This window comes from Rattus rattus, chromosome 1 (genome assembly GCF_011064425.1).
Source record: "Rattus rattus isolate New Zealand chromosome 1, Rrattus_CSIRO_v1, whole genome shotgun sequence".
Classification (NCBI taxonomy): domain Eukaryota; kingdom Metazoa; phylum Chordata; class Mammalia; order Rodentia; family Muridae; genus Rattus; species Rattus rattus.
In genome coordinates, this window is record NC_046154.1 from 168816413 (window position 1) to 168960591 (window position 144179).

The window sequence follows — 144179 nt, forward strand, 5'->3', positions numbered from 1 at the left end:
AAATGAAAGCTTTATTTTCTGAGCGCACAGGGAGGTGGTTAGTTCGACATCTAAACCGAGTCTCCAGAGGGAGATTGTAGAACATTTTTTAAAGATCTACTTTATTTTTTTTATGTATATGAATGCTCTATCTACAAGTACATCTGCATGTCAGAAGAGGGCATCAGATCCCACTACAGATGGTTGTGAGCCACCATGTGGTTGCTGGGATTTGAACTCAGGACCTCTGGAAGAGCAGTTAGTGCTCTTAACTGCTGAGCCATCTCTCAGCCCCCATTTCTATATTCTTTACCAGTTAATAGACAATTAAACCTTTTGGAGAAGTGGAGTAGGTGTTCATTCCTAGGGCCTAGGAACACGAGCTTGTTTGACCCTACCAGTAAGATTGAGAGGTCGTCTTTGAAATGTGTGGACTCTGACAATTGTTTACGACAGAAGCTGTTCAGCTACAGGGAAGTCCTCAATCCCTAGGGACTGGCACCTTGCATTTAGTTTCTCCCTACGATTAAATGGAGTCACAAAAAGAAATGACAGCACTTAGAATGAGTTTCTTTTGCTCGTTCCCAACATTTATCGCAGCAATGAGAGAACTGATAAATCTCCTCAGATCACTTATCATAGAAATAGCCATGGCTTGTTAATATCTGTGAAATTATATCCTCATATTTTCTTATGTTATCATAATCTTAAAAAAAAATTATTAGCTGAGTGCGGTAGCACACACCTTTGATCCCAGCCCTTGGGTGACGGAGGCAGGTGGATCTCTGTGAGTTTGAGGCCAGCCTGGTCTACATTGACTTCTAAGACCATCAGGGCTATGTAGAGCAAGCCTGCCTCAGAATAATTTTCATTCTGTGTATGCAATGTCCGTGCACCTGTGTCTGTAAAGTGCCTTTATCTGCTGAGCCAATCCCCCAATTTAAATTTACCCTCTAGCTCATGCCACGGAAGCCATGTTAGTAAATGCTTTGTGAAGAGGAACATAGGCCTTGGTTTGTAGAGTTTAATAATTTTTATTGTGTGAATAGAATACCATTATTATAGCAGATTCCAAACCACACGGCAGCTACCAAATGCAAACCGTATTTGGGGAAAAGGAGGCAATTGATCTTGAGGGGCAGGGCGAGCCAGCTTCAGCACCAATTGTTCAATAAAAGCCCCGACTCTCTTCACCCTCACACCTTGCACACTCGCTTCCCATGCTCTCTCACAACTTCAAGTGTGTACATCCAACTTTTCGAACACAAGTGTATTTAAGTGATACGTAACTTTAAGAGCGTTTAAGTGTGTCATGTAAGTCTATAAGGAATATACAAGTTGTCGTATTAATATTACTTAGCAAATCTTTGATCTATGTGCTGGATAAGTTTTTGTCCACTTTGCCCAAAAGTAGAGTCCCTTGGGGAAAGAGGGCATCTCAGCTGAGGAATTCTTCCACCTGATTGGTTGGTGAGACCATGCTCACACATCTATGGGGCATTTACAATTGCTGGTTTCATGGGGCAGCCTAGCCACTGTGAGTTGTGACGCCCCTGGGCTGGTGGGCCTGGATTGTGTAAGAAAAGTTGTGGGGAAGTGGGAGAAGCAAGCTGGTAGGAGTGTTCCTCTTCTGTAGTGGTCTCTGCTTTAGATCTTGCTTCCAGATTCCTGTGTGGGGTTCCTGCCTGGGCTTCCCTCAGTGATGGACTGTAATCTCTCGCCAAACAAGCCCTTCCCTCCCTCTAGTTGTTGTGGTTAATATTTTATCATAATAACGGAGGCAAATTAGGACGGTGGTCATTATGAATGTTATGTCAATCCTGATTCAATCTTTTAAAATTTATATTATCTCCCCCCACCCCCAGGCTTTTTCTGGTCCTATGGATCAAACCCAAAGCCTTATGGCGTTCTAGGCAAGTACTCTGCCGCTGAATTTAAAACTTACGGTTTGCAAACTAAATGTCAATTACTAAGCAGGTAAGATAATTTGAAAGCACGACCACGTTTATACTACTTTGAGCTACTGTGCATTCCCTCTGTCAAGGAAGAGCAAGTGTGAAACTATTATCACTAATTTCCCATCGTGACACTGTAACTATAATTACTGACGTGGCCTCTTTAACAGTTGCTATTTTGAAAAGGAACTTTTTAAAATCACCAGCCGTTTAGAGCTGTGAACTTTTTCTCTGCCTACTGAGTTACCAATAGCTTCCATTCTGTTGTGCCCAGCACTTTTCTGAATACTTTATTAGCTCGCGTGGTCCTTACCTCATTGTGAGGGCTTATGCCACCGCTGGGCTCATAAAGGCTCAGCTCCTCTCTTTCCTGTCGTATAAAATTCTGCCAAGCTGGCTTTCTAACCCAAGTCTTCGATTTTAAAGTCAGTTGTTTTTTTAATCAAAAGTGACTCGTTCGTTTTTGAAATAATACCTCTGAATGGTAATGTGAAAATACATGATTGCTCCTACGGAGGAAGAAACAGCCACAGGCAACTGGAAGGGTCCAGAGTGAACCGGGAGTCGAGCCAGTAGACTTAACCGGGCCTTGAGAGGAGAGGTGGGCGGGGAGAAAGAGACCGGAGAGTCAAGCAGATCGAGAGAGGAGGCAGCCAAAAGGACCAAGAGACCACCGTGGCTAAATGGCTGTTAAATAGTGATCAGGCTGGAGGAAGGGAAGGGAAGCCCAGACCTTGGGCTGGAGAGTAGGGGGCGGGGTGAAAAGTGCTGGGAAGACCATTGGTACAGAGACTGTAAATCCTCCTCTGAATGAATCTTTCTGTTCACTGTATTCTCACAACGCTTTGCTTCCTTCTAAAACTCCAGTAACAAATGGTAACACCACCATCTAGAAAATTTTCTACACACTTGGCACTTTGTTAAAGATCTGCAGAATCTCATTTAGCCCTCACAAATTACGGAGGTTAGATACGATTATCTACATGAAAGCCTTTCCAAAAAAAAAAAAAAAAAAATCTTGCCCAAGTTTACACTATAAAAAGTTCCCAAGGCAACATTTGACCTTGAGTCAAGAGAGAGCACAGGGTCTTGGTCATCCCGTTAGGTTGTTTACTTTAGGGGGCAGGAATGATTTTTGTTTCTTACTTCTTTGTTTAGGAAAACCTGGATTTTTTTTTTTTTTTTAATATCCAAAACGTGATTATTGGGGTGGTTTCCCATTTATCTTAGGGTGCTTTTTATCCTGCTTCCTCCGGAAGGAACATCCTTCAGTCAGTCTTGCTCCTCTTCCTAGAGGAGACTAGAGCAGCCAAAACAGAAAAGAGCTCCTTCTTAATCCGGGCTAAGGGGCTGTGGTGACTTTATAGCAACCTGAGCTAGGAGCTGGCCTCTGCAGCAGGACCTGCTTCCCATTCCCCCCTCTCCTTTCTGGAGAGGGATGGAGGCGGTCCTTTGAAAAGGTGTGTTGTCACTACCAGAAAGCTACAGATATTTTTAAAGGCCTTGTTTTTATAGTATATAATTAAATGTTACCATGAATAGTCAACCCACATGTTATTTTTTTTCCATTCTCAAGGCCTTTTGTTCTCTCTCCCTTCCTTCCCCCCCCACCCCCACCACTCAGGTTCTCGTTCTTTTCATCTCTGCCCCTTCCTCTTATTCTTCACTACTCCCCCTCTCTCACTGACCTCAAACTCCAGGCCTCAGATGGTCCCTCTACTTCCGCTTGATGAGCTATGACTCCAGGCATGTGGGGCTGTCTTAATTACATACGTGCTCATCAAAACATATTAGGTTGTTCCTTTATAGATGAACTATCCTCCAAACCCCTGGACCTTCCTGATGTACCCCAGGAGGTAGTGCAACTTCTTTTCCTTTTGTAGACATAACCCTGTGGTCACTTTGGCTGGGTGACAAAGAGGAATAGAATGTAACAGTTTTTCCTATTTCAACAATTTCCTTTTTTTTTTAATGCAGAAAATTTCAAGTGACATTTACATATGCATGTATTTAGATACAACAGCCTAGACAAGTAGATAAGCTAGTGGAATTACACTGTATTCTTCCATTGTTTCGATATCGCAGGTGCATTTTTATAGCTTCCTAGTTTATTTTCGTTTTTTTTCCTAGCCTATTTTGAAAACGATCCTTTCTGATATATACCCATATCTGGATTAGCCCAAGGTGCAGGAATTACCTATATCTACTTATAATGCATTCCCTTTCTCCTTCCTTCCTTCCTTCCTTCCTTCCTTCCTTCCTTCCTTCCTTCCTTCCTTTCTTGTTTGTTTTTCTTTGGTTTCTTTGTTTCATTTTTTTTTTTTTTAGACAGAGTTTCTTTCTGTAGCCCTGAATGTCCTGGAACTCCCTCTGTAGACCAGACTGGCTTTGAACTCAGGGATCTGCCTGCCTCTGTCTTCCAGGTGCTGAGATCTAAGTGGTGCACCACCATCACCCTGCTTACTTTTTAAAATGCTGATTAAAGAATGAAGTTATGGGGTTGGGGATTTAGCTCAGTGGTAGAGCGCTTGCCTAGCAAGCACAAGGCCCTGGTTTGGTCCCCAGCTCCGAAAAAAAAAAGAAAAAAAAAAAAGAATGAAGTTATTTTCTTTCTTCCCTTCCTCTCTCTCTCTCTCTCTCTCTCTCTCTCTCTCTCTCTCTCTCTCTCTCTCTCTCCTTGGATACCCTAGAACTCGATCTGGAGACCAGGCTGGCCTCAAACTCAGAGCGTGGGCTTCCTCTGCCTCTACAGTACTGGGGTTAAAGACATGCATAGCCACTGCTTGGCTCTTTTCAAATTGTAAAATTAAGGTTCCACACCATAGCCAAGTTAGATTTGACATGTAGGTTATATGTCCATATAAATTAGCATATCTCAATTAACCAGAAAATAAATGGTATATGTGTCCTTCTGAATGTATGTTTTAAAATCAAAGGGCTCCAAAAAATGTTAAAGATACTAAAGATCAGGTGCATTGATCTCTTTCCTGACTTTCGCATCCACTTTCGAGCACATACAAACCAAAATTATTAAGAATTTACTTTTACGTGTATTGGTGTTTTGCCTGCATGTTTGTCTGTGTGAGGGTGTCAGATCTTGCAGTTACAAACAGGTGTGAGTCACCATGTGGATGCTGGGATTTGAACCCACTTCCTCTAGAAGAGCAGCCAGTGTGCTCTTAACCACCGAGCCATCTCTCCAGGCCCTAAACTAAAATGATGAAGGTGGGGAGTTGCTATAATCAGAGTTATTATGGCACTGTAGGAAGTCCAGGCCAGAGAAAAGGTGCCCGTGGGCGTTGGCAGTTTGAAGTACACTGGACAATCCAGTCTGGACTGTGCTCAGAGACTGACTGGACCTCAAGGACTTCCTTGTGTTCTGTTGCTCTGTATTTGTTTGTCCTAACAGTTCCTAGTCAGGACAGAGCATGAGGTTCGTTCGGCTAACCCTTCTTTTCGCACCCGCTTCCCAAAGCTTTTGTTTGGTCAGTCAAACGTTACTTTTAACGTTTATTCCTCTGCAAATACAGCTGATTTCCACCTACAGTTATTTTTAAGATAAGAAACTCTAGGTCATCTGAAGAAAGGGGTTGGGCCTGGGGATAAGGATTGTTATCTTCCTGAGGCACAGGGGCTGAGGGAAGCTGGGTTCTGGGTGGAGACTGTGAATGAGTCACCTGGCCAGGGACAGGACAGGGTGGCCTTCTCCGGTCTAGTAAGACTCTGAAGTACAGCACATGACTGTCATGCCAGCTTCCAAGTAGGGGTCAGTCCCCAGACAGGCATTTTTATGAGTAGTTATGGATCTTATGTCGAAGTAATTAAATTTTTGCTTAGTAGTTATTTTTTTAAAAAACTTGACTCCTTTTTTTTTTTAAAAAGAGAAAGTGTTGCTATGAAGATCACGATGACCTCAAACTTATAGCAATCCTCCTGCCTCTGTTCCCAAAATACTGAGATTACAGACTCATGTGTCACTACGCCCAGCTTGATTACTTTCAAACAGGTCCGATTGCTTTCATCCCTACACAGTATTTGTGTTAGCAAATTCTTGTTTGCTAGCCTGGCAAGCTTCATGCATTGTTAACTTTAATGCTGGTTCTTCCCACATCAAATGGCTGAACTGCCTATCTCCCAACTGTTTATGAAAGAAACATTTTAGTGATTTATATCTTTTCCAAAACCTGCTTCTACAACAGGTGGCCAGCCAATATAGCCCAAACACACTAACAGTACCTACAAGGGCCCCTGCCAAACCATCTCTAAGGGCAGACACTATATTTTAAAGATGATTAAAAATCAGATTAACTGGCTAGGGGAGCTGGCTTAGCAGACAATACACTTGTCAGGCAAACATGAGGACTTGAATTTGCGTCTCTGGGATTCACATAAAGCCAGATGTCTGTAATCCCAGCACTCTTTAGGCAATCTGGGAGAGGCAAGAAGAGACCAACAAGAGGATTCCTAGGAGCCAGTTAACCTGGAGTATGCAAACAGCTGTTATGGAAGAGACAAAAGGCGAGGCTCTACACCCAGGGCTGTTTCCTGACCTCCACTTGTGTGACCAAAGTCACATTCATATTCACACACGTACACAAAGTAAAGCAAAAATTGAAAACAATCTTTCCAGGTTAACACAGCTAGAAAAATATTAGAACCAGAACTTCAAACTGGGCACTTCACTTGAAAATTTCTAGTGTGTTTGTGTGTGTGTGTGTGTTTGGGCGCGCACAAGTGTAGGTCAGAGGATAACTTTTGAGATCACTTCTTTTCTTCGTGGTGGTTGGGAATCAAGTTCAGGTCATCAAGCTTGCTCGACAAGTACTTTTTGTGGCTGAGCCATCTCACCGGCCCTAGACTTTCTAATTTCTACATCTTTAGATCTATTCAGTTCAATATGACATGCTGTCAACTTTACTTCCTTTAGGGTTAGAATAACGAATGGAAACATTAAAAGACTGCCGTTAGGCTAAGGGAAGGATCTTGCCAAAAGAAAAGAAACTGAGATAAAAAGCTGAGACAGCCAAAAGAGTAGTAACACAAACGAATAGCTCTTTGTAAAGCAGAAAGTTGAGTTCGGAGGAAATGAAGAAGCAAGACACTAGGATGAGAAAGTCAGTGACAGAGGCACAGACAAGATTAAGGGGAGATGAGGAAAGGATGAAATCCCAAGTAGCTTCTGGGAACTGGAGTCAACGGGCCCTGCTGAAACTGGGCATCAGAGGACCCAGACCGAGTCAGAAGTGGGCAAGGCTGAAGATTCCCGGAACTCCCACAGGTCCCGCCCACCTCGAGCTCGCTCCGCCCCCGACTCCTCTCCCCGCCCCCGGTCTCTTAGGTGATGCTGCAGCCAAGATGGCGCTGGCGGCGGCCGCGGCGGCCTGAGCGTCATGCTCCGGGCTTTCGGCGGCGGCTGCGGCGGCTGTGGCCTCGGCCAGGGCCTTGAGTCTCTCCCGAGAGTGAGCTCTCCGGCGCCTCTCCTCCGGCCTGGTGAGGCGGGACCGAGAGGAGACCGCCGCGAAGAGAGGAGGCTGTGAGGAGCGGCGAGAGAGCGGCGCTCGAGCCGGGCAGGCACCATGGCTGGGATCATCAAGAAACAGATCCTGAAGCACCTCTCCAGGTCAGCGAGCGCGCGGGGCCGGTCCTCTCCGCTGGCCGCCGGCTCTGGGGTACAGGTCGCAGGTCCGGGCTCAGCCGGTGCTGCTGGCGCCCCCGACCGGCCTCAGGAGTCACGCGGAGGGCGGCGGGGCTCGGCGGGCCGGGGTCTCCGCCGGGGGCCGCTCCTGCGCCGAGGCGGATGACGTCCCCGGCGTCACCCAGGTGCTGGGTGGATGGGGTGGGCTGGGACCGGGTCGCGCTCGGAAGCTCCCGGGGCTCGGAGCAGAGCGGTTCCGTTAACCGAGGAGGACTGGGTTGTGCTTGAGTGTGCCGGTGAAACGTTAACCTTGTGATTGTTCTCGGTGCCCCTTACCTGGCGTTCCTGCTGCACGGGAGGAGAGTGTGCTTGTTTGCACAGTTCGGATTTGTTTTAGGGAAATAGGCAGGAGTTCACAGCTTCGGCAAGTTCTTTATGGAAGTCGTTTTCAAGTCCCGCATCGTTCTTGCTGGAGAGTTTTCCGATTTTGTTTCTGCGACCCTTGAGTTCAGGGAGTTAGCGTCTCTGGTGTTTAAACCCCAGACGTGTCATTCTTTCCATTTCATAACACAGTTTTAGTCAGAAACATGACTCAGTAAACTGGCAGTTCGTTACTGCTCTTGGCTTCTCCATATTTGTCTCAAGACACTGGCTAAATGTAGGATCCTGTTCCAAGTTGGTGACAGGGAATTAAAAACTCCTGGTTAGGATCTCTTTCTCTCCTCTGTTATTTCTAAGTTAATGAATGCTTTTAAACTGATTAAAGGAAGGTACTCTGGCTTAATGATAGACTTCTGTAGTAAACATAAATCTTCATTCTCTGGATATGTGTATATGTATATATATATATGTACATATATTTACAGTTGAGAACATGTTGAACAAAAACAATACTATGATTCAGCAGATAGTTTCCTGACATATTGAAAACAATTTAATACATAAAGTAGTGAACTATAGCAAAGTTTGTGACCATGTGTTTGGTTCTTAACATCACTAATTAGAGAGAGAGAGAGAGAGAGAGAGATAGAGAGAGAGAGAGAGTGTGTGTGTGTGTGTGTGTTTGAAACAGGTTATGTAGCTCAGGCTGCCCTGTAACTCATGACAGATCCCAGGCTACTCTCCTGCCTCAACTTCCTGAGTACTGAGATTACAGGTCTGTGCTTTGTTGGAAGTATTTTTTAATTATATAGGTAGTGCAATACTGAGTCATCTTATTTTGAATATTGTCTATTACTTAGGGTATGTCTGACTCATGAGATACACTTCACCCTTGCCTATTTCTAGATCCATAGGAAAATTCAGATCCATAGACAAATGACTTTATTGTCTATTTCCCTTCCAAGGATAATGGTACTGTACCACTCTGTATGCCTAAAAGAAAATTTAATTCAGTCGATAAGTGCCTTAGGGCATTATCCTTTAATTCTCTTGTATAAGTCCATTTGGGAAGAACTCTTAGGAGCCAGAGTGTAATGGCTTACTGTATCACATAGATAACATCCACATACTTAAGAGTTAAGTCCTTAGGATTACATTATAATCTTCCTGATTTCTTACACCTGTGTGGTAAATAGTAAGGAGCCCTTTTTTAAATCAGAAAGTTTCTAAAACATTAGCACCTTCTTTCTTTTTAAAATGGAGAAACCATTTGTAGTTTTTTTTTAAAGATTATTATATTTTTACATTTACTTACTGTGGGAATCCAAGGGTGCACATATGTGCCTGACAGCGTATGTATGGAGGTCTGAGGACAACTGCTTCTCACCCTCCACCATGTGTGTTCTGGAGGCGAAACTCAGTTTACCAGGCTGGGTAGAGTGCTGGCCTAGATTATAGGATGCCCTGGGTTCGATGCCTAACACCTGTAGACTGGGTGTGACGACAGATTGCTATAGTCTCAGCACTTGGGAGGTGGAGGCTGTCAGGTCAAGGTCATCCTTGGCAGCACAGTCTGAGGCCAGCCTGGAATGCTGGAATACCCTGGGGCAGGGGTTGAATCTGTACCATCATAAAAAGGAAACATTAGGAAAATGTCCAAGTCCTTCCAGGCTCTCCTGCAGGGACTCTTCCAGGAAGAAGTCTGTCTAGAAAAATAGAATGGTCACTCGAGTGAAACGTTAAGATTGAAGCTGGCAGCACTGGAGTCTGGGCAGCACTTTCGAAGTTGGCATATTGGACAAGTGTGGAAGAGGAATTGTTTTATAAGAGATCGACACATACTTTATGCTTTCAGTAAATACTGAATGGTATGAGTATTATAAGTCACATTTCTGTTTCTTGCCTAATGTTTGTTTCCTAAGTGCCTCTTGCATTAATGAAAAGTATGTAGACTTGACTGGTCTGAACCAACTATGGGGTGTGTGAACAGAAAGAGGAAGAGGTTAGAAGTGTTATATTTTAAGAGATATAAAACAGGAAAAGCCTTTGAAAGAAAAATTTACCCAGATTTTTAGATCAGGACAGGGTATGTGTTGAAGGTGGAATCTTCCTTTTCCCCCCATAAGGGAATAGGAAGTTCTTTAAAACATTCACATATAAGAAAGGAGGAGCAAGCGGAACTGTCATTTCACCGTTAACACCTTTTTGGCTGTTGCTCTGTGTCTCTCTGTACACATGTGTGTAGGTATCTGTGCAGGGAAATGTAGTTGAAGCTGTTGGGTGGGTCACAGATTCAGAGGAAGATCTGACCACACACCCTGTGAGAGACAAGCAGAAGACAGGCAGGGACAAAAGGTACATATTTATTTAAACTGGGACCTGAAAAGTGGTAAGAAAGATCCAAGTACAAATGCTTGCCTCCTGTTGCTTAGCCTCAGGGCATACTATATTATACACACAGGTTTTTCTGCAGATTAGGAGTTCACTTGGTAGACTGTACCTCATAGGGTGGAGTCTGTCCTGTTTGAAGCATTGGTTCTCAACCAATGGGACTTTGTTCCTCCGGGGACATTTGGCAATGATTTTGATTATTGTGACTTACTTGGAAGGTGTCACCTGGTGGGTAGAGGTCAGGGATGCTGCCAGACACTCATGCATAGCTAGCACAGTCCTCTAAAATGAAAATTCATCTGGTCCATGTGTCAGCAGCTGAAAGGTTGAGAAACTGGTTTCAAGTATGTGGATGTGTATCAAATGATTGAGCTCGATAACTTTGCTAGCTATGGTTATTTTGTCTGCAGGCAACAGAAATGTGTCAATTTAAGTAAAAAGGAAATGTAGTTGAAGCTGTTGGGTGGATCACAGATTCAGAGGAAGATCTGACCACATACCCTGAGACAGGCGGAAGACAGGCACTTCTTGAATTTCCCTGGGCCCTCAAGCAAGGCCTGTCAGTTTCAGATCCCAGACTAGACAGTTCTTTGCTGTAGAGGACTACTATGTACAGTGTGAGGTGTTTAATATTTCTAGGAATTTCTAAAAGTTCCCCAGGTGATAAAACTACACCTGGTTGAAAATCGCAACTTACTCTCTGATCTTTCCTGCAAGTTTTAAATTCTTTTTTTTTTTTTTTTTTAATTTTATTTTTTTCGGAGCTGGGGACCGAACCCAGGGCCTTGCGCTTGCTAGGCAAGTGCTCTACCACTGAGCTAAATCCCCAACCCCTAAGTTTTAAATTCTTAAGAGAAAAGTTTTATGACCCAGTTCTGGCTATTCATCAGTTTATCGTGGCAAAGAACGGAGCAGTGTCTTAGTTACCTTTCTATTGCTGTGAAGAGACTTGACAACTGAAGCAGTTTATATAAAATAAATCATTTAGTTGGGGACTTACATCTCCATAAGGTGAGTCTGTGGCTGTCACATCACGGAGCAGGACAGCAGCAGTAAGATGTAACCCTGGAGCTTACATCCTTATCCATAAGCACAAGGCAAGGAAAGAAAGAAAGAAAACAAGCCAGCCAGCCAGCCAGCCAGCCAGCCAGCCGGGAATAACATGGACGAAACCCAAAGCCTGCCTCCCACCCCACTGCCTAGTGACTCACCTTCCCCAAGAAGGCCACACCTCCTAATCCTTCCCAAATAGTTCTACCAAGTAAGGATCAAGCATTCAAATATAGGAGCCTGTGGGGAATGTTCACATTCAAACCATCACAGACAGCAAAGATCTGGTTAAGGTGAGAATTATTTTGAGTTGAGATTGCGGCTCATTTTGGTGTCAATATTAGGTTTAGATAAATTAGATTTTCATGGGCCTCATTTGCTGTGTTAAGGAAACTCAACCTCATACCTGGGTTGTGGGTGACTGCTAAGAAGTAATTCCAGCTAATAGAAGGATATAGTTAGTATAGAAGTCTTGTTTGTGGAGTCTGGGTCCAGGATCAATATCTAAAGGAGAAATATAACATCTGCAAACGACTTGGAATAACTCATGTACTGAAAGGTTGCTGTATCTTCCGGAACCTTCAGTATCTGTTTGTTGCTCTGTGTTTAGAGAACCAGATTTGAAAGGGTTCTGGGGCCAACTCCAAGGATAAAAGTAGGAGAGACAACCTGAATATCTCAGTATGAGTTGTTTTGTAAACTAAGGGGAAAAGACAGTTTAAAAGGGTGAGTGCAGGTTGAGGAGTTGGCTTGTGGGTGAGGTGTCTGCTGCACAACCATGAGGACCTGCGTTCAGATCCCTCCCACACACATATAAACCCCCGTGCAGCAGCATATGCCTTTAATCCCAGGGCTGGGAAGGTGGAGACAGGAGGCTTCCTGGAACTCACTGGCATGCTAATACATCTGAGTTGATGAGTTCCATGTTCAGTGAGACAGTCTATCCGAAAAGGTAAAAAAGAGAGTAAGTGAAAAAGACATCAGGTGTTAACATCTGGCCTTGACATCTGTGTGCACATATGTGTATCTGTATACAAACTTGTGCACAAAGTCACTTTCTAAGTAACTATACCTCTATTCAAAGACTAAGTTTTTACATGACTATTTTTGTTGTTGTTGTTGGTTTGTTTTTTTTTTTTTTTTTTGAGGCAAGGTCTTGCTATTTAGTTCAGCATTGCTGGAAACTCTTAACATTTCTTAAGTATTTATTGTGTGTGTAGGGTACACGCATGCTATGATGTACATGTGGAAAGTCAGAGTGCAACTTGTGGGAGTTGGATCTCTTTCTTCCCTGTAGGTCATGTGAACGGAACTCAGGTCATCAGGTTTGGGGGCAAGCATCCTTCCTCACTGAGCCATCTATCTCATCAGCTCCTGTTTGGGACTCTTGATAGCTTCCAAGTGCTATGAATTCAGGCTTGAGCCTGGACCTTTGGCCCACGTTTTTGTAATAAAACTTGAAAGTTTGTAGGGATATGTGTATTTCAGATTCTAAGCACATGCGTGCATGTACACACACACAAACACACACACACACACACACACACACACACACACACACACACACCACATATTAAGCATTTCAGATGCAAGATGATTTTAATTGATTCTGTTCTGTCCTAGGGGTTTTAGTTTATTTCTAAACTACATTGCTGTATGAAATTTGTGAGTCAGTTTACTTAGATTAGGCAACTGAGAGAAAACTTGGTTACTTTTTGGATTACAAATGAACTTACTTTTATAAGATTTGAGATTATTTAAAAGAAATTTGTTTTTTTTATAGTAGTCATTTTAATGTAATACATGTATGTTGACATTAGCTGTACTAATTTTTAACAAGTAAGTTACTAAGTGCCTGCTTTATATGAAATACTGCTCTGTACTACTGAGAACATAGCAATGAGAAACATCGATAGAAAACTGTGACTTATGGTGTTTACATTTTAATCAGAGGATAAGGATAATCAATTAGTAGTAAACAGTGAAACATGTAACAGGGTGTTAGATGCAGTTTAAAAAGTAACAGAAAGGGCTGGAGAGATGACTCAGCGGTTAAGAGCACTGGCTGCTCTTCCAGAGGTCCTGAATTCAAATCTCAGCAACCACATGGTGGCTCACAACCATCTGCAATGGGACCTGATGCCCTCTTCTGGTATGTCTGAGGACAGCTACAGTGTACTTAATAAATAAATAAATCTTAAAAAAAAAAAAAAGTAACAGAAAGGGGGTAGGAATGTAGGGATGAAGTTTGTAGTTAGTCCTGATGTGGCAGTCAGTAGTGCTCAACTGGAATGTATTTCACAAGACACCTGAAAGGGGTGGTAGGAGCCAATGCAAATGGCCTGATGGTGGTAACTTGCTTGTTATTATGAAATATGCTGAGGCCTCCAGTGAGGTGAAATAGAGTGGAGTAGGAAAGAAAACACAGGCCACAGTTGGGGGGAGAGTACCTCAGTGATGAGGAGCTTGTGTGGCGTGCTTGAAGCCCTGGGTTTGATCTCCACTCGACAGCAAAGTCCAGATCATGCTGAAGTACAATAACAGACCTTCGGGGGACAAAAGATATGAGTTCTCTAACTTCAGATCTAGAGTGCTTGGCTAATGTGCACAGGGCCTTGAGTGCTATCTAGGGTGCCACATTTGAAATAGGAGACAGGGCAGGACATACTTACCATCCTAGTGTGTGTCACGCAGAGAAGGGACTCAGGACGTTCCTGGCTCCATTGTGAGTTAAAGGCCAGCACGGGCTCGGTAGACCACAAGGCCTCGCGTATCCTTCACCTCTGCAACCTGCTACCCACCTGTGGGTCCTGAGGACCAAACCCAGGTCTTCTGGGAGAGCAGCAAGTCACTGACCTACTGAGCCATCTCTCAACCCCTAGTTTCAGGTTTTACTTCTATATTTACTGGGACGAAGTTTCTATACTGAAGTGAGGTTGGAAATCACTAGTTTTCTTTCTTAGCAAAGGATCACTCTGGCAGCTGTATGAGCAATGGGAAAGAGAAGAAGTGAAAGGCCGATGGAGACAGTTAACTATGCAGGTGAAAAAAATAGTACAAGGAAGATAGATGCCTTGGAGTTGCTGAGGGTCAGTGTCTAGATGTACTTGGAAGCCCCGTAGACTGTCAGATAAATACAGATTAAGAGTTCTCTTAAGGCTGGAGAGATGGCTCTGCGATTAAGAGCACTGACTGCTCTTCCAGAGGTCCTGAGTTCAATTCCCAGCAACCACATGGTGGCTCACAAACATCTGTAATGGAATGTGATGCTCTCTTCTGGTGTGTCTGAAGACAGCGACAGTGTACTCATGTACATAAAATAAATAAAAATCTTTAAAAAGAAAAGAATTCTCTTAAGAGCTGTAATGGAAGCCATTGACAAGATGGAATTGCCGTTAACTAAATTGGAGATGACTGCTGATAACCTCTGGGGAAGCAGGCTATCAGAGATTGGAAGTTTGGTTTTGAATATGTTAATTTGTATCTGTTCTTTATGAAATAGAGATGCCCTCCCTTTTTAATTTATGACCCAATTTAGACTATGCAACCATTTAGTCTGGCAATAACAGTGGAAGTGTTTTTGTCATTGAGGCAATTGGTTCATGATTACTGCCTCCCCCCCAATACTTCACTTTTCTTTCTTTCTTTTTTTAATTTATTAACCATTTTATGTTTTTTTACATTTCAAATGTTATCTCCCTTCCTGGTCGCCCCTCCATAAACCCCCACCCTATTCTCCTCCCCTTTGCCTCTAAAAGGTTGCTTCCTCTACCCACCCACTCCCGCCTCACATCTCTAGCATCCCTTTTCTCTAAGGCAGGGCATCAAGCCTCTACAGAACCCAGCGCCTCCCCTCCCAATGATGCTAGATGAGGCAGTCCAATGCTACACATGTAGTGGGAGCCATGGATTGGCCCATGTATACTCTTTGGTTGGTAGTTTAGTTCCTGGGAGCTCTGAAGGGTCCAGTTAGTCGATATTGTTGTTCTTCCTATGGGGTTACAATCTCCTTCAGTCCTTCCCCTAACTGTTCCATTGGGGTCCCCAGGCTCAGTCCAGTGGTTGACTGTGAGTATCTGTATCTGTCTTAGTCAGAGGAGAGCCATACCAGGCTCTCGTCTGCAAGCACATCTTGGCATCAGCAATTGTGCCTAGGTTTGGTGTCTGCGGATGGAATGGATCGCACGGTGGGGTGGTCTCTGGATGGCTTTTCCTTCAGCCTCTGCTCCATTTTTTGTCCCTGCATTTCCTTTAGACAGGGACAATTCTGGGTTAAAAATTTTGAGATGGGTGGATGGTCCCATCCCTGGGGGCTGTGCCTTATCTACAGGAGGCCTCATTTTACAAGGACATTTTCTGTGAGCAGTTTTAATGAAGTTAGTCTTTACTTATCTTCATTTAAAGACTCGATTGGTATTTATTTTGTATGTATGTATGTATGTATGTATGTATGTATGTATGTATGTATGTATATATGAGTGAGTATTAAAACTGTTGTCCTGTGGGTGCATTCTCCATGGACAGAGTGCCCTGATGGTCAAGGCCAGTGACTGATTGTGTTCTTCCTGATTGCTTCTTTAGCTTCTGTGGTAGAAACTGAGTGTAAAGACTGTTCACACTTATTAGCCTAGAGAAATAAGTTTACATCAGTGGGGGAGATGGCATAGGAGTTAAGAGTACCTGCTGTTCATGCAGAAGAACCCTTTTCAGTTCCCAGCATCCACCCAGTGATTCACAACCATCTTTAACTCCACTTTGAGGGGATCTGGTGCCATCTTCTGGCCTCTGTAGGAACCAGATAAGCATGTAGTGTGTTGTGTGTGTGTGTGTGTGTGTGTGTGTGTGTGTGTGCGCGCGCTTGTGTGTGCTTGTGTGTGCACTGGTGCCCATGCAGTTGTGTGAATGTGCATGTGGAAGCATGCACGCATTCACATAAAGCTTGATGAATATAAATTGCTTGTTCTCAATACCTTTTTGCCTGACATTCAGAGAATTTAGATTAAAAAATTTTGGCAGTCCACTAGTTCTCTAATACACTTTATTTTTAAAAAATTTTCTTGAGATTTTATTTATTTTTACTTTATGTTCATGAGACTTTTGCCTGAATGTATGTGCACCACATACCTGAGGTGTCCTGGAGGCCGGAAGAGGGTGTCAGATTCCCTGACTGGAGTTACAGACACTTGTGAGTCACTACATCTGTGCTGAGAATCTAACCTGGGTCTTCTGAAGGAGCAGCCAGTGTTGTTAAGAGTGATGCATTTCTCCAGACCCTTTAAGACACTTGGATATACAGAAATATATAGTTCATTATGGAACATTCTCTGGTTTACGAGTTACTTTTCTTCTTTGCCCCTCTCTTCCTCTCTTCTTTCCTTCCTTCTTTCTTTTACACCTAAGAGGCAGGGTCCAGTACCATACCTTAGGCTGGCCTGGAACACACTTTGTACTCCAAATTGGCCTTAAACTCACAGCAATTCCCCTGCCTCTGCTTGCTGAGTACTGGCAGTACAGATGTGAAACACAGCACTAGGCTGGACTATTTTTCATGGGTGATGCTATGTATGCTTCAGTATTCAGAGATGAGAACTACAGTTTTCACTGATTGGGCAGTCCAATGATGTGGTAATTTGTATTTTTAGGTTGCTGTTTTGTAGAGGATCTGAATTTATTTATTTAATGTTAAGTTATTCAGTGCAGCCTTTACATAATGTTTATTCCACACAGCTAGCTCTTTTTTGTTGTGCTTTTGTATGCATTTAAGAGTGGATGTACCACAGGAGAGTAGTGGCAGCCGTGGAGAGGGTGTGGAACCTCTAGGTGATTAGTGTGTTTGCAGATCTACACAGGGTCTGCCTGGTGGTGATCTGCTGTGAGATACAACTGTTTTTGTAAGCACATCACAGCTGAATATTTCACTCCTCTTCCTTCCTTCCCTTAAACTTGCCCGCTTCTGTGTCCCCTGTGTCCCCATTCCCTACAGCGTTTCCTGCTGGCTGTGGTGGAGATTGGTGTGCTGTGAATTGCACAATCACCTAAGTGAGTACCAGAAGAGTCTAAGAAACCCTGGCAGCTGACTGCTTCCTTTCACCAGGAATAGGGACCTTTTGTCCCTCAGGTAATACTTCTGTTCCCCATCTTCTTTTCCTTTCTGTAAGCACGGATTGTGCCCTACATAAAGATGACTTCATTTTTAAAAAAGTTTATAGCTACCAGTTCATGTAAATCCTCCTTTAGAATGTCTTTTCTTTCTTTCTTTCTTTTTTTTTTTTTTTTTCAAGGACAAGGTTTGGCAACTCAGAAAGTTGTTGCCATCCTTTTCTGATGTTGCAAAAGGGAGTTTGATAATTTACAACCAGGTATTGGGCAATAGTAACTAGCATTTGATGTTTTAATGGGTATGACTTCATAGTCTAATGCGATTACTAAGTCTAAAGACTTTTTGATCATAAAATGTTTTGGTAACTTCTCATTCTCATTGAAGGCGTTAAGGGATTATTGTATGTTTAATATCAATTTTGATCTGGATCATTTAGATGGAGTCATAATTGTGGGAATGGTTTTGTTTGCAGTTGGGCAACCTTTTCACCATTCTGTCTTACCTTCTGCATCTCATTTGAAGATTCATCGTCAGTGGTGAGCTGTGCCACCAGCACGTAGCTCCAGCTAATTGTGATACTCAGATAACACACACACACACACACACACACACACACACACACACACACACACACACACACACACACACACACACATACTGACACACACACACACACACTCACACACTCATACACACACACTCACACACTCATACACATACACACACACATACACTCACACACACACACACACACACACACACACACACACATATCAGGTCCAAAAAAAAGACAAACGTAATTTTAAAGACATTATACAACTCATCACAGCCTGGACTAGTGGGCAGTTAGTAAGCTTTAGCAGTTATATTGTCACGATGGTCTTGTTTGCCGTTCTTGCTCCTCTTGATTCTCTGTAGGCACTTAGGAATCTGGCTCTCGCTGCAAAACTGTCAAACTTTTAGAAACTTTGAAATTCATTCTACTGTAGTGGCAATTAAGGTTTTTGTTGTTGTTTATAAAGGCAGTCAAGGATGACTCTGATGTTGTGTTTACCTGCTGTAAGCCATCTGGGCCAGGCACTCAGGAAGTACAGTCTAACCACAGTCTGGTGCGGTGTCTCCATTGCTCCTTTAACATAAGTCTGCTGTCAGTACTTATCTTACTAAGGATGAGCTGTTATGATTGTGCTCTGGTTTTTGGTTGTTGTTAGGTGTATTTATTTTATATGTATAGGTGTTTTGCTTGCATGACTGTCTGTGTGCCTGGTGCCTGTGGAGGCCAGAAGAGAGTGTCTGGTGTCCTTGTGCTGGGGGTATGGATGGTTCTGAACAGTCACATGGGGTGGTGGGAGTTGACCCAGCATCTTCCGAAAGAGTCATCAGCGCTGCTACCTGCCGACCCGTCTCCAGCACTGTGAGAGCACAGTGTCACTACTTGTTATTTCCAGGGCTAATCCTTTTCATTTACCTCACTGTGCTTTGCTTGTCTCCCCATCTCTGGGGGAGACCCTAGGACCTAGTATATGCTAAGCAAGTGCTTTGCCAGTAAGCTGTATCCCTAGCCCTTTAGCTTTATTTCTGGTTTTGAGACCAGATCTCTCTAAGTTTTCCACACAGGTAGACTGTGGGACTCACGTTGCATCCCAGGCAGGTGTGGAGCTTGCTCAGCCTCCTGGGTACCGGCTTACAGGCTTGTGCCACAGAGCCAGGCTAGCTCCTCACCTGAACCAGTCACGGTTCCTTTTTAGTAGATGACCCTTACGTTTATAAAGATTTATTTATTATAGTTTATGTGAGTGTTTCCTGTGTGTATGCATGTTGGTTCTGTGTGCCTAGTGACTGTAGACCCAGAGAGCCCCAGCACATTCCTGCAACAGAGTTCAGACAGTTCGAGCTGCCACGTAGGTCCAGGGAACCGAGCCTGGGTCTTCTGCAGAAGCAGCACGTGCGCCATCCTACCAGCCTGGTTCCTGAGGTTATTGTGTTCTGACGTTAGGACATGGCAGACTGCTTGGCACACTTTGAGTATCTCTGCTCTCACTACCCAGATTTATCAGTTCTTGTATCAGTTTTCTGCAACTAAATGTTCTCATTTCCTTCTGGTCTTACAGTTCTTTATTTTATCCTTAGCTCTGTTACCAGAGAGGCGTTTTGAAACTAACCTTAAGTTTTTGCAAAATCTTTTATGGTTCGTGTTGAAGTTTTCAAGAAAAAGTTGTTTTTAACAGATTTTTTTTTCCCCTCAAAGACTTTTGTTTTGAGACAAGAGTCTCTCTACACAGACCTGAGTGTCCTGGAATGCATTGTGCAGACCAAGCTGGCCTCAAATCCACAGAAATCCTCCTGCCTCTGCCTCCTGAGTGCTGGGATTAAAGGCGTGCACTCTTACTCCTGGCCTCAAAGAATTTTTAAGGTTGATGAAAGTCAACTTCTTGAGTTGGTATTGGGGCCAACAGTCAAACAGGACTCATGTCCTTATTTGATTCTCCTTTCACCTTGATTGAACCAGTCAATCTACTGAGAACACGAGAATACTGATTCATGGGAAGAAATTATATCTATGTAAAATACAAGTCCTTACTTTTGTTTTGTTTCTCAAGGTATACCATTTTTTTCCTGATGCAAATGGCGTATACTACAGTATACTGTTCTATATTACAATACATCTGCATATGGCCACTGTATGGGACCCTTTATAAATGTTGACCACATTACTTACTGCCCCTGTCAGAATGTCCTCTGTCTCATTTTCCTTTAAATAAGCAGGTCTCAGGGAATGCTTTCCCAAAGCTGTCTTTTGTTTTTTTTTTCCCCTGTTTTTTCATGACAGGGTTCTCTGTGTAGCCTTGGCTGTCCTGGAACTCACTCTGTAGAACAGGCTGGCCTTGAACTCAAAGATCCACTGCCTCTGCCTCCTGAGTGCTGGGATTGAGGGCCGCAGCACCACTGGCCAGCTAAAGGTGTGTTCTTTATCACCAACAATCAGTCTAGCACTCTTCCCCAGCCTCCTCCATCTCCTGTTTTCATTTGTATGGTGTTGTCTATGACATGGTTCCTGTCACATTACAGTAGCTTTATCACACACTGTGGTCTCGCTGTTCAAGTTTCTGCAGAGCCTATGAAGGATAAGTGTGGGATTTTGCCATGCCTGATATTTCAACAGTCTAGATACCCAGTCCTGACTGACTTACAGGTTCAGAGGTTCAGTCCATGATCATCAAGGCAGGAGCATGGCAGTATCCAGGCAGGCATGGTGCAGGAGGAGCTAAGAGCTCTACATCTTCATCTGAAGGCTGCTAGTGGAAGACTGACTGCCAGGCAGCTAGGGTGAGGGTCTTAAGCCCATGCCCATAGTGATGCACCTACTCCAGCAAGTCCATATGGTGCCAATAGTGCCACTCCCTGGGCCAAAGCATATATAAACCACCATAGAACTATTTTCATGGTTTTTGAAAATAGTTGTGCAAGCTGAACAAGCTGTATCTGTGCACAGAAGACAGCAGTGGTCTATGGGCCTCCACCTTCTTCTGTGCTTTAAGTGCTTATGTGGAGAAACCGGCTATTCAAAATTGTTTTATTTTGTAGCATTTACAAAAATAACCATGCCAAACAAACAATATAAGTTGAGATTGAGAAGCAAAGTGGACGGAGAGAGATTTTCCTCAGTGGTGCAGCCACCGGCAAGATGCCCACACTTCTGTAGATAGTCGGTCACCCATGCTCCTGTAAGCAACCTTTATTGAGCTCATTGGGTTGCCAGAACCAAAAGCTGAGACATGAATGCAGAAGAGAAACTGGTTGAGAAAAGGCAGGAAATCGTGGGAGCAGGAAGGAAACAAAGGAGATGTGGGGTGACTAGGATCAAAGTGTATTAGACACATGTATGAGAATGTCGCAGTGAAATCCAGTATGCATAGTTAGTATATGCTGGCCCTGGCTCTTACAACACTTAAAAATATCCTTTCCCACCTGAATTCTTTTTACCCATTTGTTGGAAACCAATTCACTACAAATTTGGATCTATGTTTTGAAAGCTGTATTGTGTTTTATTGATCCATTATTTATACCGGTATCAGGCTAATTTGGTTTCTGTATCTTTTTTATAAATATTGAATTTGTATAAGGCCACTAACTTTGTTCATCTCTTTTGAAAGCTATTTTAGGTCTTCTGCATTTCTATATGAATTTTTAAATCAGCATACTATTTCTACCATCCTAATGAAATTTTACTTTTAGTTATCCTAAATAGGTGTCTATTTAGGGAAAATTGGTTTCTTAGCAATATTGAGTCATGAAGTTGCATAAATTTATTTAAATCTTTAATTTATACATGTTACACACCCTTTAAAGTGTATAACTCAAAATTTCATATTTTCTGTGGCCATGTGTTGACATACCTATAATCCTAGCTACCTTACCTGGCAACTTGAGAAGGCCAATTGCTGAAATGTACCCTCTGACCTTTGCACACATGTGCATTTGCACACAGCCACACACGTGCGCACACACGGGCGCACTCCCTCAGGAGAGCAGAGGGAAGGAAAGGAAGCAGGCGGCTGCCTTTCAGCAGAGCATGTTGGTAGAGGAAGGCGTGACTGGGCTGAAAGGCCTAGCTTTGGGTCAGAGAGAAGGTGGTGTCTCTGTGGAAGAGCCTTGTTCGTTCCTTACTTTCCTGGAGCTGTGTTAATGGTATATAGTGCATTGCATGGACTGTGAACGATGCAATTAGTTGTAGATTAAGGATCTGATGTTCGTAGGGGCTGGAGATGGCTCAGTGATTAAGGGGACTGGCTGCTCTTCCAGAGGACCAGGGTCAATTCCCAGCCTTTAAATGGTAGCTCACAGCTGTCTGTAACTCCAGTTCCAGGGGTTCTGACACCCTCATATGTACACACAGACATACATGCAGTAGAACAACAATACACATAAAATATATAAATCATTAAAAAATTATGTAATGTTCTCAGATAAATAATTTGGTAGTCTATCAGATTTGGGAAAGTGTTTCCAAAGTATCCCTTCTTGTTGACTTTAAAATGTGGTATTGTAAGCCAGGTGTGGTGGCTCTCGGGAGGGAGGCAGAGGCAGTCAGATCTTTGTGAGTTCAAGGCCAGCCTGGTCTATGAAGGGAGGTCTAGGCCTAGAGTTCTAGGCCTGTCAGGGCTATGTAGTGAGACCCTGTCTTAAGAGAGAACAAAAAGAGCAGCGGTTTGAAGGCACTTTATCTTTCTAGAAACGTGTTAGGAATACAGTGGGGCACACACTTATATAACGGTCATGATATCACTATCTGCACATGTAATGGTTTTCTTTTTCAGTGCTAGGGATCAGATGTGGAACCTAGGCTTGTTACACAGGAGCTTTGCCACTGAAGCACATGCTCAGGCTCTGTTGACTTTGATCCTTGTAGAGACGGTCTTGAGTGTCTACCAATGGTGCCTTCTTACTCACTGTAGGCTTTTGTTGTTGTCATTGTTGTGTCCAGCTTGGGTGAATTGAGAAGAATATTATGAGGAGTCGTTTTGAAGGTGTCTGTTGTAAAATGTTGGTTTGTTTCTTTCTCAGTCACAAGCGCTCTCAATAATTAGTTGTAGACTAAGAATTTAAGGCTGTCTCCCTGAGGCAGTGTTAGTGTTTCAGAAGGGAGGAACAGAATTGAGCACACTGGTGCCCTGTCAACCTCTCCATGAACCAAGTGTAATCAAGACACATTTCATGATGTTTTATGTGTTACTTTCCATGTTTGTGCTGCTTCCTGAAAAGTGTGGTGTACAAGTCACTCAAGAAATACTTGCTTGGACTGGAGAGATGGCTCAGGGGTTAAGAGCTCTTCCAGAGGTCCTGAGTTTAAATACCAGCAACCGCATGGTGGCTCACAACCGTCTCTAATGGGATCTGATGCCCTCTTTTTGTGTGTCTGAAGACAGTGTACTCATATACATAAAATAAACAAATCTTTAAAAAGTATTTGCTTATAAATATCAAAATTTTAAATTTTAACAAAAATAAAGTAACAGATTTGAAGTGATTGTATTTCATTTATTTTAAGTTTTTAGAGAAAGGGTCTCACTATGTAGTCCTTGGTGACCTATAACTTATTTTATAGAGCAGGCTGGCTGTGACTCAAAGACCTGCCTGTCTCTGCCTACCAAGAGCTGGGATTAAAGGCATGCTCCGCTACACCTGTCCAGTTTTATTTTCGTATGACTAAACTTGATCAGTTTTCAATGCAGTGGTATTTTGCCTTTTCTATGTTTAAAACCTTTACTATTTTGCTAAAATATGGGCCCTATTTAAGAACTGCAGTTTGGATAACTACTAGAAAAAAATTAACATATATTGTTAAATTCATTGTAAAATCTAGGCTTTCGTGCTGTATCATGGAATACAATCACACACACACTTGTTTCTAATTACTGTTAGATATTTGATAACATATTTGCTATTGACAGCATATTTTCAAGGTCTAGGATGACCTTGGAGGAATAGTCCAGGGGTGAACGTGTGAGCACAGCAGTCAGAAGCATGCTTTCTGAGTAGTTAGAATATTTGAGGGATGCACACTTGTTGGTGTGCTCTTCAGCCGCTGTCTCGGGAGGGAGGTATGTGGATGCAGAAGGTGGCGTGGAGGGAGGGAGGGAGGCAAGCAGGAAGGCGGTGGGATAGGCTCTCGTTCTAAGTTCCTGCTTGTCTGCTTGGTGCCTCGTTCTTCCTTTTAGAGACTGAGCTCAGACTCAGCCTTCTGGTCCTTCTCCCCATCTCCTGAGGATTACAGGCGACACCACCAGGCCAGCTCTCCAGTGTCCTTATTAGCGCTAGAGTTTTACACTGTCCTTCGCACATTCTATTTAACTTTCGTGGTGCACTTAACAAATAGTTAAGTGTTGCCTTGGCAAATAATTAACTGTATGATATTTGCAGGCTTTTTTTTCTCCTTTTACATTTTTATTATGTTTTTATTCAGTTTTGTTTGTTTGGGCATGTGTGTGTACATGGAGGTCAGAGGACAGCTTGTGGGAGTCTGTTCTCTTTGTGGGTTCCAGTGCAGGGTCAGGGGCTTGACCGATTGAGCCCTCACCAGCCCGTGTTTCATGTTTTCTGACTAAGCCCCCCCTCCCCCCAGGCCGTTTTTGAGTTCTTCATCCTTCACCTTAGCCTCTCTAGTGCTGGGTTACAGGCATGCACCGCCCTGGAGAGCTTTGATTTTGTGGTGAGACTGCAAACCCATTTGATAAAAATGGATATAAATATGATTAAGATTTATAGTAGGTAGTATCAGATATGAAAATGTGTGTCTTCTAAGTTAAGATGTATTTCATAAAGCTTTACAAAGCCCAAAACATTTGTAAAGAAAATTAGGGTAAATTAGGATGTAATTTGTGCAGTGTTCGTGTTCTTCAAACCTATGGTAGTATAATAGTGCTGACACCCACCAAGTTACTGTGTGTTGGGGCTATAGCTCTCGCTTGGACAGTCCTCAGAATTACTCTACCAAGGAGATTCTGTTACCTCCCTTTACATGTAAGGGAACTGAGGCATGCATTTTACATGTCATGTGTTTATGATGTGCTCCCTTAAGCAAATGGTTAATCTTCCATTATGTGAAACTTTCCTGTTTTCCCAAAACCATTGCTTAATGCAGCATTTTAGACATAATTTAGACTATAATAACTATATATTGATTGTAAAATGTGTAATTTAAATAAGACACATTTGCTTGTAAATTTTAGTGCTGGAGTTTGGATATTTTTGTTATACTAAGAAGCTAGTAAATTTGTTTTCATATATGTGATTAAAGGAAATATGTATTAAAAATTGAAGCTATTTTTGTTTTTAAGTACTTTAAAAACTTACTACATTAAGAATGTGGTAGAGTGGCTAGAGAGATGGCTCAGTGGTTAAGAGCACTCCTTGTTCTTACCGGGGTCCCAGATTCAGTTCCTAGTACCCGTTCCTGTATTGGCTCCCAGCCATCTGTATCTGTAAAGTCCCAGGGGATGCAGCACCCTATTCTGACTTAACAGGCACCAGGCACTCATGTTGTACACAGACATTCAGTTGGCAAAACACTCCTGCACATAGAAAATAAATAAATAACCCTTTAAGAAATACGATGTGTGTGTGTGTGTGTGTGTGTGTGTGTGTGTGTGTGTGTGTGTGTGTGTGTGAAGGTGGTTGTGGGAGTTGGTTCTCTCCTTCCACAAGTGGCTTTCAGGTGATAAACCCAGGCTGTCAGGCTTGGCTGCTCATACTTTTACCTGCTGAGGTATTTCACTGGCCATATACTTCTTTTTTTTTTCCTAACTTTATTTTATGTGCATGGCCGTTTTGCTGATATGTATATCTGTGTATGGCATACCCACAGATGCGCCTGGCACACGTGGAAGCCAGGGGAGGGATTATGATTTCCCAGGTCTGCAGTTAGAGGCAGTTTGAACTGTCGTGTGGAAACTGAACCTGGGTTGTCTGTAAGAGCAGCCAGTGCTCTTAACCACTGAGCCAGCCCTTCAGCCTGCCCGGACAGTTTTAAAATAAGCCACTGTGCTTGCCGTAATATTGACACAATATTGAAATTTTACTCTGTAATTTGAGTTTTCTAAGTAATTATTGGGGCTGAAGCTAGTGGTTCGCACACTTGTCTAGCATAGGCACCAGACGGGGTTATATCCTCAACACTGGAAAAAAAGAGAAAAGCACAGGAAAGGAAATGAGTAAGAGTTTTGCTGACTTTATCTTTAGCATATCGTGTGACTGCCTTCTGTGCAGCCGCTTCAGCCTGGACATATTTGGGCCAGGCAGTTTTCTTCTCTCTCAGCCTCGGTATCCCTGCTAACATTACCTACTTAGGTTCCCCTCTAGCATTCTCATGCTCCCATTCCTTGTGTCTTCCAAATCAACATCCACAAGTTTTTGGGGGAGTTAGCATGGCCTTCTCCTTTACACTTTAGCTTTAAATATTCATGTGCCTTTTAAATATTTAGTGATTAGTCAGTAAACTAAAATAATTTACTTGATTTCAGATTATAATGCATTCTATTTTGAGTCAAGTTCAGTACTATGGCCCGTTCATTGATCACGTTCATGAGAATTACTGTCCTATCTGGGAACGTCACATGGAGCCTTAGGAAAGAGTCCACGGCAGCACTTGGAAAGCATAGGCAAACGTCGTTCTTCCATGCCCTAAAAATGCATTGTAGTCCTCCCCTCCTGCAAACAGGGAGACACACAAAAGACACTTAACCAATGTCTGCATTCCTCCTTTAGTCTCACAGAAATATGACTGAAAAATCACTTCCTGAAGCATGATATTAAGTGCCTGGTAATCATTTGTGGTAAGTGAAATATATGTAAAATAAACCAATGTATGGATAATAGAAAATATATAGCTTAGAATATATGGTACTTACTTAGTACAAGAAACCAATTGCTGTATAACTGTGAATGTGACAGTCGCCTGTGTGTCTCCATCTATTATAAACTACCCAAAATAGTTTGATGAATGGGCAATATTAATATTCACAAGCTTAACTTCATAGCTCAGCAGTTTTAAAGTCCTCTTGGGAGTAGGAGCTTCTGATATTCCTGTGTTCGGACTACAGGGTTAGCATTCATAGTTCACTAGAAAATAGAGAGGTGGGCAGGAGAGACTCCCGATGATTCCCTGGTGCCCATCCTCAGGTCCCACTGAAGGTCAGTTTAGTTTGTTTCCCATTGTACAGATGAGCAAGTTGAACAGTAGAGAGACACGTGTGGTTCAGACCTATTCGTGTCTCATTCTCAGGCCAGGCTCCCTGCAGAATTTCACCCTTTATTATAAACTGAAAACAGTGTGCTGTGGATTACATACACTTTGGTCCTTTCCATCCTTCGCCTTTTGCGGGACTTTTCTTTTTGTACTCTGTTGTTTCGTCTGCACGGAAGTTATGAACACTCCTCTCAGAAAGCAAAGAATTGAGTCTTAAGCCTCCCTCTCCCCGCAAGTCCAAGTCGTTAGCTCTCGTGTGTGTTACCAGTTGTTGCGGTTAATCTGGGTCTGTGCCTTCCTCCTCTTCTCTCCTTATCCTTCCTCCTCCTCCCTCCTCCTCTTCTCTCCTCAGCCTTCCTCCCTCTCCTTCCTCCTCTTCTCTCATCCTTCCTCTTCCTCCCTGCTCCTCTTCTTTCCTCAACCTTCCTCCCCCTCCGCCCTCCTCTTCTCTCATCGTCCTTCCTCCCCTTCCCTCCTCCCACTCTTCTTTTCGCACTTTGGTTTCAGTGTGGTTACAGCATTTTAAAATAAGTCAATTCATTTCCGTTTACTTCAACTTAGGTTTTTCCCTCTTCTCATTTTATTTAAAAAAAAAAAAAAGTTGAAGCAGGATATCACTAAGTAGCTGAGGCTGGCCTTAAACTCATGGTTCAACCTGAGAGTGCTGGGACTTTAGGTGTGGGGCACCACACTCAGCTTTAGGTGTTCTTATTTTCCCCCTTTTACTTAAGAGTTAACATAGCGTTTATCTTCTGATGGTGCAGAGCGCTTGCCAGTGATGGAAAGAGTACAGTGGCAGAGGGCTCAGGGAGAGGTGTGGTCTTGCTTTCTATTCCTTCTTTCCCCATTCTTTTTCCCTTTTACTTGTGTCCTTTTTAAAATGGCAAGTAAATATAATATAGGGGATGAACTTATTTAACTTAAAGCAATTTTAGGAGCCTGGGAGATGATTTCGACAATAAAGTGTTGGGTGTGTTGCACAGCCTGGTGAGGTCATGTACACCTGCCATCCTAGTGTATGGCAGGAGGAAAAGGGTCAGAGTCCAAGGGCATATTTGGCTACATAGAAGGTTGGGGACAGGCCAACTGCATGAGAATCTGTATCAAGCAAAAACCATATCAAAGCAAGAGGAAAAAGAGCACTGATATCCCTGAGTACCTTCTAAACAATTAAAAGGGGATCCGGAAGAGCTCTGAGTTTATTACATTTTCTTATAGTTCCTCAAAAAGATATGGTCCATGTGCTCTGAAAAAAGATAGACATTTGGCTAGACATCATTCCATTTCTAAATGGTACAGGGCCATCTTCAGGAATTAGTTTTTGGAGCATATCTTTGGTGTACATTCTTCACTGGATCTTAGAGGGTAGAAAAAGTGTAATGAGTGAGGTTAGCGACTTCTAATACAAGACAGCCTTGAAGGGTTGAAATTATTTCCTGAGGTGTACATTAAACTGGGCATGCTGATGCAAACATTTAATCCCAGCACAGGAGGCAGAGGCTAGTGGATCTCTGAGTCTGAGACCAGTCTGATTGACATACTGAGTTCCAGGCCAGCCAGAGCTATATGGAGAGACTGTCTTGGTAAAAAATGAAGGTGCGGGGAGGGGTTACCGTTGTTATAGAGGACCCAGGTTCTGTGTTAACACCCACATCAGAGGCTCCTAACTACTTATAACTCTTCCAGGCATCTGCATATACATCAAGCGCGCGCGCACACACACACACACACACACACACACACACACACACACACACACACACACACACACCTTAAAACAAATCTTAAAAAAAAAAATAAAATTTTGGAGGCACTGGTAAGGTGGTGTAATAGTTAAGAACACTGATTGCTTTTCCAGAGGACCTGGGTTTGATTCCCAACACTCACATGATGGGAACCAACCCTTGTAATTTGAGTTCCAGTGGATCTGACACCTCTTCTGCTCTTCCAGCACCAGGCAAACACATGGGACCCACACATGCAGATAAAATAATAAAACAGAACACTCAGCAAGCTATACTTCCAAAGATTTCTGGAGATAAATAGCTTTGCCTGGTAAAAAAGATGATTAGAGAATAAATATCTAAATGTGCCTTGTAGCCACATATGCAAAACGTTTCTCTTAGTTCATGTATGCCATAGGACAGTTGATAATCAAGTCCGAAAGCTAAGCATATGAGAAATTAGCTACATAGGACTGAGCATGTAGCTGTTTAGCGAGAGCTTGCCTAGTGTGTGAAGTCCTGGACCCGTGCCACATAAACTGGACATACTGATGCTTGCCTGTAACCCAGCACTCAGGAAGATCAGAACGGAGGTCATGCTTAGCTACATAGCAGGTTTGAGACAAGCCTGGACTAGATGAGACAGTCTCCAAAAATTAAATTTGGAAGTTTTATATATTGAGAGTGTGTTATAGTCTAGTACAGTGCACTATGAAATAAGCGATAAGGAGCTATTTCTTGGAAGTATCTGCTCTTAATATATAAGGGGGGCATTTTTGTGTTCCAGAGTGTAAAATAACTAACCTCTTCAAGCAGGGGAGTGCTTTTTCCTACTGAGTCTAAGATGCCGAGCAGAGCATCATATGGGCTTTCTGGTCCACTGACATTTCCTCACCCAACTGTGTAAACACAACCAGGAGAACTAATAACAGGTTCAGTGTATCTGGTTTTATGTTGAGGTCTTTGATCCCTTTGGAGTTGTTTTGTGGAGGGTGTTAGGTATGGGTTTATTTGCATTCTTTTACATGCAGGCATCCAGTTTGACCAGCACCATTTGTTTGAAGATGATGTCTTTTTTCCAGTGTGTATTTCTGGCTTTTTTTTTTTTTTTTTTTTTTATTATTGTTAAAGCTGGAGAAACCAGAGCACCTGTGGTCAGTTCCTGCCCTGGCCCTTTGTATATTTAATGTTATTTAATATTTTAAAATTTTGAAAAATTATTTTGTTTTATGTGTATGGAGATTTTGCCTACATATGTGCCTGTGTACCACATGTGCAGGCCTGGTGCCCAGGGAGGCCAGCGGAGGCCATTAGCTCCCCTGGAACTGGAGGCACAGGGGGCTGTGAATTGCCTGCCATGTGGATGCTGGGAAATGAACCAGGGTTCTCAAGAGGGGCAGCATCAAGATGGAGCCATCTCGCCAGCCCGTTGTTAACGTCTTTGGGGTTTTTGTTATTTATTTATTTATTTATTTATTTATTTATTTATTTATTTATTTATTTATTTATGTTCTTTTGAGACAGGTTCTCTGTGTAACAGGACTAGCTATCCTAGAACCAGCTTTGTAGACAAGGCTGGCCTCAAAGTCTCAGAGATTCACCTGCCTTTGCCTCCTGAGTACTGGGATTAAAGGTGTGCACCACCATGTCTGGCCGAAATGTCTAACATCTTAATGACTCAGTTTCTTCACTTAAATTTTTAAAGTTACATTTGTGTGCGTGCATGTCTGTGTGCTGTAGAGTGAGTGTGGAGGTGAGGGATGAGTAACAACTTGATTCTCATCTTCCACCTTGTGGGCACCAGAATTTGAACTCAGGTTCTCACAAACCTGAGCTATCTAACCAGCCCAGTTTCTCACCTTTAGGATGAAGGGTATAATCATACATATTTCAGAAACCTGTAAGCTGAGATGAAGTCTATAAAGCACTTTAAAATAATACTTGACAGACGTGTAGCTGATAGACAGCAGCCATTGTCACAGTGCGAAGAATCGGGGAACACACATTAAAGAATGGCTGTCTACGTGGAGACATCAGGGAGTCTTTCTTAGTTCCCTTTGACCTTCATGTGTTAGTTGGCAGTCTGTATCAGAGGACCTGACCCAGGCTAGGTAGCGAGGATTTAGCTCACAGTTTTGAAGGCTCAAGGTCCAGGTGGCTCAGGATTGATCCTTGGTCGCATCAGCAGGTGGCAAATGGCAGAGGGCAATGGCAGGAGAACATATTGGGAGCAAACAAGTGGTTGTATCATGAGCCGGGAACAGGAGAGAGTGGGAGTGAGACCAAGACTGAGAGTCCTGACATCCCAAAGGACCTAAGACCCTGTCATAGGAGTCACAGGACAGAGGCCTGATTCAGCCATCACCCCAGGAGTTACATGGAGGAAATAGCAGTGGGAAGGTGGGGTGGGAACGGAAGCAGTGTGACCATATGACACGGACAGGAGATCAACATTCAGCAGGAAGAATTAGTTAGCTCAGAGCTAAGAGGGAAGCATTAGGTAAGGAGCCTGTCATACTGTGATCTGATTGGTCCTTTTCTCAGTTCTAGATTTTCCAGGTTCTAGAAAAGTCAGTAGAGAGTGGTCCCCTGATTTGCTGAGGGTTGGGTGGTGGGGTGGGGATGGGGATAAGGGGAGAGAGGCATTCTTACCACACAGGATCTGTTCTTGAACTCTGTCTAAGGTGACCAGAACTTTGTAGATGCTGCTGCAGGACACGCAAACCTGATGTAAGAACTGACCTTTGAGTGTCCTTGCAAATCTTGAAAATACTTTACCTTTATCTTGGTGCCTTTAGTCTGGAAGCGAGCTGAGATAAGAATAGATATATTTAGGGTTAACCAACCTTGAAGTATCAGCCTCTGTGCAGGTACTTCTTAAATGATTAACGTGCTGCGTGTAGATTTGAGCAGGGATCTCAACTGGAATTTGAATGAGACCAGATGCAAAATGAAAGCCCAGGGTTTTTCCTGTTCTTAGCTGTCTGTTGTGACATTTGCAGGAGAGACAGACAGACAGACAGACAGACAGAGAGAGAGAGAGAGAGAGAGAGAGAGAGAGAGAGATTGATTTTATTTTAAAGATTTTATTTTATTTTATTTCTCTGTGTAGCCCTGGATGTCTTGAAACTCTCTCGTAGACCAGGCTGTCCTCAAACTCAGAGATTCACCTGCCTCTGCCTCCTGAGTGCTGGGATTCAAGGCCTGTGCCACTACTGCCTGGCTTCGGTCTCACCTTTTTTTTCTTTTTTTCCTCGGAGCTGGGGATCGAACCCAGGGCCTTATGCTTGCTAGGCAAGCGCTCTACCACTGAGCTAAATCCCCAACTCCTAGGTCTCACCCCTCTTTATGCCTCTGTATCACACCATCTTGGGGACCAAACTTTTATTCACAGGGTTCTTTGTAGGGGGAATATTCATTTTGCAGGCTACAGTACTAGGCCATCAAAGGAAGTAGGAGTTTGGTTGGTGGAAGAGCTAGGCGTTCTGGAGCTTGGGCTGGCGGAGATGGGAGGAAGATCGGTGTTCTCAGCAGCAGCAGCTCTGTGGTCAGTCTGGCAGAGCCACTCCACAGGGTGAGATGTGCTTATGTGGATAGCAGGCAGGTTTTCTTCCTATGGAATTGTTCTTGTGGTTGTTTGTGGTTGTTCTTGAAATTGCGTTAAATTCTTAATATGAGGTATTGTATTTTTGTGACAGTGATTGGTGATTTTGGTCTCCATGAACTTAGACATTCCTAGTCCTGACACAGAAAACACAGCTGTCGGGACCAGGGCCCAAGAACATAGATTTAGCATACCCCAAATACCACGTTCCAATGTGGTAACAGTTTCACGAAGCCTTTATAGTAAAACAGCAAAGAATATCATAAATGGAGACACATCAGATACATTGGTGAATTGAAAGCACTAGATTACAGCAAAGCGGGGGCAGTCTCTTCTGAAGGCTCCAGATGTTGTCTGCTGATACGCCTCGTCTCTGGGTTGGTGAGATTGAATGTTCTCTGTACATTCCAGTGCACTTACGTAATAGTTAGGGTGTTAAGTGAAACAGGTGGGCAATGAGTGACTATTTAGGGGCTTAGAGAGCTCAAGATAGTTTGGCTCCCAGCTGTAACAATTCAGTTCTCTACAGTCTCAGGGCTTTCAAAGCATTTCTTTATTATAATTATTGTGTACATTGTGCATGCATGGGCGAGAGGCACACTCATGCCACTGCAGATGTGAACATTAGAGGACAGTGCTGTGAGAAGTTCTCTCCACCACCTTTGGAGGATCCAGTCATTGAGCTCAGGCCATGAGGTGGTGGAAGTGCCTTACCTGCTGAGCCATCTTGCAGCCTCCCCCCCACCCCCCTCCCTGTGACAGGGTTCTCTGTGTAGCTTTGGCTGTCCTGAAACTCACTCTGTAGACCATACTGGCCTGTAACCTGGAGATCCTTCTGCCTCTGCCTCTCACGTGCTAAGATTAAAGGCCTGTGGCACCACTCAGCTCAGTAATTAATTTTTGAAGAGTAGCTAGGTAAAATTAGAAATTTTTGTTTGGGAGAAGGGATTGTTTTCAGGTTTCAGAAACATCTCTTAAGAAATAGGTTTGTAGTTTATTATAATCATTATTGTTTGCAATACCAAGCATAGAAGAAGTTCATGTTTCTTGTTCTGTGTGGCACACAGGGTAACATAGTTTTTAAAGGATTTTATTTTAGGGTCTAGAGAAATGGCTTAGCAGTTGAGAGCACTGTGCTCCTTCTGAGGGCATTAGTTCAGTTTCTAGCACCCGTATCAGGCAGCTCCCAACTGTAACTCCAGCTAGAGGGATCTGCTTCCCCTCCCTCTTCTGGGCTGTGCAGACAGACAGACAGACAGATAGACACTATTATTTATTTATAATTTGTTTTATTTATGCTTTCTTAGGTTTGTATGTGAGTGTGGTATGTGCGTGCGTGCGTGCGTGTGAGGGTGCTGGATTTCTTGGATACAGAGCTACAGCTCTTGGTGAGCTGCACTGTAGGTGCTGGGATCCGAACTTCAGTCGTCATGGCAGAGCAGTAAGTGCTCTCCGTCACTGAGCCATCTCTCCTCCACTCCCCTCTCGTGTGCACTCTATAGGGAATTCACTGCTAGATCAGCTTGTTTTAAATGTAAATTTACCAATAAAATGTCTTGTTGAATTATCTGAAGCATTATGTTAAAAAGCAGAGATGAACTTAAAAATGAAAATAGGAAGGTCTTCCACAGATATCCCCTAAGAGATGCTTCATTACAAAAACTGTTGATTGCAAGCCATGGGAACAAATCAAACACGTGGTACACAAGCTTGACCACTGAGCTGGGGTGTATCCTGTCTTTAATACTTCCAAAGCTTAGAAAAAAATGCTTTTTAGAAAAAGAAATCATAGTCTTAATCATAGTTCAGTGTTTATTCTTTTATGGTTTCTAGCACTTTCAGAATATAGATTTCATTTTTCTGACTTCCTACAGGTAGGTAAACATGTGGAAGGACAAGAGGTGCTTCTAGAGTTAAGTCAGAGTTTTAAATAGTTGAGTTTTAAAGTTACCCAGAGAATATCAAAATCAGTTTCTAAATGGGATTGTATAATTTCCTTCCTCAGAAAATTTAAAAACACTATATGTCAGAATTTATTTCAGAAATGGTTTGGGTTGGTTTTTAATGCTGGGAGTAGCCAGGTGATTTAAGGGGAGTAGTATGACTTTGACCATTGTTATTTGCGTGGTGACTGACATCTGCTGCTGTGTGAGCTGCTGTTAGAGGGTCCTCTCAATTCTACCTTTGTGTAGCTCGGTTGATAGCACAGTATTATTTCTTCTCTCTGATAGGGTCTACAGCGAACCAGATGTGGTAGGGAATGGGTTTGCATAGTGCCTGGAAGGAAAACAGTGGTATAGACACATTCTCATCCATTAGACAGCTAGTAAGGACCAGACTTCAGCAGTGTACAGGAATATGACATTCTAATCTGTGCTCCCACATTGTAGACTTAGTAGTAGAGAGGTCAGAAGAACAGTGATAGGCACTCGGCCCGGGTTAAAATAGGTTCCATCTCTGAGCTCTTTTGCATTTAGTTTGCTGTTGTGTTTTTAATACTCTGTATCCGCTAGGTTGTCCGTAGGGCCCATTAGCTTACACTAAAATAATGTAACTGTGGTCTCTTTCAGATTCACCAAAAACTTATCTCCTGACAAAATAAACCTAAGCACCCTTAAAGGAGAAGGTGAACTGAAGAACCTGGAACTGGATGAGGAGGTGCTCCAGAACATGCTGGATTTGCCCACCTGGCTGGCCATCAACAGAGTGTTTTGTAATAAAGCATCCATCAGGGTAAGACTTGGGGGTCTGAGGAGACTTCCTGCTCTTAGTTTTTGTTTCATTGTTATCTTCTAAAATGCTCAGCTTCAGATCATGCTATAAAGAAACATTGCGTTCTTATTATTTACTGAGAAAATAGCTATGTGGATGTTTCTCATCCCTTATAGTTGAAGTAACATAGTAATAACTTACATTTACATTTTTTAAAAACAATTTTATTGATAGTTTAATACAATTAATTTGTTATAAATTAACTGTTTTACTTTGGCATATATTCAATGATAGTTTCTCCCCTTATGTTTTATTGTCAAATGAAATGTTTTAAATTTGTAATGCTTTATTTTAAAAGCATACATTAAGAATTGTCATTTATAATTGTAGACATCCTATTTTAGAGTTTTAACCTTTTCATTTATTCCTTTGTTATTTTGAGAAAGTTAGGGATTTCTATTTACTTTATTATTATTAAATTATTATTCTTATTATTCTACTGATTTTTGTTTCTTATCTTATGTAAGTTCTTAAATCTCAAAACTTCTTACTGCCAAATACCAGGTTTAGATTGAGAGGTTGCTTGGGAGAGACAGTGCATATTAATATTTTTTATAAAAATGAAGTTTGGGTTTCCTTTAGAGAAGGGTACTGTATCCTTTGGTGTTCATAGTTAATTTGTGTCTATGACCCAAGTATCAGCAATGACTTGACTGGGTATATGAACATTGTGTCTGTGATGTAGCTGGCCTTTTCTATCAATGGTTTACTTTGAATTTACTTTTAAGGAGCTGAAAATATGATGGTTGGAATTCTAAAGTTAAACAAACACAGATTGATTATGCTTTGCCGATAATTCTTAGATTATAAACATATTTTAAGGACTGGTAAAAAGATGTAACTAGCAGAACTTGAAATTCTCTAGTCAACTATTTTCTTACATAACATAGATACCTTGATTTCAATAGTATTAATAATTCCAATTTATTATTTCACAATCTGAGAGAGATGTATAGTATATAAAGTATAATGTTAAGTTGCTATCTTTTAAATGCAAAGATGTCTGTTGATTACTATTTCATATTAAGCTTTAATAATTCACTTTAAAGAAAAATTTATTTGTAGATTCCGTGGACAAAGCTGAAAACACACCCCATCTGTTTGGTGAGTACTGAAAACTGTTTCAAAAGTAATGATTTAAGTATGTAGATTAACTGTAATATTCTGTAGAAATTAATATTTTGTTTCTTGGATTTTCCATTTGTTAACTTTCACTTTATTTTTATTGGACCTAGTTTTTTCAGCTGTTATGTAAGAAACTTGAACTTTAAATTAAGAGGAATTAATTTAATTTCTTTTAATTAATAAGAAATTTAATTTCTTTTAATTTAAATTTAATTAAGACTTTCTATGTTTTTGCTTCTATTGGTCTCACAAGTTTAGTAATATGTTCTGTAATGAACTTCATGGCTTAAAGCTTCTCAGTTAACCCTTTGTTCTTTAGTTTAAGTTTTATATTGTGTGTGTGTGTGTGTGTGTGTGTGTGTGTGTCTGTGCTCATGTGCGCGCACACACACCGTGGCGGGTATAAGGAAGTTAAAGGCACCTTGCAGGGGTCTTTCCTCCTGCCATGTTTCTGCGAGTTCCAGCTCGGGGACTTAGGTTTCGGTTACCCACCTCTTGCAACGTGTGCCTTTACCTGAGCTATTTCACCAGCCTGGACTATTTAATGATTTGTGGTTCTCCATGTTGAGCTTATTCTACCCTTAGCCTCATTCCATAAATATTCTTTATAAAATCACCTGTTTTCTTTTTGGTTTCTCTGTGTGTAGCCTCTTTTCTGGAATTCCTTAGACCAGGCTGGCCTCAAACTCACCAGAGATCTGCTTGCCTCTGCTGGGATTAAAGGCTTGTGTCACCACTGCCTAGCCAAGACTATCCTTGTTCTTGACTCTAGTTATTATTGAATAAGATACGTCCTAAACCAGAAATCCCTCTCTCTTAATTGTTTCCACCCCCAAATCCTGAGAAAGCCTCAAACACAGAAAATGTAACACTGCATATTACCTTCCCATCATAACTTGTTCCACCCTCTATACTCATCTCTGCCATTGCTGTTCCTCCAAGCTCCACCCAGTGCTCCAAGCTCCACCCAGTTCTCCAAGCTGGGCACTGCAGTTACTGTCAGCTCTGACTAAATCTCTGGAATCTGTGATAGGTTTGCTTCCGCATCTCTCTCCTGAAACTGTCACCACCTTCTCAGTGCCCATCCTGCCTCCATTCTCTTTCCTTTTCTGAAACGAAAGCAGAATTATTAGTAAATATTCTTATAAATCAGAAATCTGATTAGTCTCCAGCGATATTGACTGCCAACTTGACTAAAATTATCTGTTTTTTTGATCTTAAGAAATTTATATTTTAACAGAGGTTAACTGATCCCACAATAAAATGAGATAATTTTAGGTAATGATAAATGCTTACTTAAAGTGAAGACATTCTGAATTTGTGGATACAGTCACTGTTAAAGACATTACATCTATCTTCAAGAAAAAAGCCATTTGGAGAAGAACTTTTCCTGCTATGGAGTGTTTCCCTCGCTCTCTCCATAATGCGCTTACTTTTATGTCTCACATCTTGGGTTTCGACATAAGACTTTTAGATGTGGTTCAGTTCCATTAATAAATATATTTATATATATATAAAATTTATCAATAATACAATAATAAGGGATTAGAGATAATGCTTCATTAAATCCAGTGACCTAATCAGTTAACGGCTGCTTCTGTATTTTCTCCCCTATTCATGGAATGTATATGTAATTTCCCCCAGTAGATCAGTGCCCCAGTGTCGGACTGGATGCTCTGTTTTCCTTTTCAGGAGTTTTATAATTGTTAGCTTCCATCCTACATAAGTGAAAGACAAAGTGCACGTCACACTTAGACAGTTTGCACCGTCTCTGCTCATTTACTTTCTCATTAGTCCCTAGATAAAGTAATAATGGAGATGAGTACTTGTGAAGAGCCACGAGCCCCTAACGGTCCATCCCCAATTGCAACGGCTTCAGGACAGAGGTAAGCCGTGCTGTGCTTGTGTGGCTGCTACGGGCTCTTCCGTCTGTGGGAGGCTCTCTTACCTGCAGCTGCAGGGTGGGAAGATAGAGAGTCCTTTCACCTCACATACCCTCTGCTCAGACCGCCTCTTCATTACACTCTCCACATTCAGTGAGGAGCAGGTTAATTTTAAGTTCCATTCCTCTGGATTATCGAATTGTTAAATAGTAATGAGTAGCCAAGAGCAGTGCAGAAGAGCTTAGGTGTTCTATAAATCAGATCTTCTTTTCATTTTTCATTACAATAGCTGTCTGTGCTCTCATTTTCCATGTATTCAGTTCACTGTGAATAGAGACAGTCTAAAAATACTAGATGACAAGTTCTGGAAATAATTGAGAAATTTGGAAATTTATGCCATTGTGAGTGTCATGAAAGACTGGAATTTAGCTGGACATGGAACCCATTCTTTTGTTCAGGGTCTTCACACTATAGGCTGCTGCTGGGCAGTCAGTCAGCTGCTGCCTGGGGTCTCTGATCATTTGTCGGGATCACATTGTTCAAGTAACTTCCATACACAATGCTCATAAAAATCACAGCATAGATGCTGTAGGCTTTATTTAATCTGTCATGTAGGCCCCTATTTTCTTACATTATCATGAGAAGGGCATGTTTAGCCTAAGATGTTTTGATGTAACTGGGGATGTAACTTAGCTGATAGAGTACTTAACTTAGCACATTCGAAGCCCTGAGTTTGTGCAGCACTACTCCCAAGCAGATGTGAGGTAAGACTGAAGTCCAGCCTGCAGGAAGTAGAGCTGAAGGATAAGAGTTCAAGATTTCTCTTGGCCTCTTGTTTGAGATCCTGTTTCAAAATGAAAAATCTTAAGAACACTGATGTCTCATAACTTTTTACAGTGTATAGTTCCACTTGCTCTATATTATTATTTTCTGCTAGCTTCTTGTCAATTAACAATTAACAGGTAATTAATTTAATTGTTAATTCTTATCAATTAAACTCCACTATAAGTATATATGTACAGAAAAATAATATTATACAGTCTGATAGAATCTGTGATTTTCAGGCAACCACTAGAGTCTTGGAACATTAATGTTTCTCTGCACCTCACTTCCTAGGCATCAATGTACTTCTGTCATTCTTAAAAGTTAACTGCTGTCTTGGGAAAGTATAGAAGTATAAAATGTCAGTTTCAAAACACGTCACATTCCACAAGTTAGATCTGGATAAATAAAATCAGGTGCTAGGAAGAGGTCTCATGCGGACTCTCTTACAGAAGCCACCCAGGAAAGGTTATAGCAAGGAAGTGAGTCTCCTGGAGACGCTCACGTTTCCATGACTGCCGTGGGTGCACTCTGGAGAGGCACAGCCCCAGAGACTTCATCTCAGGACTGCTTCTCACTGCTGCTCCGCCTTTCCTGCCAATGCTAGGATGCCACTAGCCTAATGGTGCCTATTGGGCAGGTTTTCTGCAGATCAGCATGAAGATGAGCTTTAGAAATTAGTGCTATTTAGAGGAATTAATTACTTTATTGCATTCCTGATTTGATTCAAATAATTTTAAGAAGAAAGTCTAAGGAGATGTCTTTAGTTGTTTTCCCAGAAAGATGTAATAGAGTTGTAATAGAGCAGAATGTGTCCCTCCTCATAGAATAGTAAGTAAAGGCTGCATAATTAGGAATACAGTGAGCTTTCATAAATTATGCTAAGAAGAGAAATAAGCTTGGGACACATTTGTGATCAAGGAAAAAGATTCTTTCTCGGTTAGGTACAAGGATGAAGCCACAGGACTATGATAAAGCAAGGCCATGGGAAAGTGTTCCTTTGAACTTATAATGAGCTTATAGAATGAAACACTGCTTTGAACTTACTATCGACGTCCTTCTGTAACTCCTGTTTCTGTGCAGCATTTTATCTATGGGTTAATTTTATAGAGAACTTTTGTCTAGAAGATATAAATTGCTAGAGAGAAAAAATAAAGTGTGACATTTGGGACTCTGCCCCATCCATTAAATGCATATGTGTATATGTGTCTCTTTGTATGCATGTACATACATATGTGTGTAAGTTTATGTGTGTGCATATAAGTATGCATGTGCACTTGTAAATATTGGTGAAACAGGTGGTTGGGCCCAGCCAAATGTGTGTGTGTGTGTGTGTGTGTGTGTGTGTGTGTGTCTGTCTGTCTGTCTGTCTGTCTGAGCACACCTGGCTTTCTTCTTCCTTTTCTCTCTGTTTACAAAGAGTTAATGAACTCTGAGCCTCTCACCTGGCCACCTGGCCAGTGAGGGGCCATAGAGAAAAGAGCCCAGGTAATTCAGCCTTTTTTTTTTTTTTTTCCTTTCTTAATCCCCTGCTGCTCTTGGCAGGAGTTAAATTGCCAGGAGCCAGTGGCAAACTTCTCAGCTGCTTTCCCTGGGGAATTTGATCCTGGAAAGCCCCCAGCATTATTGAAAGGTGGAAATAGATTTTTAAGGATTATCAATGTAAGAGGCCGGAGAGATGGCCCAGAGTTAGGAGCACTTGCTGCTCCTGCAGCAGATCCAGGTTTGGTTGCCAGCACCCACATGGCTGTTGACAACCTTGTCAAACTTCTGTTGTAGCAGTGTCCAACACCTTCTGGCCTCTGTGCACTTACATACACGAAGGCATATACTCATGTATAAGATGAAAATAAATCTTAAAAAGCATTGCTGGTAAGATGGCTCAGTGGGTGAGGACTACAGGGGTGCACACTGGAAGGAGAGGACTAACTCAGACTAATCCATAACTTCCGGCGTGTTTGTATGTTACCTACCTGCCGTGTTGAGATGCGGGAAGAGCCGTGTTTATTGGCTGCAGAACTTAGCTTTGGACCACACATAACAGTGACAGGAAAATGGCTTTCATGTTAATTCTATAAGTTTTCCTCTATCTAGAAACTTATAATATGGACTAAAGTTTCGTGTTTGATAGAGTGGTTTGTTTTTAGACTGGCTTGTCTGAAAGAATTGGAGAAAAGGTAGAAACACTTGTAAGATTATTGAAGGGGAAATGTGTAGTAAGACTGTTGTGCATTTTTCACCTTGGGAAATGAGAGTTAGATATTAGAGCATATGTGGACTTGCATGAGATTATTAGCCAACACTTTTTTAAATGACTTTATTTTTCCTTTAGTACATTATATTTTGTTTTGCTTTGTTTTCCAGTGAGTACGGCTTTGCTGAGAAGGTTGTCGAGGGGATTACTGTTTCTGTCAATTCTATCGTCATCAGAATTGGAGCAAAAGCTTTCAATGCCTCCTTTGAACTTTCTCAGCTCCGTATCTATAGTGTCAACGCACAGTGGGAACACGGAGACTTGAGATTTACTCGGATTCAAGATCCACAGAGGGGAGAGGTAAAAGGCTTCTCTTACTAAAACCCATTTTAGTCAGTGTAAGTAAACAGGGACTTTTAAGATTACATCTAGGACCTGTGAAGATGGTTCCATGGGTGAGGGCACTGGCTGCCAGGTGATGACCTGATACATTGCTGGAGCCCAGGTGGTGGCAGGAGACCTGACTCCTCCTGAGGACTGAGTGTGCCCACACATATGTACACATGTCCACTTGTGCGCACAGTCAGTTTAAAAGGTAAGTAGGACGCCTGGAGGGGCCTCCACAGTTGGAACACATGGTGCTACTGCAGAAGGCCTGCATTTGGTTCACAGAACCACACTGTGAGGCTCACAGGCACCCGGAACTCCAGTGCCAGGGCGATCTGACTCCCTTTCCTGGTTTCCACAGGCGCATGCACTCATGGTCCACTTACATCCGCTTTATCTTACACATCCATGGTTGCCAGGACTCACATGCTAGTTGATTAGTTTTCTTCTGGACTTACAAGTATCCTTTTATATTAACCTAAATTATTTAATTATAAAAGTTGGTATTTTAATGTTTTACTATGTGTCTTTTTGACCTTATGAAAGTAATGAGTCCTACTTTGTGTGTGTGTGTGTGCATGAGTGTGTGTGTGCATGAGTGTATGTGCATGTGCATGTACTTATTAGTATCTGCATGAGTGTGTCTGCACATGCATGTATGAACATGTATGTTCCTGAGTATGTGTATGTTTCTGTATACATATGTGCTTATATGTTGGTGCATGTGCATGCATGTGGAGGTCAGAGAATAACTTTGTGGAGTCAGTTCTCCTTCCATATTTACATGGGTTCCAGGGGTCAAGCTGAGTTCATCCAACCACAGTGCGCACCCACTGTTGGCTCCTTTGCATTTTATTCTGACCCTGTTTTAGTGACAATTCTAGTACTACCTGATGTTGATGCTGTTTTCTAAATGAATTTACCAAGAGGCTTACAGATGAGTACAATTCTGAACATGTTATTGAGTTTGATGAAGCATATAAAGTAGCAGGAATATTTTTATAATGTCACAAAAATTATTTGGTTTCATAAATGTACACTTTTCTCATTTTGCATGAGAAACAACTAATCTCTGTTTTCTTCTTAGGTTTTGACATTTAAAGAAATAAATTGGCAGATGATTCGAATTGAGGCAGATGCTACCCAGAGTTCACATCTTGAAATTATGTGTGCTCCTGTTCGATTAATAACCAATCAGTCAAAAATCCGAGTCACCCTTAAAAGAAGAGTGAGTAAGACCTGTCTTTTGTCTCCTATGATAGCTGACAGAGTAAGCAGGAGAGTCAGGGGGTGCTCTGACACTGTGTGCTGGGACAGAGTAAGCAGGAGAGTCAGTGGTGCTCTGACACCATGTGCCCTATTCAGACAGAGGTGGCAGGTGAGGGCACTCGTGTTGCCCGTTGACTAGGCTTGTAGAAGTCTAGCAGTTACAGCACTCTTCGTCTGGTCGGTGAGTGAATGGTTCTTTCAGATTCACATGTTTACTGGATATGTCCTGTGTTAGAATTTCATTTCCCAGGCTGAGAGTTAATTTGTGGTAGAATGCTATTTACCATCAATCAGGCCATGATTTCAGTCCTCAGATGGGGCTAGGAAAAAAAAAATAAAGAAGAAGAGGAAGAAGAAATTTCTTTTCCTGAATTTTGCTCAACAAAGGTTTTTATTATTGGTAGCCAAAACTGTAGCGGTCAGTACGTTTTTAAGGTTTTTCCGGAGGGCAGATGTGGTACACATCCCTTTAGCCCACCACTGGGAAGGCAGTTACGTAGAAAGGCCCTGTCTCACACAAACAGAGATGTTGCTAGTTGTTGCTGTAAAACTATAACAAATGCTGTTTCTTTACCCCCACTAGATCCGGCACCGCAGTGCCCCAAGATAGCTGGTAGACATCTTCATCTCAGTCAGCAAAGCCTCCCTCCTGCTCTGCTCCATCCCATATCACACTGCTGAAGGCCTCTCTCTGAGCCTGGCTGCAATCTCTCTACCCATCTAGTTCCCAAGGCAGGTTGTCCCTATGCCAGAAACACACATCCCAATTCCGTGGTGGCCCAGTGTCTTTAGCCGTCACACACTTTCTTAAACTTAAATTCCTGGGAAAGAACACACAACACAATAACCTCTGATACAGTTGATAAGGTATAATTGCCACTTAGACACACAGAGCCCTATACACATCCATCCCTTAAGAACATTCAGAACAACCCGTGAAGGTACAGCGTGGAATCCTAACACCAGCCTCCATGTTCTCTCGGCAGCTTCCTCTCTCTTTCCGTTCTCGTCTCCTCCTCTTCCCTCAAACTTTTCTCCCACCCATCCTTCCTTCTCGTCCAATGTCAGGCCTCATTCTCTCTTTTTTTTAAAATTTTTTATTAGATAATATTTCTTTACTTACATTTCAAACGTTATTCCCCTTCCCGGTTTCCTGTCCATAAGCCCCCATTCCCTCCCCCATACGGGTATTACCCCTTTACATCTCCCTTATTGCCCCCCTCTCCCCATATTCCGCTGCACTGGGGGTCCAACCTTGGCAGAACTAAGGGCTTCCTTCCCCTTCCCCTGGTGCCCCAACAAGGCTATTCTCTGCCACATATGCAGTTGGAGCCCTGGGTCAGTCCATGTATAGTCTTTGGGTAGTGGTTTAGTCCCTGGAAGCTCTGGTTGGTTGGCATTGTTGTTTTTATGGGGTTGCAAGCTCCTTCAACTCTTTCAGTACTTCCTATAATTCCCCCAAAGGGGGTCCTATTCTCAGTTAGGTGGTTTGCTGCTAGCATTGACCTCTGTATTGGACATGCTCTCAGGAGAGATCTATATCCTGTCCCTTTCAGCATGCATTTTCTAACTTCATCAATCTTATCTAGTTTTGGTGGCTATATATATATATATATATGGGCCACATGTGGGTCAGGTTCTGAATGGCCATTCCTTGAGTTGCTGCTCTAAACTTTGCTTCCATATCCCCTCCTATGGATATTGTTTTTTTCCCCTTTTAAGAAGGACTGGGAGCATCTGCATTTTGGTCATCCTTCTTCTTGAGCTTCCTGAGGTCTGTGGATTGCATCTTGGGTAATTCGAGCTTTTTGGCTAATATCCACTTATCAGTGAGTGCATATCAAGTGTGTTTTCTGTGATTGAGTAACCTCAGTCAGGATGATATTTTCTAGTTCATTCCATTTGCCTATGACTTTCATGAAGTTATTGTTTTTTATAGCTGAGTAGTACTCCATTGTGTAGATGTACCACATTTTCTGTATCCATTGCTCTGTTGAAGGGCATCTGGGTTCTTTCCAGCTTCTGGCTATTATAAATAAGGCTGCTATGAACATAGTGGAGCATGTGTCTTTGTTGTATATTGGAGCATCTTTTGGATATATGCCCAGGAGAGGTATAGCTGGATCCTCAGGTAGTTCAATGTCCAATTTTCTGAGGGACCTCTATACTGATTTCCAGTGGTTGTACCAGTCTGCAATCCCACCAACAATGGAGGAGTGTTCCTCTTTCTCCACATCCTCACCAGCATTTGCTGTCACCTGAGTTTTTGATCTTAGCCATTCTGACTGGTGTGAGGTGGAATCTCAGGGTTGTTTTGATTTTCATTTCCCTGATGACTAAGGATGTTGAACATTTCTTTAGGTGCTTTTTGGCCATTCGATAATCCTTAGCTGAGAATGTTTTGTTTAGCTCTGTACCCCATTTTTTAAAATAGGGTTATTTGGCTCTCTGGAGTCTTAACTTCTTGAGTTCTTGGTATATTTTGGATATTATCCCTCTATCAGATTTGGATTGGTAAAGATCTTTTCCCCATCTCTTGGTTGTCATTTTGTCCTAATGACTGTGTCTTTTGCTTTACAAAAGCTTTGCAGTTTTCTGAGGTCCCATTTGTCGATTCTTGGTCTTAGAGCATAAGCCATTGGTGTTTTGTTCAGGAAATTTTCCCCAGTGCCCATGTATTCAAGACTCTTCCCCACTTTTTCTTCTATTAGTATGAGTGTACCTGGTTTGATGTGGAGGTCCTTCATCCACTTGGACTTAAACTTTGTACAGGGTGATAAGCATGGATCGATCTGCATTCTTCTACATGCTGACCTCCATTTGAACCAGCACCATTTGTTGAAAATGCTATCTTTCTTCCATTGGATGGTTTTAGTTCCTTTGTCAAAGATCAAGTGGCTATAGATGTGTGGGTTCATTTCTGGGTCTTCAATTCGGTTCCACTGATCTACCTGACTGTCTCTGTACCAATACCATACAGTTTTTATCACTATTGCTCTGTAATACTGCTTGAGGTCAGGGATGGTGATTCCCCCAGAAGTTCTTTTATTGTTGAGTATAGTTTTGGCTATCCTGGGTTTTTTGTTATTCCAAATGAATTTGCAAATTGTTCTGTCTAACTCTTTGAAGAAATGGATTGGTATTTTGATGGGGACTGCTTTGAATCTGTAGATTGCTTTTGGCAAAGTGGCCATCTTTACTATATTAATCCTGCTAATCCATGAGCATGGGAGATCTTTCCGTCTTCTGAGATCTTCCTCAGTTTCTTTCTTCAGAGACTTGAAGTTCTTGTCATACAGATCTTTCACTTGCTTGATTAAAATCACACCGAGGTATTTTATATTATTTGGGACTATTGTGAAGGGTGTCATTTCCTTAACATAGTAGAGGAAGGCTACTGATTTGTTTGAGTTAATTTTATACCCTGACACTTTGCTGAAGTTGTTTATCAGGTTAAGTAGTTCTCTGGTGGAACTTTTGGGTGCCTCATTCTTTCTTGTACCTGCCTTCACCTGTATGACATTCTGCGGCTGGTAACTTAGATAAGAAACCGGCAGTACGAGGAGTCGAGCTTGAGAGTCCACTGGGGCTGCTGGTGAGACTAAAGGAGGAGATGGTTCTTTTAGAAAGAAGCCTATTTAAAGGCCCTGCAGTGTGCGCTGTGCTCTGGGTCACTGCCCAGTAACATCAGTACCTGGTAAGCTCCCCTGAGGGGGTTGTCTGTGGATTGAACAGAGATAGATCCCTGAAATGGAAAGTGTGGGCAGGTTGGCCATTAGGTATTTGATGGATTGTTAATTCGTCTTCTCAGGTAGGATGAGTTCAGTTAATGGAAGCGATTATGATTTGTGGTGCTGCACGTAGAAATTACATACATGTTATATAATCTCTGTCAGAAACTTGTCACTCTTTTTTGTTGCATGATTTCTAGCTTTGAGAAGTATTCCATTTTGTAAGAACTTAATAAATATTTGTTATATTTTCATTCTTGTTTATCATTCATCTTGTGGGAAGTGATACCCATGCCATGCTGTGTGTGGAGGTCAGAGTATGATTGGGGGGTGTTGGGTCTTTCAGCTGTATGGGTCCTAAGGATTGGTCTCAGGTCATCGGGCTTGGTGATTTTTGCCTGCTGAGCTACCTTGATGGCTTAAATGCTCATTAAATGAAGGCAGCATCCAAATTCACATTTAATCCAACTAAAAAACTTTATGCAAAATATGTGTTATAAGTTCTACTTGGATTAATTTTCTGAATAATTTTTCTTACAGTTAAAAGACTGCAATGTCATTGCAACAAAGCTAGTTCTAATCCTGGATGACTTGTTATGGGTCTTAACGGATTCCCAGTTGAAGGCGATGGTGCAGTATGCAAAGTCTCTGAGTGAGGCCATAGAGAAGTCAACAGAACAGAGGAAGAGCATGGCTCCTGAACCTGCTCAGGTACGCTAGAGTCACGGACTGGAGACACGTGACTCCTCTAACAGTTAGGCTGCTGAGCTGCTATTTCCTCTTTATGATATCTTTTTATGATATCATGACATTGAAATTAACCATCTTCTTTATCTAAGTAAACATCAGGATGATGTTCGACATGACATTACTATGTGTCTACCACCTATTTTGCTTGGGGCTCTTTGTATAGAGGATAGAACTATGGACAGCATAGAAGTATTTGATGGCACCATGCCTGGAGGGCAGAGGAGTCACTGCTTCATCCAGCCGTACCTGTTTGCCTGAGACAGACTCTCTCCCTGAGCTTGCTGATGGAATGGCAACCAGCTGCACTCACTCCAGCTCCACCTCTCACAGGACTGGGGTTAGAGTTGGCAGCACCCCACTGTTTACATGAGTGCTGGGGACTTGATCCAGTCTCTGTGCTTGTACAGGCACTGCTTTTATGCACTAAACCATCTTCTAGCCCAATAGTGCTTTTTAGGAAGTTAAAAAAAAAAAAAATCAAGGGAGCTAGAAATCAACCCTGGGTGCTGGAGAAATGGCTCAGGGGTTAAGAGCACTGACTGCTCTTCCAGAGGTCCTGAGTTCAAATCCCAGCAACTACATGGTGGCTCATAACCATCTGTAATGGGACCTGATGCCTTCTTCTGGTGTGTCTAAAGACAGCTACAGTGTACTTGTAATCAATCAGTCAATTAAGAAATCAATCAATCAATCAATATTTTAAAAAACCCAAAATCAACCCTGGACAATGTCAGAGAAGGCACTAAAGGCTAGCAGCATAGACAGCTGTCTGGAGACACTGACGTTGAAAGGAAAACATGTTAGGATTTTCTGATGGCCAGTGGTGGGCGAGGGAGGGAACAAGAAACATCAGTTTATCTGAAGAAAACAAAGTTTTCAGTTTTCCCAGTATTAAAATCTGATACAGAATCTAATACATAAGCATCTTTGTAGAAGGGATGTGGAAAATTCTAGTGTGTAGTATCTTTGATTATTAAAAGTAGAAAAAAATTCATAACTTGTAAAATCTGTATGAGCTATTATAAAATCACATTGCTGTTAGTGTTTTTGATGCAGTGATACCTCTCAGCCATCAGGCTCGTTGGTGATGGAGCTTAGTACATGAGATGGCCACACTGTAGACTGAGTGCTGTTCAGACTGGCACTGTCACCTGCCTACCATGTGATACCGACTTCCCGGACCTCAGAGCGATAGAGAGTGTAAAGTAAACCCTGGAGTCCCACATGAGCCTCAGGGAAGAAGCAGACGAGGGCAGGATGGAGACAGAAAAGGAGCAGAGTCACGTCTGAGCTGTAGAGCTGGAGATGTCGTAAGACTTGTCCTTAAGAAGTGAAGAGCCGGGGCTGGGGATTTAGCTCAGTGGTAGGCGCTTACCTAGGAGGCATGGGCCCTGTTGGTCCCCAGCTCCAAAAAAAAGAACCAAAAAAAAAAAAAAAAAAAAAAAGAAGTGAAGAGCCAAGCTAGACAGATGCTCAGTGGGAAATGTGCTTGCCGAGCCATCGTTAGGATCCGAGTGTAATCATCCCTCGTCCCAGCCTTCCTGGGGAAGATGAGGAACGAGGCCCCTGAGCCAGTGTGCAGAGGCCTACACAGCACGCGTACATCCCACTCTGTTTCTGAGTCTTGCATTTTAAGGAGGTTGAGTTCCACACCTTATGTGCTCTTTATTTCTCCTGACAGCCTGAGCATATGCATGTTTTAGATGTTACCTGAGTTTTCTCCCATGCCACGATCACAATGACCCTAAGAAGTGAAAGGCGCCCCTCACAAATCTTCAGTCCGTGATGGACTTGGCCAGGAAGAACAAGTACTTCTGGGAGCAAGACAGGAAATCTGAGCTACTTGCTAACAAAACATGGATACATGTTTTGACTAATGACAAGTGACTTCAATTACTTTGTTTTGAATCCATTTGGAGGAGGAGCTAATCTATCTTAGGAGGCACTAAAAGATCTGGGTTACTGGAAGTAATAGCATATGGCGAGCACATTATGAACCCTAGCATGTAACTTGGAGTTTATAAACAAATTCCTCTCATTCCATTCTACCCATTGGTGTGAACAAATCTTTGCAGAACTTGTAGCCATGTAACCAAGTGAGTACCAATAAAAATGGTGAGTCTTGCCCGCCTCTGCCAGTTTTAAAATATTATCTAAATGGCACTTTCTGAGTTTTATGGGGGAGCGGATTTATTTATTTTTACTTTTTATTGTTTTGGTTTTGTGAGGTAAGATCTCACTACCCTTGGCTGGCTTGGAGGCCAGTTTGGCCTTGAACTTATAGAGCTCCACCTGCCTCTGCCTTCTGAGTACTGGAAAGCATGTGCTACCATGACTTGTCCTGGCAGCCTAATTTTCAACTGAGAAACAGTCTACAGGACTGCGGCAAGTAGAACAAGTAGAGTGGACAGATAAGGACTTTGTACACTTTTCTGTGGCATCTAGGTGTTAATAGGAGTTTTTATGTGGAGGTCCAGTCAGACATATGACTGCATTGTAGAAGTTGAGCTAAAGAAGAGAGCAAGAGGACAGGGCCAGTCCAGAGGAGGTGCACACATGGACTTTTGAAAACAGCTTGAAAGCAGTATCAAGCCGATTGGAAAGCAATGCTGAGGTCTTCCAAAGGTTACAGTAAGGAACTGAGGACTCTAGAATGATAGGGTCTTGTTTTGTCACCATCAAAAGAAATACTGGGTAGGAAGCAGCTTTGAAGAGGTACAGGCAAAGAAAGCTAGGAATGTAAGTATGTATAGATTTGTACTGAAATTTATTGGGCTTATAGTCATTGTGTTCATCTAAATTTATTTTTACATAATTCAGAAGGTATTTTAAGACTGCTGAGTTACTGATAGAAAATGCACGGTATCATGCTTACTTTGCATGAGTTTATTGCTGGAAACATTCAGGTTTGCTTGCGTGTGAAACTCTAAGGAGTGCGTGGGCAGTGATAGTCTGGTTTGGACTCTTTAGAGCTCTACAATCACTTCATCTGCACAGCACGTCAAGACCCCACAGGCCGCCAATGCTCCTGACCTCGGCGATGCAATTGTGAAATTGTTCAATGACTTTGATGTGAAGGAAACCTCCCATCATCTAGTGATTTCCCATCTAGATCTACATATCTGTGATGATATCCATGCAAAAGAAAAAGGTAATCTTACAACAAACTCTTGGCTTTTGTATAAATCGACTAACTATTGTTTATTATATGGAGTATATATTGTAGGATATGAAGCATTATTTGAAATATTTTATTGATATAAAATTTTATTTGGCTTTAATAAAGATTTAATTATTTAATTTACTGTATGGGAGTACACTGTAGCTGTCTTCAGACACCCCAGAAGAGGGCATCACATCCCATGTGGTTGCTGGGATTTGAACTCAGGACCTTTGGAAGAGTAGTCAGTGCTCTTAACTGCTGAGCTATCTCTCCAGCCCTAATATTTAATGTTAATTAATTGTTGGCTATCAATGCTAACAATAAAATTAGGTTTAAAAAACTAAGATTGGCCAGTGTGGTGGCACACACTTTTCTTCCCCGCACTGGAGCGGCAGAGGCGAGCAGATGTCTGAATTCCAGGCTAGCCTACTAGACCTACATAATGAAACCCTGTCTGAAAACAACAGACTTACTACCTGGCATTCTTGCGAGCTTCTGAGATTATCTATAAATGTTATCCTATGCTTCCTATTTACTGCTTTAAGCCTCGTGATTAACTCAGCGGTCATGAAACCGAGTTCTGTAGGGATTTTGCCTGCAAATGTGTCTGTGCACTGGTGTGCGCTTGGTCCCGCTGGAAGCCAGAAGGAAATGTCAGATCCCATGGAACTGAGTTATGGATGGTTGTGAGCTGATGTGTGGGTACTGGGAATCCATCCTACCAGGAAGAGCAGTGAGTGCTCTTCCTCTCTGAGCCACTCTCCAGCCCTGAACCCATGTTCTTTATACACATGAAGACAACTGTGTCTTTGTGCTTAACCTTGTGTCCCCGCCCTGCCTTCTCAGCATTTCATAAGGAAGCAGATTCCCAGCAGTCCGCGTCCCTTGTTTTTATCCTTACTAAACAGACTTGGGTAACAGGGCAGGCAGAAAGTTGCTCTTGGTCATTTAGAAAATCCAGGTTTGACACTTTCAGTGCTTGATGTTCCTATTTGTCTGTCACAGTGTCAGTGGCCCACTGGTGCTGGGAGAGTTCGGTAGGCAGGCCTGACTCAGGGACAGGGTTTAGAACCAAGCTGGAGATCTCTAAAATTGAGATATTTGACCTGGGTTCTTCAGGCCTATATCAGAACATCTTTTGGATTTTACTGGTTTTAAAGCTAAGAAAGTATTAAGGCCTGTGTACTTAGAAATTATTATAGTTACTGTGTACTTAGAAATTATTGTAGTTATTAGACAGAGCAGGAGGAATGGGCTGACAGGTAAAAGGGGAGAGGGCCTAGCCTAGTGGCATAGACTTATAGTCACAGCTGCTGGGAGCTTGAGGCAGGAGGATCACAAATTCAAGTCCTTCATGGTCTTCATAGTGAACTCAAAGTAAGTGTAGGGCAAGTTAGTCAGACCTTGTTTTTCATGATTATTTCTTTAGTCTAGGGATATGTGTCTCAGTGGTCGAGCACTTGCATGCACGGGAGAGGCCCTTGGCTCAGTTGGTCCCCAGTACTGCTGAAGCATGGTAGGGGTGGAGGGCAAAGAGAAGATTTGGGGTTTGTAAAGGAATTTGTGGCCATTTTCTTTGCCTACTTTGTGTCGTTTGGTTTATGGTTGTCATTTTCTGCTATAGTGATTGAAACGGAAAAACCAAAAACCTTTAAAGCACAGTAGCAAAGGCCAATGTTAAAGCCAAGCGTTTGTGCTCAGTAATTCCTAGGCCCCTCCACCATTCCTATTGTTAGCTACTCCCTCTGAAGTCCGCTGGTGACGTCTCCCACACTGTCCAGGTTAAGCAGTTACTTCTGCTCTTGTGAAATTCTAAATCCTCTGAAACACTCATCAGTTTGCAGAAGACTCATCTGTGGCACAAGCTAACCAAGACATATCCATTACTGCACTGATTTTGCCTGTTTGGCAGGCTTTGGTGCAAAATACTGTTTTTATTACTGACACTCCCTCAGAAACTGCTCATAACCAGTGTACACTTTCAAGACCCAAACAGAAAACACTGAGTTCTGAAACAACTCTGAACGCGTGGAGGTGAGAGGGCAGCCTCTGGGAGTCTTTCCAGCCTGAGGTGGGTAGGGATTGAGCTCAGGGTGTCAGGCTGCAGGACAAGTGTTCTTCCCTGCGGAGCCCCTCACCGACTGCTTCAGAGGGCCATGTGAGGGAGGACTGTGGAGCTCTGCTGAGTAATACCAATGGATGGGAACTGGGCGAACATGACATCGGCTGTGTACACTTGCTACTGCTACTTGGACTCTGATTTTTGTGAAGCTTTTTTTAATGGCGAATTCACTGTTTCTAATACTTGCTTAGTGTTTCTCTCTCCCCCTCTCTCCCTCCCTCCCTCAATTCCTTTTCTCTTCCCAGAGTCGAGCAGACGTATTAGTGGAGGGGCTATGCAACTCTCTTTCACACAGCTGACCGTAGATTATTATCCTTATCATAAAGCAGGTGTGTATACTAGTTTATCTAAAATATGCAAATCTCGCTTTTAAAAGGACATATTTTCAAATTTAATTGTATGTTTTAACTTACTAAGAAGAAAAGAAATCAAGATATTGCTATTATTTTTCTTCTGGCAGCATTTTACCAAGAGTCTAGAATTGCTGTGGAAATATATTGAGGTGTAGATTATTAGAAACTGCAGTTGTCAGAAACCCACCAGTTTGGGCTAAGGTACACTAAATGGTTGAGAGCTTGAATAGCGTGTTTGCAGCTATGGGTTTGATCCAGAGTATCACACACACATACACAAGTACACACACAAGTTGGGGGGGATAATTAAAATTATCTAGATAAATAATAAATACATTTTTGTTTTGTTTTGAGACAAGGTTTCTCTGTTGTCCTCTGTTGTCTCTGTCTTGGAACTAGTTCCGTAGACTAGGCTGTCTTTGAACTCAGAGATCCGCCTGCCTCTGTCTCCTGAGTGCTGGGATTAAAGTCATCTGCTGAAACACCCACCATAAATACATCTTTTAAAGCTTATAAAAATTTAGAATATAGCAACATGCATTTGTATTATTTTGTTATTTGTGACAAATTAAATCATTAGTCAATAGTTTGAATTTTTTTTTTTTTTGGTTCTTTTTTTTTTTTGGAGCTGGGGACCCGAACCCAGGGCCTTTGCTTCCTAGGCAAGCGCTCTACCACTGAGCTAAATCCCCAACCCGATAGTTTGAATTTTTTTAAATGATATTGGAACTTTTTTTTTACTTTTCTATATTTTCTAAATTCATCAGTGAGATTTTAATAGACTCTTTAATCATCAAGTATTTATATATTTTCCTCCTCAGATATCACAAACTATTAAAATAGGATGATTTATTTCCAAATTAAGTAATTTGACCATCTCGCCGATCTTTTGAATTTTGATAGTATGTTACTTTTTGTTTTGTAATTTACACAAATAAAAAACCCCAAAGCATTACAGGGCTTTGTAGAGCAGTCACAGTGTTGTGTCCAGGCTTTCCTCGTTGGTGTCTGTCACTTCTGTGTCAGCAGACAGATTTAGAAACTCTGCTGTTTGTCTTGGTTTCTTGTGATGGGCTGTGTTTTGGGTCCTGTCCTGATTGGTAAGATTATCAGAACCTGGCAGCTGAACGCTGTGCTGTCACAGGCCTGGGAGCCTTGTACTTGCCTATAGTTCCAGCACTGTGACGAGGCAGGAGGATAGCATCTATGAAGTCTCAGTCACACAGGAAGCATTATCTCAATGGAAGAGAAAAGCCTTCTCACTATGGAGATCATTTTTGTTTTAGAGAGTTCTAATCATAGAGCAGATTTTATTTTCTTAACTTTTGTATACCTAAAACTTTTCTAAGTTGTTACAGAGAAACTTAATCTTGATTTTGTTTTGTCTTTTCAAAATGTGTAACTATTTATGATTGGTAATTGTATTGTGAAGTTTTATTGTTTCCTTAAATGTTTTGATAACCATTAGCTTATCAGTTTCATGTACTAGATTATGGTTAGTCACTTTATAAGTTTTTGAAAGGTCTTTTTCCTTGATATTTTTCTAAGATTGTGTATAGTAGATGGTTGACAGTTAATTGAGCATCTAATGAAAATTGTCCGATCCTTTAGCTTTGAATTGAGCATTGCATCACCAACTGTGGGCTCTCGACTATTTGCTTTTGATACTCTTTCTGTCTTGCTAGAGAATTTAAATATATATATGGTATAAATATATCATATTTACATGCTTATCTTATATATATTTACACCATATATATATGACGTAAGCTGGGTATGGTGAGCCCTCCTTTAATCAAGACCCTGTCTCTAAGAAGAGAAAGCTGAGTGTCTTGAGAATGGCGACTGTTCTGTCAAGAGCGCTGCTGTGACAGAGTACAGGTCGCATGCACTGTAAAGCTCCTCATGTTTGCTTTGCAGGAGATAGCTGTAGTCACTGGATGTATTTTAGTGATGCAACTAAAACAAAAATTGGATGGGCCAACGAGTTGCTGCATGAGTTCGAATGCAACGTTGAAATGCTTAAGCAGGCGATGAAGGACCATAATTTAGGTTCACCTCCTAAATCCCTGACACACGCCTCTCCCCAGCACACACAAACAGGTATTTCACCACTGACATCCCGATACTCACGTGGGTGGGGAGGGAGGATGAGGGTATATTTTTATAAATATTTCTAAGCATTATTTAAAAAATTTAACAGTTGTATAGGCTGAAACACATTTAAATGATTTTATTTTTAATAATGTGCATGTGTGTACTTTATGTATGGATTTATACACAGGAGTGCAATGCCTGTGGAGTCAGAGGGGAAATGGGTCCCCGGGATTGAAGTTGCAGGAAGTTGTGAGCTGCCAACATGGGTGCTGGCAGCCACACTCGGGTCCTCTGTAAGAGAACTATGGGCTTTTAAGTCAGATCTCTACTCTTAAGAATTAATATAACCAACGACAGGAGTAGCTTGTAATATTTATATTCTTAAGTGGCTTGTTAATTTTTCACTTTTACATTCTGAGAGCGTGGCTTAAAATATAATTAAAAATATGACTCTTGTTTTAAAATGATCATTATAAAAGCCTGCATTCTTGTACCCATCTATATTACCTTGTTTGAGAAATTTAGCATTCATCTGTTTCTTGTAGCTTTCTCTACAGTAGGTTACCTATGAAAAGTAATTTCATAATAAACTGGAAGGAGTTTTTGTTTCTCACAGAGAAAGACTCAACTCTGAAAGGGACTCCCAGAACACCTTCAGTGTCATCTCAGCCATCCAAAGCTAAGCTCATGTCTAGTTCTGTTGTTGTTAGGCTTGCAGATTTCAATATATATCAGGTATGTATGAAACCTTTTCATTGCATAAGCAACCCGTTAATTAATACCATCATTTAACTTCAAAAGTCTAGACTACGTTTATGAAGTCTAATTGTATAGGATGGAAAATGCCAGTTCGCTGATGTTTGTTTTATCTTGAATGACACAAGCTGAAGTCCGGGGAGAGGTGCTGAGATTGTCATTGCTGAGGCTTCTTCCACCAGTTACAAGTCTTGGGGTTACCTAAGTTATACTCAGCTTAGTGCTACCTTTAAAAGCCTCAGGTCTCACTGAAATCTGTTATATTCATTTTGATTATAAAGAAAAAGGATACAAAGTAGAACCCGCCATAGAAACAATGCACAGGATACAGTCTGGAAGCCTTCTAGATGTAAAATTCAAACTGTAGCACAGTGGTAGAGAGAGCTTCCTTAGCATTCAGAAGGCCCTGGGTTCCTCGATATGCTGTGTACTTGGAGTATTGCCTTTGTGGTTGAACCATCCTGGAGTAGACTGACCCAGCATTTTCCCTGACCTCAGACCACTAAGAGGACTCTCCGCTATGACCAGCCCTACCCACACAGCCTTCTGGTTTTTATAACTTTATCAGTTGACTAGGAAATTATGGGTTCTGATTATCTTTAGGGAGCAAGACCAAAACCCAGACCACTTGGAGAACCAATTTCTTACAGCACAGTGGTCTGAGTGGAAGAATCTAAATCACCTTTTTTGCTATACTCAATCCTTCTTCCAGATTAACTGCTGTGAATTTACTCCTTTGGGAGGAACTCTGCCTCATGTCTATTTTACTCAGTCATACTATAATCATCCTTTACTCAGTTATTACTGTAATATACAACATAGCCTAATAGCTCCATCTTCAAGAGCAATAAGTTATATGTGACCTATCTTTAAAAATAAAACATTTAGATTTATATAATCATTTACACTGCGTTATCATTTATTGTGGTAAGTCTTGCTGAAAAGTGTCATTTAAGTATATATAGAGCCCTGACTATTTTCTTATTGTGCAGTAGCTTTCTTTACAAACTCCTTATATAATGTAGCTCATTTACTTGTTGGTTTCTTTATTTTTCTTTATGATAGACACTCATGTAGCATAAGCTAGCCTAAGTGCCCTATGTAGCTGAGGCTGGCCTTGAGCTGTGTTTACCCTTGCCTCTAGCTCCTGCGTGCTTGGGGTATGGGCATGTACCACATACCTAGCTTTAAAGTAGATTTTACATTTTAACATTTAAATAAAACCATAGGAAAATTACTCATAATCTCAAATTGTTCATAGTGTCATGAAGAAACTCTGTGTCCAAAAACATTTTAAAAAACACAAAAGTAAAAAGTGACAGAAAGTACTGATGTTTTCATCATAATTTTAATAACTTTAACAATTAAAAATATGCTTACATTTTTTAAGTTGACAGTATTGAGAAGGGTTTGTTTCTTTAATATGCGGAAGGGTTTTAAATTATACAATGTAAATTATCTTAAATCTATTTGTATAAGTAACGAGAAAGTTTGATTATTTAAAAAAAGAAGCATTGTCAAAAGAAAATGTACTCTACTAATGCTTCATATAAGAAATAGATACATCTCTCTGCTCCCAAACCCCGTGGGAGAGAGAGCTCACCGCCTGGACAGGTGGGCACTCCTGAGACTGCAGAGCGGAAGAGACCACCAACACTGCCCACCCCTGCCCACATCCCTGGCCCAAGAGGAAACTGTATACGGCCTCTGGGTTCCCTTGGATAAGGGCACAGCAGCAGCGGGTCCCCTGCGTCTGAGACACCGCCGGAACCTGAGGAGACCGAAACAGTTCTCTGCACCCAAATCCCGTAGGAGGGAGAGCTAAACCTTCAGAGAGGCAGACATGCCTGGGAAACCAGAAGAGACTACACTCTGCACACATTACTGATTCCAAAGGAAAACACCAAACGCCATCTGGAACCCTGGTGCACGGAAGCTCCCAGAAAGGGCGGCGCAGATCTTCCTGGTTGCTACCCCTGTGGAGAGCTCGTAGGCAGCACCCCAAGAGCAAACTTGAGCCTCGGGACCACAGGTAAGACCAACTTTTCTGCTCCAAGCGACCTGCCTGGTGAACTCAAGACACAGGCCCACAGGAACAGCTGAAGACCTGTAGATAGGAAAAACTACACGCCCGAAAGCAGAACACTCTGTTCCCATAACTGGCTGAAAGAAAACAGGAAAACAGGTCTACAGCACCCCTGACACACAGGCTTATAGGACAGTCTAGCCACTGTCAGAAATAGCAGAACAAAGTAACACTAGAGATAATCTGATGGCAAGAGGCAAGCGCAGGAACCCAAGTAACAGAAACCAAGACTATATGGCATCATCGGAGCCCAATTCTCCCACCAAAGCAAACACGGAATATCCAAACACACCAGAAAAGCAAGATCTAGTTTCAAAATCATATTTGATCATGATGCTGGAGGACTTCAAGAAAGACGTGAAGAACTCCCTTAGAGAAAAACAGGAAAACATTAATAAACAAGTAGAAGCCCATAGAGAGGAGTCACAGAAATCCCTGAAAGAATACCAGGAAAACACAATCAAACAATTGAAGGAATTAAAAATGAAAATAGAAGCAATCAAGAAAGAACACATGGAAACAACCCTGGATATAGAAAACCAAAAGAAGAGACAAGGAGCTGTAGATACGAGCTTCACCAACAGAATACAAGAGATGGAAGAGAGAAACTCAGGAGCAGAAGATTCCATAGAAATCATCGATTGAACTGTCAAAGATAATGTAAAGCGGAAAAAGCTACTGGTCCAAAACATACAGGAAATCCAAGACTCAATGAGAAGATCAAACCTAAGGATAATAGGTATAGAAGAGAGTGAAGACTCCCAGCTCAAAGGACCAGTAAATATCTTCAACAAAATCATAGAAGAAAACTTCCCTAACCTAAAAAAAGAGATACCCATAAGCATACAAGAAGCCTACAGAACTCCAAATAGATTGGACCAGAAAAGAAACTCCTCCCGTCACATAATACTCAAAACACCAAATGCACAAAATAAAGAAAGAATATTAAAAGCAGTAAGGGAAAAAGGTCAAGTAACATATAAAGGCAGACCTATCAGAATCACACCAGACTTTTTGCCAGAAACTATGAAGGCCAGAAGATCCTGGACTGATGTCATACAGACCCTAAGAGAACACAAATGCCAGTCCAGGTTACTGTATCCTGCAAAACTCTCAATTAACATAGATGGAGAAACCAAGATATTCCATGACAAAACCAAATTTACACAATATCTTTCTACAAATCCAGCACTACAAAGGATAATAAATGGTAAAACCCAACATAAGGAGGCAAGCTATACCCAAGAAGAAGCAAGAAACTAATCGTCTTGGCAACAAAACAAAGAGAAGAAAAGCACACAAACATAACCTCATATCCAAATATGAATATAACAGGAAGCAATAATTACTATTCCTTAATATCTCTCAACATCAATGGCCTCAACTCCCCAATAAAAAGACATAGATTAACAAACTGGATACGCCACAAGGACCCTGCATTCTGCTGCCTATAGGAAACACACCTCAGAGACAAAGACAGACACTACCTCAGAGTGAAAGGCTGGAAAACAACTTTCCAAGCAAATGGTCTGAAGAAGCAAGCTGGAGTAGCCATTCTAATATCAAATAAAATCAATTTTCAACTAAAAGTCATCAAAAAAGATAAGGAAGGACACTTTATATTCATCAAAGGAAAAATCCACCAAGATGAACTCTCAATCCTAAATATCTATGCCCCCCAAATACAAAGGCACCTACATACGTAAAAGAAACCTTACTAAAGCTCAAAACACACATTGCACCTCACACAATAATAGTAGGAGATCTCAACACCCCACTCTCATCAATGGACAGATCATGGATACAGAAATTAAACAGAGACGTAGACAGACTAAGAGAAGTCATGAACCAAATGGACTTAACAGATATTTATAGAACATTCTATCCTAAAGCCAAAGGATATACATTCTTCTCAGCTCCTCATGGTACTTTCTCCAAAATTGACCATATAATTGGTCCAAAAACGGGCCTCAACAGGTACAGAAAGATAGAAATAATCCCATGCGTGCTATCAGACCACCACGGCCTAAAGCTGGTCTTCAATAACAATAAGGGAAGAATGCCCACATATACGTGGAAGTTGAACAATGCTCTACTCAATGATAACCTGGTCAAGGAAGAAATAAAGAAAGAAATTAAAAACTTTTTAGAATTTAATGAAAATGAAGATACAACATACCCAAACTTATGGGACACAATGAAAGCTGTGCTAAGAGGAAAACTCATAGCTCTGAGTGCCTGCAGAAAGAAACAGGAAAGAGCATATGTCACCAGCTTGACAGCACACCTAAAAGCTCTAGAACAAAAAGAAGCAAATACACCCAGGAGGAGTAGAAGGCAGGAAATAATCAAACTCAGAGCTGAAATCAACCAAGTAGAAACAAAAGGGACCATGGAAAGAATCAACAGAACCAAAAGTTGGTTCTTTGAGAAAATCAACAAGATAGATAAACCCTTAGCCAGACTAACAAGAGGACACAGAGAGTGTGTCCAAATTAACAAAATCAGAAATGAAAAGGGAGACATAACTACAGATTCAGAGGGAATTCAAAAAATCATCAGATCTTACTATAAAAGCCTATATTCAACAAAACTTGAAAATCTGCAGGAAATGGACAATTTCCTAGACAGATACCAGGTACCGAAGTTAAATCAGGAACAGATAAACCAGTTAAACAACCCCATAACTCCTAAGGAAATAGAAGAAGTCATTAAAGGTCTCCCAACCAAAAAGAGCCCAGGTCCAGACGGGTTTAGTGCAGAATTCTATCAGACCTTCATAGAAGACCTCGTACCAATATTATCCAAACTATTCCACAAAATTGAAACAGATGGAGCACTACCCGAATTCCTTCTATGAAGCCACAATTACTCTTATACCTAAACCACAAAGACCCAACAAAAGAAAGAGAACTTCAGACCAATTTCCCTTATGAATATCGATGCAAAAATACTCAATAAAATTCTGGCAAACCCGATCCAAGAGCACATCAAAACAATCATCCACCATGATCAAGTGAAGTTCATCCCAGGCATGCAGGATGGTTTAATATCTGGAAAACCATCAACGTGATCCATTATAAACAAACTGAAAAACAAAACCACATGATCATTTCATTAGATGCTGAGAAAAGCATTTGACAAAATTCAACACCCCTTCATGATAAAAAAGTCCTGGAAAAGAATAGGAATTCAAGGCCCATACCTAAACATAGTAAAAAGCCATATACAGCAAACCAGTTGCTAACATTAAACTAAATGGAGAAACTTGAAACAATCCCACTAAAATCAGGGACTAGACAAGGCTGCCCTCTCTCCCTACTTATTCAATATAGTTCTTGAAGTTCTAGCCAGAGCAATCAGACAACAAAAAGGAGGTCAAGGGATACAGATCGGAAAAGAAGAAGTCAAAATATCACTATTTGCAGATGATATGATAGTATATTTAAGTGATCCCAAAAAATTCCACCAGAGAACTACTAAAGCTGATAAACAACTTCAGCAAAGTGGCTGGGTATAAAATTAACTCAAATAAATCAGTAGCCTTCCTCTACACAAAGAGAAACAAACCGAAAAGAAATTAGGAAAGCGACACCCTTCATAATAGACCCAAATAATATAAAAGTACCTCGGTGTGACTTTAACCAAGCAAGTAAAAGATTTGTACAGTAAGAACTTCAAGACACTGAAGAAAGAAATTGAAGAAGACCTCAGAAGATGGAAAGATCTCCCATGCTCATGGATTAGCAGGATTAATATAGTAAAAATGGCCATTTTACCAAAAGCGATCTACAGATTCAATGCAATCCCCATCAAAATACCAATCCATTTCTTCAAAGAGTTAGACAGAACAATTTGCAAATTCATCTGGAATAACAAAAAACCCAGGATAGCTAAAACTACCCTCAACAATAAAAGGACTTCAGGGGGAATCACTATCCCAGATCTCAAGCAGTATTACAGAGCAATAGTGATAAAAACTGCATGGTATTGGTACAGAGACAGACAGATAGACCAATGGAACAGAATTGAAGACCCAGAAATGAACCCACACACCTATGGGCACTTGATTTTTGACAAAGGAGCCAAAACCATCCAATGGAAAAAAGATAGCATTTTCAGCAAATGGTGCTGGTTCAACTGGAGGTCAACATGTAGAAGAATGCAGATTGATCCATGCTTATCACCCTGTACAAAGCTTAAGTCCAAGTGGATCAAGGACCTCCACATCAAACCAGATACACTCAAACTAATAGAAGAAAAACTAGGGAAGCATTTGGAACACATGGGCACTGGAAAAAATTTCCTGAACAAAACACCCATGGCTTATGCTCTAAGATCAAGAATCGACAAATGGGATCTCATAAAACTGCAAAGCTTCTGTAAGGCAAAGGACACTGTGGTTAGGACAAAACGGCAACCAACAGATTGGGAAAAGATCTTTACCAATCCTACAACAGAAAGAGGGCTTATATCCAAAATATACAAAGAACTGAAGAAGTTAGACAGCAGGGAGGCAAATAACCCTATTAAAAAATGGGGTTCAGAGCTAAACAGAGAATTCACAGCTGAGGAATGCCGAATGGCTGAGAAACACCTAAAGAAATGTTCAACATCGTTAGTCATAAGGGAAATGCAAATCAAAACAACCCTGAGATTTCACCTCACACCAGTGAGAATGGCTAAGATCAAAAACTCAGGTGACAGCAAATGCTGGCGAGGATGTGGAGAAGGAACCTCCTCCATTGTTGGTGGGGTTGCAGACTGCTACAACCATTCTGGAAATCTGTCTGGAGGTTCCTCAGAAAATTGGACATTGAACTGCCTGAGGATCCAGCTATACCTCTCCTGGGCATATACCCAAAAGATGCCCCAACATATAAAAAAGACACGTGCTCCACTATGTTCATCGCAGCCTTATTTATAATAGCCAGAAGCTGGAAAGAACCCAGATGCCCTTCAACAGAGGAATGGGTACAGAAAATGTGGTACATCTACAAATGGAATATTACTCAGCTATCAAAAAACAATGACTTTGTGAAATTAAATAGCAAATGGTTGGAACTGGAAACTATCATCCTGAGTGAGCTAACCCAATCACAGAAAAGACATACATAGGTATGTACTCATTGATAAGTGGCTATTAGCCCAAATGCTTGAATTACCTAGATGCCTAGAACAAATGAAACTCAAGACGGATGATCAAAATGTGAATGCAGATCGCCTCATGAAAGACACAGCCAGAATACAGCAAATACAGAGGCGTGTGCCAGCAGGAAACCACTGAACTGAGAACAGGACCCCCACATGATGGAATCAGAGAAGAACTGGAAAGCTTGAAGGAGCTCGAGACCCCATATGTACAGCAATGCCAACCAACCAGAGTTTCCAGGGACTAAGCCACTACCCAAAGACTATACATGGACTGACCCTGGACTCTGACCTCGTAGGTTGCAATGAATATCCTAGTAAGAGCACCAGTGGAAGGGGAAGCCCTGGGTCCTGCTAAGACTGAACCCCTAGTGAACTAGACTGTTGGGGGGAGGGCAGCAATGGGGAGGGGTGGAGGAACACCCATGAGAAGGGAGGGGAGGGGATGTTTGCCGGAAACCGGGAAAGGAATAACACCAAGAAATGTATATAAGAAATACTCAAGTTAATAATAAAAAAAAAAAAATTAAAAAAAAAAATCAAATAAAAATAAAATGTTTAAGCTCTAAAAAAAAAAAAAGAAGGCGAGGGGAGGGATTAGGGGGATGTTTGCCTGGAAACTGGGAAAGGGAATAACACTCGAAATGTAAATAAGAAATACTCAAGTTAATTAAAAAAAAAAAAAAAAAAAAAAAGAAAGAAATAGATACATGTGGAGCTCTCAAGGGGCTTAGCAGGAAAAGGTGTCTGTTCCAAGCCTTGGTTTGATCCACGGGATCCACATGACAGAATGAGAGAACTGACTCCTTAAAGTGTCCTCTACATGTCTGCCACATGTATACCATGTCATGCACAGTTACACACACACACACACACACACACATACAATTTAATGATAATAATAATACAATTTAATTATAATAATATATAAGTAGAAAAGGAACATATATATTTGTTGCACAAATGAAACTGTTAAAACAATTTCCAACCCGATTAATGTAGCCTCCATAAGTGAATTGATAATGCTTCCCTGATTGAGAACTAGAGCTTTTTTTTTTTGCTATAGTGGCTCTCAGATGTGCCAGACTTGTAGCTAATGTTGACCTTGAACTTACTTTTCTCTTGACTCCACCTTCAAAGTCCTGGGATTGCAGGCTTGTGCCACCATTCCTGTGTTGTGCAGTAACCAGTTGGAGATTGAACTCAGGGGTCTATATATGTTAAGTAAGCACTCTCCCAGCTGAGTTACTACCTAGCCTCGTGTGTATACCTTACTTGGCATGCATACATGCATACATACATGTATATATACATACATACATACATACATACACATATACATACATGTATACATATATCATTTGGCAAACATAGTAGTGTGTGTGTATGTATGTATGTATGACCAGGACCTTAAAAATAATATTCCTCTATTAAATAATTAAGAATCAAATGACTTGAGTGAACTATTTATATTATACTGTGTTATAATTATTTTAAAATTACTATTCGTTGATATTAAATGCATTCACAATGTGTGACTAACACCATTGTCTATCTGCATAGTTCTTTTCCGTATCACAAACTCTAAAACTCTCTTTCATATTAATGAGAATCTGTGAAGCATTACAAAGAACATACCGAGAAGCCATCTGACCTTGATTTCAGTCTATGTCCTCAATCTGCCACTTATTTATTTATATTAACCAATAATAGATACTTATTACTATTTCCTTGTCATTTTAAAGATTCAGAATAGTTTATTGACGATAGTGTATAAAGTAGAGTTTTTAATTGATAAAGATCCGTTTGGTTATAGAGTTTTCTGAATGGCTCGTGGGTATTTCATTTTTGTATATTTACTTGTATATTTAGTGTGTCACTGACAGGCACACTCCTGCACACAACACAGCATATACGTAGAGGTCATCCGACAGCTTGGGGGTAGTTCTCACCATTCACCATGTGGCTTTCAGGGCTGACCTCAGGCCATCAGGCTTGGCAGCAAGTCCTTTTCCCCACAGAGCCTTCTTGCTGACCCAGACGTGAGGCTTGAAAGTGATGGGTATGTAGGTTGTAGAAATTCTTTGGAAAGTTTTATTTTCCTGGTATTTAAGCAAACTTGTTTTCTCAGGTCTCGACAGCAGAACAATGTCGTTCTTCCCCTAAAAGTATGATTTCCTGCAACAAAAAATCTCTGTATCTTCCACAAGAAATGTCAGCTATCTATATTGAATTCACAGAGTATTACTATCCAGATGGGAAGGATTTTCCAAGTAAGAGAGTTTACTTTGTTACTATTGTTCATTATTGGATTTTTTATGAATATTTTAGGTATTATTAAGTTATGCAGGAAATTTGCTCTAGTCACACTGTGTTTCAGACACCCTTTTCATATGTACACCTTTGTACCTTACATGTCTGCACGTTGTCCTTTTTTCTTCCACTGTGGTGTCTTTGATGGCAAGAATCTTGTGGCATTTATGATTGATTTTATATTTGCAGTTTGTGCTTTTACCCTGCTTTTTTGTGCTTATTAGCTTTTTGTTAAATGAAGTGTGAATGAATGTTATTGTAGACAATGGTCATTTCCTTTTATAAAATTCCACTGACAAAGTCAGATGCATAAAAACCCATTTTATTAAAAAAGGAATAATTGAAGTTTTTTTATAGGTATAAAGAATTTTTCTTGGCTCTTGTAAGCTATGTTGGCTTTCTAAAATGAAAATGATTGTACATTTGTTTATTTGAATGTTAAAAGTATGTTGTTTTGTTTCATTTTATCTGAGATTTTCAAATTAAAAATCTTCCTTTATATTGTAATCTTCACATGCACTTGTGCATGCATGTGTGTGCATGTGTGTGCACATTTGTGCTTGCATGCATGAGTGCATGCAGGTATATTAATGTTTGTGTGCAAGGAGGTCAGAGACCAACTTCAGGTGTCATTCTTTATGCACTGTCTACTTTGATTCTTTTTTTGTTTGTCTGTTTTGCTTTTACTTTGGCCTTTCTTACTATGTAGTCCTGACTCTTCTGGTACTCTTGCTTTGTAGACCAATCTAGCCTGACATTTTCTGTGTAGACCAGGCTGGCCTTGAACTCAGAGATCTACTTTCTCTGCTTTCTGAATGCTTTGACTAAGGGCATGTGTCACCGTGCTTGACCCAGTTTGTTTTTTTGAGGTAAGATGTCTCATTGGTCTCTAGCTTGCCCAAGTATGTTAGGCAGGCTAGCTGGCTGTCCTGTCCCAGGGAGCCTTTCTCTGTCTTGCGCCCTCTCCTGGGACTACAGCTGGGCATACCTAGCTTTTGTTACAGGGTTCTAAGAACTGAAGTCTTTATGCTTCGAAGACTTTGCCTATTTTCTTTAATGCTGATTTATGTATTTAAAAATAATAAATTTATGTACATGAATGTTTTGCCTGCATGTATGTATACCACGTGCGTGTCTGGTGCCAGCAAAGGTGAGAAGGTGTCAGATCCCCTGGAACTGGAGTTACAGATGGTCGTGAACTGCCACGTGGACTGGGAATCAAACCCAGGTCCTCTTTAAGAGCAGCTGACTCCTCTCCCCAGCGCAGTGTTGACACATTAATATAGTCTTTTAGTTTCAGCAGAAATTTTTGATGCTCCTGAAATAATTTTTGTTTTTGTTATAAAATACGGCATTTTAGAAACACTGTAGAGAAACGTATTTTATCACACTATTATTTGCATCAAATGATGACATGTAATCCTTCGTTTTCTTGCTTTCCACCATTCTTGTGTGTGTGCTTATGATTTGTTCCTCTCAGCTCCTCCTGTAACTAAGCAGGTAGGGTTAGCATAGGTTGAAGTGTATTCCCAGGGTCTCTTATGTAATGGAAGAGCACCCCTGAAGCACAGGCCTGGTCTGTCCATTACTGCCTCCCCAGCGTCCGCTGCTCCCCAGGGCATCCGTGGCGGCCATGTGCTTGTCACTGTCTTATCTTGCTGGAATCCCTCAGTGTGGTGTACCTAACTAAAATATTTCATTCTCCAAGTACTTTTCTTTGGAGTTTAAGAGTAGTTTTTAGGTTTCATGATTCCTTTAAAACTAAAAACAAAAACAAAAAGCAAGTTGAGACTGTCTTTCTGTGTGCCTCTGACTGACCGGCCTGCTCTACCGACCAGGCTAACCTTGTAATGCTGAGATTAAAGTGTGCACCACTGTGCATCAGCCACACTGGATATGGCCACTCACACGGACGCACTGTGCCTTCATTTCTTCAAGAGCTCTGTCTCCAAGTAGTCACATTCTGAGGTGCTGAATTTAAAAATTCAGCAGAAGCACTTTGGAGGCATGACTGTATGATTTAGCTCATAGAAATAAGAATAGTACTCTTGATCTTGTTTTTAACAGTGTCCCTCTTTGTCATATTTGATTTGGATCCCTTAACTTTATAAGCCCAGCAGAGGTTCCCTGGAGCTGGTTTGAACTGTTTAAGGGCTGAGGTATAACTTCATGGCATGCTTGCCCGGCATCTGTGATGCCTGCTTTCAGTCCTCAGTGCCAGCAAACCCAAGGCAAGCAGCTCTCCCAGCAGAACAACAAGTAAGCAGATAAGTGTCCCCAAACTGCATGGTCATCTGGACCCTGCTAGAAATAGCACATGGAGCCCTGTGCTGCCCGGGTGGGGACTCTGGCTAGTCGTCTGTGGCTGCTGCTGCATGGTCCCTATTTGGAAATTCCCTTCATTCTGAGTGTGAAGCATTCTCCTGTGCACTCTGCGTTCTTTTTTTTTTTTTTTTTTCTTTTTTTTCAGAGCTGGGGACCGAACCCAGGGCCTTGCGCTTGGTAGGCAAGCGCTCTACCACTGAGCTAAATCCCCAACCCCCTCTGCGTTCTTTTAATCCCAAAGGCAAACACCTCAGCGTCATAGCTGGCCTCTGAGAGACTTGAATGAGCCTGTTTCATTTCGTATCTATCTCATGTACAGAAAGTTAAATGGAATTGGATGCACCTTATTTCTTCGATGTCTGTGTCCTTAGCGTAAAGCATACAGGCTGGACCTTCAGGCACTCTTCCTTGCTTTGAATTGAGTGAAGAGATGGATGTGATCACCCAGCGTCAAACGCAGATCTTCCTGTAGAATACTCTGGTTTTCTGCATGCTGGGATTTCTTACTCCCAACTTGATCTGAAATTCTATGTATGCATTCTGTTTTTATAAGATTGTTAAGACTGACTTTAATCTCAAAATCACATATCTATACACCCCATGCACCTATTTTCTCATTTCACTTACTTTTTTTTTCCATTTTTTGGATATAGCAGCTCTATGTATTCGTGGTGTTCTGGGCTTGCTCTGTAGACCAGGCTGGCCTTTGAACTCAAAAAGATCCTCCTGCTCTAACCCCACTGCTGGGATTGCAAGCATGAGCCACAGCAATGGTCTGTTCACGTCAAACTCGTTACTTTAATACAGACTCCAAAACGGTCTTCAACCCATTTTTAATGCTTCTAGCAGTCAGCATCCGTAACACTTGAAGACCTGACGTAGCGCTTGACAGCATTCACTGTGTCTGCTGCCTTAGAAAGTTTCACTCCAGGGCTCCAGGGTGGAGAAAGCACACCATTTCTGTCTCTCCTTCTTGAGATTGTACTTTTGAGAAACATTCAGAGTTTTTGCCTCTTGACATTATTTACCATGTTTTCATTCTGTGAACCTGAATTTAGTTTCACACGCTTCAGGTTAGTGTTCAAATGATAGCGCCTTAGCAACAGAGGGAAGCACTGTACAGTGTCCTTATGAATGCCCTGGCATGTTCACTTAATAATCAAGACATCTATATGCACAGACAGGTTTAGATCATTAAAATGAATTATATACCTGTCCTGGTGGCCGTGGAAGCTTTGGGATTTCTTTGTGATGCCTTAGTTCTTGTATATAAACTTGCAGCTATATCAGTCCTGCCATTTTGTTAACAGTGACGTCTGGCTCCACCGTCCCACTAGAATGGCTTGTTCCATTCCTATTGAATTTTGATCAGACTGAAGAAGGAGCCTGCTCTCAAGACCCACATTTTACTTCCAGGCCATATGTTCTGTTCTTATAGCTTACCATTCTACCTGTGTCATGTCTTCATCATCCTCAAGGCCCAGGGAACCATCTTACTGTCTGCTCCTTCTGTCTTCCAAGTTCTTCCAGCCACAGGGCCTTTAGCTCCCGACATGGATGACTTACGGGTAGTAGCATAGGTATCGGCCCAACCTCAGCCTACCTTGGTCTTAGGCTTTGGAAGTGCAGAACCATCATGGTGGAGAGGCATGGTGGAGAAGACCTCATCTCTAGGAAAAAAAAAGGCTTAAGAAAAGAAAACCTATATGTATTCAATTAAAAACAAGAGTTGGTTCTGTAGGAGGCAGGACCAATACATTGAAAGAATAGCCATGGTTACCAGAGACTGTGGGAAGTTTCACTTAGTGTGTCAAGTGTTACCGGAAAGCTGGGGTCCTTTCTCAATAAAAGACCTCATGGAGCTGTTCTGAACCCTGTAGTTTCTATGATTAATAGACTTGTGGTTTCAGCAGTGATAGAACCTGTAATTATCAGCATTAGTTTAGCGGGAGGAAACAGTCTAGTAATGGGTTATCTGAGACATTTCAGTTATTGCTGCACTGCTCTGTTGTGGGCCTTTGCTAAAGGCAAGAGTGGGCTGCGCATGCTCCTCCTCTTGGGCTTGCTTCCCAGCACCACTTTAGAGGATGCAGAGCGTGAGCCCACAGATAGGCCATGCAGGCGTGATTTTGACATTGTGTTTTAAGAAGGTGATGCCTTCTTACTTTCCTTCACTGTGAATCTATAACAGTACTTCCTGTTTATGCATTTAGTTTACATTAAACTATACTTTTTCAGGTAGTGAGGCACAGAAAGCTGTTTAATGTCTATATTTGCTGTTAGTCACATATCTAGTTTATGTGTGATATTAAGAAAGAATATAACTTGTTAAGAATATCTTTTCTATGGAAACATAGCTGTCTGTTCACTAATGAAGCTTAACACTTGTTTTTTTCCTCCACAGTTCCATCTCCCAACCTATATAGCCAGCTGAATGCTTTACAGTTTACTGTAGATGAAAGAAGCATTCTATGGTTAAACCAGTTTATACTGGATTTAAAACAGAGTCTTAATCAGTTCATGGCTGTGTACAAGTTGAATGACAGTTCAAAATCTGATGAGCATGTTGACATTCGAGTTGATGGCTTAATGCTAAAGGTATTGTATGAACAAGTGGTCATGGGAGCAGAGCCTCTTTTTCCCTGTGTGTGTGTGTGTGTGTGTGTGTGTGTGCGAGAGAGAGAGAGAGAGAGAGAGAGAGAGAGAGAGAGAGAGAGACAGACAGACAGACAGACAGACAGACAGAGACAGAGACCACGAACCAGGCTTGTTTGTTTGAAGGTGAGAGCTAGCAGTAAAGTGTAAGTCTTTAGTAAGATTGCGCAGCAGGTAAATTGTGCTCGTAGCCAGGCCTGAGGACCTGAGTTCAGTCCCCAGGTCCCACATATGGAAGGAAAACCGACTCTGCAAGTTGTCCTCTGACTCCCAAACAAACACAACTGTAACAGAAATGGGTTTTAAAAGCCGTTAGTTCGTTTTTTGTTTCTGCTGTAGGGTTTATACAATTTTTCCTTCTAGAAAAAGTAAGTATGCAACACAGTTTTTAAATTGGATGTTGCATGTGTTCATATTATTATTCCATTATTAGTATCCAAAGTTAACAAAAAAGTTGCTTTGTATTGTGAGTAGGTCGTTGCTAATGTGATCTTGTGCAATCTTAGGTTTTAAAGGGAAAAGATTAAAGGGTAACACAGTTTAGTAAAGAGAAGATGTGGGCATAACTGAAAATCTATTGCAGGGTCCATTGTTGATGGATTATATACTGCAGCCTCTTTTAAGACATTGTGCAGATAATATATTCCGCATTTCCTAGCATAAGAAGAATCTTCTTAACTTAGCACAAAGGGACATACATGGTCTAGAACAGTGTTTGAGACAGAGCACAACAGTGATTGTTCTGTTCCCTGGGCATGAGCAGTACTCAGAACCCCCCTTGGAGTCTGCAGGAACACTCACAGACTAGATTCAGGCCAGCCTTGAGAATCAGGCCAGTGAGGGACCTATCAGCCTAGTCTCGCTATCTCAAGACCCCTGTCTATTCTCCAGAGCGCTGCCATTACACCTGTGCCCACGCACAGCCCAGAGCACCGAGTCAGGTGACGTCTGCCTGTGCAGTTGCTGCTGTCATTCTTTCAGGTGTCTCCTACAACACTTGGACTTAAAAATGCTTAACAGAGATAGCTAATCTCGCCTTTCTCACTCAGCTCGTTTCTTCTGTGCACTCAAACATTCAGTACGTTTTGAAAGTGCACCTATTTACTTATCTTTTATTCATTTATGTACTGTGGTGCCAGACGGCACACCTAAGGCCTTGTATATCATAGCATGCATTTGCATCACTTCCTCCTCCATACCTGTATTGTTTTTAAAGAATTATTTATCTATTGTATGTGTATGAGTACACTGCAGCTGTCTTCAGACACACCAGAAGAGGGCATCAGATCTCATTACAGATGCTTGTGAGCCACCATGTGGTTGCTGGGATTGAAAAGCAGTCAGTGCTCTGAACCACTGCCCCATCTCTCCAGCCCCCACACCTGTATTTTTATTTTCTGATTATTACATTATTAAAATACAAAATCATGAACATTGTTAATATGTGTGACATCTCCCACAATATGTCTCCTCTTCAGTGGTTAATTTGTTAGCCATCTTTTGCTGAATTTATTAGAAGGCAGAAAGAAAAGTTGTGATTTATATTTATAAAGGAAAGAATTAATAAAAATAATATCAAGTTTTCTGTAGTTTTCAAGATGTAGAGATTCGTAAATTGAACTAAATTGTTTTCCCTTCCAGTTTGTCATTCCTTCTGAAGTGAAGCCCGGCTGCCATCAAGATCAGCCCCACACAGTGTCTATTCAGAGCTCCGAAATGATAGCCACCAACACGAGGCACTGTCCTAACTGCCGGCACTCTGATTTAGAAGCTTTGTTTCAAGACTTTAAAGATAATGACTTTTTTAGCAAAACTTATACTAGATTCCCCAAATCCTGTGACAGTTTTAATCTTCTACATCCGATCTTCCAGAGACATGCCCACGAACAAGATACCAAAATGCATGAGGTTTATAAAGGGAATATTATCCCCAAGTTGAATAAAAACACTCTTAAACCGTCTGCTGCCACCGACGTGTGGGCGGTGCACTTTTCCCAGTTTTGGATAGACTATGAAGGGATGAAAAGCGGGAAGGGGCGGCCAGTAAGCTTTGTGGATGCTTTCCCTCTGTCTGTCTGGATTTGCCAGCCAACAAGATACGCAGAGTTACAGAAAGAGTTCCAGACCTGTGATCAAGTGACCCTTAATACCTCACAAAGTGAATCCAGTGATCTTGCTGGCCGAATGAAGAGGAAGAAACTCTTGAAGGAATATTACAGTACAGAGTCCGAGTCTTTGACAAATGGTGGTCAGAGACCTCCATCGGATGCATTCTTAAGGTTTTCCTCTCCGTCTTCAGATGCGGATGTTCACATCCTGGTCCATGTTCATAAACATGTCAGTATGCAGATCAACCACTACCAGTATCTGCTGCTGCTTTTCATACATGAGTCTCTCGTTCTGCTTTCGGATACCTTGCGGAAGGATGTAGAAGCCGTCACTGGCAGCCCTGCTACCCAAACTTCCGTCTGCGTTGGCGTTTTACTTCGGAGTGCGGAGCTTGCTCTGCTCCTTCATCCGGTGAATCACACGAGCGCTCTGCGCTCTCCCGCTTCTGAGAGCGGGAGCCCGCTGCTGCCTGACTACCTGCCAGCAGAAAATGGGGGGATTTTGTCTTCAAAGAGAAAACAAGGTGGTAGTGGTGTACATCGGATTAGAAATGCTACTCTCAGCCATATGTCAGACAATAGGTCAATGAGTGTTGACCTTAGCCACGCCCCTTTAAAGGATCCTTTGCTTTTTAAGTCAGCCAGTGACACAAACCTGCAAAAAGGCACTTCTTTTCTAGACTATTTATCAGACAAACACTTAGGGAAAATAAGTGAGGATGAGAGTAGTGGGCTCGTTTACAAGAGTGGCGCCGGAGAAATGGCCTCAGAGGTGAGTCACAGAAAGGGTGTGGCTTGCACAGACTCAGATAGTGTCTCAGACTACAGAGAGGAGTCGGCTACGATTTCCCTGGCTAACGATGCCAATCAGATCGCACCTTCAAATGCTGCAGCTCGTAAGGGAAATGAGACTGTACGCTCCATCTTCAAGGCTGAAGATTTCCCTCCTGAAACAGCTTCCCTCCCCGAGAGCCTGGAGAATAGTAAAGAGGCCCCCACAGCCAGAGCACTTAAATCCCAGCCACCTCTAAGGTAATGATTCTGTTGGGATAGAAGTGCTTTTAGTTTTGTTATTTTTTTTTAAGAACTAACTCCCCCAATCCCTGCTTGATTCTCTTCTGATTTCTGTCTCCTGTTATTTATTTACTTATTCTCCAATCAATCCAGAAAGGATCTAATGCAGCCCCTTTGCTCCAGAGCAGCGAGTGGAGCCCATAGCATCTGGCTTCTCTCAGCCTGGTGTTGGTTAGTTTTGTTTGGGAGTAGAAATCTGCAGGACAAAATGTGGCATTGTTAGGATTCAAAGAGTCTGTTTTCAAAATTGGAGAAAGCTTTTGAATGTCTATGTTTTGGTATACTTTTTAGCACGTACTTCCTTGTGGGGCCTGTGTCTTGCTGTGCTGGGCTAGGACTCCAGTGTTCCTTTTGCCTCTGCCTCAGTTCTGGGGTTCCAGGGGCACCTCCTCTCCCCACTGCTACTGAGAGTGGAAGGTGAAGTCCTTTTTTATACCTGGGGTAATTTTCCACTAATTTTGTTTGCTAACAGTGTTAAATCTAAGGAACATTGCCCACCCACCCCAGCTCCACTCTCTGTTTCCTACAAGAACATGAAAAGGAGCGCCTCGCAGATCTCCCTGGATACCGTCTCCCTGGACAGCATGGGATTGGAAGAGCAGCTGGAGAGTGACGGAAGCGATAGCCACGTGTTGCTGGGGAGAGGTAGGTCAGCGCACTGTAGGAATTGTCACTAGATGTGACTGTGCTTACAAGAAGTACCACACGAGCACTTGAAGTCATACCTGATGATTATTAATGACATCGAATGGACAGACAGAATGACTCAGGTCTGTACATCCAGCCCTGTCCTCCAGTTGTGACTTCCTAGTGGCTGTTCCTTTGCTAACGGGTCTCCTCACGTCTGTTTCTGTTCATTTGCTTTATTTTTCACCCTTGAAGGAGATTAGTCCCCCGAGTACAGATTTGATCATGTTCTTTTCCAGTGTAGTCGCAGGAACTTCTCATTGCTTTAAGGTTGTGAAATTTAGAATTCTTAATCCTTTGGAAATCTTTATGATTTGACCTCAGTTTAGTTTTTTTTACATGTCGTTTTCCCTTCCTATAGTTCCTTTTTAGAAAGTACACTCATCTGTGTATTGGAGTGTGTGGGGCAGGGTAGCACACATGTTCCCTAGCATGAGTAGAGGTCAGAGGGCAGCCTGCAGGAGTTGTTTCTCTCCCTCCACCATGTGGATTCCAGGCAGAGTGGCCTTTACCCTCTGAGCTGAGGCAGCTTGCTGTTCCCAGGTCTCACTTTCTTCACTGTGACGGATGTCTTTCCACTTCACAGTGTTACAGCGTGTCTGCAGAGCCCGCTTTACTTCTGTACAGTTTTGCAGAACTCATCATAGACTTCTCTTCCCGGGCTGTGAGAAAGACTGCAGAATGTTCTGTTAGTGTCATGTAGCACATACACCACATCTGAGGATAATTCACTAAACATTCCGTGCTGCCAAGTGTGGGGAGATGCCGGTTGGTTGCACGGCAGTAAGCACTGGGCTGAGTGGGGCGTATGGTTTTGTGTCTTGGACGTCATTGGAATTTTAGTTCTTTCATGGCTCTTACAGTATTAATCTGTGATAGACAGAAAATTAATGCTCTGATTCCTTATAGATAGCTAGAAAATAATGGAGAACAGTCCCATGGTATTCAATTCATGCAAGAGTTGACTGGGGGTTGCTGTAGGATGGGGAGAAGAGAGAGGAAAGGCTCAGACTGGATCTGTGTGGTGTGTGGAGGGGGGATGTGAGGCTGACGGGACTTCCCCTATAGCAGTGTCACCCCAGCAGGAGAGATTTGCTTGTCAGTTCATCCTGACCATCACTGTCATCGTTAGTTTATTACGTGTGGGGCCTTCGTATCTCACTCATGTGCCTCACACTTCCACATCAGACGCTATCACTGGAGGAAGGCAGGACAGGCACTCACACAGGGCAGGAATGTGGAGGCAGGAGCTGATGCAGAGGCCATGGAGGGGTGCTACTGACTGGCTTGCTTCAGATGGCTTGCTCAGCCTACTTTCTTATAGACTCAGGACCACCAGCCCAGTGGTGGCACCACCCACAATGCCCTGGGCCCTCCCCATCAATTACTAACAAGGACCTGCTCTACAAGCTGGTCCCAGCCAGATCTCGTGGAGGTGTTTTCTCAGTCGGACTTTCTCCTCTCAGGTGACTGTAGTCCGTATCAAGTTGACATAAATCTAGTCAGCACAGTATCTCTGGTATTTTACTATAGAAGATCGTTTCTCATTTGCTAAGGGACCATAATTTGACCCTGTTTGCTTAGTGGAATTTAAACAAGGCTTTGCTTGAAAGAATTAAAGGGTCTAGTTCACTTTTTGATAAATATAAACATTGCTGGAGCATGTATAAACAGATCTTATATTGTATTATTTCAGCAATTAAAAGGAACTCAAGTACAAGTTGCCAGAGCCCGGCAGAGAGTGGGAACATTAATGCAAACATGCAGAATTGTGGGGAAGCCTCTCCAGATGCTGTCAGCACCACCTCAGAGGGCACACAGGAGCACCGTGATGATCTGGTAACAGCCACAGTTCTGTGGGGAAACGCCACTGTCCTTCATGCTTGGTGCGTGCATGTCTAGGGAGCTTCATTCATAAGATGGCCGCTCTGATGCTGCCCTGGACAGTGCTTCTGCTTAGTCAGCTGGCTATTCCTGTGCTTTCCTCTTTAAGTCTGTTTCGTTTGTATTACAGCAGGGAGAGGTGATCTGTGCATTCTTTTCTGTCTTCTCTCCCATTTATGTTTTGGCCAGTATTTTAGTTCGTCTTGTGTAAACTTTTTAGAAGTTTGACAGCAGAGACGGCAGCCAGTTCTTGTAGTAAGTGTCCTTCTACAAAGGAAATAGGAGGATGCTGGTTTCTTTCACACCTTGCTGACACAAGTGAAATTTTCTGAAAAAAAAAAAAAATGCAGACATACCCTAGTGAACATTCAGTCATATGGACATGTCATATTGTTAGTCTTGTAACCAAATACTTTCTCTCTACTGATTGAAAACAAAAGCTGCTGGAGATGAGTCTACAAAGACTGTGTCCTTTGTCCAAAATTCTTGGGTCCAGAGTAGTTTTGGACTTGAATTTTGTGGATTTTGGAATTTTTCATATGCAATATCTTGGACATGGAACTCGATTCTAAACCCAAGCTCCTTATGCACAGAGGTCTAGGAAACGTCACATAGGTTCTGAGAGTCTTGTGAAGCAGTGCAGTGCTATGAAGGTCCTTACTTGTGGCATTGCCCTGCAACTTACCATGTCTAGTTCAAAAGAACTAGAGACACTCGAGCTATGGAATGCAGTAGCCAGGCTCTGTGGGCCCCAAGGGTAGCTTGATTGATAAGGGAGAACTGTATTTGTAGAGGTAATAGTTGCTTATTATTTCTTTTTCCTTTTCTTTTTTTCTTTTGGAATTATGTGGGTGGGGTACTAACTCTATTTATACAACCATTAACAGATGTCAGTCATGGTGTTTAAAATCACTGGTGTTAATGGGGAAATTGACATCCGAGGGGAAGATACAGAAGTCTGTCTTCAGGTGAACCAGGTGACGCCAAGTCAGTTAGGCAACGTCAGTCTGCGGCATTACCTCGGTAACCGTCCAATTGGTAAGGTTTTTCTTTCTTTTTTTTTTTAATTGCATTTTTAATTTACATTTTAAATGTTATCCCTTTCCTGGTTTCCCCTCCAAGAACTCACTATCCCATCACTCCACCCCTCACTTCTATGAGGGTGCTCCCTTACCCTCCCACCCACTCCCTCCCACCTCCCTGCCCTGGCATTCCCCTACACTGGGACATTGAGCCTTGACAGGACCAAGGGCCTCTCTTCCCATGGATGACTGACAAGGCCATCCTCTGCTACATATGTGGATGAAGCCATAGGTCCATCCCTGCATACTCTTGGGATGGTGGTTTTGTCTCTGGGAGCTCTGGGGTATCTGGTTGGTTGATGTTGTTGTTCTTATGGGGTTGCAAATCCCTTCAGCTCCTTCAGTCGTTTTTCTAACTTCTCAATTGGGGACCCTGTTCTCAGTTCAATGGTTGAACTGAGAACCACATTTCTTAAACCACACTTAACCCACATTTAATCTTAAACCACATTTCACACAGAATCCTTAAATATGTTTAAATGTATTTTGTGTTCCATACATGGCTCACTAATGGTCTTGTTGTCATTTTGACTCAGCTTGAGAGACCATACTGACTAAAATGTCAGTGATTTGTTTTTGCCGTGTGTACAGAATTCTATATGATACATAATGTATAGAAATTAATAAAGCTTTGCACAGTATCAGAAAGCATGCTGTCACTTCTTACCCTGGGAGGTGGAAGGAATCATAAGTAAGCAGGGCTCACGGGGCCTCATACAGACTGGTGTGGCCACCCCAGCCTGCATGGCTCTGTGCTAGGCCTGTGGCATTCTTGCTGTGGTTGTTTAGTTTGGGGACTTTGGGGGAACCCTAACAGTGGGAGTTGGGTCTTGACTCTTGCCTGCTCTGGACTTTTTTTTTTTTTTTTTAAGATTTATTTATTTATTTTATGTATGTGATTTCACTGTCGCTGTCTTCAGACACACCAGAAGAGGACACTGGATCCCCTTTACAGATGGTTGTGAGCCACCATGTTGGTTACTGAGGATTGAACTCAGGACCTCTGGAAGAGCAGTCAGTGCTCTTATTCACTGAGCCATCCCTCCAGCCTGATCCTTTTCTTCCCACTGGGATGCCTCACCCAGCCTTGATGAGAGAGGGTTTATGCCTAGGCTTACTGTGCCTTGTTATGCCATGTTAGGTTGGGAAGGCCTGGTCTTTTCTGAAGGAGAATGGAGGAGCAGTGGATCTGGGGAGAGGGGAGGCAGAGGAACTGTGAGGAGAAGAAGGATGAGAGGCTGGAGTCAGGATGTATTTATGAGAGAAGAATAAATGAAAATCTAAAAAAAGACTCCAGGCCATTTTTAGCCTTGGTAACCAGAATGCTTTGTCTTGAATAACTGAGAACAGAAGCCTCTGGAGGTCGTCTTTGCCTTCTCGTCCTTCTTATGTAGGCTCTCCTTGTGGCGTCTCCTTGTGAGGTCTCCTTGCTGTGCTGTGTACTGGTTTCCTTCTGTTTATTGTGATGTTAGTTGGCATAAAATAAGTATTCCACCAGTTCCCATCCCCAGATAATCGGTATCAGTCTTCCCTTTTTGCATTGGATATAATATAAGCCTTCTGTGGTTTTTAATTTTTTTTTTAATATGTTGGTGTTTATCTCTATAAACCAACTCAAATTCTTCCTTGGAACAAGGTCAACCCATAACTGAATCTAATTATAAATGAATTACATGTTCTTTACTGTAATTTCAGTCTTAAGTATTCTTTGGGAATATTTCAGTGACATGTCTTCTATATACTTTCATTTTATTTAAGACCCTAATTTGATGAGGAAGGTGCAAGCCTAAGACTCCCTTCACCACAGTTTCCTGTCTTCTTCAGAGACACAGCCAGGCACGCAGGTGGATGTTGAATCTGACTGTGCATCCTGAATTTTTATGAAAAAGTAGAAAATATAGAAAAGTTGCCAGTAGTGTATTTGAAAATTGTGGGGAAAAAGTGAAATTATGTTGTTTATGATATATTTTATTTATAATGTAGAGTCCTTTGAATTAGGAGTAAATATTGAGGCAGTTTTGTGGATTTCTTTAATATGCAGTGTCTGATAGTTTTCACTGTAATCTTAATGGTATATAATATCCTTTTTTGGTAGTGTTAGTTACAAAGTTTCAATATTTCATTTTTTTTCTCAGGTTCTGACCAGAAAGCTATAATTCATCCCAAATCCTCTCCTGAGATTTCTCTGAGGTTTGAAAGTGGGCCAGGTGCTGTCGTACATTCTCTGCTTGCAGAAAAAAATGGATTCCTCCAATGCCACATAGAGAACTTTACTACAGAGTTCCTCACCTCTTCCCTTGTGAACATTCAGCACTTCCTGGAAGATGACACTGTTGCGACAGCAATGCCAATGAAGATACAAGTGTCCAACACACAGATAAACTTGAAAGTACGTCCACAGTCAGCCTCTTACTTCACAGACGCTCACACCGCCTTTTCTGGACTTGGGTTTGTGTGTGAAATCATGCTGTCTCTGTCAGAGTTTGTGAAGTGGAGTGACCGGTATTTATAGTGAAGGCTGCAGAGACCCCTTGTAGAGAGGGAAATAGTGCAGGCAGTTTACGTTTATATTAATCTAATGTAACATGATTGTTTATTCAGGTTGACCGTTTGAACATTTTCATTTATTTCCATAAGAACTTGCCAATATTTTCTCCTTATCTGTAGGATGACAGTCCCCGGGGTAGCACAGTGTCCCTCCAGCCAAGTCCCGTAACTGTGCACATCGATCATCTCGTGGTGGAGAGGAATGACGATGGTTCTTTCCACATCAGAGGTACCCTGAAAACAATGCCAGTGAGCGCCCGGCGTGCCGGCATGGCACAGCCATGCTGTTCATTTGTCACTCACCGTTACTGTGTGCGGATCGTCAGTAGTGGATTGAGGGATCGCCACTTTGGCCATATCAGTCTGTGGTGTCTGGGTGTAAACCCTGCAGTAACTCATCAGTAGTTAGCTTCATACCTGTGCTGCTGCACATGTGTCTGGAAGGAAAATAAGAAAGGAGCTGGTGATTTTGTGTGACCTCTCTCTGTGTGTGTGTGTGTGTGTGTGTGTGTGTGTGTGTGTGTGTGTGTGTGTGTGTAAAAGGCAGCAAGTCTCTGTCTCCTGCCTTCTACCTCCTCATAGGAACACTTGGAGACACAACTGTTCAACTGCTAAGAAAAATAAAATTATGAACTATGCAGGGAAATGGATGGAGAATAGAAATAAACACCCTGTGTGAGCAAGGCCCAGGGAGACAAACCCTGCATGCATCTTCTGTGTATGGGTGTTCACTTTTATGCTCTAGATAGGACTGTTTGTTTGAGAACTGCACAGAGGTAGCTAGTCAGGGGCCAGTTCTTCCCCTGACTATAGAGGGATGAAGGAGACCTGAAGTGGAAGGGTTAATGGGAATGGGAGAGAAGGCTAGAGGTGAAATAACTAACACTAAAGGCCTCTTGAAAGCCAGGTGACCTATTAGTGTGGACAGCTTCTAAAATATTTACACATAGAAAAAGAATTGACATATAGTCAGTCACCATAGAATGAGGCACACAGTTCCCCCAGCTAGATATAATGTGTTACCAAATAGAACCCCTAGAATGGTTTACATCTTGAGTTCTTGGCCAATGGGGTTCCATAGTCCACCTAAACAATGCAGCGTAATGCCAATGTAGTGTAGCCATCGTGCTTGCTTTCCGCATTTTGAGGGTTAGATCTGTTGCTGAAGACACTGCGTGTTTGTGGCCTAGACAGTGGAGAATTTGAACTGCACTCAATCGAAAGCTTCAGCCCTCCTAGTGCATCCATAGTGCTGGACAGTGCAGTACACATCTGTCTCCCACAGCTGCAAACCCTGTGAGCTACAGTAATGACTTTTGCAAGATAAGCCCATTGTTGCAGTAGTAACATTAATGTTATGGCAGTAACCAGCCAATTTCTAATTGGATTTAAAGCCCATTGCATGAGATGGAGCCTATACCTGCTACTGTTAATGAAGCCAAGAACCTGAGACTAGAGAGAACATGGAGGGCCCACTCCATGGGTAAAGCCCACTCCAGTTCTAGGGGGCTCAACCTTCTCTTCTGGCGCGCGCACACACACACACACACACACACACACACACACACACACACACACACACACACAGATGCACATGCAGGAAAAAATGCTCATATATGAAAATAAAACAAGTCTTAAAAACTTAAATAGGTTTGAAGCTCAGCTGTATTTGATGAAGTCTGGTTTTCCTGTTTTCTTTTTCTTTCTTTCTTTCTTTCTTTTTCTTTTTCTTTCTTTCTTTCTTTCTTTCTTTCTTTTTCTTTCTTTCTTTCTTTCTTTTTTTTTTTTTTTGAGCTGGGGACCAACCCAGGGCCTTGCGCTTGCTAGGCACCTGTTTTCTTTTTGTAGCTTAGGCTAGCCTGGGACTTGCAGTCTTCCATCTGCTTCTCTAGGACTGGGTTATAGACATGCTTGCTTGCACCAGGCTCAGCAAATGTTACAATCTTTCTAAATTTAAGTATTCTTTTCTCTAAAAATATGTTTGATTCTTCTGGTGGATGAACACAGGGCTTGTGCCAATTTTGAAGACATTTTAATTGTTTTCTAAATTTCATTTCAAGACGTTACATAGAGTGGTATATAAATATATCGTTTATTTTTCATGTTACTGGTTTTTTAATTCTACAGCTTTGCTGAACAGTTACTAGTTCCAGTTGTTTGTTTATTTAGATTTTTTATTTTATGTAAACCTATGTTTTGTTTGCATGGGCATCTGCACACCAGAAGAGGGCATCAGATCCCCAAGACAGTTGTGAGCCACCATGTGGATTCTGGGACCTGAACTCAGGTCCTCTGGAAGAGCAGCAGAGCTCTCAGCTGCTGAGTCGCCTCCACAGCCCCCAGTTGTTTTTTTCCCAAATCATTCTATATTTTTGTGTACAAGATCATATCACCTGTAAGTGCCCGCCTTCCTGACAGTTGAGGTCTCTTGATTCCCTTTCCCTGCCCAATTTCGATGGCTAAGACCTTCGAGGGCAGTATTGAGGTTGTGAGAAGAGAGGTTGTCCTGTTCCTGACTGTGGCAAAGAGGAAAAAAACACCCTTAAGTATACAAGTGTGGGGTGCCTACCACCTGTCTGTCACACTGAGAAAGCTCTCTTTCTGTTCCAGATTGTCTATACATTTATTATGGTGAGGTGTAGGGTTTTCAAGTGCCTTCTTTTTACTGTTCTGGTTTTCAAAGCAGTCTCTCTATGTAGCCCTGGCTGTTCTTGAACTCTCATGCAGGCCAGGCTGTCCTGAATCTCTCAGATGTCCGCCTTCCCCTGCCTCTCAAGTGTTGGATTAAGGACATGCGCCACCATGCCCAGTCCTCATGTGCCTTTCCACAGGCTTTGAAGTAATTCCAAAACTCTTACTAAGTACTCTGTAGAGATATTCAATTATTTGACTGTTTTTTAATGTACGGCATCCTGCATTCAGTACTGCTTGCCTGCAGTGCGTTTATAGTTTATATGTTGATCTGTTCTTCTTCACTTCACTAATATTTTGCACAGGATGGCTGTTCTCTGTCGCAAGCATCTTGATCTTATTTGTAATTTCTTGGCATGTTGTTGTTCTTGTTTTGGGATCTTTGAGAGAATAAGCTTTTGGTTTTACCGTGTGTGTTGTCTCTGTTTCTCTATCACAAACTACTATCCTCACAGTAACAGTTACGTTCTCATCTTAAAATTAGTTCTTCATGGTAGAACCCTAAAGATTTGTCAGATGACTTGGAGTTGTTTTCCGAGCATTTTATTTGTTTGTTCAGATTCTCAGCTGTTTAACACCGGGACTGATTTCAAAGACAGTGCCAGCAGCAATTCAGAGGTGCGGACCAGGGGGACGTGCGACGTGAGGAAGCAAAGCAGTGTCACCCAAGCCACCCAGACGAGCCCAGAGGTTCCTTTGCCTTCACGGTCAGCTACCTTTCCTGAGGGCCCGGTTGACCTTACACGGGAGCAGGTACTGGGAACTTAGGTTTAATTCTTGCATTTGACAACTACCAAAACACCAGCAGTTAAAACACCATCCTTAGTTTTTTTTGTATCCTCATGCAGTGGATCAGAGAGGACAAAATACCTGAATTAAGTCTTAGAAAGTTTTGACCGTCTGAAAGAAAATGCCTTATTGGAGTGTTGACAGCATGAGTCTGAAGGTCAGGAGAGAGTTGCTCCGGGCCAGGCTGTGTCTTGTCTGTGAGCTAGTTGAATTGTAGCTCTAGTAAAGCTCACCTAAGAGCATGACTCAGGTAAAAGAGAAAGTGGGCAACCGTGAAATCTAATAGAAAAAAGAAGGGATCCCAGGAAGGGGTGGAGGAGGAGCAGGTGGGAAAGTGGCAAGTTGAAAGAACTGGTACAGGACGGAAAGGTGGAGATGTGACAGAGAAGGGAGGTCACGTGTCTGAAGACACAGAAGCCCACGGGTACTACAGTGACACAGCATCACTGTTAAATTTGGAATTGAGAAGTTAATTAGTATTTTGAATTACTGGGTCAAGACTTAGGAACACAGTTAATTGCATAGTAAGTGCTTTCCAATAGCTCCTGGCAGCAGTTTTCAGCTCACGTGGACCCTGACCAGCATTGGGTGGTTTACCATCTCAAGTGATGCCACATAAAATAGTTACATTTCCAGAAAGCGATTAAAACCTCTCGTTTTCCAAATGTCTTTTCAGCTCATGGAGGAAAACGAGTGTCTTAGGCAAGAGCTGGCTCAGGCTAGGATGGCACTGGCGGAGGCTCACTCGGCCAGAGATGAGCTTCTCCACCAGATGAAGAGGCTGGCCCATCTGCAGCGGCCGTGAGAGCGTGGGCTGTAGCTCTGGAGAAGGAGGGCGTGTTTCAGATGCGGATGTAACCAGTTGGTGGGAGGCTTTCCTTTACATGAAATAAAGCGTGTGGTGAAGTGTGGCTGTTCCAGACCCTGTGGAGGAAACCTTGGCTGCAAGTGGCACAGTCAGCTGGGTGGCCCCGTGAAGGCTGTGCACACTGTAACACAGTTCCATGCCCAGTGAAAAACGCCCGTTCCTAACTTCAGTGTCTCGTCCCAAGCATTTTTAAAAGAAAAACGAAGACCTGTTGTGCTCATGCAGACTGCTGAATTTATTTCTCTTTGTTAATAATTTACTGTTATTTTCACATAAAAAACCCCAGATGCTTTTAGGGCTCATGTAAAAGAAAAGTAGGATTACATTTTAAATGTTATTAAAATTATGTACTTAATCTATAATTATTTAATTGTTGTAAAAAGTCCAATCAGATTAATAAATTATATAATTACCGAGTTTACAAATGGAAAACTATTGACCCTACTGAGCTTATGAAGTAATTTGAAAATGTGAAAGGGAAGGCACCTTCCGTGATGGGGGAGGCTTCAGTAAGGCACACATGTAATCGAAGCACAAGTGGAAGGGCATATGGGTAAGTGACTTAAAGGATCACCTGTACATTCCATCAAATGTGTGTCACTAGAAGTAAAGAGGCAGTTTATCTTGCTGTGTTTGGCAGTATTTGTAACTATAAAAATTTTAATTAATACTATTTTAATAATTCTTTATCTTTCCTCTTTAAGGAGAATGTTTTCTGAGAATTTGTTTTTCACACACATAAAAGTTTCATACCATTCCTGTAGCATCATATTACACACGTTTGCTCATATGAATATATAAAGCCAATTTTGATTAGATTTCTGTGATGTGTGTCTATGTGTGTATATATGTGTGCACACACACACATACAGTCTTCTATACGAGTCATTGGTAAAGTTTGAAATCTATTTTCTATGGGGTAAGGTTGGAAACACCATGAGAGAATCGTATGAAATAAAGTGCACAAGTATTTTAAGAAACAGGTTTTTGAAGACAATATATTTCTGATAGAATTAAAGTAAGTGGTGTCTATTTTAAACCTCACATTCCTCAATATAAATATATGCAGATAGGCCATGAGACAGCTGGACTGTCCTCTCTTTAAGGTACTTGGAAACCATGGCCCTTGCTGTGACACTCTCGGTGCTTTGCATGTTGGCCGGAATTACAGCCATCTCTCCATCTGAGGACTTGGCAGCAGTTACATACTTCATTACATCACATGTTGGAATGATTTCAGTTTTATTGAGAACAGTATTTACCTCCCTCCTCCCCACATCGTCTTTTTCTAGTTGACATCATTTGAAAAACACAGGCACTCTTTGGGAGCCAACTACAGCCAAGAACAAATTAACTCCTTCCCTATTACCTCAGAGTCTTTGCACCACACCTGAAAGCTGTGCTTCTTTAGGCTGCTGTATGTAGCCTTAGATGAGGTGCGGAGGTCTGGTGAGAGCTTCAGATGTATGCCCTGCTAACCAACCTGGGATGTCTGGTATGGACACAGCAAGAGCGATCTCAGAGGAGGATGGATGGGACGCGAACTGAGATGACGCCGTTTCTCAGGACTGACCTGTTCTACATAAACATACACGTTTCCCATGGAATAATGTGATACTGTTTCATGTTACTAGACACTGAACGGTTTCCTCATTCCCTTAAAATGTATTCGGCCTTCCTGTGAAATCTATAAACAGCAGAGCTGATACACGCCGAGCATCCCAGATCCTTTGTTTGTCTGATTGTTGTTGTTGTTTTTTCATAAAAGTACTGTCTTGATAGTGGTTTATGATTCAGGAAACATCTCCCAAAATATTTAGTGTGTTCCCCTACAAACACGGAATGTGGGTGTGGTTGGGGTGCTGGGACCCTGAGAGGAAGAACCCTCAGTGTTCGTGGTGCTGCGGATTTGACCTGAAGTGCACCACTATCTGCTTCATTTCCGCATAGCCATTGGGTCGCAAACTTTGTCAAGGTGGTGGCGAAGGGACGAGTCACCGTCCTGCCAGGTTTTCTTCAAAGAGGATTGTATTTTTAAAGATTTCATTTTTACCGTGTTTATGTGAGTGTGGGTTTGTGCATGTGAGTATAGTGCCTGCGGAAGCCAGAAGAGGGTTTCAGGAACCCCAGGATGGAGTTAGCCGGAAATGGTGAGCTCCTGTGTGTGTGTGTGTGTGTGTGTGTGTGTGTGTGTGTGTGTGTGTGTGTGTATTGTGTGTGTGTTGTGTTTATTTAAGATATAGATGTATATTATACAAACTAATTGAAAGATAGTAGGACAATTTTTGTTTCATTAAATTAACTTCATACTATTTAATTGGAAAAAAAAAAGAGAAGCCTACAGTAAGCAGCAGAATTTTTAACAGTACTATTAATTAGAAATAAAATGGTCATATCTTGAATTTTATTTTGGTTAAATCTCTAATAAGTATATATGAATGTTCAGAAGTGCAAAGTGGTAATAATATTTTGCTTTTCATTATCATTTGGGGGACTTTTAAAAATTTTAATTGATAAGTTAAAATTATGTGCACCAAGTGATTTTTATATATATACACATTGTGGAATAGTAAAATGAAGGTATTTAACATACACATTATCTCATGTACATTGTTTTTGTGGCAAGAATACATAAAATCTCTTCTCTCACTAACTTATAAGCATATAGCATATTATGAGTTACAGTTATCATGATATAGATTTCTTGAATTTTATTCTCCGATTAGAAATTTTATACCCATCAACAGACATTTCCCCACTTCCTCAAGCACCCTAACATCTAGTGTCTGGTCTCATGAGTGACTCTTCTGCACTGAGTGTAGCTTACGCAGTACGTGTCTGGGTTTGCTTGATTTCACTTTGCATTGCCTCCTCCAGTCTCAGCCACGCTGTCATAAATGACGGGACTTTTTCTGAGTACTGAATATTTTTCTGTTGTGTGTAAATCACATTCTCCATTTAGTAGTGGATACTTAGGAGATCCTGCATCTGGGATGTTGTAAATATTGCTGTGGTGAGCATGGCATTGCACCTCTCCCTTGAGTACATTGATTTTATACTCTTGGTTATCTATCCAGGTGGAACATTGCTGGGTCTTATGGTAGTTGTGTTTTTAATTTTTAATGCTTTTCATAATAGCTATGCTAATTTATATTTTTACCAACATCACACACGGGTTTACTTTTCTCCATGTCCTCACCAAAGCTTGTTATTCTTTGGCTCCTGACTAAGTAAGAGTTTACTGCTGTGAACAGACACCATGACCAAGGCAACTCTTATAAGGACAGCATTTCATTGGGGCTGGCTTACAGGTTCAGAGGTTCAGTGCATTATCGTCAAGGCAGGATGCATGGCTGAGTCCAAGCAGGCATGGTGCAGGAGGAGCTGAGAGTTCTACCTCTTCATCTGAAGGCTGCTAGGATGAGGGTCTTAAAGCCCATGCCCACAGTGATACACCCGCTTAACAAAGCCACACCTACTCCAACAAGGCCACACTTCCAAATAGTACCACTCCCTGGCTAGGTGTACTCAATCCACCAGAGCTTCTTAGAACTTTTGGGCTTTCCCATGACTAGGGATTCTGAACATTTCTCATGTCCTCTGACATTTGCTGTTTGTCAGAACTGTCTATCTAGGTCATTTGTATTTTTTTTTTTTCAAAAGCTCTTTTCTTGTTTCTGAGTTGCTTGGATTCCTTACAAGCTCCTGTTGGAGACACAGTGGTTCCTTCATTCTGTAGCTTGTCTCTTCATACCCCTCGTCGCAGAAGCTTCTCAGTCTGATTTTATCCCATCTGCCTGTTTTTGCTTTTGTTACATGTATTTCAGGGGTTATATTTTAAACTTTGTTTTGAAGGCTAATGTCACAGAACTTTTCCTCTGTGTTTACCACCCCCCTCCAGTGCATTGATGCTGATTTTTAAAAAGATTTATTTATTTATTTATTTATTTATTTATTTATTTATTTATTTATGTGCTCTGTCTTCATGCACATTTCTATACTAAAGAGGGCATTGGATCCCATTGTAGATGTGTTGTGAGCCACCATTTGGTTACAGGGAATTGAACTCATGACCTCCGGGAGAGTAGCCAGTGCTTTTTACCAGTCAGCCATTTCTCTACCCCCAACAACTGATTTTTTTTGTTTAAGTATTGTTTCTATTTTGAGTTGATGTTTGCATATAGTGTAGTGGGATAGTCTGATTTCACTCTTCTGCCTCTGGTTTTTCCCAGCTCAGTTTATTAAAGAAGCTCTTTTCTCCCTTATATTCTTGGTATTCTGGTCAAAAAATTGTTAGTTTTAAATTCCTAGGCTTATTTATGGGCTTCTTATTTTTTATTCATATTTGAATTTGTGTCTTTTCTCTTTTGCCATGACCTCACTGTCTGGGTGTGTGTGTGTGTGTGTGTGTGTGTGTGTGTGTGTGTGTGTGTGTGTGTGTGTGTGTGTGTATGTGTATGTGTATGTGTATGTTGGGTGATATGCATTGCTTTTTAGGTTAACATCAAAACATTTTTGGTGCATTATTCTTTTCTCATATCTTAGAAATTTTAAATACTACCATTTGATATTACTTGTAGGAGAGTCATATGTTAGTATGAAAGTTATACTTTGTCTAACAATACTCCATTATCTTAGACTGACCAAGGTATTAACTTCTTTTTTTAATATAATATTTTTATTTGAGAGTTTCATACATGCATGCAGTGGATTTTAATGATACTCACTGCCCACTCCACCTAATCCCCTATATCTGCCCTTGTACTCGTTGCCTTTTTATTCCTGAGATGAAACCCCATGGCCAAGGCACCTTATAGAAAGAAGGGTTTACTTGGATTTAGGATTCCAGAAAGTTAAAAGTCCATGATGGCAGAGCAGAGGCAGGCTGCAAGCATGGTGGCTCACACAGTTAGAAGTTCACAGTCTGAGCTGAACAGGAATCTGAGAGAGCAAGCTACAAATGGTGCTTGGCTCTGGAAACCTCAAAGCTTGTCCCAACTGACATTTCCTCCAGCAAGGCCACACTTCCTAAACCTAGCCAAACTGCACCACCAACTGAATACCAAACATCCAAACATCTGAGCGGGTGGACGTTCTCATCCACACACCATGACATCCAAGGCATCTGTGTCCTTCGTTTTATGGTCAAACCTGGTCCTGTCTGTAGAGTGTGTGTTCAATCCTGGTCCCATCTGTATAGTGTGTGTTCAATCCTGGTCCCATCTGTATAGTGTGTGTTCAATCCTGGTCCCATCTGTGTAGTATGTGTTCAATCCTGGTCCCTTCTGGGTAATGTGTGTCTAATCCTGGTCCCATCTGTGTAGTGTGTGTTTAATCCTGGTCCTATCTGTGTAGTATGTGTTCAATCCTGGTCCTGTCTGTGTAGTGTGTTCAATCCTGGTCCTGTCTGTATAGTGTGTTCAATCCTGGTCCCTTCTGGGTAATGTGTGTCTAGTCCTGAACCCATCTGTGTTGTGTATTTTCAGTCCTGGTCCAGAGACTCTCACCTAGATTGTACCAGAACACACATGTTCTCGTATCCTCACCAAGTCCTTAGGCTTCACTTTGTAAACAACTTTGTTTGCTTCATTTCTCACCCATGTGGCCATCACCAACTTTATTCGTATTGAGACAGTTGTCTCCTAACTGGCCTGTTTATAGTGATTCTCATCCTGGTCTTTAAACGTAGCTCTCTCCATCATCTTGATAACATTTTATTAATTCTTTGATAATTTAATACAATGTACTTTGATAACATCCCCCAACTCCTCCCAGTTCTTTTCCCATTGCACTTCCCACCCAACTTTATGATCTTTACCCATCAAATCCAGTTCGTGTTGACTAACTGCTCCTGGATGTGATCAGCATATCAGGGTCACATGATTAAACAGAGCTGACTACTGTAGGCAGTCAGATGCCCTTAGCTTGTCAGCTTGGGGTGGGACTCTGCCCCTGCCCTCTTCCATCTGGCTGGAGCATGCAGAGCATGTGGATGCTCTTACAGCGACTGGGAGCTGATTCATGTGTCATTGGGAGGGATAACAGTTAAGCTCTGGAAAGAGCCATATGGAAACCTAGACAGGAGCTTTAAAAATATATATACAGAATCACATTTAAACAAGAGGTTAAAGGCAGTACCTTTTAATAGGGGACAATAGCCAAAGAGACACATGTGCTGCCTTGTAAGCAATTTTAATCAAAGCCGTTCTAGTCCCTAGAATAATCCTTTAGTAGCTCTTCATTGCTGCCATGGGAAGTCTGCCTCGTGTGTAAGTGCTGTTGTTCAGTGAGTTGATTCCCCCCACTCAAGGGGTAAAAACTGGCACACATTTCTTAAAACACACCTGAAGTAGAGATTAGCACTTGCTGCCAGGGAGCCTCCTTTTCCCTCTTCTTTTTGTAAAGCATGTCTTACTGTGTCCTCTGTCCTCGTTACTCTAAGCATTCAGAACGAACACTTTGTGCACACACGTTTCAGGGGTTCCTCATTGCCTGGCTAATTCCTGTTTGTGTCTCAGATCTTAGCGGACCCATCCTTTAAGGGAAATATTCCCTGATTCCTTAAGACCATCCGTTATGGTTTCTCACTTGCTCATAAATCCCTACTGCTATATGCCTTAGTGATCGTGGACATGTCTGTCTGATTAGCGTCTGACCTACTAGATGGTGAACTGCATGAGGACAGGAAGATTTTGTCATCGTCCTTATTAAACTTTGCATTTCTTTGGCCTTATACAGTGCGGGCATAGGTGCTTAGTACATTTTTTGACTCTTTTGAGTTACACATAAAGTAGGATGCAGAGGAGGTGTTTCAGGTTTGCCTTTTTCCTTAGTTGGATGTAAGGGAGACGCAACATGGACAGAGAGGTGGTTATTTGTCGGAAGTGGGTGTGGGGGCTTTGTGTCCACAGTGGAGAAAGTGAAGCGGCGGCATGCAAGTGTGGGCCACATTGCCCCCAGTTTGTGGAATATCTGAGTTTCTGGCTGGTTTGTCACAAGGTGGAAAGTCAGCATATCCCTGTGGGTGGTAGCTACTCAGAGTGTCATCTGGCGTCTGTGGTGGCATATGGTGTTACGGCTGCTGAGAGCTGCCAATCCCATTTGCTAAACAGAGTTCACATAGTCCATGGGAGCAGCACCTGAAATGCTTTCTCTCTGGGAAAAGTGACTGACACTCTGAATTTCAGTTGTGCCTAATTCCATAATCTTTTCTTTTTAGCTTATCCCTTGAGGTGCTAAGTAGGGTGTGTGTGTGTGTGTGTGTGTGTGTGTGTGTGTGTAAGCTGGAGATTGATGTTGACTGAGCTCTCGAATTACCCCACCTTAGTTTTTGAGACAGAGTCTCTCACCAAATTGATTTGGCTGGCCAGTGAGCTCCAGAGACCCAGCTGTTTTCCTAGCACTGTGACATGCATGTGATTGCACACATGGGTCATCATTCCTGGCCTTTAAAATATGTTTTTATTTATTTTTTATACAATACATTTCCAACCACAGCTTCCACTCTTCCCAGTTCTCCCTTCCCTTTCTTCCTTTCTCACCCACCCGGGAAAGACCAAGCCTCCTAGAGACATCATCTGAACACAACACTAGATACCATAATACTAGCACAAACCCTCACATCAAGGCTGGGCAAGGCAACCAAGTAGGAGGAAAAGGCAGACAAAAGAGTCAGAGACACCCCAGCTCCCACGGTCAGGAGTCCCTCAAACACCAAGCCAATAACTATAACATACATGCAGAGGACCTAGCATGGAGATTCATGCAGGCTCCACAATTGCCAGTCTAGTCTGTGAGCCAGGCCTGGCTTTTTTGACCTGGGTCCTAGAGATTCAAACTTGGCTTCCCATGCCTTCATGGCAAGCACTTTATCAACTGAGCCATCTCCCTAGCCCAACAGGTAAGTTTAACAAACTTGTCTTACTTGTAATGTGCTTGCATATGTTTGTGTATGGGTATGTGCATGTTCGTGTAGGTGCCTACAGAACCCAGAGGCATCCTGTCCTCACGCTGGAGTGAGAGCTGGTTGTGAGCCACCCGGTGTGAGTGCTGGGAATCGAGCTCTAGTCCTCTGGAAGGCCAGTGCGCACTCTAACTACCGAGCCACTTGTTAGTTTCTGTTTTAGTATTTTAATATTTCTTTTCAAATGCTAAGGAATGTTTATTGAATTATATTTGGTATATTTTTGTTTGGTTCTTGAGCAGTCCAAAGTTAACATGATGTAGAATATGAGCATGATGATTTTTATGAACCATTAGATGCAGTCTAATGAATTACCATATGGGTATAGGGCAATCCATGTGAATGTTGAAGCCTTGAAATTAGCATCAATGTGGCCAGCAGAGATTTTGAAACAAATATTCCTGAGAAATACAAAAACAAGCCAATGCCCTTTATGTCTTATGAAATATGTGAAATACATTTTTGGTCTAGGAAAAGTCACTAGAGCTAATGGTTTTTTTTCAATTCTGAAATTTTTTATTTAAAAAAATTAATTACTCAATGTGTGTGTGTGTATGTATGTGTGTATGCATAGTGTGAATATTGTCAGGTTTGATGTTATTTACAAATACCTTTTAAAGTAAGACACTTTACTAGGAAGTTTTCATGAGACTTATTACATTTTGCTGAACATAAAATGGATCACAAATCTGCCTAAGCCATCCTTGATTCAGATGTATTACCCAGGTCCAGAGTACTGGTCATACTTTGATTACATGGCCACACAGAACTCCACAGATAAAGCCATTGCTGTCAAGCCTGATGACTTGAGTTACTTCTTTAGAACCTGTGTGGTTGAAGAAGGCATGTGGCAGGCTTTTCATGGGTAGACACAGCTACACATGTCTGTTCACCCTAAATAGGAAGCCCATAGCAGACCATGCAGATACCTCCAGAGTCCTGATACAGGCTGCTCAACAGGTTGTAGTCTCTCCTTTCCAGTTGGTCTCCTGTCTTCTAGGAATCTTAGCTGTTTTCTGCTTCTTCTGGGAACCTGGCCTGGTCTTCTTTGCAGCTTGGTTTTTCCAAGAGTGACTAAGTAGTATTACTGTTGAGAGGGAGAGGCCTAGTAATCTTGTCAGCTTCAGGGACTTCCTGAAACTATTTTGACTTGTTTACCTGTCTTAAAGACCTTCCCTACTGCTGGAGTGTTTGAATCTAGGAAGAACCTGGCTGTATAATAGGGGAACAAGTCCCAAGAGTTGTCACAATTCTGCCCTCTAGAACCTGCAGAGCATGGCTGCTTTCCCCTTAACCACTCCAAATAAAGGTAAAACAACAAAAACCTTAGACTGTCAACCGGAAAGTCAGGGGAGGAAACACAGTCTGCTAAGCACCCAAACCATTTAAAACAGTCTTAGCGATGAGGATGAGGTCTATAGTGGGGTGTGACAAGCTCTCATGACTCCACATATATTTCTAACATCTGTGTGGCAGGCTGTGGTCTGAGGAGCACCAACCCTCCCTTCCTATGTGGATTCAGTGTAGAGGAGGGGGCAAATGGACAGCTTCAATATTTTTCTGATAAAGTAAATCCATGTGATCCAGACTTGGAGGCTAAAGACCTCTTAGAAGATGACACTGAAGCTGAAGTCTGAGAAGTGCCACCTGCAGGCCAGGACGTGTGAGGCAGAACAAAGATGGAGACAGAGGCCATGTGGCTGATCAGGAGTGCATCTGCTGGTCCAGATGATTCTTGTAGTGTCTTTAAGGAGTATACTTACTTGAGTTTCAACTATCCTCCATGTATAATTTTTGTGATTTATAACCATTCAAGATCATTTTTACTGAGTCAGGTTTCCTAACTATACATATGTATGGTGTATATATGTACATTTGTAGTTGTGTTTTTATTTTTAATTTACTATATCTTTAATTTATTTCATGGGGGGGGTGCTCAGTAATTACGGTAATTAGGACAGAAGTCAGCACATTTTTTTTCCCTCCAAAGGGTAAGGGATGTATTTTGTGGTGTCTGTTGCAGGTACCCATCTCTGCCATAATACTGAAGTCAGCTCTCGGCAACATGTAAAGGCAGAAGTCATCACCTGCCACCCTGGAGACATGGTTTCCAGTCCTAAGGTGACTTAGACCCAGAACTAGGAAAGTCAGTTTTCCCATCATCCCTACCCATCCTTTATACGAAGGCCTTGACCAGGGATGGGGTGAGGCAATGATCTATAAGGAAGTGATCTTGTTAGCCTCGTGACCTAGCCCAGGGTTCTCACCCTTCCTGATGCTGTGACTCTTCAATACAGTTCCTCATCTTGTGGTGACCCCCAACCATAAAATTATTTTTATTTGTGTTTCATAGCTAAATTTGCTACTGTCATGAGTCATAATGTAAATAACGGATATGCAGCCCCTGTGAAAGAGTCTTGGCTCTCAGCAGGGGTGAGACCCTCAGGGTGAGACCCCTGACCTACCCAGTCAGAGCTGTATTTCTACGTGCCTGAGATCTACCCAGATTCACCTTGGATGAGCATATATTTTCCCCCATGATGGTCATGTTACAGTCGTTCCTTTGAAAACACAACTCCGATCTCAAAGGAAATGAGAGCTTGTTCTGGAGCCAAATATGGGCAACCATGGGCTGAGAACACAAATTTAGGTTGCCCCAAATTCAGTTCCAACATGGGGACTGAGGTTTTTATAGGACAAAAAGTCCTAACTCAGGGCACTTTCCAAATACATTGGTGGAGACATCATATAAGCAGGTGGAGAGATCTCAGGTCTGGTCTTGGATGCTATCTGATGACATTACTAGGTAGCCTTTGGGTCGATGGAAACTGCTGATTTGTTAGTACATTTGGAAAGGGCTTATGTAACGGTCACAATTATGTTAGGTCAAACAGAGATGGGCAGCGCATGCCGATTAAAGGGACTAAAATAACTCAAGGGCTGGAGAAATGGTGCAGAGATTAAAAGTGCTTGCTGCTCTTGTAGAGGATGCCCGCTTGTTTCTCAGCGTCCACATGGTGGCTCACAACTGCCTGTAACTCCAGCTCCAGGGGATCTGATACTCTTTTCTGTCCTCCCTGGGCACCTGCATTCATGAGCATGGGTACACACACACACACACACACACACACACACACACACACACACACGATATGATTGAGTTTTAAAAAGATACTGTAGGATGATTTGGCTCTGAACCTGCAATGTTCCAACTATCCACGATCATGTATGTTATCAGCCTTGTAAAACGTGTAAGCACAGGTAAGGCTTTTGTGGCGCAACTTTACGTTATGTAACAAAGTGAATCCATGTCCTTGATGGTATCTTGCCCTTTCCAGTCAGTATGTAAGCCCGATACTGAGTTTTCTTGCAGGTTACATCTACTCTATTTGCATACCTTTTAAAGCAGAAAGGCATTCCTTACACCTACTGTAGAATTGTTAAACAGACTCTGCATTTCCCTCTTTATTAATTTCTATTGTTGCTATAATCAACTACCAGAAATTTATTTCACATTACAATTTTCCGGTACAGTGCAGCTCAGCTAGATCCATCTCCCATTATGAAGGCGGAAATCAAGGTGACAAGAAAGGCTGCATTACTTCCTGGGGTCCCAAGGCTCCCAAGCTCCTTCAGACTGTTGCTGAGATCAGTTCATTTTTACCTTCAGGACAGAGCGTTCCCTTCCTGGCCGTGGAACGTGTCCCCAGCTTGTAGAGAGGACAGGCATGCCTTAGCTCTCAGCCCCCTCTAGTCAAGGCAGTAGCAGGACACGTTCTTCTACCTTTGATTCTTCTGGCCTCATCAACTCCCTGGAGAGCGTCTCAAGTGCTTGCTTGGTTTCTCTGCTTGTGTTGGAAATAGCCCTTTAATATATTTTTGAGCATATTAAGGATTTTTAATTTTTCTTATTCCCTAATTACACTAATTACCTAGCATTTGCATTTATTCAACCATGAAATTTTTTTCTTATGAACATTTACCAATATGACTGAGCTCTTTGTAACTATTGTATGATACTTTATGGAGTAGAATAAAATTTATCAGTCACTCTATAGTTGTGTAGGTGTTACCTGGCTATTTTGTACACACTGTTGTGCACAACTCTGTAATGTAGCGAACATATTCGTACCAAAAGAGTGTATGCTGTTGCATTTACTTCTTAGGATCTATTCTCAACTGTACCATAACTGCATCCAGCCATATTATCCTAAGATAGGCCTTTCTCTCTAGAAAGTTCTGAAGTGAGAAAAACAACTGAAAGTCTCATTGAAAGGGAAGAGTTTGTAAAATAGTAGCGAACTCTTTATATTTACTTCTCATAATTGCTATGAGCATCAGATTGAGAACGAGTTTGTGAATCGCTTGTTTTGGGATCTCTGCATTCTGCCTCTCAGTTGTATTAACTCTTTATCTATGCAGTATACACCCCATCACTTCCTGGGCACACCATCTAGTTCATTGCTACCATATACATTTGATGCTTTTACATTTCACTGAAGGAAAAGCAAAAGGGAAATCTGCCAAATACCGAGACTGAAGAGCCAAGCAGGGTTGGTGCACACCTTTGATCCCAGCACTCGGGAAGCACTTGGGGCCTGATGATGATGATGATGATGATGACGACAGACAGAGGAGGAGGAGGAGGAGGAGGAGGAGGAGGAGGAGGAGGAGGGGAGGAGGAGGAGGAGGACAATGCTGAAGGGTGTTTTGTTTGCTTGTTTTTAATAACCCACTAAGCCCAGGTAGTGGCATGTGTGGCTGTGGGACCATCATCCACTGGAACCTGAGAAACCTTCCAGTGACACATCTTCTAAAGAGTGATCTCCCCTCCCCCAACAACTAGCAACTCAGTCGGGGGTGAAGCTTGGAGAGCATCTATCCCATCCACGAGAGGATCTTGTGCTGGTAACGACAGCTGCTGTGTCCCCACGAGTGCTATGATCATGCATGTCCAGAAAGCAGCATTTTTGTCCCAGCATTCCTCCAGCTCTCCAGGTTCTATGTTCTTCTCCCCTGCAGTGTTCCCTGGGCTGGGACGGGCAGCGTTGGTATAGGTGCCCTGAGTTTTCTCCCCAAGCAGCCTGCAGAGCACCCTCTCCCACTGTGAGTGCAAGCAGAGAGGAAGTGCCTGGCTGGCTGGCTTGACGTTGATTTTATATGTATATATCCTGCAGCCAAAGCATGTGGTTTGTTCCACACTTGGATCTTACCACATTCTTAGGGAGAGTAACAAGACAATGGCAATAGTGTATGCTGTTTGGGAGAACTCTGGGGTCCCTCAACCAGTAACCATGCCTTCAGCTGTGATTTTCATATAGCAAACCATATCTTCTAAAAGTCATATTACCCGCTCACTCAGGGTAATTCCAGTTCAACCTTTTCTCTTTTTAAAGTTGAATCTTGAAATTATCATAGTAACTAGTGGGTTACCGTAAAGCTTTTCCATGTATCCTGGTTTTGGCTACCCTATCCAATTCCCCTCTCTTTCTCACATACTCCTGCCCCCATTCCTGCCTTATCCTCCAATTCCCTGAACTCCCCTTTGTTCATCTCCCATGTATCCTATGGCCTGTCCAGTTAGTTTCCAAATTTGATTGTGAGAGAGTTGGCTGTCTTTGAGTAAGCCCTTCCTTCACCTTTCTCACATATCCCCATGCCTGTTTCTCCTCAGGCCTTTCTACTTCAATATCTCCACATCTCTACCTCCTTTTCCCTAATCTACTAGTCCATCCCATAACATGCCACCAAAAAGCTCCTTTCCACTGTCCTGGTTTCTACTTGAGTCCAAGTTATACAAACCACACTCTGAAGCTAGGATCTGCATAGGAGAGAAAACATACATCTGTCTTCCTGGACCTCAGTTTTATCCGGATAATTGTTTTTCCAGTTCTATCTATTCACCTGGGAATTTCATGATTTCATTTTTCTTTACAGCTGAGTAAATGTCACTGTGTACACATGCCACACTTTTTTCTTACCCCTCTCCCCCTTTGGTTTCTTCAAGACAGAATTCTCTGTGTGACCCTGGCTGTCCTGGAACTCACTCTGTAGACTAAGTTGACCTTGAACTCAGAGGTCCTTGTGCCTCTGCCTCCCAAGTACTGGGATTAAAGGTGTGCGCCATTTTGCCAGGATACCCACTGATCTCTTGATGGACATCAACGTGGATTCCATAGTCTCACTGTTTGAATAGAGCAACAGCAAGCATAGATGTCCAAATATCTTCATAATTGTATCTAAAGTCCTTGGGGATGGTAGAGCTGTGTCATGTGACAGTTCTTTTTTTTTTTTTTTTTTTAGATTTTATTTATTTATTATATATAAGTACACTGTAGCTGTCTTCAGATACACCAGGAGAGGGCATCGGATCTCTTTACAGATGGTTGTGAGCCACCATGTGGTTGCTGGGAATTGAACTCCAGAGGTCCTGACCTCTGGAGGAGCAGTTGGGTGCTCTTAACCGCTGAGCCATCTCTCCAGCCCCAACAGTTCTATTTTTTAGATTTCCAAAGTGATTCCTCTTAGCGTAGTTTTTAGTTGGTTTATTGCTGAGCATTTTTTTCATTATTTTTATTCACTTTACATCTCAATTGCAGCTCCCCCTCTTCCTGGTCCACCCCCACATAACACCTCCCGTTTTCCTCCTCCCTTCTCCTTTGAGAACAGGGAGCCTCCCCTGGGTAACAAATCCAGGACATCACGTAGGGCCAGGCACATCCTCTCCCACTGAGGCTAGCCAAGGCAGCCCAGTTAGGGGAATGGAATCCACAGGCAGGTAATAGATTCAGGAACAGCCCACACTCCAGTTGTTGGGGGACCCACATGAATATGGAGCCCACATCTGCTACCTATGTAAGGGGGTGGGGAGTAGGTCCAGCCTGTGTATGCTGAGCATTTTTTATAGTGTTTCCTAGCCATCTGCATTTCCTCCTTTTGAGAATTTTCTGTTCGGTACCACAGCTCAATTTTCAATTGGGCTATTTATTTTCTTTATGTTTTGTTTTACGTAAGTTCAAGAATGTCAGGGGAGTGGCTGGTGGAGATTCTCTCCTGTTCTGTGGGCTGTGTGTTTATTCTCATCGTACTTTTCTTTTTGGACCGAAGCTTCTTCGCTTCATGGCATCATCGTCGATTGTCGGTCTTCCTTCCCGAGCTACGGGAGTCTTAGCTGGAATGTTGCTGTCGGTGTCTGAAGGCTGATGCGCACTTCCTGCTTTTCCCTCCAAACGTCCCGGGTCTTATGTTAAGGTCTTTGGTCCACGTGGAGTTGAGTTTTGGGTGCTTCCCTTACCCCGGGTCTCTGTCTCCTCCTGGAGATGCTCCCCACCTACTCACCCCCATCAGTTGCAGATTTCCATTAATTTCCTGGCCATGTAGCCATTTCTCCTGTCTTTCCCCACACCTGATCCTGAACCCCCATTCCCCTCCCGTCCCCCCTCCCCCCATCTAAGTGAGATCCAAGTTCCCTCGCTTGGGCCTTCCTTCTTGTTTAGCCTCACTGGGTCTGTAGAGTACCTGTATTTCATGGCTAATGTCCACTTATAACTGAGTACATGCCATGCATGTTATTTTGGGACTGGAACCTCCAGTTCTTAGGTAGTTTTTCCAGACGCATGAAAATGCATTTGCATATATCAAATTTATGTGAGTACGTATAACTCCAAGGCCTTTTGGTGCAGCCGTGGCAGGCCACGTTTACAAAGGAGAAAAGTTCTACGTTGCTGTGGGGACTTTCCTTAAAGGGAGGGGCCTGTGCGTTCCTGTTTCTTTCTCTTTGCTACCAGCTGGGACACGTGCTTCTTCCTAAGTCACAGCCGAGAATGAGGGATAGCCGTGACAGCCAACTGAACTGCAGGGATTGAGAGGGAGGGGATGATCAGCTGTGGTGAATGTTGCCCAAGGGCCGAAACCAAGCCTTCCTTTTCACAGTGTGAGCAAGGTGGATAGCATGAAAAGAGGAGTCGCAAAGGAGTGGTGGTGGGAGGGGGGGGTTTACAGTGAGTCCCTCGAAGGTAAAAGGGAAGAAAGTGGGAGAGCGTGATCAGAGAGCTCTTTGAAGATGTTTTACATTTAAAAGTTGCAGTCCTAACTGAAACATTTGAAAAGGGCACCATTAATAATTAAGCCACGAGTTAATTAATTAGGTATAAACTAGAGGAAATGTCACCCTGTGGAAAAAAGGGGTATGTGTGTGATTGGAAGGGAAGTAGGCTAAAAGAAATAATATGTCAATTATTATATATTTAATTATACATTATAATCACATATATTTTATATGTAATAAAACAAAGTATATAATATAAAGATTATATATAAGAAATATAATATATAATTTATTATTACTGTTATTAGTTTTTTTATGTCAAATATTAGATAATGAGAATGACTCACCAGGAGACATTTTGTGCTAGAGGATCAAAGGGAAATTTGGGGGCAGTTTCTTTACATTGTCCCCAGAAGGTCACACAGTATAAAATATATGCGAGTATGTGGTATTGGGAGGGTCAGTTTTTGCTAGGAGCACAGGAAGATGGAATATGAGGACAAAGGAAGGTAGGTGGGCTGCTGTGGTTAAGAGAAATTGCCTATGACATTTTGTGTTCTTCACACAGGTTGTTACAGGGATGAAGAGATAGGTACTGAAGAGCTCAAGAGAGAGGAGAAACACCTTTATGGAAGAGTAAATGTAATGGAGGACTATGGTTTAACTGACAACCGTGTTAGGATCCACTTTCTCATGTGCTTTAAGTGAAACTGGTCAGCGTAATCTTGTGTTTTTCTCCAGGCTTGTTATACTGCACAGTTGTCATTATGGGAAGAGTTTAAATTCAGATGTAATGATGCTTTATTGGTATGCATCAAGAAGGGGAAAAAAAAAACCAAGAGAATTTGGAGTCTATGCAAGGGGATGGTTTTACTTGACCTTCTAATAGTTTCCACCATGTTTTGATCATGTAGAGATTAACGTCATATATTAATCTCCAAGGGTGGCTGTGACAAAGCCCCACAATCTGGGTGACTTATAGTGATAAAAATTTATTATTTCACAATTTTCTTTAGAAGCTAGAAGTCAAATGTGAGTGTGTGCTGGCCAGTGTGGTTTTGTTTTGTATAGCGTTTTGTAGATGTGACACAAATTGTGTCATCTAGCACAAGGGAACCTCGGTTGAGAAAATGCCTCTATCACACTGGCCTGTGTGCAGGTCACTGGGGACATTTTGTCGATTAATGACTGAAGTAGGATGGCCCAGCCCTTTCTGAGTAGTGCCCTACCTGGGCAGGTGGTTCCGGGTTGCATAACAAAGGTAAGTGAGCAAGCCAGGGAGAGCCAGCCAATCAGCGTTCTTCTATGGCCTCTGCTTCAGTTCCCACCTCCAGACCTCTTTGCCTCGGGCTCCTGCCCTGACTTCTCTTCATGATGAATTACAACTGTAAACTAAAATAAACCCTTTCCTCCCCTAGTTACCTTGCATTACGACAGCAAGAGAACATTAACATAGAGTGGTCAGCAGGGCCATGCTCTCCGAATATAGTTTCTTCCTTGCTTCTTCTAGCTTCTGGTAATCCCCAACTTCCCTTGGTTGGTGGAGCTTAAATCTAGTACTGGAAAGCTGACTACCCAGGGCCGGCGAATTCATAGATCTTGGAAGAGAACCCACAACCATCATTTTGGCAAGCCAGCATAATCCATAACTTTATTTCAAATGTTTGTCCTTATACCCACAGATAAATGTAATCCTTACCACCATCCCCACCTCCACCCTCCCTTCCCCAAAAAAAATCAGAGAACCTTTGCTTTGCAACAGACTCAGAGAGCATTACAGAAAAGCAGCAAAATGCAGTTCTGGAGCCCAGTCCCTGCGTATACATCATAGCATAACTTTTACATGTAAAGCTCAGGGATCATTGAGGAAGAGGGGGCGGAAAGATCATCAGAGCCAGAGGGTCAGGGGATTTGCCGTGACGTTGCATTTCCTAGAAATATCAGAAGCCACACTCATAGAGGCTTACCAAGGTGACTGCCTAACCACAGGCTGGACAAGGACAAGAGATATGCAAAGGTGGAGAGAGGAAAGACCACAGGCTTCGATCCTTCACGAAGAACTACAGACGACTAAGGAATGCTGAGAGTGAGAGAAACAGTCCTTTCCAGGGAAGAGCACACTAGTATAACATCAAGTGGTCCACCTTGGTTATAAACATACAAGTAATGTTATACAGACTGAGCAGGTTGTACACTCTGTGTGTGTGTGTGTGTGTGTGTGTGTGTGTGTGTGTGTATACATACTTACATACATATACACACATGTGTAAACAACAATTAGTGAAAAATAGACCATGAACTTGCTCTGAGTCAAGTTATTTCTCTGTCAGTGATTGGCTGACATATTACAGCAACAATATGAAATAGCTGGCAGGTACGGAACAAAATGGCTACAGCCGTGCTGGGTGGGGAGGGGGCAGACCTCAACACACTAATTATTGTCTCGTGTCTTAATCCTTTGTCTACTAATCTTGATTGAAATTTATGAATGTGAAGTGCTATTTAATAAGCCACCAGAGATGCCTAGTTTGCCCATACTACTACTCAATCAACTATTTAATAGTGTGTGTGTGTGTGTGTGTGTGTGTGTGTGTATAGACTTTCCACATGCTTTCCTTTGCCCCATTCAAACCAACACTTGGTTAATATTTTACTGTGGAAAAGAATAATCAGAAGACAAAATCTGCATCCCTCGACCTTGAAGCTCATCTACGCGTTGTCCTTCCTCTTGTATGACTAATAACACCCTGCTCTTAAGGCCTTCAGGGGTCAAGGCGGGGTCCTAGGATTCGCCAGTGACTACCCTCGCCTTTTTCGACCTGACCTCTGCCAGCCAGGGTCTGAATGTAAAAGAGTCTATCCATTCCCCATTCAAGATGGGACTCCATTCTGGTCTCTTGACTAAATAGAGCCTTAGCTACTTTCTTGAAGCTGTAATGAAATAGTCTGACGAAGGCAACCTCAGGGAGAAGGGGATTATTACAGCTCCCAGTTCAAGCTACATCATGGAGGGCGAGCCAGGGCATCGGGAACCTGAAGCAGCTTGTCACATCAGATCCACAAGCAGGGAAGAGAAGGGAACAGTGTGGATCTCAGCTTTCTCTCCATGGGTCCAGCCCAGGGTTAGTCAGGGACTGGTTTCCACACATGGTCGAGCTCCTCAGCTCATTTATTGCAGTCAAGCTCATCTCCATGAGCTATGTTGGGAGACCCAGCGTACAGGTGGTTCTAGACTGTCGATAGTTAACAATAAGTGTTACAAAGCAAGAGTGTATCAACTATCCCCAGCCGCTAACTGTTACAAAGCAAGAGTGTATCGACTATCCCGGAGCTGTATTTCTAGCTCGAAACTCATATATTTAACCTGGACTTGGGTATTGCCCAGTTGATAACCTTGTATCATTAGCTTTGTCACAAGGAAAAGAGGGTCATTTTGAATGACTTGAGATGAAGCCATGCCATTACTACTTAACAATTCTTTCAAATGCAGAGCAAAGCTTAGCAATCAATTTGCAAATCTTTCTGCATTTTTGGTTTTCTACCTCTGTTTTCACTTTGTTATATGACTTTTCCAGAGATAGGTCTGAGGTTGTTTCTTTTTTTCCTTTTTAATAAAGACATACTTACTGGCTCCTTTAAATGATTCAGGACTTATGTTTGCTGTCTTCAGATATTACACTGAATGTAGTGAAGAAAAGCTTTTATCTTCTACCAAAAGTCTATTGATAAACTGTATGCTTTATGTGTCCCCTGACTGCAGCTTTCAATAAGGTGGATTCTTAGCATTCATGTTCAGATATTCTGAAAATAGAAACATCTGAGCATCTCCAGGCCTGTGGCAACTTTTAGATCTTCCTCTTTCTCAAAACTCTGACAATGGTTTGCTCCCGTCAGTAAGTCTTCTTTTATTCTTTTTGACAGAGAGTCTCACATATCCCATGCTGTCCTTGAACTCACCATGTAGTTGAGACTGACCAGGAGCTTTTGATCCACCTGCCTCTGCCTTCCCAGCGTTAGGATTACAGGCATTGCTGGGGATGGAGACCCAGGGTTTCCCGAATGCTAGGTAAACACTAGCTATCCTGAGGGCCAACCTCTGAGTCCTAACCTTTTATACCCATTAATGTAATTGTTGCTGTCTAAAGACTTGGCCTAAAATTTAAAGGTATTTTCTTGCTAGGCTACTATTGTCTCATCATATTGTTTATTTATTCTCTCTAAATGTGTTATTTTTCTAGATGAATACAAACAGTGTTAGCAGCGGTTTAAAGTGGTGCAATTACTGTCAGGTAGTCTGAGCGAGTCTTCAAAACGGAAACCGTACTTACCACATGACCCACCAAGCCTACTCCCGAATGCTGATCTCGGAGAAGTAAAAAAAAAAAAATGTCTTCACATAAATACTTTTTCGTATAAATGTTCCCAAACCACCATTATTCTTAATTACCAACCAACAGAAGTAACTGAATTAGCTGTTGTCCTAGTTACTTTAATTGCTGTACAAAGCACCACGACCAAAGCAACTTATGGAATACATAGTTTATTGGGAGCTTATAGTTTCAGAGGGTGAGTCATGTCATGACAGGAGGCATAGCAACAGGCAGGCAGGCAGGCAGGCAGGCGGGCAGGCGGGCAGGCGGGCAGGCGGGCAGACAGACAGGCAGGCGGCAGGGCGGGCGGGCGGGCAGACAGACAGGCAGGCGGGCAGGCGGGCAGACAGACGGGCAGGCGGGCAGCCAGGCAGGCAGGCGGGCGGGCGGGCAGGCGGGCGGGCGGGCAGGGGCAGGCGGGCGGGCAGGCAGACAGGCAGGCAGATGGGCAGACGGGGGGGGCGGGCGGGCATGTCGTTGGAGCAGCAGCTGAGAGCTTACTTCTTGATCCACAAGAACCAGGCACACACACACACACACACACACACACACACACACACACACAGAGAGAGAGAGAGAGAGAGAGAGAGAGAGAGAGAGAGAGAGAGAGAGAGAGAGAGAGAGAGAGAGAGAGAGAGAAAGAGAGAAAGAGAGAGAGAGAGAGAGAGAGAGCAAGCACTAACTGAAATGACATGAGCTTTTGAAACCTCAAAGCCCACCTCTAGTGACAAACCTCCAACAAGGCCACACTCCTTTTTATCGTTTTATTGATCATTTTATTCGTTTACATTTCCCCCTTCTCGGTTACCCCTCCACAACCCCCCATCCCCTTTCCCCTTTGCCTCTATGAGGATGATTCTCCATTCACTCACCCACTCCCACTTCACCCCTCTAGCACCCTCCTATGCTGGAGCATCAAGCCTCCTTCCCCTCCCACTGATGTCAGATAAAGGGCCACACTCCTCGATTCTTCTCAGACAAACAGTTCCACAAGCTGGGGACCAAATATTCAAGCATGATCCCGTGGGAGCCGTTCCCATTCAAACCACCACAGCTATCAGTTGGTGACTGGAGGAAATTTGGCAAATATGCTCAGCAGAATATAATTCAGCAAATAACGCAAGAGATAAGGGCACGTGGACATCTCTGGTTTGAGCTGCTATCTGGGGCCACGTCAAAAGATATTCAGAGTCGCATGGTGACTCTCAGTAGCATCATAGGAGAGAGAAATATTTTGCTCGAAGGAATAAGCTACTGTTAACAACTACAGCTTTACCATTTGTTACTGCACACACATTAAATATAGTTATATGCACACGTATCAGTCTATATAACGTTGCCTGTATGTATGTTTTCAGGCATTTTCACACTTTGGAAGGATAAATAAGGAGCTAGATAGATGGCTTAGCAGTTAAAGGCATTTGTACTTTTGGCTTTCTGCACCTACATCATGGCTCACAACCACCGCCGACTCCCATTCCAGGGGATCTGATGTACTCCTCTGGTCTACATGAGCACTAAGCACGCACACAGTACACAGACATACATGTAGGTGGAACAATCATACACAGAAAATAAAATAAATAAATCTTAAAACTTTAAAAAGGAGAGGTCTGCCTGCCACCACCCAGAGGTGGGAGACACCCGTGGGTGCCACTATGGTGAGCAAGGATGTGGTTGGAGAGATGGGAGAAAAGGAGAAGTGGAATGGTTTGTACACCATGAAGAGAGGTGTGACTGGAGACACAGTGTTGGTGGGGAACAGCCTGCGCTGTCACCTGAGGTCATGGTGAACACTGACTGACCCAGACTGCACTGACTGGGTCCATGGCTCTGAAGCAGCCCATCTGGGTTAATGTCCATGGCCCACATTTCCCTTAAAGGCCATGTGGACATCTCTGGTTTGGACTGCTACCTGGGGCCATGTTCGATGTCCAAGAGCTGGGCAGAGCCAGCCCCACCCCTCCCTGATTTCAGCGTGTGGGAGTGTGGGCCAAACGTCACCTGGGCAGTACAGTAAAGCTGGTCCTGGTGTTGTAGGCACAAGTGAGACAGCCTCAAGGACAGGAGGACAGGAGAGCTGGCCCAGAGGATGTAAAAACATGTGAGCTGGCCTAGTCCCTTGCTGGTGCAATGCTTTGAAAAGCCATCCCCACACTACACCTGGGCAGTACAGTAGAGCTGGCTCTGGTGATACAGGCACAAGAGCGGGAGAGCTAGCTTTTTTTTTTTTTTTTTGGTTCTTTTTTTTTCGGAGCTGGGGACCCGAACTCAGGGCCTTATGCTTCCCTAGGTAAGCGCTCCGCTGAGCTAAATCCCAGCCCGGGAGAGCTAGCTTTACCTTTTACCTGGGCAAAGCAGGAAATCAGGCACTGGTGGCACAGGCACAAGAGAGCTGGTGGGCTGACAAACTCAGATTCCAGTCAGGCCCACCCCAACATTTACCTCATCTGTGAATTGCTAGTGTGTAGGGGCAGCTGGTCCTACAGAACCAAAGCTGCAGGATCTATGTGACACAGGGCAACAACCGGATAACAGACAGGAGTCCAGGTGAGGATCCAGTATTGATAAGCAGAAGCTAAGGCCTTGAACCAGACCAATGACTCATTGCAGTGAACATTTGCAAGTAAAGCTGTTTGGGGGAAAGGATATACAGCGCGACACATTGTAACACACTGCAGCTTTCATGGTGAGATGTGCTTTGTTTTAATTAAAAAAATGTAGTTTCTAAACCTTTATTTTTTGTTTTCTTTTCAAGGGGAGGTTGCAAGGGCAGAGGGTAGATATAAAAGATACAGAGCTCCTGGTCTGCTTCTCCACCTGGGCCAGATTGGCAGGTTAACACCCACACCCAAGAGCCTGTCTGTCACCCAGGAGGTCTGCAATAACCAGGGACATAGCCTGCCTTTCTCCCAGGAGGTCTGCAATAACCAGGGACACAGTCCTTCCTGTTTGCACCTCACTATGCAACTGGGGAAGATCCTGCTCCTGGAACCCAAAGCCTGCCTGTTGCCCAGGAGGTTTGCCCTAGCCAGGAACACAGGAGGCCTGCCCTAACCAGAGACACTGCTGCCTGCCTCCCTGGAGATTGGCTGTAACCCAGGCTGAAGAACATGACTTGCTTCCAAGGAAGCTGGCTCCAGTCAAGATACTCAGGTAAGTTAACACCAGAGATAACCACTTGATGAAAGTCAAGCCAAAGAACTTAAACAACAGAACCCAATGCAATTTGACACCATCAGAACCCAGTCCTCCCACCACAGCAAGCCCTGGATACCCCAACACACCTGAAAAGCAAGATTCTGACCTAAAATTCCACCTCATGAAGACGATTGAGGCCTTTAAGGAGGATATAAATAACTCTCTTAAAGAAATACAGGAAAACACAAACAGATAGAAGTCCTCGGAGAGGAAACAAATTCCTTAAAGTAATACAGGAAAATACTATCAACCAGGTGACAGAAGTGAACAAAACGGTCCAAGACCTAAAAATGGAAATAGAAACAACAAAGAAATCACAAATGGAGGCAAACCCTGGAGATGGAAAACATAGGAAGGAGATCAAGAGCTACAGATGCAAGTAGCACCAACAGAATACAAGAGAGAAGAGAGACTCTCAGGCGTGGAAGATATCATAGAAGATATTGACACATTCGTCAAAGAAAACACAAAGTGTAGAAAGCTCCTAACCCAAAAATATCCAGGAAATTCAGGACACAATGAAAAGATCAAACCTAAGAATAATGGGAATAGGACAGGGTGAAGATTCCCAGCTCAAAGGGCCAGAAAACGCCTTCAACAAAATTATAGAAGAAAACTTCCCTAAAGAAAGAGATGGACATAAATATACAAGAAGCCTACAGAACACCAAATAGATTGGACCAGGAAAGAAAATCCTCTTGTCACATAATCAAACCACTAAATTCATAGAACAAAGAAAGAATATTAAAAACCATAAAGGAAAAAGTCCAAGTAACATATGAAGACAGACCTATCAGAACTACACCAAACTTCTCAACAGAGACACTAAAAGACAGAGGAGCCTGGATAGATGTCATGCAGACTCTAAGAGAACACAAATGTAGCCCAGACTACTATACCCAGCAAAACTCCCAATCACCATAGGTGGAGAATCAAAAATATTCCATGACAAAACCAAAGTTAAACAATATCTATCTACCACCAATCCAGTCCTACAGAGGATCCTAGAAGGAAAACTCCAAAACAAGGAGGGTAACTACATCGAAGAAAAGACAAGAAATTAAATATCTCACAACAGAAGAGAATCATACACACATAATACGACCTCCAGCAACAAAAATAACAGGAACTAACAATTACCTGTCTTTAATTTCTATCAACTTCAATGGACTCAATTCCCCAGTAAAAAGACACAGACTAACAACTGAATACATAAACAGGACCCAGCATTTTGCTTCATACAGAAAACACACTTCAGTTATAAAGACAGACACTTCCTTAGAAAAAAGGCTGGAAAAGAGTTTTCCAGGTAAATGGTCCCAAGAAACAAGCTGGAGTTGTCATTCTAATATTCAATAAAATAGACTTTTAACTAAAAGTTATCAAATGAGATAGGGAAGGACACTTCATATTCATCATAGGAAAAAATCCATCAAGAAGAAGCCTCAATTCTGAACATCTATGCCCCAAAGGCAAGGGCACCACATTCATAAAAGAAACTTTACTAAAGCTCAAAATACACATTGAACCTCACATATTACTAGAGGGAGACTTCAATACCCCAGTCTCACCAATGGACATGTTATTGAAACAGAAACTAAACAGAGACACAGTGAAACTAATAGAAGTTATTAACCAAATGGACTCAACAGATATCTACAGAAGATTTCACCCAAAAACAAGAGAATATACCTTTTTCTCAGCACCTTATGGAACCTTCTCCAAAATTGACCATATATTCAGACACAAAACAGGCCTCAACAGATACAAGAAGATTGAAATAACCCCATGTATCCTATCAGATCACCATGAACTAAGGCTGGTCTTCAATACCAGTAAAAACAGAAAGCTCACATATTCATGGAACCTGGACTAATCTCTGCTCAATGATAAGTTGGTCAGGGAAGAAATAAAGAAAAGACTTTCTAGAGTTCAAAGAAAATGAAGAAACAACGTACCCAAACTTATTGGACACAATGAAAGCAGAACTAAGAGGAAAATTCATAGCACTAAGTGCCTTCGTAACAAAATTGGAGAGATCCTATACTAGCAACTTAACAGCACCCCTGAAAGCTCTAGAATAGAAAGAAGCAAACGCACCCAAGAGGAATAGAAGGCAGGAAATCCTCAAACTCAGAGATGAAATTAACCAGTTAGAAACAAAGAGAATAATACAAAGAATTGATAAAACCAAGAGTTAAAAAAATCAAAACAAAACTAAGAGTTTGTTCTTTGAGAAAGTCAACAAGATATATAAGCCCTTAGCCAAATTAACTAAAGGGCACAGAGACAGTATGCAAATTAACAAGAAATGAAAAGGGAGACATAACAACAGAAACTGAGTAAATTAAAAAAAATCATCAGAACCTACAACAAAAAGTCTACACTCAACAAAGCTAGAAAATCTAGATGAAACAGACAATTTTCTAGACAGATAGTATGTAGCAAAGTTAAAACAAGATCAGGCAAACTATCTACATAGTCCTGTAACCCTTAAGAAAATAGAAATAATCACTAAAAACCTCCTAATGAAAAAAAGCTTAGGGCTAGATGGCTTTTGTGCAAAATTCTACCAGACCTTCAAAGAAGAGCTAATAAATACCTATACTCCTCAAAGTCATCTACAAAATATGAACAGAAGGAACACTACTTAATTCATTCTATGAAGCCACAATTTCTCTGATACCTAAACTACACAAAGACCCAACAAACAAAACTTCAGGCCAATTTCATTTATGAATATCAACGAAAAATTACTCAATAAAAAATTTTGAAAACCAAATCCAAGAACACAACAAAACTAACAATCACCACGATAAAGTAGGCTTTATCTCAGGAATGCAGGGATGACTCAATATACAAAAATATATCAATATAATACACTATATAAACAAATTGGATAATCACATTAGATGCTGAAAAAGCATTTGACAAAATACAACACCCCTTCATGTTAAAAGTCTTGGAAAGACCAGGAATTCATGGCACATACATAATAAAAGAAATACATAGCAAACCAGCAGTCAACATCAAATTAAATGGAAACTAGAAGCAATCCCACTAAAATCCGGTACAAACAAGATTGCCCACTCCCTCTCTATTCAATATAGTATGTTTCTAGTTAGAATAATTAGACAACAAAAGGAAATGAAGGAGATACAAATTGGAAAGAAGTCAAAGTATCAGTATTTGCAGATGATATATACATAATCATACATAAATGACCACCAAAATTTCACCAGAGAACTCCTTCGGCTGATAAACAACTTCAGCAAAGTGCCTGGATATAAAAACTCTAACAAATCAGTAGCCTTCCTTTATACAAATGATAAATAGGCTGAGAAAGAAATTAGGGAAACAGCATCATTCTCAATAGTCATAAATAGTATAAAATACCTTGGTTTAACTCTTACCAAGCAAGTGAAAGATCTATATGACAATAACTTCAAATTCCTGAAGAAAGAAATTGAAGAAGACCTCAGAAGATGGAAAGATCTCCCATGCTCGTGGATTGGTAGTATTAACATAATGAAAATGGTCATCTTGCTGAAAGCAAGATTCAGTGCAATCCCCATCGAAATTGCAACACAATTCTTCACAGACATGGAAAGATCAATTCTCGACTTCATATGGAAAACAAACAAAAAACAAAAACAAAAACAAAATCCAGGATAGCCAAAATAATTCTCAACAATAAAAGATCATCTGGGGGAATCACCATCCCTGACCTCAAGCTGTATTATGTCAGCTTCTTCAATAAGTGGTGCTGGTCTAGCTGGTGGTCTATCTGTAGAAGAATGAAAATAGACCCATATTTATCACCTTGCACAAAGATCATGTCCAGGTGGATCAAGGACCTCAACATAAAAGAAGACAGACTGAATTTAATAGAAGAGAAATTGGGAAAGAGCCTCAAACTCATTGGCACAGGGGGAAATTTCCTAAACAGAACACCAATGCCTCAGGATCTAAGATCAATAATTGAAAAATGGGACCTCATGAACCTGAAAGGCTTCTGTAAGGCAAAAGACACTGTCAATAGGATAAATCAGTAATCTACAGATTGGGGGAAAAATCTTCACTCACCCCACATCCGATAGAGGGCTAATATCCAAAAATATATAAAGAACTCAAGAAGCTAACACCCCCCCCAAACCAAATAACCCAATTAAAAAAATTGGGGATAGAGCTTAACAGAATTCACAACAGAAGAATTTTAAATGGCAGAGAAGCACTTAAGAAAATGTTCAGTCAGTAGTCATCAGGGAAATGCAAATCAAAAATGACCCTGAGATTCCACCTCACACCAATCAGAATGACTAAGATCAAAACCTCAAGTGACAGCACATGTTGGCAAAGATGTGGAGAAAGAGGAACACTCTTCCATTGTTGGCGAGATTGCAAACTGGTACAACCACTCTGGAAATCAATCTGGCAGCTTCTCAGAAAATTAGAGATAATTCTACCGGAAGACTGAGTTGTAGTGCTCTTGGGCATATACCTAAAAGATGCCCCACCATACCACAAGGACACAGGCTCCACCTTATTCATAGCAGCCTTATTTGTCATAGCCAGAAGCTGGAAAGAACCCAGATGCCCTTTACCCAAAGAATGGATACAGAAAATGTGGTTTATTTACACAATGGAATACTATACAGCTATTAAGAATGAGGGCATCATGAATTTTGCAGGCAAATGGATGGAACTAGAAAATATCATCCCGAGTGAGGTAACCCAGACCCAAAAGGACATGCATGGTATGTATTCACTGATAAGTGGATATTAACCAAAAAGTACAGAATACCTAGGATCAAATCCACAGAACTCAAGAAGGTTAACAAGTCAAAGGGCCCAAGTGAGGATGCTTCAATCCCACTTGGGAGAGAGAAGAAGGAAATCACTGGAGACAGAAGGAGGGACCTGGGTAGGAAAGGGGAAGTGGGGAGGGAGGGGAAAAGGGGAACACAATCAGGTATGGGAGGTGGGGCAGGAGAGAAGTCCAGAGGGCCAGGAGAATGAATGGAAATACGCAACCTCAGGAGGCGGGAGGTGGGGGGACACTCTAGAAAGTTCCAGAAACCTGGGAGGTGAGAGACTCTCAGTTCTCAATGGGGGTGACCTTAGCCAAAATGCCCAACTATGAGGATAGGGAACTCGAAGAGTCCTCCTTCAGTAGAAAGACAGGGCCTGACATGGAGTGACAGGGTTACCAACCCACAGTCAAAATTTCTGACCCAGATTGTTTTTGTCTAAAACTGCAGGGACAAAAATGGAGAAGAGACTTAGGGAAAGGTGGTCCAGTGATTGGCTCAACTTGGGATCCATCTCATGGCGGAGGCGGGTGGGGGGCACCAAGGCCTGACACTATTACTGATATTCCTGATGCTATGATGTGCTTACAGACGGGAGCTGGTCATGGCTGCCCTCTGAGAGGCCCTACCAGCAGCTGCTTTAGACAGACACAGGTAGTTAGAGCCAATACTGGACTGAAGTTGGGGACCCCTATGGTTGAATTAGGGGAAGAATTGAAGAAACTTTTGGGGAGAGCAACCCCATAGGAAGACCAGGAGTCTCAACTAACCCAAGGAGCTCCAGGAGGCTGAGCCACCAACCAGGAGCATACACAGGCTGGTCAGTAGTCCCAGGACATATGTAGCAGAGGATTACCTGGTCTAGCCTCAGTGGGAGAAGATGCACCTAATCCTTGTTAGCCTTGAGGCTCAAGGGAAGGGGGAGGCATGGTGGGTGGGTGGGGGAAGCATCCTCTCAGAGGAAAGGGGGAAGAGGAATGGAATGAGGAACTGTGGGAGGGGGCAACAGGAATGTAAATAAATGAAATAAATGTAAATAAATAAAGGGATATGGGGATGAGTGGGATCAGAGGGTATGATGTGAAACTCATAAAAAATCAATAAAAGGTTAAAAATTAAAAAGAAAGACATACAATTATTAGGAGTTAAGTGTAACACAGCAAGAATACACTTCATTTCTTGACATAAAAGAAACCAGTCGTAGAGATGAAATATGAATACAAATTTACGGAAGAAGAAGTAGCTGGCCCAGAAGCTATGGGTCACAGGCAAGGATGGCTTCACTGCAGGGGTCCAAGGGAATTGGTTGGTTGACCTAAATCCTCTAACACTCGAATCTTGAATCTGGTGGTGTTTGTACAACTCTGCATGTTATACAAGTTTACACTTAAAAACAGATAAACTCTATGAACTATAAGTGATAGTTCAATAACGCTTTTAAGGGGGAATATTTTGAATTCTAACATGAGTTTTCTTTAAAAGATTGCTAGTCACACAATAAAATGTACTTGATGAACATCAATTTAAATGCCTAAAAATCCATTTTCTGTGGAACATAACTGCCTTTCCCCAGAACAGCTATAGCATTAAAAACACACAATCATATTTTTAATCATAGCTATTAAGTGAGCAATATAGACTGAACTGTAGGATTATTAATATAACACCATTTCCAGAAAATTTTCTTTACTTGGTGTTCAATCTTTTTGTAAGCTCACATGGCTGTAACAGATTTAGGAATGTGGAAATAACCAAAAAGTATACTCGAGCTGATTGTGAGACTATACTGTCTGTACATTAAAGTTTTAATCATATCAAGTTACCATCAATAACATAAGGTATTAATAGCCAGAATAAAAAGTACACAAGGGGTAACGATGTCTAAGCCGATAATCTGCATTGGACTGTTACGTTTTCTTCATCCTTGCCACCACTATTGTCACTGTCATCTACTATTAAAGAATAAAAATTTCATTTCTGATTCTGGATCAATGGTAATCATATGACTGCAGCAGAAGTCCAAAGCAATGACATTTCAGTTAACAAAGAAATAAGGGAAATGCCAGCCATCAATAATGCACTGCACAAATTGTTTTGTAGAATGATAGTGTGTTCTAATTGTAATGATTTAACAAGAAATGGAGCAGCTGCTTACAATTTTAAATAAATTTCAAGGATAGATGTAAAAATACATCTTTCTTAAACTGATGTTTAAAACAGGGGGTTTTTTTTGTAGGTAACTTTACCCTTTATTAATACTGTGAATCTTGTCTTGAATGCCTATGAGATTAAAATGCAAAGCAAGCTAACCATGTTATGGAAAATGCCGTAAGTATCTTTGGTCCTATAAGATTGGCACTCCTTGAAGGCCTTCAATGTATAAATGCTATGAATGGAATTGTGCTCCTTTTAAAATTTACCTTTCAGACCTAACATGGAGAGGGGTACATAACCATACTTAATCCCAGTACTCATGAGACTTAGACTAGCAGGATTTTGAGTTCAAGGCCAGCTTGCATAAATATTGGTTTTATTTGCCAAATGTAATCGTTGTCTGGGAGTCTTCCTGCTGAATAAGCTCACCCTTTCTAGCTCTTTCTGAACTCTGGCTGGTTGGTTCAACTCAGCTGTTCTGACTCAAACTCTTTTTCAAGCTGACTGATTCAATCTCATTCTCTGGCTTGTTCTGTCTCTGCTGATGTACCCTGCCTAAGAGCTGCACTGACTGACCTCATAACCCCCCTCCCCCGCTCTGCTTTCTTTCTTGTCTGTTGTCTTTCTTTCGAGTCTGTTTTCGTGAGAGTTGGGTGTGTGTATCCTCTCTCTGACTCATTCTGTCAAACCTTTCTCTGATTCGTCACTTTGTCTGCCCCTCAATTAGACATCACTTTCAAACATGGCTGCTTCTTTCTACAAACTAACTTTACCTTTACTGTTAGGGATTCAAGCTGTGTAGTAAGGGTGTGTGAGTATGCATTCCAACCAGATCATATGCAATCCAGAGCATGTCTGCATTCCAGTCGGATCACATAGACCTAGAAGATCTTTGGATGTGATCCTCTGCCAGAGAAGCCAAGTTGCTAGATTAAAATTCCTCTACAAGCTTGGCTTCCAAGTTAGACTTAAGTGGGATACAGATACCTATTTTGACTGTACCTAAACAAATAAGGCCTAAGTGGTAAATAAAGTAAAAACCAGGGGCCCCAATCCAATAGGATTAGTGTCCCTATAAGACACCCTGGGGAGGTTGTCTTATTGTATTAATTTGTTATCGTAGCCAGCCCACAGTGACTGATATAATTAGTAAACACAGCTTATTGTATTCAGGCAAACGCTGAGCTTAATCCTTAAGACTATATGCCAAACTGCCTATGGTTGTACATGCCTAAATTTCTAACTCCCGTGAGACTGATGCAGTATAATAATGAGGTCGAGGTCACTTTGGTCACTGTAGCAAGACCTCATTTTTAAAAAAAAATGGAAAGAGAGAATTTTTTTCCTGATTATGTTTTTAACTTTTGGCTTAATATGCTTTTTATTTATATTTATTTATTTTGAGACAGGGTCTTACTGAGTAACCTTGGCTAGCCTGGAGCTTCCTATGTAGGTGAAGGTAGCCTTGAACTCACCAAGATTCACTTGCCTCTGTCTAGCAAGGGCTGGGATCTTAATGAACTTACATTATAAACCCCTCAGCCCTACTTAGCTGAAAACTCCTGGTCCCACAGAGGGTATGCTGTGAAAGCAAGTAGCTCTTACATCACGGTGTTTCTTTTAAAGTATACCTTGGTCAGCAGCACAACAGTATCCTAGAGCACCCTGTCTCTAAAGAATATAATTTGTGTGATATAAACCTTTATTTTTAAACTATTTGAAGGTGAGTTAGGGATCTCAGGACACATGCTCAGGTGTAGAAATGAAGTTTTCCTTTGCTTTCTAGTATTCACCCTAATTTCAATTTCAGAAACACTGCCCACTCAATTTCTTCTGTGAGTTTTTCAGGCACCACCCACCCTCGGCTGATGGTTAAATCTTTGGAGACGTACACAGAGCGGGGCATTCTGATCCTGATGTTTCCTGGGAAATGTTCATCATTCATTGGCTCTAGCTTATTTATGGGAAAGCTCCTATCTGAACGCCCAGCGTTATGGACGCAATGCTAAATTGTGGGGAGGAGCAGATTTCACTGTGTGATGTGAAGAGGAGCAAATGCTTTTGAGGTGTCTAAAAACCCATTTGCCTATGTGGTGGTTTGAATAAGAATGGCCCCCCTAAACTCAAAGATTTCAATGCTTGGTCACCGGAGAGTGACACTATTAGGAGGTCTCCCTTTGTAGCTCAGGCTGGCCTGACCTCATTACGTAGCCGAGGCCTCCCATGTGCTGGGATTATAGGATTATGGTCTCATGAGCGAGCATGTTCAATTGAGAACGAGTCTTAAATATTTTATGTGGAATGTATTTTTAATACATACTTCATAGTATTAAAGATAAGTGGTTCAACAGGTCCCTACTTACCCTAGCAATTTGAATACTTTATTACTTTCTTTCCTTACTCCCAAGGGTAAGGAAAACTGTACAGAAGCTCGTTGAGTTGTGTAGACTTTGGATCTGGTTAATTTTGGTGCGAGACCTTTCATATTTACATTTTTTAACACAATGGAGTTTATGAGATTAATAATTTAGAACAGCAATAACAACAAAAACCTTACCCAGAAGACTTTGGGTTTTTCCGTCTCCTCATTCATCACGACCCTCCCATTCTTTCATAGAATCTGGATGTTTCTGTCTGCGTTTATCAGGTCGACTGTCATGAGCTACTCTGTATGTAGGTTTATTAACCCAAAACAGGATACGCCAACTAAGACAGAAAAAAACTAAGACAGAAATGACAGGCTCAGTTTTGATCGAAGGCTCTAGTCACTACTTAATTTTTTTGTCTTTATATAAAATAGTAGATCAAACTTATATAGGGTCAGATGTTATCTGAGCTTCTATCTTTGCAGAGACTTTCTTTATTGGAAACTTCATAGCTACTAAATATCACTGTAAGGACAGGCTGGCAGTTTTTATGTTCAGATAGTCTCCTGTGGGTCTTGAACTTGCTATCTTAGCCGTTAATGACCTTAAACTTGGGATCCACCTCCCTACACCTCTGGGGTGTTGTGACTACAGGCATGCGCATGCCTGCTTTATGCAACGCAGGAGCTCAAGCCCAGGCTTCAGGCATGCTGGGTAAGTACTATCTATCTGGTTGATCTATCTGGTTGTTTCAGGGAAGTGATTTAACGACTGAGGATTGGGGGGGGGGTCACTTTCTTTCTTTCTTTCTTTTTTTTTTTTTTTACTTTTAGTCTAATTTTGCTCCCAAAATAGCACTGGAATGTTTCTTTAACAAGTTAGTTAACAAGTGCTTGTTACTAATAATGAATCCATTCACTAATACAGTAGTATTAATGTACTTATTAATACAATTACCGTTTCCCTGGTTTTACTATATGAAGTAACACACACATAACATTTATATACTTGAACTTAAGAGTTGAACAATCAACTTAAATGTTTATAGTTTGGGGTCAGTAAGACAGCTTAACAGGTAAAAGCCTGATTGTGTCTCCAGGAGAGAATCAATTCCTGACTCTGGTCTCCACATATAAACCAGCATCTCTCTCTCTCTCTCTCTCTCTCTCTCTCTCTCTCTCTCTCTCTCTCTCTCTCTCTCTCTCCCTCCCTCTCCCTGTTCCTCCCCCTTCCCCCTCCCCTTCCCCCTACCTCTGCCCCCTCCCCCAAATACTAAATAAAAAACTAAAAATATTTAATTTAGAATAGAATGTGAGAAAAAGTCAGCTCCAATTATTAAAATTTTGAAAATGCTCAGAACTTCCACAATGAGAAGATTCTTATGACTCCAACGAGCATTATGAACTTATGAATTTCAAACTGAAATAACATCTCCCTGATTATGCTAAATCTCAAAAGGGGTATTGATTCAAGCATGAAATTACTTCCAAACACTAGATAGGAGCTCTATATCCCTGTAAGAATATAGTTCTGTGTTGGGGATTTAGCTCAGTGGTAGAGCGCTTGCCTAGCAAGCTCAAGGCCCTGGGTTCGGTCCCCAGCTCCGAAAAAAAGAAAAGAAAAAAGAATATAGTTTTGTTATTTAAAATTTACCTTTACCGCCAATTTAGCCATCAAGTGGAGATCTAGGCAACATTAGTAATAATAATAAATTTTAAATTTTACTTGTTTAGATTTAATGAACATTTATTGAACACCTACTTAGAACTAAGTAGTCTTAATTAATCTGATTTGCAAGACAGCTAACTAGCCAGATGTGTTCTGCATGCCTATAATTTACATATTTGGGAGGTAAAGGTAGGAGGCCAGCCTCAGTCACGTAGGAAATTCACCCAGCCTGGGATATATGTGGAAAGACAGACGGACAAATGGTAAATCTGTTATTCTGTTCTTGTGGGCCAAACTGTCTTTCCAAGTTCGTGTCCACATGTTAAAATTCCAATCCCAGTTACATCAGCGTGAGACTTATTTGGTGACTAGGTCTTTATAAAGAAACAAATGGGTTGAGACAGGTCTAATCTAATCTGAGTACTGTCCCTTTAAGAAGAGGATAAAGACACATGGAAGTAAGACTTATGACCACAGGGAAGCTGAGCCAACCAGAAGATATTAACCCTGTGATGTCTAGCTTCTGAAGCTATGTGCAAACATGTTGTTCTTCTTTAACTCCTCTACTCTATGGTATTTTGTTACTTCAATCCCAGCAAGCTAATAGCAGACCTCTGAAGGTGACTGTGTGTGTATTACATTCCCACGTGGGCACACTATCTCCCCAAGGTCTCCAAACTAAGAAAAGGTCATACCAGGGTTGGACTCCAGATATTCTGAGTCAAGCCCAGGTTTTCTGCCCGCAGCTCTAGCCCTTTATTATGATATGCCCTGTGATCTGAAGGATAATAGAAAATGCCTCGGGTAGCATTCGGTGGCAATATAAAATAAAACACATACATTTAGTCTGATGAGAACTACTGTGCCCAGAAAAATCTCACAATGGTTCCCCTTCTGTTCTTGGCTGCAGATGGGGTCCAGCTTGGTCCCCATATTGGCAGGTTTCGGCTTCAGCTGGGTAGCAGGAAGGAGCCAGCCCGTGAACATGGTAGGTGGGAGGACTTTGTACTGCAGCAAATAAAGAGAAAATTAGCTGCACATGTTTCTTTGTTAGCTCATGGAAACTAAAAAGCATATGTACGGCGGACAATTATAGCTAGAATTAACTATTCAACTTTTATATTTAGCTTAGCATTTTTTTTTTTCTTCAGATTGTTGAGACTGTCCCCATCTCTACTCCCTGGTCTGGAGCATATACACAGGCACTTTGCAAAGTGGAGCCCTGGTTTATTTACTTTGTTTTCTTTTACTACAGGGAGGCTTCTTCACACAAAGTTCATTTAAAATGATGTCAGGGTGTATACGGAAATGGAAAAGGAAATTCTTTTCACTTTAAGAAAAAGCATTTTTTTTTGGGGAAATTAGCTCAGTGGTAGAGCGCTTGCCTAGGAAGCGCCAAGGCCCTGGGTTCAGTTGATCCCCAGCTCCGAAAAAAAAAGAACCAAAAAAAAAAAAAAAAAAGCATTTTTTAAAAAATAATACCTTATGTGTTTTGTGAAATTAAGAACATTCGATGACTAGAATGAAATTCAAGCACAGCGAGGATATGTGAGGGTATAAAGCAAGCTAGGAGCACAGCTGAAGAGAGGGGCTGACATGAGGGCCAGCTATCAGTTGCTCCCCACGGTGTTCATGGAACGCCCCTCCCCATATCCCTCCTTCCGCCTCATTTCTCAGGTCCCACATTCAATGTCTCACACAGAGACAGATATTCCACTCGCCCCCAAACTTAGGTGATGGATCTGCTGCTCTTTGTCCCGGGGCTTTGAACGTTCTTCCTAACACTCGTCAACGCTGTTGGTCCCTGCTCCACAGCGCTCTGCCTGAATAGAAGGTGGCTTCTGTATGCTTGTGATCGCATTTGGCTTCTTCAGCGCTGAAACGCCAGCACTTGGCAGACTTCCTAGTACACAGCAAGCATCCGGGAGGAGCTGAATGAGTTCCCCGGGAAAGCCATGCTCTCGTTACATCATTAAGGCGATGCAAGTGTGTTTCTTAACACGCTTGCTGAAAGGGGAGCCGGCTTCCATGATATTCTGTGCCTTCATGAATGGAGCGGTGTGTGAGGGTTTCATCTGCTGTGAAGAGACACCATGACCAAAGCAACTCTTATAGATATTTAATTGGGACTGGCTTACAGATTCAGAGGTTCAGTCCATTATCATCAAGGCAGGAAGCATGGCAGCATCCAGGCAGGCATGGTGCTGGCGGTGCTGAGAGTTCTCTATCGTGTTCTGAAGGCACACAGAAGTCTGGCTTCCAGGCAGCTAGGAAGAGTGTCTCAACGTCCACCCCTACAGTGACACACTTCCTCCATCAAGGCCATACCTATTCCAACAAGACCCACCTCCTAATAGTACCACTCCCCTGGCCAAGCATGTTCAAACCACTACAGGCAGTAAATAGAAATTGGCAAAAACCAGGGGGTGGCCTCTTTTTCTTGATGACTGATATCTCTTACAGCTTCTGATTGAAACTCCATGGAGATTGGAAGATGCCGTTCTTAGTGTCCATTCTATCAGTCAGGGCAGCACCTGGCAGACAGGACGTTCATAAGATGGAGCTCTAATAACAAAGACATCAAATATCAGCTGCACAGCTATGGAAACAAAGACAAAATATGTCAAATAAATAGTTGTCTTAGTCAGGGTTTCTATTCCTGCACAAACATCACGACCAAGAAGCAAGTTGGGGAGGAAAGGGTTTATTCAGCTTACATTTCCACATTGCTGTTCATCACCAAAGGAAGTCAGGACTGGAACTCAAGCAGGTCAGGAAGCAGGAGCTGATGCAGAGGCCATGGAGGGGTGTTTCCCTCCACACACACACATAGCCACACACACACACATATACACACAGACACACACAGATACAGCCACAAACACAGAGACATACATGCAGCCACACACATAGACACATACACACAGACACATACGCACAGACACACACACACAGGCATACACACACACACACACTCACAGATATACACACACACACACACACTCAAAGATACACAGACACACACACTTAATCAGAATCAATTTTGCAATCTATTGTTTTCTATATTTAGGTAAAGCTTCCCTACTTTCTAGAAACTCCCTATCTAAACTTTACCTTATTCGGTTTTAACAGACACGTTTGCCAATAAGACATGAAGAAAATTCAAGGCTTATTAAATGGAGCTAGATACTGCGAGTGGCTGCATTAGTTACCTAAACTGTCAGGATCCCTAAAATAAGAGAGGTCAAACTCCAGAGAGCAGGGCCAGCGATCCCAAGGTCTCTGCTGCTATCATCTTCGTTAAAAACCTATTTGCTGCTGGTCGGTGGTGGCTAACGCCTCTACTCCCAGCACTCGGGAGGCAGAGGCAGGCAGATTTCTGTGAGTCTGAGGACAGCCTGGTCTATGGAGTGAGTTCCAGGGCAGAGTCTCCTGTGTCAAAAACAAAACAAACAGACACACAACATTTGCTCAGGGAAGCCAGACCTGGATTTGAAGTTTGGGCAAATGGAGGACATTGCGACAATCACATAAAAAGGTGAGGAGAACCTCAGTCTTACATATATGGTTGTTCTGTGTATCTCTCTGCGCAACACACACACACACACACACACACACACACACACACACACACACACACACACACACACATCAGTTCCCTCAGAAGACAGAAGAGGGCCACAGATGCCCTGCAATGGAGTTATAGGCAGATGTGATCCAATTGCATATGGCAGAAACTGGACTCAGGTCTTCTGGTATCCAGTCCTTTTAAACACAGAGCTATTTCTCCAGGCCCAAGGAGGGTGATTTTTATTTTTAAAGGTTTATTTGTTTTATGTGAGTACACTTTCACTGTCTTCAGACACACCAGAAGAGGATATAGGATCCCATTACAGATGGTTATGAACCACCATGTTGTTGCTGGGAATTGAACTCAGGACCTCTGGAAGAGCAGTCAGTGCTCTTAACCATTGAGCCATCTCTCCAGGCCCATGAAGGGTGACTTTTTTTTAAGTGCAATGAAGAGCTGGCACAGGACTAAGGAATATACAAAGCTTTACATGAAGTATGCGGATCTGGGAAGTACAGGACCCTGAGTGTCTTGAGGGTTCACTACTTGGTCTGCAGATGAAGCCTTGAGACTTACTGAGATACTTAATGAGACGTGACAGTTCGTTAAAGTGCATTTACTACCCTGGTCCCCCAAAGTGCTGGATACATAGTTAACGGTGAATCAAACAAAGAATCAAAAATAAGCCAGTGCATTTCAGAACGGGCAAACAAGCAAGTTGGTCTTTATACTGTATCTTACTTATGAAAATACCATTTCGAATCCAAGGTCCAGGTGTTTGATATATACCAGCAAAAAACCAAAAAGTCCATGTAGAATGAATAAATAATTACAAAGACATGTTTCCAACTGAAGTTATGATGTACAAAGAGTTCGAAAGTCACCATGCCCATCCTTACAATAAGGAAGAAACAGAAAAACAATGACGTCTTGATCTGCCAGAGAACTGAAATGGAGGGAGAAAATTCTACCCATATCTACAGAGATAGGTATAGAGAAAAAGAGCTTGTTGGCTTACCTGGTTGTATATGTATATATATATATGTATATATATATATGTATATATGTATGTATATGTATATATGTATATATGTTTGTGTAATGTATATACATATATAATACATATATGTATATATGCATTATACATGTTATATACATATATTATATGTATAAAGGGGATTTATTAGATTTATTAGAATTACAGGCTGTGGTCCAGCTAGACTAACAATGTTTACCTAAAGAAGAACCAAGAATCCAGTAGTCATTCAGTCCACAAGGCTGGGTGTCTCAGCTGGTCCTCAGTATATTACGGAACTCCAAAGAGGTGGGCTCTAATGTCAGGGAAGGAGTGGACTTGGCGGTGAGAGTGAGAGCAAGCTTCCTTCTTCTGTGTCCTTCATATAGGCTGTCATCAGACGGTGTGGCCCAAATTAAAGGTGGGTCTTCCCACCTCGAAAGATCCAGATTAAAAGTGAACCTTTCCATTTCAAAAGATCTGGATTAAAAGTGAGTCTTCCCACTTCAAATGATTTAATAAAGGAAAAAATTAATTCTCACAGGTGTACCCAACCACTTGGGTTTAGTTAATTTCAGATGTGGTCAAGTTGGCTGCCAAGAATAGCCATCTCAGAGTTCTCTAAAAATTAGTAGTGATGTATATAGTGAGGGAGTGAATGCCCCCCCACCCCTGGAGTAAGTGCACACTCAGCAGAAAAAGTTTGTTCTCTTTCTTTCTTTCTTTCTTTCTTTCTTTCTTTCTTTCTTTCTTTCTTTCTTCCGACTGTGGACCTCATTCTGCAAACTGGAGATAGCAGAGTGGACCTTACAAGCAACGTTCATGCCTGCCTAGGGTATACCTGCTTAGTCTCTTTGTTACCTAATTTAGAGCTCAGACGGTCAAAAGTAGAACAGTTTGGATTTCGGGCAGAGAGAGCCACAGGAAGCAGTGCAAAGGCCTCGTGGCAATGTAAGTAGCTGCAGCTCACAGACTCCTGGGGCCAGGGATAACTGACTGAGGGACATAATACAACAGCTAGGGCTTCAACAACAAGCAAAGGAGAAACCCCAGAAAACCAAAACATTTAAAAGCAGTCATCTACACTGGGGGAATCAGAAAAGAGCACACACGCACGCATGCAAGAATGCGTGCATGCACAAAAACCCCACAAATGTACACACATAAGACATATAGACACAATATACACATAAGACATATAGACACAATACACAACATAACACAATACAACACACACACCATACACATACACAACATATATACACATAACACATATAACATATACACACAATGCGCGCACATACACACACACACACACACACACACACACACAGAGGGAGAGAAGGGGAGGAGAAAAGGTCTGAGAAGACCAAAAATATTTAGATTAATTTAATTAGTGAAGAGCTTCCTCAATTCAGAGACTATCTTCAAAGCAGTGGTTATGGCTGTGTTTTTTTTTCAGATGCCTAATTTTTGACAAAACACAAGCATAAAAAGAAAAAGGAAAAACGATGCATTTAAGAAAGGAAATCTCTTAGTCTGTGTCCCTGCAGAAACATAAGTATCAAACTCAGTAAAGGTTTAAAACACCCTCTTGAATATGCTCAAATACCTAAAGGAAACTATTCACAAAGGGAACCAGGAAGGTTATCTATGAGCAGAATAAGTAACAAGAAAGCAGCAGAACTTATTTTAAAAAAATAAACAGAAGTACTGATACAGAAAATATATAATAGCTAAATTGATTAAAAAAAATCATAGGTGTTCAACAGCTACAGACAGGAGGAAAGGGAGCTGGGGCTCTTGAAGACAGATTTCCGGAAAGTACCAACTTTAAAGAGCAAATGAGGGCTGGAGAGATGGCTCAGCGGTTAAGAGCACTGCTCTTCCAGAGGTCCTGAGTTCAGTTTCCAGAAAACACTTGGTGGCTCACAACCATCTGTAATGGAATCTGATGCCCTCTTCTGGTGTGTCTGAAGACAGCGACAGTGCACTCACATACATTAAATAAATAAATCATAAAAAAGAGCAAACAAAGTAATGATGAAGAGATGTGTGCAGAGCCTCAGGGATTTATACAACACCATCAGTCAGATAAGCACACTCATGAGATAGTTTGGGAAGGAGCAAAGAGGAAGCGAGGCGATTTCAAGACCCAGGAAGCTAGACGGATATAGAACATGTAATATTAAGCGAGGTCACACAAACTCAGAAAGAAAAAAACTCCCTCAAATGCAGACCGCAAACATGATGCTTACATGTCTGTAGACAAACAGCTGTGAGTTCAGGTAGAGTAGTACGCCTGGAAAGACCAAGAATGGTAGTATCAGGTGACAAGAATAGAATACAGACAAAGGACACATGAATTGTGAGACTAGAAAGCTAACTTTTTCTTCTAGTTTTAAATCTGTCTTGGGTTTTCTCTTTGGCTCTGTGTGTGTGTGTGTGTGTGTGTGTGTGTGTATGTAGGAGGACTGGTGTGTATGGGTGTGTGAATGTGTGTGTGGAAGAGGAGTGGTGTGTGTGTGTGTTGTGTGTATGTGTGTAGGAGTGGTGAGTGTGTGGAGAAGTGGTGTGTGTGGTGTGTGTGTGGTGTGAATGTATTTGTGTGTGTTTGTGTATGTGTGTAGGAGGAATGGTACGTATGGGTATGTGAATGTGTGTGTGGAAGAGGAGTGGTGTGTGTGTGTTCATGTAGAAGGAGTGGTGTGTGTGTGTGTGTGTGTGTGTAGGAGCGGTACGTGTATGGAAGAGTGCTCTGCATGTGTGTGTGTGAGTGTGTGTGTGTGTGTGTGTAGGAGCGGTACGTGTGTGGAAGAGTGCTCTGTATGTGTGTGTGTGAGTGTGTGTGTGTGTGTGTGTGTGTGTGCGCGTGCGTGTGCATGCGTGTGTTTGTTGGGGTAAGTCCAATATAGCATGAAGAGATTTTGTATTGTTCAATCAAACAAAGCCATGTTGGGTTGCGGCAGCATGATGGGAAATGTTAGCCTATTTAGTACTTTGGAATTCACAGTCATTTTCCTGAGCCACCCGGCATCCCCACCCTGGGATGCATCTGTCCACCCTTGATGGGCTCAGTGGCCGGCTCAGAGTGTTCAGTCCGTGCTGTTCTCGAACCTGTGGCCGTCTTCCTACCTTGGCCATCTGGAGTGCTGGGACTGCAGCCTGCTAATAATGGAGGTTGTACCCATCAAACTACGAGGAAACTGAGCAACAGTGGTGCAGACCTATAATAATTCTAGCACTTGGGAGGCTGAGGCAGGGGGATTGGGAGTTTGGGGTAGCTGTACATTGAGATCTTGTCACAAACAAATTAACCAAAACAAGAAAAAAAAAACAAGAAAAAAAAAAGAAATAAAAAAAGAAAATCCATGAGATGGAGGAGGGGAAGAGGAGGAGGAGGAGGAGGAGGAGGAGGAGGAGGAGGAGGAGGAGGAGGAGGAGGAAAGAAAGGAAGAGGAAAACAGTTGAATGTGTTCGTCTTTACAACCACTGGATCACAATTTTCAAGGGTCTCTTTTAGGCAGTGCTGAATGTCTGGGCCCAGGAGTCTCTCTGAGGGTATCAGAATGTGCTAAATAAAGAGAATTATAAATGTTTTTTCAGGTGCTTGGTGAAATTCTGTAAGAAAACATGTCACCCTCCAAGTTATTGAAAATGATCAGAGCTTTTATAGGAACTAGTAAGGGGTAGGTAGGATTCTGCCCTGGAGCAGACAGTAGAGTCCAAAAGGGCTGGAAATTTCAGGAGTGGGAGCAGAGGTCCAAGAGTCTTAGGAATGGAGAGAGGGAATTAGGAACACTTAGAAGCCGAGGGTAGAACACTGTGAAGGGATCAAAGGATCCCTTGATCACAGGGATCAAGGCATGAAGAATTGAAACTTCCAGGGAGTGGTTATGTCAATTATAATGTTACTATTTCTTAACTTTATACCCACTCTCATATATAGTTCTGTGATGCTTAATGACAGAGATGCATTCTGGGAAGTGCATAGTTAGGCGATTTTGGTGTTGCGTCACCACTGTATAGCACGCCTACAATCTGTAACAGCTGCGTTAGTAGGCAAGATGAGCACACAAGACCACTGCGGTGGACAGGAAGCTTAGTTTCCTGTGTTCATGAAAGAGGTTGTTATGTTATGTGTGGTTGTACCAGTATCACTGCTTTGCCCCTGGTTCTAATCCACCAACAGAGGATGCTTGAAGGAGGCTGTGTTTCCTCCAGCTGCACTTCCTCAACCTGGCATTGGTAGTTTATTTCAGAAACTGCAGTTAATCCACTATTACTGCTTTCCCTCACAGACATCAGCATCAACCAGCTGTAGCTACCCTCAAGAATTTGGATCTCAGTCATGTGGGGCCCCTTGTCTTTGGTCATCGATACTAGCATGTACCCTCCTTCTCCTCCTAAGTTTAGTTATGGCTTGGTCGGCCCCTTCTTCAAGATGCTTGCTATAACTGTGGCAAAGGTGGACACAAGGAGGCCTAAAGAAAGGCACAGTAAAAATGCAACAAAAGATGCTAAGAGTCAATTCTAGATATATGGGAATTAGAATTTACGGATGGGGAGACTTCCTACCTGCCCAGGCTAAGGGATGGGGGGAGATGGCATAAGGGGTCATTTAGTCTGCTTCTTCCCTATACCCCCACATTTAAACAGTCAAGCTAAATGAAGAAGTATTATTCTAGGTAGGCTTTAGATCAAGCCATTGTAGCTTGGGTCAGTCCCACTTGACAGCCTTTATAGTCAAAGAACTAAGAACTCCTCACTAACACTATGTTTGTGTGCATGGGTGTTTGCCTGTATGTTTGTCTGTGTATCACATGTGTGCAGTACCAGCGAAGACCACGAGGAGGCATTGACTCTCTTGGGAGTAGAGTTACAGGTAATTGTGATCTGCTCTAAGTACTGGGAGTAGAACTCCTGTCCTCTGGAAGAGTGGTGAGTGCTCTTAACCACTGAGCCATCCCTCCAGCCTTTGCATTTTTAAGCAGTTGATAAGTTATCCTGTAATCTGTGAATATGATAGAAATATAATATAAATTTCACATTTCGGTGTACATAAGGAAATTTTTTTCTTTTTTAACTAAATTACAACTACCCTCATTTATTTAAATATCTCCTTAAGGCCACTTTTAAGGTACAACAGCAGGACTGAGTGCCGTGACAGAGACTGCACAACCTACATTACTGAGTAGATGGGGTTAAAGAAGGAAGGCTGAGATTAGCTGTTTGAAGGCGATCAGATGCCCAGACTAAATTATATGTTTGTGTATATTTTTAGCTGCTTCTCTGAGGTACTGTGGTGGTTTGAATAGGTTTGACCCCCATAGATTCATGTGTTTCAATGGTTGGTCATAGGGAGAGGCACTGTTAGGAGGTGTGGCCTTATTGAAGGAAGTACATCGCTATGTAGGAGGGCTTTGAGGTCTCCTATGCTCAAATTCTGCCTACTGTGGAATCAGTCTCCTCCTGTCTGCTTTTGTATAAAGGTGGAGAAGTCTTGGTTCCTGCAGTGTCTTATCTGCCATGTTTCCTACCATGAAGATAATGGATTAAACCTCTAAAGCTGTAAGTCAGCCCCAATTAAAAGTTAGACATTCTAAGAATTGCTGTGGTCATGGTGTCTCTTTACAGCACTAAAACCCTAACTAAGATGGGTGTTGTATAATAGGTTGTCAGATGTACCTGGCATTTTCTCAGTAGAATCCTCTGTGTAGGATATCCTGGAACTCACTCTGTAGACAAGGCTAGCTAGCCTCAAACTCAGAGATCCACCTGCCTCTGGATCACTGGGATCAACGGTGTGGAGCACCACACCCAGCTTCTCAGTAGAAAAATAAAGAGATGGGGGAAAACTAATTTCAATGGGGGGGATTCCTAATTTTAGAGAGCTCCCCTCAGTGCGAGGCTTTGTAGACTACACTACATTTCCAGTGAGTATATGTGGGGCCCCACCTTGGGTATACGTGGGGCTCTCAAAGGTAAGAGTAGCACAGAAGTAGGTTGTCTCTGAGAAGGGAGGGGGTTAATACCTCAAGCCCTAGGAAGGGTGATGGAACGTGAGGAGTAGGATCCTGGGGGAATCTCTATTCCTTCTCACTGGCTCTCCCTAGGCGACAGGAAACTTCTGTTACTAAGAGGGAGTGGTGAGGCAGTGAACACTTTGTTTTTTTCTCCTTAGACCCTTCGGGAATGCTTTGCCAGTGGGTGGAGTTGATTTGATTCTGGCTTAACTCTAGTTTTCTTTTTCTCTTGCCTCTTCTGTCTCATGGGTCACTCAACAGGTTAGTGGGTTTTGGCATCCAGCTTCCTAGTTCTCATTTTGTTTTTTGTTCTTACTCTCTTTGGTAGAGAGACTCCTAGACCTGTAATCAGGATGAAATAAAAAAAAAAAAAACAAAATCTATATAGTTGACCAAAGAATTTATTGTTTGGATTGGGAAGAAATGGATTCCAAATGATCACCTAACAGACAAACATATCATCTAGTTGGTCTCCCTCAATTTAATGGTTCTGTCTACCACTCACAGATAGAAATCTGGACACTGAAAAAAAAATCCTGGATATTTAGCCTCTTCAGATTTTAATCTGGCAGAATCATTCTGGTGTATGTTTGTATATGTGCCAGAGGTAGCTTTGCCCAGAGGCAGGTCCCAAGATCCACATTTCCAGGTCTTCTGGAACTCTAAGCTAAAATGAACTCCTCTCTTCCCTACATTGCCCTCTGACAGAGTACTTTACCACTGCAACAGAAAAGTAACATAACAAACGTAAAGTAAACACAGCTAGGATAGAGCTGTAGCTTGGATGAAGCAAGGGCATTTCCCCTTCCTCCTCTGCAGGTCTATCACTAGGGTGGGTGACTCCTTACTGGTGTGACTCTAGTAGAGATGTATACTGTTAGAACTTACTTGAGCCAGCAATGAAGACAACGTGCACGTGATAAACTTGTTTGGAGAGGACTGAGTGATTATCACCTCATGGTCTTCAATGCTCATGGACTGGAAATTTTCATAAACACTGTACATTGGCGATATGCTTGTTCTCTGTCCCCCAGACTCCCCACCAAGAGAGTGAGAGAGAAAGGTTTTGGGACAGGGGAAATGAAAAAGGAATGGACTGAAACATAGGAATAAAAATCCTGGTCTCGGGCTGGAGAGATGGCTCAGTGGTTAAGAGCACTGACTGCTCTTCCTGAGGTCCTGAGTTCAATTCCCAGCAACCACATGGTGGCTCACAACCATCTGTAATGGAATCCAATGCCCTCTTCTGCTGTGTCTGAAGACAACTGCAGTGTATTCACATACATAAAGTAAATAAATAAATCTTTAAAAAAAATCACTGCAAAAAAATCCTGGTCTCTTACTCAGGGTTCTAGTATCCTTATCTAGTGTCCTAAATCTATATTCCGGATTTAGGATTTGTTCACGTCTGCCCCATAGACCAACCACACGAGAGATAGGCCTGAAATGGGTGAAGGGAGCACATGCCTGCTTCACCCAAGTTACAGTGTTATTCTAGCTTAGCTTATCTATAGTTACCTTTCTGTTTCAGTGGTAAAGTACTCTAACACAGAGCAAGTCAGGGAAGAAAGGGATTTGTTTGAGTGTAACGTTCCAGACGATATGAGATATAGTCAGTCCATGATGACAGAGAGTGCATGGTAGCACGAACATGAGACTGGTCTCAAAGCCAGGAAGGATCACATTTCAGCCACAAACAGGAAGCAGAGGGAAAGAAAAGGAAGTGAGGTCAGGCTGTGCGACCTCAGTCGACCTCTAGTGATGTACTTCCTCCAAGAAGGCTCCACCTCTTAAAGGCTCTATAGCCTTCCCAAACAACACCACTAACTGGATACCAAGTGTTCCAGGAGCCTAGGAGAGCATTACCCAATTCAAATTGCCACACCTTAGCTCAGCGCTACCCCTCGGTGGGTTGACCTTGGAAAACACGGATATTTACACTAAGGCTCATAACAGTAGCAAAATCACAGTTATGAAGTAGCAAGGAAAATAATCTCATGGTTGGTGGTCATCAAAAGCATGAGAATTATCTTAAAGGGTTGAAGTTTTAGGAGAGTTGAGGACCAGAGCCTTACTTGTGAACTCTCCACATAAGAAAAGACATTATCTTTTCCTTTTTCCTCACGGCAAACAGATCAACAGACTAAGAGATATCATTCTAAGTTGATTTAGGTTCAAGATCCTTCACTGTCTTTATGTTTTCAAAGGCTTTCCTTGTTTACATTCTATAAATACATGCTTTCTTGTTTCATCTTTGTTTTTCTTCCCATTTTTATTTTCAGCCCTGTCTTAGTTGGGGTTTTACTGCCATGAACAGAAACCATGACCAAGATGACTCTTATAAAGGACAACGTTTCACTGGGGTTAGCTTATAGGTTCAGAGGTTCAGTCCAGTATCATCAAGGAGGGAGCATGGCAGCATCCAGGCAGGCATGGTGCAGGAGGAGCTGAGAGTTCTACATCTTCATCTGAAGGCTGATAGCAGAATATTGGCTTCCAGGCAGCTAGGATGAGGGTCTTAAGCCACACCCACAGTGACACACCTACTCCAACAAGGCTACACCTTATAATGATGCCACTTCCTGAGCTGAGCATATACAAACCATCATAAGCTCCATTTAGTGATCCCAACACTCTACACACACACACACACACACACACACACACACACACTTTTCCATGTGCTCAAAATAATTTATAATTACATTTGTGTATATGGTAATCTAAAATAAAGGATTTAAAAGGAGTAAGGGCTACATTTTTTTTAACAGCAATTCTATCTACCTCTTAGTCCTAAAATCAGGTTAAAATAAGAATCTCTGTATTCCCCACTAGACTATATTGTTAGGATGGGGAAGCCTAGTAGAGATAAATTCCAAACTTTTATCTAACAAACTGAGATCCAGATTGACTAGTTGGCTCCCAAGATTTAATGCTTCTTTCTATTGCTCACAGATGCAAATATATTTGATGAAATCTGGACACTTAAAAAACATCCTGTATATCTAGCCTCTTTGGATTCTTGGAATATTGTTTTCTCTTTTAATTTGCGAGCTTATTATCATTCAGTGAAAGCCTTTGTCCTCTTCAGTAGGGAGTTAGGAAGTATCTAAAATAAAACGTGTAGAGTAGAAAATTGCTTTTGAATATCATATGTCAGCAGAGTGGCTGGAACTTGGCACTGATCTTTAGCACAAATCATTTTTAATGGTTTCCCCCCTGGAAGTCGCATGATTTTGATAAGGAGGACTCACGAGCCCCCAGTCACTAACTCGTCCATGATTTGATATCGGTTGATATTTTAGCTTTTCTCTCTTGAGTACTTATAGAATATGCTGGGAGAAGTTTTTTTGTTTGGGAGGCAACAGTAGTAAAGGAGAAAAAGGATTTTTCCTGTGCTGTTTTCAAAACGAATTCATGACTACTCTTTTCTTGTTTCACGAACTGTTCTGATAGGCCCGTTATGTCAGGGGGTCATATATCGTCTTCTCATTAAAATAGATTTTAAAATGAAAAACAAAACCAAAACATCAGACAGTCAAACTCTGTGTCTTCTGGGGATCTTGCAAGGAGAAGAATTTACTTGATGCTCTGAGCCACTGAAATAAAATCTTAGACTATTGAGCTACAGAAAAACATTTTAAATTATTTTTATCTATCTATCTATCTATCTATCTATCTATCTATCTATCTATCTATCTATCTGTCTATCTACAAATCTACCAATCCATCCATCCATCCATCCATCCATCCATCCATCCATCCATCCATCCATCCATCCATCCATCCATATCCATCCATCTATCTATCTATCTATCTATCTATCTATCTATCTATCTATCTATCTATCTATCTATCTATCTATCTATTTTCCCGAGTGTCTTTTGAGTTTCCCTGTTGTTCACTTAAGGTCTTGGCCTAGACAGCAGGGAGTCCTGGGTTTGTCCTGCCTGCCTTACTTCCCAGCAGCATGACTTTGAGCTCATCGGTGTCCTCATATGTACACTAAGGATTTAAGAGGCACCTCTGCCCCCACAGAAAAGCAAAATGCACGCATGATAGTCTCATAGTCTACAGAAATTTTGTCGAGTGTGGAAACAAAAATATAGTACATATGGCTTCGGGCATGTGGCGAGCGCTCATCCAATGTTTGTAAGAATTAACTTCGGTGTCATTTGCTATTCAATGTTGTTGGGATCTGAATTAAGCCAATTCTAGGATCCAGCTATTAAATTTTTTCCATTTATTATTGATTTATTTTAAAGATTTGTTTCTATGTGTGTGTGCTTGTGTGTGTGTGTGTGTGTATGTGTGCGCGCGCGCGCGCGCACCGAAGTGTAGGGCCTGTGGAGGCCAGATGATCTGGATTCCCTATGGCTGGAGTTACACAAAATTGTCAGCCACTTGATATGGGTGCAAGGAACTGAACTCTGATTCTCCGAAAGAGCAGGAGAATACTCTTTAACTGTAGAACTATCTCGCCAACCCTTTTATTTATTTATTTATTTATTTATTTATTTATTTATTTATTTTTATATTTATTTATTGGGAGCACACAGGTATGTGTGCACGCGCACATGCATGCGCGTGCGTGCATATGGAGGCCGGAGGACAACTGGTGGGAGCTATTTCCTTTTACTATGAGGGCTGAGGAGGTCCTCAGGCTGGGCATAAGCTCTTTTACCTGCTGAGCCATCTTACTAACTCCCAGGTCCAGTTTGTCAGCCAACGACTGTGTGGCACCTTGTCCTTTTCTGAACCTCTAACTTTAGTTCTACAGTAATATATAGTAATGACATCTAGTTCATCGGGTTCTTGTAAGCAAAACGACAGTCGCATCTTTTCCTTCCAATTGACCACAAGCTGTCACAGGAAGTTTCAAAGGAGAATAAGCATTCGTTCTCTACCACAAGCAAGGAAAACAGCCAACAAAATCAAGGCAGCCATACACAATGAACTGCTGATGATATATGCAAATCAAAGCAGTTCTCTCATCCATGCCCATTTATATTTTTCCTAGGGTGGATGTGGAAGAATTTCCAATGAGAACCCTTTTTCTGGTGCTTGCACAAGTCAGCAGATCTCCAAAGCCCAAGTAAAATTCAGGCTGATTAAAACCCCTAAAAAACCTGCAAAAGTCACAAGGCATTCAGTGGTTCAGACACTAGGATGAAACAAACCTCTTCTGCCTCTTCCAAGGGCGGACATCTCAGACTCTCAGCAGAGGCCAAGCAAGTCCCCTGGACTGGGACAGAAACAGCAGCAAAAGCGCCCCTTCCCAGCATCAGGTATCTCCATCCTAGTGGAAGATTTCCCCCAAGTACGGCTACTGACTGACTCTGGGCTCCAGGCAGAGAAGGCGCCTCAGCTAGCCCGGTGATCTCCAGTACTCACACAGTTAAACCTCTTCCGAGGAGACGGGAGAAGTGGAGCAGAAGGGGTGGGGGGGGAGGGGGAGAGAGAGGAGGGAGAGGGAGCAAAGAGCGGGGAAGGAGGGAGGAGAGCGGAGGGAGCACGGAGGAGGGAGCAAGGAGGGCCCCGCCCACTGGGCACAGAGCTGCACCCCCATCCCCTGCCCTCCCACGGCCGGCCCCTGGCCGCACCTGCCGCGCGCACACGCCCCCCGCGCGCCGAGCCTCCGAGCTGCCGCCGCCGCCGCCCTCCGCACGCACCCGCCGCGGCTCGCCCGCACAGCCCGCACAGCCCAGCCTCGGCGCGGGCCGCAGCCACCCCAGCCGCGGCTGCCGCGCTTCTTGCAGCCGCGGGCCGCGGCCATCGCCGGCCTGAAAGAGCCGAGCCTGCGGGGCGCGGAACCCAGTAGGGTCCAGGCTGGGCGCTCGTAAGCACCGGCCGCCTCTGCCGCTGTGGTTCGCTACCCTCTAGCTCCCGGGAGGACGCGCTTGACTCGCTCCTCATCAGCCTCAGAGCTCCGTGTTGCTCCTCAGTGCCGGAGCATCCTTCCCCGTGCTCAGCATCCTCCTGTCAGCGCCGGAGCATCCTGCCCAGTGCTTGGCATTCTCTGTGCTCAGAGCTCTGCATCCTCCTTCCGTTCCTCGGCAGCACCCGGGCCCGGTCCCCACCCGCTCGCACCCCACCCGCGGGAAGGAGGCCTCGGGAATGCAGGGGAGTGGCTGTGGGGGCGCGTCGCCGCTCGGCCAGCCCCTCTGCCCAAACACGGGCTGCTCCCCATTGTAAAGCTGCTCCGGGAGAAGGAGGACGGCGTGCTGCTCCCTGTGCGGGGCTGCGGGGAATCTCCGCGTGCTGAAGCCCGGGCATCCTTTTAGGGTGGGGCGGGGAGGGCCCTGGCTTTTGGGGAGTGGACCTGGAGGAGGACCGGAGCAGGGAAAGGACTCTGTAGCGGACTCGGTGAGAGACTATGGGGAAGGACCAGGAGCTGCTAGAGGCTGCTCGTACTGGCAATGTGGCTCTGGTGGAGAAACTCCTATCTGGCAGGAAAGGAGGGATCCTGGGTGGTGGATCCGGACCTCTGCCCCTGTCTAATCTGCTAAGGTAAGAATTGGCACCCACTGCGGGCGCGAGGGGTTGGTGGTGTTCTGTACCCCCCTCGTTGGCATTGTGATGGGTACGTTCTCTCCTTAGGGTATGGCACCTTGGAGATGTCAGCGATTCATTCTTAAATTAGGCAGGAAAACAGACCTTGTGTGTGAAGTGGAGGCATGAGCCTCCCAGTCAGACTGATGGTTTAGACTCTTGGAGTAATTTTAAAATAGCTTTTTCCCATCAATGCGTCAATCAGCTACTTTTCTCCAAGCTGTGGTGCAGAACTTGTACAGGTCCTGATGTTGCTAGAAGAAGATCGGCATGCCCGTTACTGTTGGTGTTTGCAGCTGTGAAAGCCCACCCCTACTAGTTGGCTCTTTAAATGAGAAGCTGTGGGATGCTTGCAGTTACCCCGTGACAGCCACGGCCTCCCTGGATTGCTGCTACCTTTTCCTGCAGAAGGCATCAGCGGTGGGTTATGATCCCACAAAAACAAAGCCTGTGGACCTTCTGAGGAGATGTCAATCAGGAGTGTGTAAAACTTGATGAGGCAGGTGAGGCAGCTTTAGCCAGGACTTTTAGTTTCCCCGGACACAGCTGAGTGAAACTCAGGCTGCTGGAAGCCACATCCGGCTTGGGAAAGTGTGTGTGGAACACAGCAGAGGCCTTTTAATGTCAACATGTTGCAGGGGAGACAAATATTGCTCAAAGGCTCTTTCTAAGGTGACATTAAAAAAAAAAAAAAGTCAAGGTCTTTACTCACCATACATAAGCTAGGGAGAGCCGGGTTGATTTGTGTGTTTGGGAAACTATTAAGAGTTGAATTGAACGAATGAAATCGCCTAGGAGGCAGGAAGCCCGAAGAGCACTCACTAAATGAAATTCAAGGAAATCTCTTCAGTTCTCAAGTTGTATTGTTCAGTTTGTCCTGTGTAGTTTTGGAAGCGTCTGTCATCATGCATAGCTCTATCTTAAAACATCTCTTAGGCGACTTAACGATACCTGTTAAAAAAAATTTAAAAGCTGAAGTGATTTTTTTTGCTTAAAAGTATTTTGTACTACTTTTTATAAAAAAATAAAAAGTACATATGTTTGGAGTGTGTGTGTGTGTGTGTGTGTGTGTGTGTGTGTGTGTGTGTGTATGCCATCTAGCCCATTCAGAAAACAGAGGACAACTTGCGAGAGTCTGTTTTTTTTTTTTCTTCTTCCCTCTATCATGTGGATTCAAGAAGTGATACTCAGGTTCTCAGGTTTGAGAGCAAGCAAACATCGTTATCCGCTGAACCTTCCTGATGCTATGACCCTTTAATACAGTCCCTCCTACTGTGACACCCCAACCATAAATTACTTTTGTTGCTACTTTATAACTGTCATTTTGCTACTGTTACCAATTGCAAGGTAAATATCTATGTTTTCTGGGAGTCTAAGGCAAGACCTGTGAAAGGGTCATTTGACTCTCAAAGAGATCGCAAGCCCTGGGGTTGAGAACTGCTGCTCTGACCTCTTGTGCTGATGTCCCTAAGTGTTTGATACAAACTTTTGCATGAAAATATTGTGTTGTATACACAGTTTCCCATAGGTTGTGGTCAAATGGTGCAATTAATTACACTATTGTCTCTAGGGAAAGGAAAAGGTTATCTTACAGTGAAATGAACATAACTGAAAAAATGGTGAGATTTAAAGAGCCATAGACTATTATATATAATTGGTGACAGTGACATATTGGAATGGTATTTCATTGCAGAACAATGACTGTGTGTAGACACTCTGCCCCCCAGTGGGTCTTAGACTTAGAAAAGATAGTTATTCTGTGTGCCCCATTTTCAAATACAGGTAGGTAATATACATATTTTAGACTACAGTTCTGATGTTTACCTCTAGATACTTTATAGAAAAAGTCAGCTACAGTTTTAAGTGATAAGTGAACCAGGTGTGTTTGCAAAAGTATCAATGCGTAAGTGTAAAAATGATTCTGGCTGTGTGCTAAAACCAGTTCCTTAAAGATTAAAAATTAATATTCTTAGAAAATAAAGAATTCATTAGCAATGAGAGATTTAGTTAATTTCATTGACACAAAGTGAAACAAATGTTTTTTTTTTTCATATACTCCCTCCTCAGTTGTGTTATTTTTGAAACAGAAACAGTTGACAAGTTTTAGGGTTAATGCACCAAGTATTTAATGCTAGTAAATATTTAAGCCAGAAAAGCACGAGCCACGGTGTTTATCTGGAATGGGTCTTCTTTATTACTGGTTTTGTTGGGCGGCCCTGGTAGCTCTATAGGAACAGGCATGGAAAACGATGTATTCATGGGGACAGTTTGAATCAAGCTGCAAACCCCACAACTAATGGCAGAACCTTCCAGACTTGCATTTACTTACCTCACACTGACCCAACAACTCTCATATGTCTTTTAGCAGAATAGGAGCTGCAATTGTATTTAGGTGACCCTTTGAATAAAATGTTTCTAAGAGGACATATTTTATGTGGTTATCACCTTATCTCATTAATGCTTGCCATCAGAAACTTACAGGGTAATGGAGGTGTGCTCTTCTCCAGCAAACATAATGGCCCTCGGAAGTATTTTAATTTTTTTTTTCTTGGAGTGAGTTGTGGAATAGGTTAGTCAGTCTCTTCTGCTTGCTTTCTTACATGTGTAGTATACTAATGATGGCAGAGTCTGGGGTAGTAGCTTGCATGTTTCATCCAGAGGCCAATACTCATTTCACAGATGAAAGACTAAAGTGTCCAAGGTTACTTAATTAGTAATGCCAAGGATTTGAAACCCAGAGATTAAAATTTGCCTTACTGAATCTTCAGTCACAGACAAGAATTTATTTTGTTTCCAAAGTTTAAGGTGTGTGATCAATTCGGAAAGTACAGTCTACATGTCTTTTTTTGTTTTTTTTTTAAGCCATAAATAATCATTACACTTAAAAATCATTTTGCCAAGAAAAAATATATTCCTGGACTATTTGTTTGAGACCCAATTGGATAAAAGTTTTTTCAGAAGATACTTTCTGTTTACTTGTGATTTACGACACCAGCTGTGGCTACGTCACAAGGAGGTTTGCTTGAGTGACATTGCAGTTTTTAGCGGGCGTAAGAATGCCCTTAAATGACTTCAAAAAGCCATACTCACTGTGAAACATTGCAAGGTGGAAATAGAAATCTATTCCTGGGGCTTTTGTGAGGATTAAATGACACAAAAAGTAACAAATAAGGATCACTGAATACATAGGTGTTCATTGTTAAGAGTTAGGGTTCCTCCACCGCTGCAAAGCCCACGAGACACTGTGAGACTTGATTTCTTAAGGCCTTATTCACTAAACTGGGAGGAAATTGCCACACTAAGTTTTTCACTGGAATCAGAATCCTCAGGTAGAAAGGGGCCTTTAGTCCAAGTTCTTACATGGTGTAGGGGTTTCTTGTGCAAATGATCTGAAGCACTGTTAACGTTGTTAGTTATCCCGAGCACCGTTAATATTCTCAATAATTAGACCCAGTGCACACATGCGCCTGTTTTCGTGGCAGGATCTTGTTATCTTTCTGAGGCTGCTCTTGAACTCAGCATCCTCCTGCCTCAGGTTCCTGAGTGCCAGATTACAGGCATGCTGCTCTGCACCTGGCTATTCTGTTTTATCTTTTGATCTCTATGATCACAAAACATTATATTTTTTTATTGACCGGAAATCCACTTTGTTGTAACTCCCAGCAGCTGGTACTGGCTTGGCTGTATGGGTCAATCCAAAAAGTTTCTGAATTCATCTGCCAAGACAGTTGTGCAGGGAAACGCATTTAACTGTAGTGTTTCCTCATAAACTCACTCCTTTTCATGGTAGAACTTCTCTTGACTTTAACTGTTTGTGACTATAAGGTTTATGGGTTAAAATTCAAATTTTCATGTCTTTTTAAAACCATCCTTTTCAGACCGTTGAATATTCTCAGATTTCAAAATGCCTCATTGAAATATGGCAAAAGGCTGTACTAGGTGTCAGTGTAGAGTGAATGGCATGGGGTTGATATACTGGTGTATAAAAAACCAATTGATTATAGAAGAGCTTGATCATAACTTGATTATAGTTTCATAAGAAAAGTAACAGCAAAGACTCACAATGTATGGTTATATGTCTAGCTATGGGCCCCAAAAATGGAGGTAGTATTTATCTTTGAGCGATGGGGCTGTGGGCTATTTTTATTTATTTTTTTTGATTGTGCTTTCATGGATTATGCAAAGAGACTATGTTGCATCTTTTAAAATATGATACAATTAAACGATGACCACTGCACGATTGCTCTAAGACTTTGCTATAGGCCAAGCTTTTCTGAGCCACAAAATTGACGTTGGTTCTTATTATCAATGAAATCTTCCAAGTAGTTTCTCTTCTAACAACCTGTGAAGCCGTAATTCCCACATCTGGTACTTGTGAAAGTGTTGCTTAAATTCAAGTTACTCTTACTACATTTCATCTTGTTCTACCCTCTGCTTGTAACCTGTGTGTATCTTTTTGGACGCCCCAGTCTGCTTCTCAGTGTGTGTTCTTCCCATTCCCACAGAATGGGAACTTTATAACCATAACCGGAAACCAACACACCGTAAGAGAGTCCCCAAGAACCGCTTTTCCGCCTATGCAGTCTCTGTGGTAGTTTGCGCCTGGCCTTTCTTCTTGCATCAGAACTATGAGGTAAACCCGCCAGTGAGCTGTTCATGTTCAGTACACCAGGAAGAACACTGTGAAGTGTTCTACTTATTGTCTTTCTAAATTCATGCTGTGGTCTGTTTGTGGCATTTCCTTGAGCTATCCCTTTAGTCGTACGACTGTAAGTTTGAACGAAGTCAGTGCAACTTGCTTCTCTCTGTGAGTGAGCCTTTTGTGACTCTCGATCTGGTGAATATTCCTTGTACTTGGATCTAAATCTTCCGGGTCTGGATATCTAACACGCACTTCTTTTAAGAAGTTTAAGTTATATTTATTTACTGCACATATATCTATATGGGGGGTGCATATGGAGATCAGAGGACAAGTTGAGGGAGTTCTATCTTTCCTTCTACCCTGTAAGTCTAAATGGCTCTCAACCTATGGGTTCCAACCCCTTTTGTGGTGTCAAACGACCCTTTCAAAGGGGCCGCACAGCAGATATCCTGCATATTAAATATTTACATTGTGATTCCTAACAGTAGCAAAGTTACAGTTATGAAAGTAGCAACAAAAATATTTATTTTTTTTGGTCAGGAGTCACCGCAACAGGCAGAAGTGTATTAAAGGGTTGCAGCTTTAGGAAGGTTGAGAGCCACTGGTGTGGGGGATTGAATTCAGATCTCGAGGCTTAGTGGTAAGTGGCTTTACCCACGTAGCCATATCAGTAGCGCACACGTGCTCCTTTTAAAAGCAGCCCGGCGTCTCTTACGATCTCTCTGTTTGCAGCTTTATTATATCCCTTTATCTGTGTGTCTCCTTTAGCTGGATAATGATCCTCAACAGGGAAGATAGAAGAAAATAGGACTAGGAAGAATCAAATATACGACATTGTTATGAACAACAGAGGATTGTGATGACACTGATCTATGGGTTTACACTGGCAGATCCTAAGATGATGTTAGTGAACGTTTACACTCTGTATTCTTCAAACTTCACCTTTTCTCTGGAAAAGTAACTCTTTACTTTTCTCTAGTCATCCCCCTTTCGTTTTTAGAGAAATTTGAGCTCACCAGAGTTCTCAGGTTGGGCCCCCTTCCCCTTTTCTATTCAACTTATATACATACAATTTTGTCTTCTGAAACTTACATGCTCCACAAAACAGCTGCAAAACCTTGAAAATATAATTTTGGTACACTCTTTTATTCTAAGCAAAAGTGATTTGCATTTGTAATGCATTTTCATTTTCCACTGATATTAAGAATTATTTATATTTTAATAAAGCAATAAAGATTTGCTAATACTTTAGATTTATTTAGGTTTTCTTTTCCTTACCTTTCTTTTTCTTTTTCTTTTTTTTATTTTTGGGCAACATAATTAGAATTAGAAAACAAGCAGCTACAAGAAGGTTCTTATTGAATCTCTTTTCTGTTTTCTTTCTTTCTTTCTTTTTTATTAACTTGAGTATTTCTTATTTACATTTCAAATGTTATTCCATTTCCCAGTTTCTAAACATCCCCAACCCTTCCCCCCTTTCTTTTATGGGTGTTCCCCTCCCATCCTCCCCCATTGCCTCCCCCTAACAATCACGTTCACTGGGGTTCAGTTTGCAGGACCAAGGGCTTCCCTTCCACTGGTGCTCTTTACTAGGCTATTTTGCTACCTATGAGGTTGGGCCAGGGTCAGTCCATGTATAGTCTTTTAGGTAGTGGCTTAGTCCCTGGAAGCTCTGGTTGGTTGGCATTGTTGTTCAATCTCGAGCCCTTCAAGCTCTTCCAGTTCTTTCTCTGATTCCTTCAAAGTTCATGGTTTGCTGCTGGCATATGCCTCTGTATTTGTTGTATTTGGCTGTGTCTCTCAGGAGATTACATCCTGCTCCTGTCGGCCTGCACTTCTTTTGGTCTAATTGGGTGGCTGTATATGTATGGGGCCACATGTGGGCAGGCTCTGAATGGGTGTTCTTCTGTGTCTGTTTTAATCTTTGCCTTCTATTCTCTGCCAAGGGTATTTTTTTTTCATTCACATTTTGATCATCCGTCTTGAGTACACCGATTCTTAATTTCCTCCCTGTCTCACCCCTGCCCCAAACCCTCCTTGATGTTTTCCAACTTCATGGCCTTTTTTGTTGATGTATGCATGCACATATACATTCCTAAATATGACCTGTGCAGTAGTCCGCTCTTCCCTAGAGAAGACAATTTCTTCCACTTTCAGCATTCCTTAGTTGACTATAGTTTTTTTTGTTCGATTTTTAATTTACATTTCAAATGTTATCCTCTTTCCTAGTTTCCCGTGCATAAATCCCCTATCCAATCCCTACCACCCCTTCCCATCTTCCTGCCCTGACATTCCCCTACACTGGGGCATCAAGCCTTGGCAAGGCCAAGGGCTTCTCATCCCACTGATGTCCAACAAGGCCATCCTCTGCTACATATAGAGCTGGAACCATGGGTCTGTCCATGGGTACTCTTTGAGTGTTAGTCCCTGGGAGCTCTGATTGGTTGGTATTGTTCTTATGAGGTTGCAAACCCCTTCATCTCCTTCAATTCTTTCTCTAACTCCTCCATTGGGGACCCCATTTTCAGTTCAATGGTTGGCTGCAAGCATTCACCTCTGTATTTGTCATGCTCTGGCTGAGCCTCTTAGGAGACAGGTATATCAGGCTCCTGTCAACATGCACTTCTTGGCATCAGCAATATTGTCTGAGTTTGGTGGCTGTATGTGTATGGGCTGGGTTCCCAGGTGGGGCAGGCTCTGAATGTCCATTCCTTCAGTCTCTGCTCCAAAGTTTGTCTCTATATCTCCTCCTATGAATATTTTTGTTCTCCCTTTTAAGAAGGATGGGAGCATCCATACTTTGGTCATCCTTCTTCTTGAGCTTCATGTGGTCTGTGGAGTGTATCTTGGGTAATTCAAGCTTTTGGCCTAATATCCACTTATCAGTGAGTGCATACCATGTGTGCTTTTTTGTGATTGGGTTACCTCACTCAGGATATTTTCTAGTTTCATCCATTTGCCTATAAGTTTCATGAAGTCATTGTTTTTGATAGCTCAGTAGTACTCCATTGTTTAAATGTACCACATTTTCTATATCATTCCTCTGTTGAGGGACATTCAGCTTCTGGCTATTATAAATAAGGCTGCTATGAACATAGTCGAGCATGTGTCCTTGTTATATGTTGGAGCATCTTTTGGGTGTATGCCCAGGAGTGGCATAGCTGGGTCCTCAGGTAGTACTATATCTAATTGTCTGAGGAACCTCCAAACTGATTTCCAGAGTGGTTGTACCAGCTTGCAATCCCACCAACAATGGAGAAGTGTTCCTCTTTCTCCACATCCTTGCTAGTATCTTTTGTCACCTGAGTTTTTTTTTTAAAGATTTATTTATTTATCATATATGAGTACACACATACCAGAAGAGGGCATCAGACCTCATTACAGATGGTTGTGGCTGCTGGGATTTGAACTCAGGACCTCTGGAAGAGAAGTCAATGCTCTTAACCACTGAGCCATCTCTCCAGCCCCTGAGTATTTTATCTTCGCCATTCTGACTGGTGTGAGGTGGAATCTCAGGGTTGTTTTGATTTGCATTTCCCTGATGA

The 144179-nt window shown here is 42.2% G+C and overlaps 4 protein-coding genes and 1 long non-coding RNA gene across 13 annotated transcripts in view; all 5 read left to right on the forward strand.

Annotated features, from left to right (window-relative positions):
* Positions 1 to 7272: 7272 nt before the first annotated feature.
* On the forward strand, positions 7273 to 65653 carry LOC116907933 (UHRF1-binding protein 1-like). Of its 3 annotated transcripts, none has more exons than XM_032911166.1 (13): positions 7273 to 7554; positions 17375 to 17509; positions 35135 to 35297; positions 36386 to 36440; positions 38256 to 38347; positions 41531 to 41720; positions 42835 to 42975; positions 47288 to 47458; positions 50468 to 50648; positions 53028 to 53111; positions 55056 to 55238; positions 55849 to 55967; positions 65357 to 65653. In XM_032911166.1, the coding sequence occupies exons 5-13, from the start codon at positions 38274 to 38276 to the stop codon at positions 65564 to 65566; spliced, it is 1353 nt and encodes a 450-aa protein (XP_032767057.1). In that variant the 5' UTR covers positions 7273 to 7554; positions 17375 to 17509; positions 35135 to 35297; positions 36386 to 36440; positions 38256 to 38273; the 3' UTR covers positions 65567 to 65653. The 3 variants fall into 3 exon arrangements, with proteins under 3 accessions (XP_032767057.1, XP_032767051.1, XP_032767043.1); XM_032911160.1 differs by having other exon boundaries at positions 36402 to 36440; XM_032911152.1 differs by lacking the exon at positions 17375 to 17509 and having other exon boundaries at positions 36402 to 36440.
* A 2433-nt stretch (positions 65654 to 68086) lies between these two features.
* LOC116907952 (UHRF1-binding protein 1-like) lies at positions 68087 to 73677 on the forward strand. The gene is made up of 2 exons (XM_032911178.1): positions 68087 to 70461; positions 72160 to 73677. Exons 1-2 carry the CDS (start codon positions 70384 to 70386, stop codon positions 73660 to 73662), a joined length of 1581 nt encoding a protein of 526 aa, XP_032767069.1. The 5' UTR covers positions 68087 to 70383; the 3' UTR covers positions 73663 to 73677.
* Positions 73678 to 74095: 418 nt separating this feature from the next.
* On the forward strand, positions 74096 to 76304 carry LOC116907959 (UHRF1-binding protein 1-like). Its single transcript, XM_032911189.1, has 2 exons — positions 74096 to 74345; positions 76084 to 76304. Exons 1-2 carry the CDS (start codon positions 74234 to 74236, stop codon positions 76287 to 76289), a joined length of 318 nt encoding a protein of 105 aa, XP_032767080.1. The 5' UTR covers positions 74096 to 74233; the 3' UTR covers positions 76290 to 76304.
* A 599-nt stretch (positions 76305 to 76903) lies between these two features.
* LOC116907969 lies at positions 76904 to 85066 on the forward strand. The gene is made up of 3 exons (XR_004388859.1): positions 76904 to 77309; positions 79489 to 80129; positions 83151 to 85066. It is a non-coding gene; the product is annotated as an uncharacterized LOC116907969 (long non-coding RNA).
* Positions 85067 to 135470: 50404 nt separating this feature from the next.
* The window catches only part of Anks1b (ankyrin repeat and sterile alpha motif domain containing 1B), a 1103087-nt gene continuing 1094378 nt past the window's right edge, over positions 135471 to 144179 (forward strand). For 6 of the 7 annotated variants that reach the window (XM_032911305.1, XM_032911312.1, XM_032911325.1 and 3 more), the window contains exon 1: positions 135471 to 135950. In XM_032911305.1, coding sequence (XP_032767196.1) covers positions 135817 to 135950 — 134 coding nt within the window. In that variant the 5' untranslated portion in view covers positions 135471 to 135816. The remainder of the gene's footprint in view (positions 135951 to 144179) is intronic. The other variant, XM_032911232.1, reaches the window with a different exon arrangement.

Bases quoted from the DNA above. Each gene is read 5' to 3' on its own strand.
- LOC116907933 (XM_032911152.1), top strand. From the start codon at position 7,511: ATGGCTGGGATCATCAAGAAACAGATCCTGAAGCACCTCTCCAG. The intron at 7,555-35,134 runs GTCAGCGAGCGC...GGTCTCTTTCAG, and splicing joins ATCCTGAAGCACCTCTCCAG to ATTCACCAAAAACTTATCTC. The intron at 50,649-53,027 runs GTAATCTTACAA...TTCTCTTCCCAG, and splicing joins TATCCATGCAAAAGAAAAAG to AGTCGAGCAGACGTATTAGT.
- LOC116907952 (XM_032911178.1), top strand. From the start codon at position 70,384: ATGGCTGTGTACAAGTTGAATGACAGTTCAAAATCTGATGAGCATGTT. The intron at 70,462-72,159 runs GTATTGTATGAA...TTTCCCTTCCAG, and splicing joins TTGATGGCTTAATGCTAAAG to TTTGTCATTCCTTCTGAAGT.
- LOC116907959 (XM_032911189.1), top strand. From the start codon at position 74,234: ATGAAAAGGAGCGCCTCGCAGATCTCCCTGGATACCGTCTCCCTGGAC. The intron at 74,346-76,083 runs GTAGGTCAGCGC...GTATTATTTCAG, and splicing joins CCACGTGTTGCTGGGGAGAG to CAATTAAAAGGAACTCAAGT.